This window comes from Brachionichthys hirsutus, chromosome 16, assembly GCF_040956055.1.
Source record: "Brachionichthys hirsutus isolate HB-005 chromosome 16, CSIRO-AGI_Bhir_v1, whole genome shotgun sequence".
NCBI classification, from domain to species: Eukaryota; Metazoa; Chordata; class Actinopteri; order Lophiiformes; family Brachionichthyidae; genus Brachionichthys; species Brachionichthys hirsutus.
Window position 1 is genome coordinate 9,388,405 of NC_090912.1, and position 130,943 is coordinate 9,519,347.

The 130,943-nt window shown below is 45.6% G+C and overlaps 11 protein-coding genes across 11 annotated transcripts; 4 read left to right on the plus strand and 7 right to left on the minus strand.

The window, feature by feature from the left end:
• Positions 1-10,830: 10,830 nt before the first annotated feature.
• On the minus strand, positions 10,831-23,586 carry ppap2d (phosphatidic acid phosphatase type 2D). The gene is made up of 6 exons (XM_068750178.1): positions 23,379-23,586; positions 13,931-14,088; positions 13,511-13,797; positions 13,321-13,378; positions 11,111-11,287; positions 10,831-10,935 (listed from the first exon to the last, which is right to left on the minus strand). The coding sequence occupies exons 1-6, from the start codon at positions 23,584-23,586 to the stop codon at positions 10,831-10,833; spliced, it is 993 nt and encodes a 330-aa protein (XP_068606279.1).
• A 10,876-nt stretch (positions 23,587-34,462) lies between these two features.
• On the minus strand, positions 34,463-36,436 carry tnfsf14 (TNF superfamily member 14). Its single transcript, XM_068750367.1, has 4 exons — positions 36,239-36,436; positions 35,175-35,220; positions 35,048-35,101; positions 34,463-34,848 (listed from the first exon to the last, which is right to left on the minus strand). Exons 1-4 carry the CDS (start codon positions 36,434-36,436, stop codon positions 34,463-34,465), a joined length of 684 nt encoding a protein of 227 aa, XP_068606468.1.
• Positions 36,437-37,818: 1,382 nt separating this feature from the next.
• On the plus strand, positions 37,819-41,136 carry tmed1a (transmembrane p24 trafficking protein 1a). Its single transcript, XM_068750285.1, has 4 exons — positions 37,819-37,989; positions 39,771-39,868; positions 40,659-40,839; positions 40,924-41,136. Exons 1-4 carry the CDS (start codon positions 37,819-37,821, stop codon positions 41,134-41,136), a joined length of 663 nt encoding a protein of 220 aa, XP_068606386.1.
• Positions 41,137-44,708: 3,572 nt separating this feature from the next.
• dnm2a (dynamin 2a) lies at positions 44,709-64,032 on the minus strand. The gene is made up of 22 exons (XM_068750103.1): positions 63,872-64,032; positions 58,567-58,640; positions 58,232-58,381; positions 57,306-57,509; positions 56,882-56,980; positions 56,644-56,804; positions 56,417-56,559; positions 55,743-55,878; positions 55,567-55,634; positions 54,790-54,928; positions 52,944-53,030; positions 52,732-52,802; positions 51,974-52,027; positions 51,727-51,778; positions 50,851-50,862; positions 48,527-48,637; positions 46,619-46,728; positions 46,407-46,518; positions 46,098-46,262; positions 45,388-45,608; positions 45,036-45,293; positions 44,709-44,781 (listed from the first exon to the last, which is right to left on the minus strand). The coding sequence occupies exons 1-22, from the start codon at positions 64,030-64,032 to the stop codon at positions 44,709-44,711; spliced, it is 2,661 nt and encodes an 886-aa protein (XP_068606204.1).
• Positions 64,033-64,552: 520 nt separating this feature from the next.
• Positions 64,553-69,350, plus strand: qtrt1 (queuine tRNA-ribosyltransferase 1). Its single transcript, XM_068750290.1, has 9 exons — positions 64,553-64,846; positions 64,976-65,044; positions 65,123-65,261; positions 65,357-65,551; positions 65,937-66,075; positions 66,149-66,224; positions 66,344-66,453; positions 67,267-67,351; positions 68,576-69,350. The coding sequence occupies exons 1-9, from the start codon at positions 64,556-64,558 to the stop codon at positions 68,726-68,728; spliced, it is 1,257 nt and encodes a 418-aa protein (XP_068606391.1). The 5' UTR covers positions 64,553-64,555; the 3' UTR covers positions 68,729-69,350.
• A 1,256-nt stretch (positions 69,351-70,606) lies between these two features.
• kcnt2b (potassium sodium-activated channel subfamily T member 2b) lies at positions 70,607-103,073 on the plus strand. The gene is made up of 30 exons (XM_068749545.1): positions 70,607-70,695; positions 79,433-79,512; positions 80,230-80,332; positions 80,549-80,611; positions 81,417-81,465; positions 81,859-81,917; positions 82,816-82,891; positions 82,996-83,079; positions 83,469-83,563; positions 84,348-84,528; positions 86,397-86,561; positions 87,571-87,707; positions 89,399-89,462; positions 90,795-90,903; positions 93,825-93,933; positions 94,027-94,083; positions 95,621-95,773; positions 95,869-96,122; positions 96,485-96,809; positions 96,894-96,999; positions 97,080-97,252; positions 97,696-97,767; positions 97,873-98,007; positions 98,118-98,229; positions 99,218-99,319; positions 99,419-99,502; positions 99,583-99,711; positions 100,731-101,076; positions 102,784-102,868; positions 102,956-103,073. Exons 1-30 carry the CDS (start codon positions 70,607-70,609, stop codon positions 103,071-103,073), a joined length of 3,714 nt encoding a protein of 1,237 aa, XP_068605646.1.
• Positions 103,074-106,469: 3,396 nt separating this feature from the next.
• On the minus strand, positions 106,470-111,932 carry LOC137906035 (E3 ubiquitin-protein ligase TRIM35-like). Its single transcript, XM_068750327.1, has 6 exons — positions 111,411-111,932; positions 111,159-111,254; positions 107,804-108,034; positions 107,688-107,710; positions 107,491-107,609; positions 106,470-107,338 (listed from the first exon to the last, which is right to left on the minus strand). Exons 1-6 carry the CDS (start codon positions 111,930-111,932, stop codon positions 106,776-106,778), a joined length of 1,554 nt encoding a protein of 517 aa, XP_068606428.1. The 3' UTR covers positions 106,470-106,775.
• A 2,001-nt stretch (positions 111,933-113,933) lies between these two features.
• gipc1 (GIPC PDZ domain containing family, member 1) lies at positions 113,934-115,831 on the minus strand. Its single transcript, XM_068750328.1, has 6 exons — positions 115,526-115,831; positions 115,245-115,430; positions 114,977-115,157; positions 114,588-114,700; positions 114,395-114,476; positions 113,934-114,106 (listed from the first exon to the last, which is right to left on the minus strand). The coding sequence occupies exons 1-6, from the start codon at positions 115,829-115,831 to the stop codon at positions 113,955-113,957; spliced, it is 1,020 nt and encodes a 339-aa protein (XP_068606429.1). The 3' UTR covers positions 113,934-113,954.
• Positions 115,832-118,125: 2,294 nt separating this feature from the next.
• dnajb1a (DnaJ heat shock protein family (Hsp40) member B1a) lies at positions 118,126-121,456 on the minus strand. The gene is made up of 3 exons (XM_068750329.1): positions 120,926-121,456; positions 119,746-120,308; positions 118,126-119,641 (listed from the first exon to the last, which is right to left on the minus strand). The coding sequence occupies exons 1-3, from the start codon at positions 121,134-121,136 to the stop codon at positions 119,411-119,413; spliced, it is 1,005 nt and encodes a 334-aa protein (XP_068606430.1). The 5' UTR covers positions 121,137-121,456; the 3' UTR covers positions 118,126-119,410.
• Positions 121,457-122,622: 1,166 nt separating this feature from the next.
• On the plus strand, positions 122,623-127,357 carry LOC137905430 (very-long-chain enoyl-CoA reductase-like). The gene is made up of 11 exons (XM_068749670.1): positions 122,623-122,995; positions 123,610-123,661; positions 123,751-123,795; positions 123,911-124,014; positions 124,951-125,066; positions 125,238-125,343; positions 125,457-125,529; positions 125,608-125,651; positions 125,742-125,799; positions 125,900-125,988; positions 126,623-127,357. Exons 1-11 carry the CDS (start codon positions 122,828-122,830, stop codon positions 126,794-126,796), a joined length of 1,029 nt encoding a protein of 342 aa, XP_068605771.1. The 5' UTR covers positions 122,623-122,827; the 3' UTR covers positions 126,797-127,357.
• A 34-nt stretch (positions 127,358-127,391) lies between these two features.
• On the minus strand, positions 127,392-130,021 carry LOC137905615 (sterile alpha motif domain-containing protein 11-like). Its single transcript, XM_068749857.1, has 5 exons — positions 130,016-130,021; positions 129,578-129,899; positions 128,929-129,010; positions 128,710-128,824; positions 127,392-128,499 (listed from the first exon to the last, which is right to left on the minus strand). Exons 1-5 carry the CDS (start codon positions 130,019-130,021, stop codon positions 128,353-128,355), a joined length of 672 nt encoding a protein of 223 aa, XP_068605958.1. The 3' UTR covers positions 127,392-128,352.
• Between the last annotated feature and the right edge of the window lie 922 nt (positions 130,022-130,943).

The window sequence follows — 130,943 nt, forward strand, 5'->3', positions numbered from 1 at the left end:
TGTAAGAGAAAATGTGTTGTTCTGAATTCAGTACATCTGTGTGAGCATCAAGTGATTCTGCATTTACATCCCCGCCGGGGAGGGCAAGTTTTCATCAGCGCTGGCTGTTTGCTTTTTGGTCTGTCTTTTCAATAAGACAACGTGAAAGCTGATTTGCAGGTTCTGTGAAACCCGGCAGCAGGGTTGGGCATGTGACGAGGACAATTAGATTTTGAAGGTGGGGGGATCCTGGAGAGGTGGAGAAGAGGTGTTTCCAGGACATTCTTATTTCTGTATTAATGCAGCCTTTTTTTGGTGATTTTCCATCTATTACAAGTTTCATCCAAAGCTTTCAGCTTTGGATGAAACTTGATAGAGGGGTTGGAAAGAACCCGCAACATTTTTGAAATGGGTCCAGAGAAAAGAGCCGTCACCAGACAGAGGGTTTTTTGCTCTTTTTAAAGACGCACATAAACGACTTGGTGTAATACCATAAAAACTGGGTGTGGAGTTTGTGCCATGCACCGGGAGAGATGGCGTCACATTTGGGAGTGGATTTAGAATGAACTCGATTCAAAATGCTCACAGTGTAGTTTGAGGTGAAACTATAAATATGAGAGATTTTTCCTCAATTGTTTAGAATAAATTGGTGAGTGCAATGATTTGGGGGGGGCACAGAATTCCACTAGGACACTGCCTCCCTCAATGTGGAGCAGGAGAAGCATGGCTTGTGTTTTCAATGATAAGAAGTTAGCACGTGGACCGACCGCTGACTGTGATTGCAGTGTTTTTGTCATCCACCTTCTTGTATGTATGGTGTTTGTAATCAGTATTTAACCCACAATCATGCTGGTGGACTAATTGCATACCCTGTTATTAGTGCAAAAAACCGTTTTTGCAGCTGTATTTGTAGTTTTACTCGCTGAACACAAGGGGAGGCCCTCGCCCTGCAGGCCAGAGAGACGCTGTCCCGACTGTTGACAAGAGGCACAATATCTCCAGTTTGGATCTTGCATTGTGGAAGGCTGAGTCAGGGTTCCTGACTCAGGTGAAGGCCTTTGTGTTTCACCTCATTCCACGTTCATATGTCCCTCCTGTTATTTTTGGGTCATGAACAGACACGGGCGATAGAGGGTGGACAGATGGCAGTCCTCCCAACATAGTCCAACCATGACAACGGGGCGACAGCAGAGGCCTGGGCACTCAAAGAGGCCTCTGTTTCCACCCCCCTCTCTCACATACACACACACACACACACACACACACACACAGTGCAGGGATAAAGCAGAAGCCTCCATAGAGCAGCACGCTTCATTTGCACTGCATCTTCTCTGGTCCACCGAGAAAACACAGACGGCATCTGTGTCACTCAATACGGGCCCCCTCTGTCGCTCCCACTCTGTGGGCCTCCCGTCCTCCATCCCTCCATCCCTATCTGCTTCCCTGTGTCTCTTGCCTAGTAACGGTCCACCAGCACGGCTGAAGATATGGCATCTTTCTTTATCATCACAAGCTTTAATGTAATTATAACAGCGGCATTGAGGGAATGGAACATGTGAAGAGAGGCTAAGCGTATTTGCTTATCAGCCAATTGGTTGTGACAAAAGCAGTTTAACTCTGCATCAGTCTTCATCGCCTCATCGCTGCTTGACGAGCCCCCTACTGAGATTACAATAAGACACCATAGGATCCCTCCAGATTAAAGCGAGAGGGTAAATGAATTTGGCTCAGCTCCCTTGTTAGGAAGCATGTGTGCGGGAGTGAGCTCGTCCAATCATAATCTATTGCCCAGTGAAATAAGATGACATGCACAGGGAGGCTCGGATATCCGACCATCCTTCTGCGTAAACACAGAGCAGCAATGACGCAGGACGAGCTGAAACGCACGGCGCTATATGGACATGTGTGTCCACCGGCTGCACGTAGAGAGGAGTAGTCGACTCCAAAAAAGGTCTAAACAGGACTTTCAAGGTAAATAATTACAATTCTGCGCCTCCTGAGTCTTCGCCACATCTGTCTAAACTCTCCAGTTCCTCCATTCACAAAAACAGCAGTGAGAGATAAACAGCTTTTGTCCTGACTCGGCCCCCTCAAATCCCTCAGCGGCCAACTGTGGGTCGACCTTTTGGGAGTGTGAAAGGTAGACCGGCGTGAGAACGCTCAGGAACAAACGCATTTGGCGTTCTCGTGTCGTTATTATGAACCATTCAGAGGTGCATGAGGCAAAGCAACGCCCTGAGAATCATTAGGAGCTCTGGAACAACTGAGCTGGGCTGTTTAGCACCCTGTTTGGCTTGAGGCTGCAGAGCTCCACACACTTTCAAAATAAAAGTACAGGCGTTGTGTTCACATGACCTTAAGTTCTTCAGGGTTCACGTATAGATTACATACAGTACGTTCTCCAAAGCAAAGAGCAGCACAGCTGTATAATCTTTGTGTCTCTTCCCTCCCCAAGCCTTGACTGAACAGTGGCCTGAAAAGGCATCAATCCCTCGGGGGGCTTCAGTTAAAATGGAAATAAGAGTAATCGCTCATTCTGACTGCAGGGACCGAAGGAGAGGTGAGTTTGGGAGACCGATGGATCGTGCTGGGACTGTAATGGGGCCACTGTGTTCTGTCCAGTTGGCTCAATGTGAAGCCTGGCATTCCCATTCACACAGGAAGCGTCTGTGGGCTGCCAGCACAGGAAAGCACACCAACACCCATGGACATAATCAATGAAGAGAAATGTCTCCGTTGTTCAATAGCCTGTCCTAGATAGTAGCGCGTGGATATCGAGTCAGGTCCGTGATAAGACTCTCCCACCTCGGAAAGTTAACAGCTACCAGAACTAGATTAGCAAGTCTGACAGCGTTTTATTCATCTGTGGTTGGAGTGGAGGTTTGATTAGAATATATGAGTATGTAAAGTCGCAAAGGCCCTGCAGTCCACCCTAACCCCCCCCCCCCCCCCCCAACAAACACACATAACTGCCAACTCTCTCCCTTATTTCCAAAACAACTGCAGAATTCGGTCAGCCTCGGCACAAGCAAACCGACCTTTGCTGCAAAACCCTTCCAAGCGGAAGCAAATAAAGCGACCCAGTCAAAAGCACCTCTCCATTGAGGGGATTCGTGCCAACAGGTCAAGCCTGGCCACGGGTCGATCAGATTTGAATATAAATGCACGGAGAGGTTCCATCATACACGAAGAGCCACTGCAAAACCCTGCTCTATTTGCACGTGGACCCAAGGCACATGTTGCGCAACATCAGAGAGCCACTTGGACGGCCCCTATTAATCTGTTTTCCAGCTCCATCTCTTGAGAGGGATCTCTGTCAGAAAACAAACCTCTCTGTTTGGGAGCGCAGCCTCCAGTTCAACTTGCTCAACTCCCCGGCCTTCGCTTTTCCTCACACTTCACATTTCTTTCCACGTCGTCTTCTTCCTGCCTCATTCCGCTCTCCTTCGTCATCGTTCTCTCCGTGCTTCTTTCCTTCGCTCTCTTTGAGGCATTTGAGGCCGTTGGGATTTGTTGCCGGCGTGAGTCTCAGTGTTTAGCAGGGCGAAGCCGACACGGCCGTGTCTTATTACAGAAAGTCCAGATAAAGACGTGCATTGTGAAGTATGCGCCTACAGAGACTTTCTGTAACTTCACACGTAAACATATAGCATGCACACACACACACAAAGAATGTATTTCAAATCATACACGTTTCACCATATGACATAGAAGCAAGCAGGTAAACAAGCACCGGCATGCATTAGACACTAAGTGGACTCATAAGAAGGTATGCAAGAAATTCACATCCAGTTACACACTTAGTTAATTCGATTTAACTAAATTTGCTCCTGCTTTCCATCCTTCCTCTCAGCTATGAGCGGCCTGGCTGGATTATCCGGGGACAGGGATTTGTGCATGGGGCGTTCCTGCAGTCCTCCACAAGTTCATTTCAGTTCGTCTATCAATGTCATGTGTTGTTAAAGCAGCCCTTTCCACGGCGTTCACACTTGGCTGAGCGCTATTGTTAAATGAACCAAAAACCCTTGTGTTTGGCTGTGTTGTGGATCAGTGAGGCAATCGCACACTCACCTGGAAAAACTGGAGCAAGGTGAACGAGAGAACGTCGATCCGCGGGAGGACGTGCATTTCCACAGAAAAGTACTTTCAACTCAGAGATTGTGGCACGTATGAACGGCGCAGATGAGGCTGATGACATTAGCGAAGGCTGTCGCATTCAGGGTCATTCTGGTTGCAGAGCACTGAAATGCCGCTTAAGGTCAAGGTGTTCGTCAGAGTGACTCGATTTCAATTCAACTGCTGGCTGTTGTTGAGGTGAGCTCCATTACAGATGTGTTTAGAAAAGAACAAATGCTGTGCAGTTATGATTTCTTCTTCTCTTGTCAATTTTCACAATTATAATAATTATTATAATTAATAATTTCAATACAAAAAATCTGCGTAAATTTCCACTCCCTGGTCTGTCACGAAGTAGAACTGACCCTGAAGCAGATTTTTAAGATAACTAAGATAATCCAATTTAATATTCCTTGATTCACACTGTAGATTCTCGACTGCTGCATTATTTTTAGCAGCTAACTGACTTGGACTTTTTCCTCGGGTAGAATGCAGATGTTCAGCGTCTAGACGGTTCGACACCTTTTTGGTTTCAGATTGCATCCCTGCCACTGTCATCGTTCCTGTACCTGCAACACCACCTTTTCCACTGCAGAAATCATCTCTCAACATGACTGGAGGGGAGGAGGAGCATAATTGCAGGAAGGAGACGACCACAGCTCAGCCCCAGAGATTGACAAAACTGATGCTCGGCAGCAGCTTGTGACAGGCTGACATTGTTCGACCATCACGGCCAAAACGCTGTAAAGCGTTCATTGTAAAAGCTGCAGCGAATGGGCTTTGGATGACTCAACGGTTCACCTCATTTGTGGTTACGAGATGACAGGAATATTGGCAGGTCAGCTGCGTGCATGCTAATTAAACCTGAGACACGGCGCTATCATTACACTTGCAGGCTCAAACGGAACGATGAACGGACTGTTTCCTCGGGTCTGACGTTTCATTGGCTTTCTGATGATCTGCAGTGTTGTGAGTGTGTGTGTTTTATTCCCGTCTTATTCCAGGCCGGTTCCTGAGGAGGACTGACTATATCCACTCTCCCGGCCGCACCAATCATCAGTGTGGGCTGCCACATGCACCACTTTCCTGCACAACACACACACACACACACAAGGAACTATACAGTCTGCACACGTTCTACACTACAGTCTCTTATTTGCATACTCTTAAACACGCTTTAGCTTCCTTTGTTATACATCACGACGGAGAATATAATGAGTCTGTGTGAATTGTAGCCGTAAGTGGGTAATAAAGCAAAATGGAACATTAAATCCCCGTTACCCGTCCTTGTGTTATTACATCTGCGATGAACAAATTATGCAACGTGTAGTATAACAGCAACAAATTCGCTTTCATGAAGTATACCATGATCTGCCATAAGGCACTGGTCAGTCCAGTTCACGTCAGATTAAAATGTTTGAACCTTTCAGAGAGCAGAAGAGGGGTTTGTATTATTTCAGTCCATCTTTTGACACCAAACTGCCTTACTCTTTATTTAAACACACAGTTTTGCACATTCATCCCTTCATTCATGCACACAGTCTCTCTCTCTCTCTCTCTCTCTCTCTCCTCTCACACAGAGCATTCCTCCCTCTCTCCTACTACGATGCTGTATTTCACAAGCGTGCACATATATATTTTTTTTAAATGCATTGCATTACTGTCCACACTTAGAAAGTCCAACTTCTTTGTCTATTGTATTGGCAATAGAATAATTACTAAGCATAATGACAATTATATAATTGATAATTGCAAGAGCAATCAAGTAACACTATCATTAATATCCTCTTTGACAAACGGTGTAAGCAATCGCTACACACAATAAGCCTCTTTTATAAACGACAAAAGTTTTTCTTATACAGACCAGTGGTCACACATTTATTAGAGGTGTGTGTGTGTGTGTGTGTAAGCTGTATATACCCAAACACACAGCCATACTTTTCCCTGTACAGACATGTTTTCTCAGGATGTCCTGCTGTAGAGTCTTTTTCAGTTTCATGTCTAACTTTCAGAAATTCACTCCAGTCTTCCTTTTTAGTGATAAATGGGTTGTATTCATGACCCCCCACCCCACCCCACCCCCATTTAATAACATGTGTGTTGTGTCACTATTACATCACCGCTAGACGTAAACGTGTGCGCTGCGGCGGCTTCGGTTTGTTGACCTTGGAACCTCGGATTGTTCTCCCACCTCTCTGCTGCAGTTGTCGCTGACATCTCGCAGGTCCTTGCTATTGCTTTTATTCCCATGATCTTGTTTTGGCATGCAGTCCGACTCCGCGGACTGCACGCTGTGAAGCCAAAATGCACACAGACACACGTGCAAACACACTAGACATCTCCCAATCACAGCGTATAAACGATTTGGCCTGGTAACTCTGTGGACGTGTCTTGTCTAAGTCCTTACAGATAAGCTTGTTTTCAATGAATGTCAAAGTCTAACCTACCGGTGCTTGTTTGGATTTGAAGTTTTGTCTGTGCCTAGAAAGAACGTTTACTTCACGCTTGCTGTACAGGTGACCAAGAGAGATGGCGAGAAACTGACAGAAAGCGCCTTGATGAAGGTCACCCAAAGGTCACCTGACACGAAAAGGAACGCCTTGCTGTGGCGCCAGGTCTTATCACGTAACCTTTCCTGCTGTACTGTACTTTCAAACACCTTCTCACCCTTGCAAAAGACAATATGGCTGCTTAGATGGCGAAATAGTTGGCTTTCTGCTCAGTCAGTGAAAAATGATCTGCAGCCACATACGCTGCTCCAAAAATATAATTCAAATCATTTGTCTCCTTTGGAACGTGTTCGATCCCGAGCAGTCATAAAACATTCAACTGTGCTTTTAAAAAAAAAAAGAAGAAGAAAAAGAAAAATAAACTTCTGACAAAGTTCATGTGTTTTTATTTCCAGACATTGATGCTACTGCAAGTCTTGTATCTTCTTCTTATCTTAACAAAAATCTTAAATAGTACACTTTTTTTTATTCCACAGTTACTTTAAGTGTCAATGAACCTGCGCTGCAGCTGGGACTAAATAACAGTGGCTAGATTTGTGAGGTGACGCCGTCCTCATCAGATATGAGCGATGAAACCGTCCTCATCAGATACGACGCACACGCTGCTCTGATAAATGAGGTATGCTTTGTACTGTTGTGTGTGTATATGAAAAGATGCACAAACAGCCCACGCTCGCACAAACACACCACAAGGTTTCCATATTTGGCAATGGCTGCGGCGCACTATCCGCATGGGGGGAAAAGAGTTGACAATAATACATTTTAAAAAATGAGGACTTTAAATTACAATGCAGTGAAATTAATCCTCAACAAGCAGTGGTGAACATTGTATTCCAGATATGTGTGGGGCAGGAAAACTGATCACTGAGGGTCTGGATGTTCCAGCAGCAGAACAGGAATGTGTTTTGATGCTAAACCGTTCAGCGACTTGTAAATCAGTTGACATAAATGCAAGGTGGTGAAAAGGAAGATTTATCTGATAGGAAATTGGCAAGTAATGCATTTCACAGACTCATATCAGGACACAATGAGGCCACATGCGCTCCTGATGACTACAGCTAGTGCATTCACTGACTTTCATTGCTATGGGAGATTTAGAAATATGCACAGCAGCAAGGGCCGGCGGAACGGGCCTCGGGTCGCGCATACTAAAGAGCACATTAATCCCTTTTTATTCTATTAAGAATTGGACTACAGCTCGATAAGAGGCAAACAGATTTCCAGAGTCCATGTCTGTAATCCCTTGGAAACCCACACCAAAAGGCTCTTAACAAAAAATCATTACTAAGAAAAATGTCTTTGCCTTCCTGAGTAGACGAATCAGCTCACAGCTTTTACTTGGCAGCGAGCAAAGAGTATTTTTTGCGACGACTTGGGGAGGGCATGTCTTACATCTCAGTGAAAAAGACCAGTTCCTGACTTTAAAAGGGGCGGGGCGGGGCAGGTGGGGGGGGGGCTCCCGAATGTATTTTTGGCAGAGATTCACCTTTCAATGATGTTATTCGGTAGCAGAAGAAAAACATGTATGATGCAAGTAGCCTCAAACACGCAAAGATATGCCATGTGAGCCTCGTGCCCTCAGCAGCGCTCATATCTGCGGGTTGTTTTCATCGAAGAATGCCCATTTTTTCCAATCCAAAGCACATCCTGTTTTATTGCTGCACCTGTCTTTTAATTTCATTTCACAAGAATGACAATCTTATCTCGGAATTCCTAAAGTATGAGGCAGAGAGAGAGAGAAAGTCGTCTCTCACCGGGAAGTGTGCAGATAGCATAGATAAGGGTCCCAACACCCCTATTATAAATGGCTGCGGTGCCGTGCTCCCCATATGTGCTCATAGTAAATAGTGGGGGGCCTTTTTGGACCTCACTAATCTGAACATACAGAATGTATAGACCCCCCCTGCCATTAGGACCGACGGGTGAGTGAGGAGGATGTCGGTCATGGCCTGGATGAGACGCCGTATTTGACAGGGTGTGTAAGCTCGACTCAGTCACACACACACACACACGCACACACACACACACACACCTCAACGTAAGACAACAACGAGTAATGAAGCTGACAGACAAGAACCTGTCGCACAAGCACAGGCTTAATGCTGCGGAATGAAATGTCTCCTTAGTTACAGTATTATGAAACAAAACAGGCCTGAAAACCACGGTTGCATTCCTTCCCACCCTGACACCCCACACCCATCGCCCTCACTCTCACATATCAACCACCCCATCTGCTCTGCCAACTGCTCCATTACTTCTTCCCTTCATTACTGGATCCCCCCCTTACATCAGCGCCCTGCACAAAACTGTTACTGGATTCTCTCAATTTTCTCTCTATCTCATCTGGGCTGATTTTTTTTTTTTTTTTTTTTAACTCTTCTCCCTGGGATTGGGCCAGAAACGTGGGGGAGGGGGGGGGGCAAGAAAATACTTCAGACATCCTAACCTGTATCCGGCTGAGCTTCTCCGTGGTAGCTTGACCCCCCCTGAAACAGCTCATCGTGCTCCACTGCACTCAAAAAGGACTAAGTCTGGGAGGAGCAACGTGAGGAAGATGAAGGAAAAGAGAGGAGGGAACTGTATTGAAAAAAAGACCATCGGAGCAGTAAAAAAAAAAGTTTCCAAATGCAGGAGGGGAAACTTTGTTTTGCGCCATCTTTTCTCACCTCTTCACCGCATGCTTTATCATTTATTAGAAACGCTTTTTGTTTGAGCGTCCCGAGACAAGGTGACGTAAATACTGCGTACCTGGACAACATGTACTGTTGAACAGAAGACAGAAGAAGTTACCGACATTCAACATTCATTTTATTGGTTTGGCTTGAATACAGTGGTTATTTCTGCCTTTTCTGGCATTCACAGATAAAACAAAGACATAATAACTGGGAACACACACACAAAACATAGCTTTCTGGTAATATCTGCGGCTCAGTCTAGTAGTTATAACAGATACACTAACTCTCCGTACCTGATGGACACAAATGGAAAAAGGAAACAATACACATGTAAAACTGTCCAAATACTGGAACTAATACTTTTGAAATTCTGCGTGGTTTGTAAAAGGAAATCGCTATTTACATTCAATTTGAATAATTATAATTTCCAGAAAAAAAACAGTATAATGTGAGTCTGCCATTAATAAAAAAAAAAAAACACTGATTATTCAGACATGTGATAAAATATATACTATTGATTATAATTAGAAGAATCCATTATGTATTTTCAAGTGCTATTATTAAGGAAGCACAGGAGGGCCGCTGGCGTCACAGCCATGCTGGCTCTCCCGTCAGAGTGGCATAAATCAAGGTGCAGCTCAGAGAGTCTGGGGGGGGCAAAGGTCAAAGGTTACAAAATTCAGTCAAGCCTCCTCCTCTGAGTCACAGTCAAAGTGGTTAGTACAGGAATACGGTAGTGATCGAGAAGGATGAGACCCCTCCCCATCGCCACCTCGGTTACACAGAAAGAGCGACAACGTCGTAAGTACAGAACGAATACTGTTATTCTCTGCTCGCACACAGGTTAAGCTGTTAGCGCAGTGGTACAGGAGGCCACTGAACGTGACGCTGGCTGTAGCGCTGGCGCCAGCGTTCCTTGTCATCACCGAAACGTCTGCTACTTGGTGCAGAGCTTTACATCTGAGGTCTGACAGTCGCGGTTCACAGCTGCTGCGTGAGGTTTTCCGAGCTTTGCTCAGGATCAAAACGGAAGCGGAGGCTGGCGTTCCGGCCTCCTCGCTCACCCGTGGCCCAAAAGAAGCTCTGTTTTGAAAGCCACCTTAAATGCACTGACCAAAAGCCTCCATCACAGAAGGAAACGAGTTCAAACTGGAAACTATTGACATTAGCAGCTTCTAAAAAAGAACACATCATTAAAAATATACATTTGAATATTATTTTTTTTACATATATATATATATATATTGTACTACTACAATGCAGTTCTTTTCACTGGACGGGTTTGACTCACAGTCAAATGTGCTTCTTTCTATGTCTCGTGTGAGTGTGTGAGCATGTTAGATTACCGTGTGAATGTGCGTTCGCATGTTTATCAGTATGTTATAGAGCAAGTGTGTGTGTTAGATTGTGCTCCTTCTCTTAGAACGATTCCCTTTCGCATAGTGTCTCTTCTCGCTCTGCTCTTCGCGCGTGCCGGCTGGTGTCCTCCGTGGATTTCTGCAGTCCCTCTTCTTATGTCTTCGGATTCCTGGGACGTTTGAGCGTGCTTGCTAACAGACGGTTTGCTGGCTGGACAGTGGACTCTCCAGGCTCATGCTAGCCGGGGACAGGTCTGGACGGCTGCACGGCTTAAACATGGAGGAGATGTAGAAGGCCTGCCGGCAGAGATGTGAGACGAGTCAGCAAACATACACGGACCGCAGACACTCACACACACACACAGCATCAATCATCCACTGTTGATAAACACCGTCAGACGTCCGGGTGTTTCAGGCAATGCAGGGAGAAACCAATCCAGAAGTCTACTGCGACCAGTGTGTTTCAACCTACCACCCAGTATGCGGTCAGCCCTCCTTGGATGAAGCCTGTGAGGACGTCAGACGGGTGGTGACGGTACTCGGAGATGCGGGTCAGGCCGGTGTAGATGGCAATCATGACTAAGAGGAACTGTATTAGTGGGCGGAACAGCCGTGCTCCCCGCCACGTGAGTCGTGCCTGTAGGTAAAACTGCGAAACAGAATAGAAATATTACTATTGCTTTAGTATACTCTACGCACAAATGACGTATGACATAATTCCTGCAAACACAGGCACAACCCTTTAATTAAATCACTCAGTTTGCTACCCGGAGGGGAAGGAGAAGCTTGGCACGGCTCCATTAACACGATCCAAAACCCGGTTTCCTCTCTTTGTTCATCCTCGTCTCCTGCACTCGTGCAGGATGGATGTTTGTGTCTGTGAAAACGGGGTCACGGTGCAAGAGCGACGACGCCTTTTGAGGAGGCTGGACGTTCAAAAATGGGGGGGGGGGGGGGGGGCATGTGACCTACATTCCAGGGATGAGGCCGACTCTCCCTGTGCTTCTACTGCTCTGCTTTTCCAGCTGAGAACAGGTGTCACTGTTCCTGCCTCACACTCTGGCAGCTGGCTGCAGTCCAAGCGGCGTGCAGGTACAGGTTTGACGGCGCCTCTGTTGTTTAGTCTGCCAAAACAATGGGAAGCTGCGAAAGTGCATGCAAGGTTGTGTGTTCATGGGAATACAGGAGGGAGAACAGGGGTAGCAGGGGCTGATTTTCCTCAGACCACTTCTTCCCTTCGGTGTCTTTTATTTCTCTCTCGTCTGAGACAAGTCGCTTTCTTTTGGCCTTCTTCTTCTTCTTCTTCTTCTTCTTCACCACATAGAGGAGGGCGGGATACTCCTTTACCGTCTTTTTGAACCTACTTCCCTAATTTCATTGACCCCCCACCCCCCTTCAGAATAGTTAATTCACCTGAATCTGTAGTTGTAAGCGTTCATGACTGAGACTCCACGAGGAGTACCGACAGGTTTTCTTTGGCGAAGAATGAGCTTTTTGTCTCAAGTCTAACTAACTGTCGTTTCTTTCCCACAATGCAACAGTGACTGGTGTGCAGAGCAGTGGGAGAGAAAGGCAGAGAAAGATGAAGAGATGGGGGGGAGGCTGTGGGGAGGGCTGGGGGGGAGGGCATGAGAGGGTGTATCTGGCTGAAAGAAGCCTGTCGATCTCTCAGCAGGCATATTCAGCCCTCGCCCGTCCTCCTCTAAATGAGACCCACAACAAGGCCTCCTCTGTATCTGCCGGCTCTTCATTCACATTCCCAGTGGAAAACATTCTCCCTTATTCTCTAACCCCCCACCCCCTCCTCCCCATCGCTCCATCCCATCAGTCCTTTCGAGAATTGCTGCTCTCAAAGATCCACTGCCTCACGATCAGGAAGTGTGAATGTATTTAACATGTCTCGGTGTGTGTTTGTTCGCATGTTTAATTAGTTTTCCTAGTTAATAGAAGTACAGAATGTTGTTAGCCTCTCTGGGTTGGTTTTAACTCCAATAAGTGGAACAAAAACAAGAGCAGTGATATTTCCTCCACACTGTAAACACAACACCAAATACTGCAATTACACACTTGGAAAAAATGAGTTGTTGGAGTGATTTGTTACAGCTAAATGTAATAGACTTTAAGAGTATTTATAATCAACACCTGGATGACGCTAATTCACCTGCCCATAAAAGGGCAAAACAACCATTTACACTCACACTCAATAAATTGTACCAGAAACCTGAGTCCAATCTCTTATAATAAAATAAAGCCAACAGCAATATATGACAATAAATGTAAATGTATTATAAATGTATCCGGTATTATATCGGTGTTTATTGTGATGGGTTGTGTTTTTTTTAAATATACGCTGCAATTTCAAGTACAAATTAACAATACATAAATGCTTAATGTGTCATTACAGGCTCATGTGACATGGGCGGATTTGATAAAAAGTAAAAGTATGATTGAATAAAATGGAACATTTTCATGTTGGTCTGTGGGGAGTGTCCTTTCATGGGTCAGTGGTTCAATTGGAATTTTTTTCTTTTCAGTTATATCAATGTCAAAATGTAGTTTAAACAAATGACATGGTCATTTCACTACTGCAAACTGAGGTCAATGTCAAATTCCAGATACGTGTGTGTGTGTGTGTGTGAGAGAGAGAGAGAGCGAGAGAAGCTAAGAGTAGATGTGACTTACTGCCAAGTAGAGCATGCTGTACATAGCAAAGGAAGCATGGCCAGAAAAAAAAGACTTTCTGAAAGAGAACATTAATTACACATTAGTTACACATTAACAGCGCTCGAGTTAAGTTATTGTACGCCCCACCCTTGGTAGGCAAACAAAATAATTTCTGAGCAAATAAAACATGCAAGCATGCAACATATACCTTCCTTCCTCCTCCATCTTTTCATTGGTCTGCTTGCAGACGCCCAGGGGAACGTAGTTGCCCGGAGTGCAGTTAATGGACGTGTAGGTGATGTTACAGATGTGCAGGAAGTTCGGGCGTAGGCGTCCCACGCTGAGTTTGGCCATATTGGTGAGAGACATGCCCACACAGCAACCGAACAGGAAGCTCCCCAGCTCCTTGTACAGGCGCGAAACATAGAGGTTTCGAACAAAAGCTCGTGAGTATACTCCTCGGAAACGAACCCGGTAACATTCACCCAGTGCAATCTGAGAGGGAAATAAGGAGGGAGAAACTAGTTAATATAAATCCGGCCGTTCCGCTGCACAGAGGCTGTAACCGAACTCCATGGATCCGTGGGAATGTGTGAAACTTTAACTGTGCAGCTGCCATTTGTCTTACTGTGATGCCAGTGATGGCGATTCCACCGGCAATGAGGAGACTGTCAGGGATGGCTTCGCGTTCCACGTAGGGATAGGTGATGCTGGCGTCTCCACAGAAGAAGCCTCGCCCGTATGGAGTCACTGCCTTCAACTCACACGCAAAAAATGGGATGGAAGCTGATGAGATGTGGGGGAGAGAGGGGGGGAGGGGACAACATATGGTGGGATGAATGTCTGCAGCATATTGTGCATGCAACAAAGATGACAGACTGAGATACTCCTTTGGAGGAGCGTGGAGGGAGCGGCTATGCGGCGCGTCAATCATCTGGTGGCATGATTCACGGATTCTCAGGGGATGAAACATTCCTCACATAGCTGCTTTCACCAGGGAGGAGGAGAGATGACAGATGGAGCGGGAAATGGGCATGACAGTAGAAAATTAAGATGAGGACGGAGGAATGAAGATACGTTATTACAGGAAAGTTGGGTCTGACAAAGAGACAATAAACCAGTTGCATCAAGAGCAAGGTAGGTAGGGAGAGAGGGAGGTAGGTAGGGAGGGAGAGAGGGAGGTAGGTAGGGAGGGAGAGAGGTAGGGTCCGTTGTTCTAGGGTGAAAACGCGATTTCATTGTGTGTCGGACAGATAATGATTAATAAGTATTTCATTTCATTTCATTTCATTTCAGGGAGGTCGGTAGTGAGGGAGTGAGGTAGGTCAATAATAATAAGTACTCAGAATCAGCTGAGAGCTGGCAAAAAAAAAAGAGCTAGATGGTCGCCACCAGCAACAAATGGAAATATGGGTCATGCAAAGCTGCTCACAAAAGCGCCCTACATCAGCGGTTTTCTTGCCAGGACGACAGTTGGTAGGGTAAAAGTTTAATGCTAAATAAAAGGGAGACTTGTTTGTCTGAGGAGGTAGAGCTTTTGTTCAGTGTTACGCTTTGTACTACTAGCCCGCAAAAGTCTGCGCGGCCTGTTCTATCCCTCGATCCCATGTCCCCTCGTCACCCCCGCGGAATGCAGCAAAGAACATGGGACTAATTATTAACCTCTGTGCCTCTTCCTGTCATCCCAGGCCTGCTGGTTGGCTGGAACGCACCCAGGCCAAAACAGTGCTCCTGCCAACAAATCTCTCAGACTACGTGACTGAGTAGCGCACAGGATGCACCCTCAAAATAAAGCCAACGGCAGCAACACACAACACACAATCAAGCCCACAAGCTAAAGTATGGAATACTAGCAGCAGGACTGACGCAATGACAATCACTGAGACACAGAATTCAAATAGTCTGTTAGTGACCTGCTGAATTCAGTCATGCTGCCCTAACACAGACAAAATACAGATAAAGGCCATCCCATCTTTAAAGAGAGGCCTTGGCAAGAGATCCTTAACACACAATAAAGACTGGCCGCACAAAACCAGAAGGAAGGCGTCAAAACTCCTGCTCTTTAAAACGAACTGCAGTTAAGTCTTGGTAATTTATTGTAATTTATGTAATTTATTGTCATTCATTGTAAGTTTGCATCTGTGGTGTAATTTTTTTTTATTTTATTTTTTTTTCGAATGTTGTTTTGCATAATTTGAGTAATTTAATATTGGTTTTATTTTTATTTGTATTGCGAAAATTGTACTGTTAAATGTCGATGATTTATGTACTAAGGACTTTCAACGGAAACAAGACCGCAAGGTCTTTTTTGAAATGCTCCTCTTAGACAGGATGTTTGACTGTATTTGTACTGTAATACATGCTACTGTGTGACTGTACTTGTACTCTAACATTCTATCTAATAAATATATTCATCATCCTCATCATCATCATCATCATCATGATTATTACTTTAGTTCAGGTTCTTTACATTAACACTGCTAGCTTGGCTAAGACTGCTGAAGTACCATCAAGTTAATAATTGGAAGAAGAATAAAAAAGGATTACTCTGTGGCAGTTTTCCTACTTCCCTTCTGCCATCCATATGAAACGCACAGAAATCTCTTAATCTCCTCGTTATAATCCCGTTATCTGTGTGTGGCGTCCCTCGGTGCAGGTGAGACACCCGCAGCATCCCTGCAGAGATACCATCCGGTTCCTCCGTGCTTCAAATTTGACTGGGAGTACATATTATACTAATTTATTATAATGCATTTCATTCCATTTCAAAGACATTTTAACTGAATAAATATTTGGTTCACAGGTAAAGTCACAAGCCTCCTTTGTGTGCGCTGATGCATTTGGACTTGCGTAACAGAATGTTTGAGGCAACATAATCAACCTACTGTCACATTTATTCCGCCGTCTATAGAGTGCTTTGGGCGTAATCGGCGCAGATTTATGGCAAATTGAGACTTCATGTTGCTTTCTAATCCATTAAGAGTTTTTTCTCTGCGTCCTCGTCGGTGCCTTCTCTATAATCAATATTCTGCTGCACTGAATGTGAGAAAATAGATTATCCATTAAGGACACTTTGTGGTTACAGTAGGAACATTGACTTCTTAAGGGATCAATTTCAACTCTTATAGGGGGGGGGTGTTGAGTGATGGGTTGTTTTCTCATTTGGATGGATTTGGCACAGATGTTTGCAAAGCTTCTCAATAAAATCATTCCATTCAATCTGTTACGCATTATCTGTGCTGTACAATAAACAAAGCAATAGTTCCAGAGACCTATCCAGTTATTCCAGCTACTCCGGTTCACAAACTGCAGTTTGACCGCCATGCTTTACAACTATGTTATAACTGTTATCACAACAAGACGCAAAAACCCTTCCAGAGGCCCTCCCATCATCCGTCAGGCAGCTGTGAGTAAACCTCTGCACCTGGCCCGGGTCTCGCTCGCAAGAGGCCGGGCAATGCCAGAGAGGAGGCAGAGCAGTGGCCAAAATGAAATGCGCCACTCTCTGGATCCGGCACACAAAGCAGGAATGCTTTCAAATGGTCAAAAGCGTGAGAAAGAAAGACGGGGGGGGGGGGGGCAAGAGAAAAGGGAGAGTGGAAGAAAGAGAGCAGAGGGGATGTGTGCCTCACTCTGAAACTCTTCTGGTTCTAATTTACACATCTATGACTACAGCAGAGAATGAGCGAGAACAACAACAACAAGCAACAACCGAGGAATCAAGAAAGTAAAAGGAAAGCCTACGATTTAAAGAGTATGAAGTGGCTTTAGTGTCATACTGCCAAGCATTTGCTGATCAATACAGTGTGGAACTAAAAACGAGGCTAAAAAACCATAGCCATGAGGCAAGACAATTGACAAATGGGGGGGGCAGCAACACTGGGGTGAGAGAAAACTGGAGCGATGGAGCCGAGAGAGATGTGGCAAGGTTCCTCTGTGGAGAACAGCAGACGGAGGCGATTAGTGGTGGTTCTGGAATGTGAGGGTCAGAGATCTGGGCTCTGCTGGGACCCGCTCTGTAAACAGGACCCCACCTCAACCAGCAGAATACCCCAAAACACACATACACACTCAATAGACATAAAAACCACACTGGGATGCAAGCAAACCAAAACTCACGACCAGATAAACTAACACACAGCTAAACAAAGTGCCAAGAAAAACAACAACCAACAACTAAATAACCCAGCTGCAGCCAGACGGCCCTAAAGACGAGCGTGGAGGCAAACGTCCTTCTCATTATCACACACGTGAATCCGGTCCGCTGGATGCTGGCTAGATTTAGACATTGATTAGCACCATTTTCTGCCTAAAGCCATATCCAAGCTATATTCATTGCAACCTCCAATACTTGCCTATGCCCAAGCTAGATCGCTCAACATTTGCCCGTAGATAAGGATGGAGGACGCACAATTAGAGATGTGTCGACATAACTGGTCTACAGTTTAGGACTAGGCTGAGCCTGGGATGTTGCTCAGCTCGCCCCTCATGGGTGGTCCGTTCTTGTTCGGCCCCGCTCCAGTTTGCATGTGCCAATGTTTCCCAGAAGAATTTTAATCTATTTTGTTGACCTCCGGGTCCACCACACACAAAAAAAAACAACAATAATAACAATTAGCCGAAGTGAACGGTGAAATTCCATCATTTTAATCTTTGCCATTTTAGTCTTTGCGTCGTGACAGCCCACGTAGCATTCCCATGAACATTCATCTGCATTGCTGGGTGGGCTTACTGCATTTATTTATGCATAAAAGATCTCTCCATAAGGTAGCATCAGCCTGTTCTTCCATCGAATCATTACTGTCCCCAACACGACGACGCAAGGACGGGGGGGAATGAGTTCCATCTGTCCGTCACGGTTTGTTTCCAGAGCATTACCAGTATTTTTTTCACGAAACTTTCTAAACGCAACTGATCTGGTGCCTTCAGCTCTTTAGGGACTTTAGTCATTTTTAGTTTTTCCATTTCCATGGTTAAATGGGATTTGTCTCAGATTCCATGGAGCTGGTATTTCCAATGTTCTATCGAGGGGCCGTTACATATTTTGGGGATTTTCAAACATGAGTATTCATTGACTCTTTTTTTCTTCTTCTCAGATATCCAATTAGTCAGAACTTCAATGATCAGGGACAGGTTACGTAACCTTCCACTCTGTAAATACATTTCTGTTATCAATGAAACGCACCCGTGGTAGGAGAGCAGTTTGAGCCGGGGCAAAACCGTTGGTCCGCGCACACAAAGGAGGCAGAGGCACGGACTGTTGCACCGTTGGGCAGGTAACGCTTGCACAGGAGGGGGAACCCATTTGTAACAAGGCTGTGACTATAATTGCCACACATCTGCCCCAAAACCCAATTGAATCACTGAGTGTGTATTCAAGTGTGCGAGTTTCCCAGAAAGTGGCGCTTCCCTTTTCCTCATTGGATAAGAGTCGGCGGCAGCCCCTTGCATTGACAGGAACACTTTTCCTTTTCCATAACAGTCTGGATTACTCCCGAGAGGCTGCTCTGTTTTGTCTGCGGCACAAAGAGTCGAATCACTGAAGAACAGAGAGGAGCAACTGCCGTCTCGGATCTTTATTATCTGTTAACATCAACATCTGCTAGCGTTGGACTCCTTTACGGCCTCTTTTGGGAGAAACCCAAGACTTGTCTTGTTTTTAAAACATATACGGCGCATTCATCCATCTCATCTGTGATCACAGGGAGACAGGAAATACAAGCGCCACCGTGAAAAAAAAAAAGGTATCTATACCTAAGACGACTTAAAATGTGGAAAGCTACCATTTCTGAGACTTGACCTTCCACGGCCGCACCACGAGAGCGCTTCTCGCCCCCCCCCACTGTTACTGTTACAGCTGGCCAGTGAAGGCATGCTTCCCGCAGCTGCCCGCGTTCTCTCCACACTTCACTGACCTGCTTCCTGGAGCCTTGCTCTGGCGTTCAGGGCATGTGTGGTGAGGTCTGAAGAGGGTTGTCTTGTCTGCCTGTCTGATTCTGCAGGAACACAAAGGATCTGCCACCCTGGAAACTTTATAAGGAGCTTCTCGGGCTGCGAATATAAGGGTGTGCACGGTGACGCAGGAGCTGACGGTCTGCAATATGAGAACGACACAGGGTTTGAGGCTATAGAGGAGGTATTTGATGAAGGGCAGACCGAATGTGACAGTATTGCATATACAGGAAGGGATGAGGGCTGCAGGGCTGTGTCTTTTGTTTTGGCGGGAACAATACAGTTGGAACAACTTCAGAATGGAATTTAGGAGGGTGAAGGGAGGGAAGACCAGCAGGTGAGATGTGAGACAGTGATTAAACGTCCCAATGGTGGGTAATCATACCTCGGTGTCAGTTCTAACAGACACCAAGATGGAGCTTCTTTTACATTCAGGTCGGCAGTTTGATGGCTATTCTCTCCGAACCCACTGCAGCTAATCAGCACTGAGGATTAGAATACTCCACACACACACATATTCACTCATTATAGCTAATTCCTCTGGACCACCCTGGGCACTTAGAGAAGAACCTTCGAGGAGACGATGGCAGCTGTCTCATTAAAACTACATTTGAAGCTATTTGCTGCCTGAACATTTCCTATCCTTCTAGTACTTCCTCTCTAAGCAGACAGCTTGTGGGTAAGATGCCTCAGGTGTCCATGGATCTGACCCCTGACCCCTACTGTAGATTCTCCACATCTCGCTCTGCTCTCCTGCCCCCCCCCCCCCCCCCCCCCCCGCCCGGGCTCTTCATTCATTCAGGCTCTCACTTACTTGCCCCTCAGTTTGAGACAAATGTCGCGTTTCTAAAGCCAGAGCCGACATTCGGTTATTGAGTGAAAGAGCGCGCATTGACAGCGAGACGCATGTGCCCACACAAACCTTTGGAGGAAGAGTGCCGCTAATGGGTTTTTGAATCTCTGTGGTGCCTGTCAAACAGGAAGGAGATGCATTAATACGCCAACGAGGCAGAGTTTAAAAAAAAAAAGAAACGGAAAGCTTTCTTCTCCAAGCTAACGATTTGACTGAACCGTTTTCCACGGCTCGCCGTCTGTCAGCTGGAGAGCGATGCCAATGTGTTCCATAACTTCACAGAGCGCATTTGATCGGCACAGCAGAACACAACCAGCGAATGTGTCAACAAACGCCACACACATGGCAGCAGCAGCCGCAATGACTCATACGCACAAACGCACATGCATAGGAGACAATTTGATATTTCTGGCTCTGCAACGCAGCGGCATGCTGTGACGTGCTGGCCTCTCGCTGTCTCGCTCACTTGGCAGCTTTCTCTGCCAGAAGAACAGAATCCCGCGATAAGCGCGCCACCCGCCCCAAAACACTCTTAGCTAACATAAAACGCGCACGCACCTCGCCATTTGAGTCTCAAAACAGCTTGTCTGAAGAAAAGAGGAGGGGAGAGGGAGAGATAAGCCGGAAAGAGGGAGCCCGTTTAGAATTCAGATCCCTCAGGTAGATACCGGTCAACTCGTCCCGGCATGCTGCTTCACGTCTCGAACAAAAACACACGCAGAACAGCGATCGACTGATTACAACTTTGTCTTTCCTTTGTGACAGAGAGCGTGTTGCGCTTCAAACCTGCTCAAAGAAAGAATGTTAAACCAAAGAACGAGCAGATCCATGCAGTTTATCGACGCAGTGAAACATTTAAACATCTAAACCCAGGCTTACCAAGAATGAAACACAATTAACCTCGACAGGAAGGTTAAGCCTGCAGAGTCGGTTATAATGTTCCTCTGAGCGGCGGGTTCTCAAGGGTCGTTTCCCAATTACTCTTAAGACAGTCAATAACTGGCTTTATTAGGGTGATGACAGAGTCGGGGGGGGGGGGCACCTGCAGGGGTTAGGGGTCAGCGATGAAGGTGGGAGGCCTGTCCCTGCATGCTCAGGACATATGGCAAACCCTCTGACCTCTGAGTTGATGGGCTCTTCAAAACAGCCACAGGGCACAGCTTCCTTCAGCTCCCTCTTGGTCTAACCCCTACAGCCCCCCCCCCCCACCCTCCAAGAATGCATGAAAGCACACAAGCATGCTGCAAACGCTGCGGAACCGAGCTGAACAGGAGCGCGAGACACTCCTCATAAGTATGTCAGGAGAGCCCAATAAACATTTAAAACGCATTTAAGTTCAGTTAACGATAGCACATTAGGTTTATGTTTACGTGAGAAGGCATTGGAAACACCTTTTTATTGTGGAATTTGCTCGTCGGCTGCATTTAGGATGGGATGCTTCAGGGTTGCATTCCACAGTTACGTAGAGAATGAGTCTTTTTACAGCATGTCTAATAGCAGTGGGGTCAATGCCTGGGGGGTCTGATCATGATGACGCTTTCACAGGAAACTTGGGACAGTCATGGATATGAGAAGAGGGGGGGGGGTGATTTATTTTCATGAAGCGATGACTTTCAAACTTCCTCAGATGAGTCAAAGTCATGCTTCTGCTGATATTTACTTCACTTACTCGTTGTTTAGCAGATGGTACACTGCTAAAGAAACACCCAATGGGTTAAAAAAAAATAATAATAATATTGTTCTTAACAATCACAACGCTGGAGATAATAAGCTGGAAACGTTGCAAGCAGGCAGCAAACAGGGGTTTTGTACTTGGGGCCCCCCATAATGATTCTGGTCAGCCCCTTTTCATCAAAGAATCTTTCAGTCACAAGATTAACGAACATTAGGAATCCTGCCCGCCGTGCTTCGCCGGAGGCTCAGTGACCCGGCCTCCGCGACCCGGCCTCCGTGTCGTAATCGAGGAGCATAAGAAGGGTCAACGCACGCCGTTATGGCCATTATATGCACAAAGCAACACTGCTAAGAAATGTGCGGCGTGATCAGCTAATAGCATTGAACCTGCAGGGTTTAGGAATAACGGGGCAGCGAGTGCAACCGCCTCGTACGGTTGTTTTTGTTGCACGGCTTGTTTCCTGCGCTTCAACTGCCAACGAGGCCGAGACCCGTCAGTCTGCCTCGACGGGTTCCTCCTCTCCCGTGTTTGCTGCTGCATGGTCCGAATAGTCTCTCATCCCCGCTCGCATCCACGCCACAGTCGTGTGAGACGACGGCCAGACATTACACAACGGCACCTCGGTAGTAATCGCCGTCTCGTACAGCAGGTGGGAAGGGGGGGGGGAAGCGATCTTTCGGAGGATTTCAGGTCATTCCGATAACAAGTCTGAAGCGAGGTGGAGAGCGATCACGCACTTTTACCCAGAATATCTCTAACGGGTGACTTTCACAGGAGACATATCTGGGCCACAAGCTTCCACAGAGATTCCTTTTCTACGTTTACCTCACAGCTTGCCAGTCGATTCCTGGCCGATTATTGATGCGCTTGAAAACAGAATAATCCCCAATCTGGGTGTTTATGGAGATGTTTCTACCAGTAATGCATCATTTGTAGATATATTTATGTGAATGAAGGATTTGGAGGGTTATTTATGTCACTAACAATCTCACAGGTCATTGTGATCCTATAAATTCATTAATTTAACACTCACACATTACTTCTTGAGTAGACTTATCAGCTGTGCGTAATTACGCACCAGCGCGCCTTAGAGTGATCGTTGCTCGTGACTCTGTTTCTAACTCTCCCAGCGAGACCTGCTGGTCAATGTTATTGAGTTTTCGGCCTGCTCTCCGGTTAATTATCGGTGCCTGACATCCAGTGACCTCTCAGTCAACGGTGGTACAAAAACACAAGCGAGGGCCATGTTTTCATCCAAATTCCCACGTTCTTCTCCCGGGAACTTTGGGGGTTGCCATGGGAACAGGTTAATTCCCGGGACATCCGCTGTCCCTGCCAGCTGAGCCCCACGTGCATCTGACTTCTGGAGAAATGCTTATTGTGAACGTTAGATCCCAACCCCGCGTGTTTTTCCAAGAGAAAGCCCCCCCCCCCCCAAAAAAAGAAGACACAAAAAAAAAAACATTATACCATAAACAGCTGATGTTTATGACGAGCCACGGGCGTGCGTGGCTGCTTGCGTTATTGTATATTCGTTGCGTTCAGGTGTAGTTGTAAAAGAAAACAATGTAATTATGGGTGTTGATATATTCTTACCGACGAAAAGACATATGACATCCAACCCGACAAGCATCTTCCTCCTGGTGCAGAACGAGCTCTCCTCCTCGGGCTTCGCGAGGAACCGCTTCCCGGCGCCGTTCTCCTTCCCGTCTCCGGCTCCTCCGCAGTCTGCGAGCCGCAGCTGGAGCTCCCCGTCCCGGGGCAGCGTGTTGCTCTGGGTACCGCTGGAATTAAACTGTTGCATGCCTCGAGCTAATGAGACTTAAACAAAAAAAAAAAACAATAAAGTAAAAATGGAAAGTAGCTGCTGGCGCGTCTGTTTGTGTCGGAGAGAGGGAGGAAGTGATGGAGATTCCCAAACGCGTCAGTCCGTTCGTCGTCGGTGACACGAATCCATGTCAACGAACGTTTGACAGCAGACCGGAGCCTGGCCGCGCACCGACCGACCAACCCGCGGACGCGCTTGTCATCCAAAAAGAAAGATGGAGCCTAATTGGAGACAGGCGAGGACCCGAACCCCCCCCCCCCCTCGGGTAAAGTTCACCTCGGTTAAATCCGTAACTTCTCGCTGCGCTCTCGAACGTCCCGAAAGAACCTGCAGTCCCGTTTGTGTTAATAAATAAAAAAAACTTTCAAAATAAAATGCTCCTCCGAGTCGGGGAGTTGTAACGCAGTAAAAGGTCCTGCGAGGTCCTTCTGCTGGTACTCGGTTTGGCTTCACGCAGCTGCGGTTCTGAAAACCTCCGCGGTAATAAAAAAAATAATAATCAATGATTAACGTCGAGGCGGGCGATCGCGGAACGTCCGACCCACCTGACCTGACGGCTCACTGGTCCCACACCGGGATATCTCCCGCCCTGTCCCGTGGAAGTGTTCCACCCATGCGAGGACACATCCCACGAACTCACAGCCTGCAGAATAATAACGCCGCTTTGGAGCGACTGTGTTCTCTTTTCAGAGCCCGTAGGAACACAACATCCGGATTATTATTTTTATTTTCAAGAAGATTTCATTATTTTAATTACTTCGCAATTGTGACCTTCATACAACATAATTGATTATGGTTTATTATATCATAGAGGCTCAATCATATTTATTAGACCATCCGTGTCATTAAAAATAAAAGACTTTCGTTTAACTTTATCCACAGCGGCTTGAAAAACTACTGTCTAGAAAACAAACAAACAAAACACAACCTACAGGCCTACACCATGTTGTGTTTCCCCCCCCCCAAAAAAAGTTTGTGAAAGCTAAAAATAAATGTTCTGCATGTTTCAGCGATTGCCATTGTAACTCAGTGATGAATCCGGGGTTGTTCCTGACGCCTTGCGCACTGATAGTAGTGAGAGTTGTCCTGCCATCTAGTGTCAATCCAAGGCATGGCTAGTTTTTACTGTAGTCAGGAAGGACATATTATAAGCTATTCTGGGACATGCTCTAAGAACATAAAAAAAAACTCACAGCTAAACAGAAGTACTTTCTAGAGCTGTCTGAAATACCTGAAGCGATGGGGGGAATGGCCGATGGGAAAGAGGGTAGAGAAGAGTACGGGAAGTCACAAGAGAGGAGGGTCAGAGCAACTGGTGAAACACAAGTGCATAATCTGACAAGGACCAGATCTGTAGGCGGAGGTTGGTGGGATGATGACCTGAGACAGGTGTGCCTTGTTCCGATCAGTCCATCCTCCCGCTGCTCTGCAAAATGAGCAAACGCATAGCAACCCTCATAGAGTCCAATGCAGATGTTTCACGTCAACCTGCTGAAGGAACGGGAAATCTGGGAAATTCCACCCCGTGATCAGATGTTTGTCCACACTATGGAGGAGGAAGATGACGTGATGGATTCCTTGATCTCTCCCATCTCTCCGTAACACAGCAGCAAAATTTGTCGAAGGAAGAAATTGCTGTCTCTGAGCCTTCTACAAGTGAATGACTTTGATGTTTATACACTCCCCACACTGGGTGGCCACATTGAGTGGGTTAGCCAGCGAGTTCATTGCTACTATTGGCCTGTGGAATGGCTACGGCAGGTCCTCCCGTCTAACTCTTCCAAGCTTCTCACAGCTTTTAGGACACTTCAGGGACTTTTTCATTTAACCAAGATGCCCTTTGGTCTGCATGGGGCTCCTGCAACCTCCCAGAGGCTGCTGATCCACGATGCCATCAAGCTGAAGAAGGAGTCTTATCTTGTTGACTCGTGGGACTCCGGATGCAGCTGACAGGTACCGGCAGGGCAAGCGTACCATGGGTCGAGTGGTTAAGGAGTCAAAAACTTTGGCCTGCTAGAAGCTCTGACAACAATATCAGAGCTCTGGTCTGCTGTGGCTCATTGTACCACCATGTTCCACCTCTCAGTGCCACTTGGTTTTCCTGTTTGTGAGGTTAACAACACCCAAAACCTTACAAGGCCCACAGTGGACCGCCAACCTATGTTAATATCACAGCCTCACAAAGACACATGAACAATGTGTTCCTGTTGTTTGTGGAAATAGTCATTTCAAAGTTTTCAGCTATTAAATTAAGTTTATAATTCAATTCAGTTTTATTTATATAGCGCCAGATCACAACATAACGTTATCTCAAGGCACTTTACAGGATTAGCAGGGAAAGACAGAACCCAACTTGACACACAAGAGCAAGCACTCTGGCAACGGAGGCAAGGAAAAACTTCCCTTTAACAGGCAGAAACCTTGGACAGAACCTAGGCTCATGGTGGACGGCCATCTGTCTGACCGGCTGGGTTGAGAGAGAGAGAGAGAGAGAGAATGGCAGGTCGGAGGCGAGTCAAAAACAAGGAGATGGATATGGAAGCGATAGCAAGACAGAGCAGGAGCAGACAAAAACGAGATGTATATAGATGTATATACTATATGATTGTGGAATCAAACGAGAATTCAGTCAGAGCTGCAGCTGGTTTGGGTTTTGTTTTTTGAATGATGGGACGCCTCAAAAATGCAAAACCTGCAAATATTTCTCAAACACTTTTTCAGCTTCATCACAGAAACATGTGATTTCTCAGTATATTATAAACCTACGCATGACTGGATGACTCATAACAATGCGATTAAACTTCTGCTTTTTCCACCCTGTTCATATAATAGCTTCTTTCTGCCATCATTTCATTGAAATACAATTCAACTGATCTGCAACAGTTCAGGTCCTCAGCCACTGTGGCTTAAAGTGAACGACATGTCCGGGCATGTTATTTATTTGTTGGGTTATTTGACTAAAGGTAACCTTTGAGCCTTCGTGGTGTGTGATGACACATACCCCAATTAAAGCTCATCCTGTTTTGCTGCCAATGAAACTTTCCCCGAAGTCAAAAACAGAGAAAATGAAAGCATGTCTATACTGACCGCAACCACAATTTAAATGTTGATGGGAATTTTCAAGAGGTTTGAGATCAGGATATTATTCAATTGTATTTATTTGGTGCAATTCCTCCCCGGATTTGGTATGTCACATTAGAGACAAGATAATATTTAATATAATAAATAGTTAATTATTTATTCTTGCATTGTTAAAGATATTCAGATTTGGGAAAAATGCAAAGATTGACTTTTACACAGTAGAGGTGTGCGCTTGAAATATAATTATCATATGTGAATGTCATTAAACCTCGCCCATTATTATTATTATTAGACATTATCTTCATCTTCTTGACCGTTTTTGTCCGTTACCGGGTCGTGCTGGAGCCTGTCCCAGCAGTCAACGGGCGAGAGGCGTGGCGCACCCTGGACAAGCCGCCAGTTCATTGCAGGGCCACACACACAATCATTCACACACACATTACCACCACCTAAGCTGCATGTTTTTAGTGGTGGGAGGAAGCCGGAGAACCCGGAGAGAACCCACGCAGACATGGGGAGAACATGCAAACTCGTCACAGAAAGGCCCCAAGTTGGATTCGAACCTGTGACCTTCAGATTGACCTTTACGGTGGCTCAGTGCCTTACCACTGAGCCTACAGAAGTGTCACGAATATAAAATATTAATTTGGCCTGCATTTAATCTTTTCATTGAATAATTATAAAGGTATTATATAATTACATTCTGCGTGATTAATATAGCCATTTAATCCCCCCCAAAAAAGGAAAGAGGAAATAGGTTTAAAACTGGCAAGGCAAGGACTTTCACAAACAAAATGTAAAAAGCACTCCAAAACACTATTCAGAAGGTCAAAGTTCTTCACTCCTTCCTTCTTTGTCTGACAGCAAGACTTGTTCCTTCTTTTAGGGTGAGTGGAAGAGTGTGCGTGTGGGAGGAAAGGGCCAGTCCCGAAATGTAGGCCTATTATGTTGTTTGTCTTTAATATCATACAGGGGGGAATCACCATCTGGATTCCTCTTTGCTCTCCAGGGCATGGCCTAACACAGTCAGATATAAAAAAAAAACAACACAAAAAAAAAGGTCCTCATCACACGCACACGCTGAGCTCAGGAAGCAAGCACGCTCAAAGTGCTTTAGGTGCATTGGAGACGTAACTCAGCGCTTCATCTCGCTGGTTGAACTCCCCACACGCAGATGCTCTGAGCGTTTCACTGTGCTGACGATGCCACAGCCCGCCCAGAGCTCCCTGATCCATCTCCTGCTGCTGTGGGTCGCCATCCTTTCCATCACGCAGACTGTCTTCATCATCTTCTTCTTCACTGCCGGACGTCATTTCGTGGTGAGGCCTCTTCAAATACCCGGCTTGTATTTACAGATTGCTGTCTAAAAATGATACGGTAGCGACTCCACGGTGTAAGCAACACGGTTTCGCTGCGTTGCACTCGAGTGACGGGGCTGATCCGGTCGTCAGCCCTGGTAGGGTATGAGAGCACCTGTGCAAGTGCAGCTGTTCTTTCTTGTGGCTTCTGATTGAAACGACACCTGTTTGTGGTGTGCAGCCGGTTACGGAGACCCCCCCCCCCCACCACCCCCCATCATGACTTCTAAACACTGAGAGGTTTTGAATCATGTTCAAATAGAAAGGTTTCAATTCACGCGGCAGAGATTTTGCAGAGGAAACATCACAACTCACCATAATGTTTAGGAAATATAAGTTTGGTATTATTGTTGCATACAAAATAGCATAATATCACTATGTGTGTGTGTGTGTGTGTGTGTGTGTGATGGGGGGGTGTGGGGGGGACTTTTGATGGAAACGGCACTGCCATTAGAATTTTTGCTAAATACAGTAGACTCTACTGTATTCTCTATTGCTCTACTGAGTAGAGCAATAGAGAACTTGAATGGAATTCCTTCAATCCGATCTCCATTCCAGGGAACGTTCGCTGTCCAGAAACCCTCGTGAAATGAATTCCGAGCTTATTTTTTCTCTTTCTTCCTTTTAGTCTCAAGACAGCAGCACCGCAGCGCCGCAGCGCACAGTCCTATCCCAGACAAACGCCACACCTTCGGTAAGAGAAAAACACAGCTTCAGGTTGAGTGCTCTTCCTCTGACCCTCACTTTGTTTATCTCACAAATAAAACAAACCTATTATCCTTAACTCACTATCTATGTGGCTTTATTTCAACCTGATTATCTTCTGAGTTGCTCATGTCAGACGGTTTAACCACGCTCCTCACTTGCCGGAGGAAGCACAATGACGTCAACCCCACATTCGGGGAAATGCCATTAGGCCGAACTGCGTCTCTTTCTTTTCCTTCTGAAAACACTGAATGATCGTCTGTGTGTAGCTGCTGTCACTTTTTAGTAAAGAGGTGCAATCTTATAGCCACGTTTGCAAACAAATCTAACACCTCTTCTTCAGCTTGTCCTTAAGTTAAATCAGAATCACAGTTAGCATTACATTTAAATTCAGATTTGACAGAATATCGAGATTAATAGATCTCTTTCGCCTTTCAGCCTCCACCCACGAATGATGAGCTTCTCTTGGGCAAAGGCCGGATGGTGACCTACAGGGCCACGGAGGGTAAATGCTTCCTTTTGTCAGAATGATTCACAAGAAATAGCCTCGCTACCCAGTCAGGCAACACGATGATACATGCAAGTTGTCTATAATATACATATATACATATATAGTATATATACAATATATAATATACAGAATGTAGTTTTAAGGAAATAAACTATCCACTAATAGCAGCCTTTCTATCACCAACAGTCAACAGAAGAATTGAATGGCAAGCAAAGAATCCAAGCAAAGAGCTAATTTCAGAAGAGGGGAAAGATCTGACAATTATTCTGGATGGATATTACCTCCTGAATCTCCAGGTGACATTGAAGAGATCCGAATGCCCGTGTCGTGGAACAGCGGGATCGGAATGCGCGGTCAGCCTGTCGTACGAAAACGATGTTCTACTTCAGGGCCGAATTGACAACAACACATGCAGCACAGGCCTCCTCGGAAAGGTGGAAGTCCTGAGAGCTTTTAGCACCCTGGTTTTCAACAGCAACCTGCCAAAAAACGGACTTGACGAGACCGAATCCCTCACTCACCTGGACATCGTCTACATATTCAAGCCATATATGCCACTCTGATGCATTTACACGTGTATGTTTTTGCCATCCTTTCCTTGTTTCAGGAACTTGTCCAGCTCTGGGAAAGCATCCGCAGTAAACCTGCTCAAATGCAAATGTCCTCAACAAGATCCCCAGATACACAAGTCATGTAATATTCTCGCTGGAAGTAAACGCAAGGACTGTGTGTGTGTGTGTTATCCACAGGCTTGGATGATAACGTCACACAATAAATTCTGGACCGATAAAAACAGAAGTTTGGGACCAATTTAAATTCCTATTGATTTCTTGTTTTGGGCCTGTAGAATAAATGCGTCATGCAGCAGCTCAGGATTGACACGATCGAACGCTACATGTCTGCCCCTCTGCTGCAGCACGGAATGCACAAACGGCTCCGCTCACGTTCAGCATCGGCTTAACAGAATGAATGTATTCATCTTTAAGCGTGTTTTATTTCTTTTTTGAACGGCAACTATTTGTTACCTGAGGATTTATTTCTTATGTATTTATGTTTTATTTATTTGTAGTTTGGACATGCAATTTACATGACAACATAAAGTATTTAAGAAAACTCCATGTCAGTGAGCAGCCGATGAATGTATGTCACTGTGTGATAAATGGATGTCATTTGCGTGTACATATAAATATTGTTGATGACCTTCTGGAAATGTATTTACATTTCTCTTTGTCAGCGACTCGTAACAACCACGACTGTTGTGCATTTAAGAATAAATTTATGTAAACTCCTGTCCTGTGTTGGAACCTTTTCCAGCCGACATTGGACGGAGGCAGTGTTGCGCCGTGGACAATCCTTCAGCTCATCAAAGTTCAAGATAGAAAGACACCGTTCACAGTCTCGCAGTCACATCCCGTTCAAATACGAGGAGAATGTGCAAACTGTGCACAGGTGGAATTAACAGAGCGACTATACGTCATCTGCAAACAGAAATCCAGACAGGCCGTAAAACCTTTACACTGTAAATGTTCAGAAATCACGTTAACCTGTAAACATTTGTAGACTTTCTTACTGTTATTTTATTAATAGTATAAATATGATCTTCATTAGAGCGACTTCAATCTTGTAACTGTACAACATCACAATAGACATAGCTGTATACATGACTGTATATTTCCAGAATGTTAACTGTATTTCAATTTGCATTAAATTAAGAATAATAACATTATGGTAATACTATTGTACTACCTACTAAAATTATAAACATATCTGTCCTTCAATATCACTTTTCTTGGTTGACTGACCCCCTCAAAGAACTTTATCTAAGCCAGAATCGGCTCATTCACACAGAGGCTGCCAGGCAAGACCAGCCTGACTGCTCTATGTCCTATAAAGTCACACAAAATACTAAGATAATACTAATCATTTAATAGTTAGAAAAAACCTATATACTATATAACTAGTTTGAGCTGCTTCTTTGGAGACCCTTGATGTAAAGTGAAAGTGGGTTGTCATGTATTAACAGTGGGGGGGGGGCACAGAGATTATACTCAGCAATACCTTAAGAGGATACAAAGGGGCCTCCCTGGTCTATACTGTTAAAGAATATTTCCTCTAGACACAGACAGCAAAATAATAAAATACAAATTCCAACGTTTACATCTTCTCATCTACTTCATAACAAATGGCATGCATTACAATGAAAGGTCATCTGATAAAATGAGCCGGCCGGGACTCTCTGCTCTCCATATTACTGAGGTCTCATATGAATCTTGCCGACCTCAGCCGTTTCTGGTACCTAATCTATCAGCCGTTTCCAACACAGTTTTCGATTACAGTCATATGTTGGTTTGTTTATTTTCCACCCTCTGGTGTGGAAAGTGTGAAGGAATCAACGCGCCCAAGGTGTGTGAAATTCAGAAAATGCTCCATCAAGTCTTTCCATCCAAATGCCACAGCATTGTCTGACATGTTTTCAGCGTTCAGTTATTGACTAAAACGCTGTTATTTATATGCAAATAATTATAATGAAGGATAGCTCATAATTCAAATTGAATGAGATCACATCCATTATCCATACCTCTCGCACCACTTGTGAGTCTACCTCATCTGGGGAACACAAGGGGACAGCATTTAGCTGTGGACTGTGACCGTCTTTCACTCGAGCTATTCGTTTGTCTGTTGCTGCAATTACGACACCTTGATCTTTTTTTTGAATGCCTTCGGTAGGACAGACTGATAGTGCTCTACTCCCAAAGTAGTAGTGAGAAAAGATTGCCATCACCATCGTTGACTCATGATTGGATGGTTTCATGATTGGATCATTTTAGATTAGCTAACCGAGACCCCCTCCATTGTTACTGCAGCCTGTTCCACCTATTGGGTTTTGCAGCACTGGAAAACGATGAGTCACACATGCATTTAGAAATGTGTGAAAGGACATGTGTGACTGAGCAGAAGTTGCTTCTGATTCCACCTGCACACCCGCACACCGTCTGACTGCTGGAGCACGCTTTCAGCAGCCATGGCTCTCAGGCTGCTGACACCGCTTCCCTCCCTCACAGCAATACCCCCGCCACCCCCCCAACTCCACCACATCCTCTTCAGTTTACAACTATACGGCCCTGTGGGTGTTTTCAAGAGCAGCGTCTTTGAACAGACACCGCTGAGGGGAAAGTGTAACAGGAATTGTTACACTCGCCTCGCCTCGTGGGGGGTATCAGCCCGTGGGTGTTTGTCCCCCATTATGATACATTCAAAACTGCAATATATTGCACTACAATATTTGGTTGCAGTAGTATACTGATCCGAATGTGGTTCCTCCTACCCACCTGCAGAACTGTGTTTCATGCAAAACCAGCATCGCAGCACGACCAGTCTGGGGAAAGGTGGGTGGCGCATTAACAATGAAATATTCAGGTGTCATTAAAATCGGACGGCTCTGCAGAATACTGGGCTGTGCAGCCGGACCGAGTGTGAGAAACCATCGCTGCTACTGAGATTAATCAGCAAAGGCATGAGACAGAGTGTGTGTGTGTGTGTGTGTGTGTTTGTGAACAGTAGATGAAGAACAGCCTAATGAAAGGCTGGAGAAATCCAACGAGCATAAAGTTTGAATAATTTCCTTTATTTAATTGTTTTATTTACATTATTGCACATGAATACAGTAAGTTTATTGCAAGTAGGCCATACATTGCGGAGAAACAAATAAATAATCTGTATCAGGTTATGAGTCGCACTAATAACGTGAAAAGAAATGTGAGACACGGGCATAACCAATAACTTTATACTAAGGTCAAATATTCAGTCATGTCAAAGTCATGATTTTTATCCTTAACTAATGCGTAACATTCAGTAAGTAAGAAAGTAATAATGTACAAAGTGGGAAACTAAAGTTGTAACATTTACAGTGAGGAAAGTAAGTATTTGAACAACCCTGCGATCTTGCAAGTTCTCCTGCGTAGAAATTATGGAGGGGTCTGATATTTTCATCGTAGGTGCATTTCCACCGTGAGAGACAGAATAACAAATAAATCTGGAAAATCATATTGTATGATAGTTTAATATTTTACTTGCATGTTATTGCTGCAAATAAGTATTTGAACACCTGCCAATCAGCAAGAATAGTTGGTCCGACTTTAAAAAGTCCACCTGCACTCCGCTTATTGATGAAATTGGCAGCGCCTGTTTGAGGTCGACAGCTGCATAAAGACACCTGCCCACCCCACAATCAGTCAGACCCCAACTATTGCCTTAAAGACAAGGCAGGGCGAACGACACCAGAGGCAAAGTTGTAGACCTCCACAAGGCTGGAAAGGGCTGCGGGGCCATTGCCAAGCAGCCTGGTGGGGAAAAAAGATCAACTGGAGCAGGCTAATGATGACTCTCAATCTCCCTCGGACTGGGGCTCCATGCAAGGTCTCGCCTCGTGGGGGGTATCAGCCCAGAGCTACACGGGAGGAGCGGGTCAATGACCGTTTCCAAGGTTACTATCAGTAGTAAGAGTCTCCCGTCTGAAGTTCGGCAATGACCATCTGGATGATCCAGAGGAGTCGTGGGAGAAAGTCGTGTGGTCAGATGAGACCAAAATGGAACGTTTTGGTCGCCGTGTTTGGAGGAAGAAGAAGGATGGAGTGCCATCCCAAGGACACCATCGCTACTGTGAAGCATGGGGGGGGGTTGAAGCATCAGGCTTTGGGGGTGTTTCTCTGCACAGGCGACAGGACGACTGCACTGTAAGGAGAGGGTGAACGGGGCCACGTATTTCAAGATGTTGGACAAACTCCTTCCCTCAGTCCTCAGTCATAGGGAAGATGGGTCCGGGTACTCCAACAAGACAATGAGCCGAAGCACACAACCAGGGTAAGCAAGGAGTGGCTCCGTAAGAAGCGTATCAAGGTTCTCCAGACCGAAATCCAATCGAAAATCTTTGGAGGGAACTGAAACTCAGCGTTGGTCAGCGACAGCCACCGATACCTGACCATACAAATCAAATGTTTAAAAATCATACAATATGATTTCCCTGTTTGTTTGATCTTATTCTGTCTCTCACAGTGGCAATGCACCTACGATGAAAACGTCAGACCCCTCCATACTTACTAAGTGGGAGAACGCAGGGTTGTTCAAACACTTACGGGTCAAAAAAGTTTCCATCTACATTTCCGACAGAAAGACTCACGGTGACGCGTCGTTGCGTTATTTACACCATAAATGCGCCGAATACATTCTCAAATGATTTGCTGTGCACAATTTGCGAGGTGTTGCTCACCTTCACAAAAATGGCATCGTCTTTTTGGAGGCGAAACACTCCGCCCAGGTAGCTGTTGGAATATAGCTTGTGGGCCTTTGTCGAGCGTTTCGTGGACATCAGAAGGGTTATGCTTTCCCCTAAGTAGCGTTTAGTGTTTAACTCTACGGAATGGTAAAATACGTTGTTGAACAAGACGTAAATCTTAGAATAGACATAATAAAAGCCTTCCTTCTGGATTAAAAGGAACCCATCTTTATAGTTCATGTCATGGCAGAGAGGGTCTGCGATCGTGCTCCATGACATGATTTTACTTCCATGAACTACATCTTGGCCATCTAAAAAAAAAAAAAAACAGCAATCATGTCAATTCAGACTCATTTATCAGTTTTGAACACAGTAATACATTTTAAAGAACATTTCTTTTCCCAACCTGCTTGTCCAGAACAGTCTTTATTTTGCTAGCTCTACCTGGCAACATGTCTAATGTATTTATTTTTAGCCTAGTGTTAAAAGGAGCATCAACGCTGATCTCACCTGTCAGGTGTGCGACTGGTTTGGAAGGCATGTTCGGACTGGACCTTTTAACGGCTTCAGCTGTTTTGGAGGAGGAGACGTCTTTAAATTAAGGAGCCTGAAGAGATTGATCAGTTCAACAAGGAACGCTGAGACAAACCTGCTACAATCTTAGATGTCGATGCTGATGTGCCCTGCAAAGAGAGAAGAAATAAATCCGTTACTTTTCATTTCCGTGTTTCTGAGCGTGCAAACACGTGACTGTCGCATCACCATGTGAACAAGTTGTGAGTCATTTTCTACACGTTTCTCCGACTCACTAAATCTGAATTGTAATTGTGACGAAGAACCCGTGCTTTTTCTACTTCTTATTTCTGTCATGTCTTCTCTTGATAGAACAACGGCCGACTTTCTAAAAGTGGAGCACGCACAGAAAATAGAGCACTTCCTGTTCACCAACGTTCTCCAGCTCTTGTCCCTTCTCTTCCCCATTAGAGTGAAATAATTGCACTGTCAGCAGCTTTTGGTAGAAACGGCCATTCATATGATTTTATTTGGGGGGGGATAGTGATCTTTTGTCTTCCTTTTGTATATTTTTTCAGCCTTACAAATGTAACACAACATGCCGTCCCTCACGTATAACATGAAACGCAAAGTAAAATGTCACATCAGCAGTAATCGTCATCACAACCGACGCAACTTGTATATATATTGTATATATTAATACATTTAAAGTAACTTTCTCAACAGCAGTATTCGCAGTTTTAATGGCATTTATCAATGTCAATTTATTTTCGGGGATCCTACATTTTTGTATTTCTCTCTGAGATTTTACCTTAAAAATACTACAACTTGCCCTCAGTTTAATTCAAGCAGTACACATCATTTATCAAATAAAGTAAAGCCCAAATAAAGTATTTGTATGCAGGGCCCAGGTGCTCTCGGAAAAGCAAGGTACTGCAACAGAAATTAAACCCTGATGATTAAAAAAAAGACAATTAAATCTGATCTAGGAAATACACACGGCAAGAGCTTTGGGTCAAAGGTGACAGAAACAAAAGATGCTACAATGAAAGTATAGCTGAAGCTGAAGCTGAGAGGATCTAAAGGGAGCCTCTAATGAAGCTCTCGGTTGATACGGCATCACAGGATGACAGAGCGGCTCTCGTCCGTAGGCAGGTGCAGACACAGACGTGGGGGGTTGATACTCACAGGTTCGGGTTGGTAGAGGCGGTAGATGAAGTAAGCTTCTACGGCCATGCCTGCCAGAGCCACGCTTACCAGCAGGAAGAGCAGGTTCTGCGGCGTCGCCCTGGCACGCCATCGCCCTTGGCTCGGCGTGAGCGGCACCGGAGGCCAGCTGACATTGCTGTCCACCATAAAGGCGGAAGGATTCACGCTCTCTATCATACCTACAGCGGCAATGCAGCCTCCGAGTGGGTGAAGATCAAATCAAGGCAGAAATAACGTCCCACGGGCTGTCAGAGGTTATGGCTTCTTCAGTGGGGCCCATCGAGACGAAAGAAGGCTTCACAGGCAGGGATGTGGAACAAGCTGTGAAAATGGGGTGGGCTCACTCGTGGTTGGTTCGAGAGGAGACGGCTCATGAGCCGTCAGAGTCAGACGCAGAAACCGTGAGACGTTTGACCCAAATCACCTTTGAAGGCTCTCAGAGACGGGAACCGTCAAAGAAGAAGCTTCATGTGATTCATAGGAACAGAATCAAAGCCTGAAAGTGAAGCAGTGACATCACGAAGTACATCATCATCACCCCCCCCACACACACACAGTAATAACAGAAATATATCAAGTCACACTTCCTCTTTGCATACACACACACTGTAGGGGTTTTTCCCCGACACACTGTGTAAGAAATAATTAAACGCACACAAAATGAATCAGGCAGACAAACTTCGATACTTTACCGGTAAGGAGGGACCTTGCTCGCCCAGCGGCTGCGACCAAAAGACCTCTCCCCCGAGACCTCGCGGCCTTTTTATTTACACGGTGAAAGTAGGTGGTCCCAGGTATTTACATAGATCCCTACCCCCTAGAGACAAAGGGATCTCTACCTAGAGAAACACTCGTGGTCACCTCCATCTTAAAAAACTCTACAATGAAACAATGAAAATACAACAATAACTCTAACACACACACACACTGAGACTTCATTTGCAGCATGTCAGCAGCATTTGACCAAAAAGGAATTTGATTCAAATCTCAGCCACTTTGTTGTTTGTTGAATATTCAACTTTGAACTTTGCTACATGGGATAGAGCAAAGCTCCTGTCTCATATGCAAATAAAATAAAATAAAATATTGTAGCCAAACTCAAGTAGGAGTCCAGCATAGTGGTACAAATACATGCAAACAGGCGAAAGCTTCCCTGCAGAATAGAGGACGACGTAAAAAAAAAAAAAAAAAAAAACTTTGCTCCAGAAAAAAAGTGTGAGAAAGAGAAATCTAAATCTGTATTTACTAACTGCAGTGAGGCTCCGTGTCGTCATTGGACACGTTCAGGGGACAACACTACACAGGGAGGGCAGGTTGCACCTTGTCCCCTGTCCCAGTCGTCATCTGGCTGCGGTCCAGGCTGATGGACGTTGTCTCCACTTCCTCGGCTTTAATCGAGGAACCTTTGAGGTTATTCGTCCTTCATCAGACTGTAGCTCACTATTTGGAGTGATACTACTTTTTTTTTTTGTGCATGTAAGATATTGATGACGGCAGGTCAAAGTCAGCAAAAGTGGAATAAATGGACTATGCACTGCCAGCGAGGGCCGATGATGACGATGACGATGATGACGATGTCTACACTGGCTTGTTTGGTTCTGACTGTGGGAACGACGTTGGCTTTTGGGCCAATCCAACGCGTGGAATTTACGTTTCTGTTGCCTGCCGGCAGGACAGAGTGCTTCTACCAACCCGCCGTTAGCAGCGACAGCATGGAAGTTGAATATCAGGTAGAGGATGCATTTCTCGCTATCGCTCTCTTGCCTTTCTAATGGGAGCCGTGCCAGTGAGTTATTCTGAGCAGCTTTGTTAACGCCTTTTAGTAATAGCTGACTAAGAACAAGCGAACAGTAAAACAGTAATTGAACTTTGGTCTTGTAGATAAGTACACTATCACTGCTGCTGAAGGGGGGGGGGGGAATACCTCTCACATAAAAACACTACGATGATATTTCCGTAGAAACATAAGCGTGTCTGAAGTCCAGTTCTACATACATATGCAGTACTTGTGTATATATTTATCATGTAGCACATTTCTTATAAAGTCTCTTGTTTTGTGTCTTTGACCTTTGTGACCTTTGCATTGCATCACCTCTTATAATCACACACACACACACACACACCACAGTTCGTTGCACCGCTGCGTCTTCTAGCAGCTGCACATTAGCGTAGCTGCACCTTTAGCACAAAGCCCGCCGGGCTGAGAAGGTGTGATCGCACTGGTGTCATTCACTTATCTGCTGAATCTTCTCAACGCTTCACTCAAATGATGGTAGTCACGGCAACACCTACAACTTCCTGCAAGGTTAAGGACAGCTTTGCAATTTCATGATCATGTGGAGGAAATAAAGGCCTATATTATGTATACATTAGCAAAATAGGAAAGCACTCGGAGAGCGCAGACCTTCGCCAAGCTCAGAGTTGATGTGATTTAGCTGATTTAGAATCAATAAATGGAGTTTTCAATGTTAAAATGTCATATTTTTTTCCCTGACCTTTTTTTGACCCCCTTGAGTGTGATATTTGGTGAGTGAATTGAATGCATCTTTTACGTGATATGAATGTTTTGGAAAAAGCCTCCATTATAAGTAAATGGGAAAATCCAGACTTTTTGTATCCAGGCAGGGATCCTGATTAGACCAAGACCCATCTCAGGTGTCTTTTTATCAGGATCCATCCACAGCTTTTCCATAATCTTGCTAACAGGCCAAAAAACAAACAGACAGACAAATAAACATCGTCAAAAACACATAACCTCCTCGGCGGATGCAACAAATCCGTTGACCTGCTCCGATGTGGAATCGACTCAGCTATAAGTCGACGCTTGTTACAAATCTTTATCTCTAATATTAAATGCACAGTAGGATGAAACACAAGTGTACCCCCCATTTTTTTGAAAAATATTGATAACATCCACAATCTGGATCCGATCCGGATAGAATTCGGTGGTACGATAGCGGTTCCATAAATATCTGCCAATAAACAACCGAGATAATGGGGAACAAATTCTGAAGCTCCAATTACTGCAATGTTTACGAAGATTCCAAAGTGATCCAGAATCCAAGATCTCTTCTGGATCATCACCCAAATTTGACAGACAGACAGACAGACAGACAGACAGACAGACAGACAGACAGATAGATAGATAGATAGATAGATAGATAGATAGATGATGGACGGACGGACGGAGAGACAGATGCCTGCAAAAACATAAGATCCTCGGCCGAGTTATTTTATGAGCCCCAGAGGTAGCTCGACGTGATTTCATCAACGCATCCCTGTCAGCACTTCTGTGGTGTGTTGAGCTCTGTCCTCACATGAGGGGGCAGCAGCGTTTCGTACACAGTGGAAGTGGATTTTCCCGGCGTCACACAAACTCACCAGTTTTTATATGTTGGATGTCATGTGAGCTAAATTGTTCCTGCTTTACCAGAGTGTCAGTAAACCTTTAGTGTGGAGGGTGGGGCTGTGGAGAGGGTGGAGATGTGATATGGGTCCTGTTCTCTTTCAGGTGATCGCCGGGTCGGGTCTGGATGTTGGCTTTGTTCTCATCGCACCCAGCGGAACCCAGCTGGTCTCTGATTCCAGGAGATCCGATGGCATTCACTTGTGGGTCAGCCCAAATGCTTTCTACCACTATCTGCCTTTGTTGCTTTCCATGTTGGCGTTCACAGTCTGTTGTAAATGTCACACTGCAAGTTCATCAAATTACAAGATGAAATGTCGTCATTTATTTTCACGGTTTATTTATTAATTTGTCAATGTAGTATTTATTTCAAACATTATACAACATATCGTATATGTCTGAACTCTTCCTTCCTTTACATGAAGACATTCTGCATGATAAATAATAATAATAATAAGATTTTGTTTGCCACCATTTCTCCATATTCATCAGTCGCTTCCTTCATTCTATCATCATGATTAGCACCGTTAGCACCATTAGCACCATTTGCTGATGTAGGGTGTGTCTCTGCGGTTCAGCGCTTTTCTGTTGACACACTTTACTTGTGAGGTTGCGTGAAAACAACACCGACACATTTTTATTTTCACAGCCATTGTCCCACTTTACAAAACCACTTTGGTTTCAAACATTTTTTTTTTTATGTTCACAATTTCCGTACCACGTGCTTATTTTGATACATGACACCATAATGTTTTTGTACCATTTATATATACAGCCATTAAAACACTATAACCACCTATAAAAGTGTGGAATTCTATTACCTCCTGCTTTCAGCAAACGACATGTAATAAGCAGTAACTTTTACTTACATTTTTCAGGGCAGGCACCAATACAACTGAACTCACTCTGCAGTGTTATTATAGTGAGGCAGGGAAAGGAGATGCTCCATTTGGACAACTTTATGAGATAATAAAGTGTGTTTTCTTTTTGCAGGGTGGAACCCACAGAGGGCGGAGACTACCGGTTGTGTTTCGACAACAGTTTCAGTAAACTGTCAGAGAAGATGGTGTTCTTTGAAGTGATCATCAATAGTCAGAGTAGGACGGGTGGAGACGAGTGGGAAGACATGGCCCTGGCAGAGAGCTTGGTGGAGTACAGACTGGATGACCTCAGGGTGAGAGCGGAGAAATGCACTCCAGGCAGCTGATATTATACACCTGCACACACTTCCACCTCCTCCTTTGTGCCCTTCATCCAGGTGAGACTGGACTCTGTGTACCGACGCCTGGAGAGGAGCCTCCAGACCCAGACGGTGCTGCGGGCCTTTGAGGCAAGGGACCGCTACCTCCTGGAGGACAACCTGTGGCGGGTGTCCTTCTGGTCCTGTCTCAATTTGCTCGTCTTGCTCGCTGTTGCTGCCACTCAGATCTGCACCCTGAGAAGACTCTTTGATAACACCAAGCGGATCTAGTGAGGACTACGACCAGTGGCGTAGGACTCTGAGGAGGGGGGGGGGGGGCACAGGGAAAGGTGTGGATTTCTTCTCTTTTTCAGGAAGCTTCAGCTTTAAAGTTTGAGCTGAACGTTATGTAATCTACTCCAGCATGTATTGTAGAGACCTGCATAAAAGCTAGAAAACCACAGCCGCTCTCACTGGAATAATGTTTTATTGAATTTTCAATTCTGCATTTTTACATCGACACCAACCCATCCCATGTTTGATTGAACCCGCAGCCCACACAAACTGAAAACGTCCCCAAACTTCGATTGCTGCTCACGCCCTCTAAATAAACTGATGGATTTCTCCCTCTGGAGGTTAAAGAGGCAGAAAACACCCAAATCTTTACCCTGAAACAGAATTCCCCCCCGTCATCATTTGGATGAATTTGTTAAAGGCGTTATGCAGAAACCTCTAGAGGCGGCTCAGATTCCTGAGCGGTCTGCATTTTCTGCTTCACTGCTTACAAATGTCTTTATCATCACAGACACCCTCCAATATGAAAGAAAAATATTTACTTGGTCCTTTGTAGATGGGTGAAATAAACAAGCAACATATTATTTTGACTTCTAACTTGGCCCTGCTCAAATATTTCTCAGGTTTCTCGTATAATAGAATCTACTTTACGGCCTCAATAACTAATTATTACTGTCAGTCTTTCTTGGTTTTGTTTGGGGGGTGCAAACTAAATATCCTTCTGCAGTCCTGCTGTCGCAGATGGAAGTCATTTCCACTTCAAGCCGGTCGAGGTCACCACTGGTTTCGTCGGGGGGGCAGGCGCCTGTTCAGGAAGAATCAGCCAGCATTAATTCCATCGCTTAACCTCCTGACATGCGTTACGCAGCAGCTCTAGCAGGAGGTCGGAGGTCATCCTTCACGCTCAGCAGAGGACGTGATCAGCCAGAACATTTATTCATGAAACTTGGCGATTAGAAATCTGAGAAATATCTTCTTATGCATTCAGGATGTGTGCCGTTATAATTAGAATAACCCCACCCACCAAGATTATAATACATTTAAATAGATCCGTTTTCACCTTTAGACTGAAGGATCGTCACGTGTTGAGCAGTATTGGAAAGTCACTTTTGATTAACTTAAATTCATCGTTGCGAGACACAAAATGTGTTGGGACGAGTGGAAGGTTAAATTCTAAGATGCTCCAACTAATAAAAAGCAGGCACATCAAAAGGCTCCTATTTATTCCATTTTTAAAATATTGGGTTTCTTTGTTTAGCCTTTCACACCTGGTGAAAACATCCATTCTCAGAATAAACCCTGCAGCGGCTCGCTGGTGACAGAATTTGCAGGCTCATTTCATCTTGCGCGGGTTCAGTCGGGGGGGGCAAAGGAAAAGAGAAACAAGAAGGGTGGCCGAGTTAGCGGATCACAGGACACAAGGAGACACCAACCACCACAGACAGGCCCTTTTATTGTACACAACGCCTCTTTATTTATTCTCCATTCTAAATCAGTTCATGTTTTTTATTCAGATCATTTAATTGCTACAGAGGCACTTAACAAGGTTTTACGAGCAAAAAAAAAAAGAAAAAGAAAAGAAAAGAGATCTTTGCAGGTTGGTTTCCAACCCCCTCCCAGCGGATCTGGCAGAAAGGGGATGGAAAGAGGAAGGAGGCGGGTTACATCCATTAGGCAGAAAGGCGGTAGCGCCGAAACCTAACGACACTTAAAGTCTGGGCTTCTCGAGGGCAGGCTTGGGTGACGGGCACGGGATCGTTTCAACCAATATATTAAAAGAACCTCTGATTGTGGATTCAGAGTTGTTCTAGATTTATTTTACTTCTGGTGCCGTCACTGAAAGCCAGACCTGCAGAAATCCACATGAGAAATATCACACTCCGCCTTGAGAGCCTATCATTTGGGATTATTTTAAATTCTTAGTTTTCCCCTCTTAGATCACTTTAGTAAAGCTCCATTTTGAGATTAGAGCCGATTCTAAACAGCGTCTCCAGACAGAGCATGCTTTGATAAACTACATTTCCCACCACCGCTACTGATCAAACCAAAGACAGGAAACCAACAGTGGCCCAACATCACTTCCTGCTTGACCGGTGCTGCCCAAAAAGCCTGATCAGATGTTTCAGAATCAAAATATCTTCAAAAATGAAATCTAAACATATCAAATAATCCCAAATCCGACTTCCTCCTGACACACGTGCACGTTTAACAGCTAATCCCTGTAGCTGAGAGTCTGGGGAGCTCGGCTGTACAGAGCTGTTATGATTGCACACAAAAACATCAAATGAAATAAGGAATGCCCCAGTTATAAATAATGTATCAGGAGATTATCAATCTCATGTTCTCGCCATCCATCTTTAATCTGTAGATATCGATTCTAGTCCTTCCTTTATTACATGTTGGGATTTGATTATATTTAATAACATGTTTTTGTCAGAAACCCTACAATAAAATGATATACAAGTGCTAGCCCCCCCATGTATGCCAGTTTTAATATATATATATATATATATATATATACACACACACAAGGATACTTGTAATGCATGGAAGCTAATCTGTTAGGAATAATAAAAGGCAATCCTCGTAAAACACGCCAACCGCTAAACGTTTAATACCGTCTTTCAACTCGGACACAGCCAACACCAAATCACCACGTTATCCTTTCTGAGAGGGAACACCCCCCCCCCCCCCTCCTCAATGTGAATCAGCCAATCAATGACCAGTCAGTCTCGTCCTCCAGGGTTTTCCTGCATAGTGTTTAGATAACGGACGAAGTGCTTCGATTCGACTCAACCTGCAGACATCGTTTAACCCTCAACAGAGCAGTCACAGAAAGGGGGCTGAAGCTACTCTACCAGTCACATGCAATCCTACCCCCCCACCGATTATTTTCATGCTTTGCTTCTTGAAGCGGTAATGATTTTATTTTTAAAGCTAAATTTATGATGGTCATTAAGAAGAACATCACCCAAGTAAAATAACACAAGGAAAAAAAAAATGCAAATCAACATCAGTGAAACAACATCAGTAATAATCAGTATGAAATCAGTTAGAAAATGAAAACCCAGGAAGACATTAACACCAGGTTAAGGGTTCTACAGTCGGATTGAGTCTGGTGGGGTGGGTGGCCCAATCTAAAACGGGTGGAGGGAGGGGAGAGGGAAGCAAGACACTGAAGTTATCTCATGAGCTTCTGCCGGGAACCTTGTTGGAGAAAATAAACCAGTTATTGCAAAAAAAAAAAAAAAAAGAAAGAAAAGTATAAAAGCTCTTGAACTGAATGGGATGCGTCCGACCCGTCGGATGGGAGATGGATGCATCCTGTAGATTGGCTGCAGTTTTTTTCTATTACACGAGTTGCCGCAGCTGTAATATTGAAGTGGTTATGGGCTTTTCTCTCATCCATGTGCACTGATAATGATGGAATTAGCAGCTTATTACAATGCATGAAGAGACACTAATAAGGCTGGATGACACACAGTCAGCCCCTTCCCTCAAGCCCCCGTCACCGCCCCCCCCCCCCCCCCCCCACCTGCAAACACATTTAGGTGGGCTTGGCCACAAGTCTAGTCTAGAAGGGAGGGCTCAGCAGGGCGGATAATGGTGGGCCGGTGAGAAGGAGCACCAGGGGGTCTTCGGCTGCAAAGAGGAGAGGAGATACAGAACAAGGAGTCAGATGTGACGCAGCGGAGAAACCGAAAGAACCCGACGGAGAGGGAGCGAAGGGAACAACAGAGGCAGAGGAGAAACGGGAAGGAATAATGAACAGCGTGGAAAACGGGCGAAAGGGCGAAACGGCGAGCAACGCCTGCGACACTTGACAGACAGGATGCTGACGCGAGCGACCAAATATCACCAACGTAGAACAGACACATCATGAGCGGTAGTTGTACCTAGGGACACCGGGCGGGACGCGGGCTGGCCGGGAGGGGATCTGTGGGGGTGCGCTGAAGGGATCCAGGCTGCTGTTGACTGGTGGGCCGGGGCGAGACGGGATTGGAGGAGCGCCGAACGCAGGAGAGGGGTTGAGCGGAGTGCCAAAGGGAGGGGAAGGGTTCATGGGTGGTGGTCCCGGTGTTGGGCCCCGAGCAGCCGGCGGACGGTTGGGGGGCGCGACAGCTACAGGCGGCGGTCTGCGCTGAGGGGTTGGGCTGCAAGAAGGATGGGATGAATGTAAATAAAATAAGCTCACGGGTCCCGTTGAAATGCTGACTGTGCATCTAAACACTGGTCATCATTCATCACCTGTCTGGGATCCAGGTGTTGTTCACAGGCGGCGGCACGGGGGTGGAGGTGGTGTTAGCGCTGATGTCGCCAATAATCTGCAGAGACTCTTTCAGGGCGTGATACATGCGGAGCATTTCGTCTCTGCGCTGGGCCTGGTCGGCCGACTCCTCCATCAGACTGTTCTGGTCCCCGGAGGAGTAGAGGTAGGCCAGCAGCTCCGAGTGGATGAAATCCTTCGCCTGGATGGGCGTGAAGACGATTGAAAAACACTGAAGACCTACCGCAGGGGCCACGTGTCAAGTGCATAAATTGTTGGGATAAAGAGATAACAGGACTAGGAAAAGTGGGATTATTTAACGACCAGAATAAAAGCGCTCGGTGGACCACAGTGAATGCGTGCCGGTCGCGTTTGTGTGTGTAGCTGCTTGGTTTCAGGAAGCAATCAAGTGAGCTCACTAGAATAATGAAACCTCATAAAGGGCAGTAGACATGGTGCCGTTAGTGGGCATCATAAATTGTGTTAATAGCAGTCCTCACGTTTACGACCTCGCCTCCAGAGATCAGACCTTTACATGTAATTAAATAGCAGTTTATCTGAGCTCACGCAACATGCCAGGTTGATCGGGTGCTTTGATAAGGCTGATAAAAAATGTTAAATGTGACCCATCAAATAGAAATGTTGTGGCCCCTCGATTCCTCTCAGACAATCAGATTGCGATTCTGCTCACGTTGTTGATCATCAGATGCATGATGGTCTTGGGCATGAGGTCTCTGATGGATTTGTTGATGATGCCGATGTAAGAGTCCACCAGGTTGCGGATGGTCTCCACCTGCCGCTCCAACTGGGGGTCCATGGAGAATGTGTCTGGGGGGGCAGCCTCTTCATTCTCTGCCTAAAACACACACACGTGAAGTTTTTTCACACTTCATTATTACAGAACATGTGATGATGACGTGATGTCATTCCGAGGTGCACGATGCGCATGAATATCGATTCATTTCTAGCTTTTGTGGACGCCACAATCCCGTCCGCGTACCTGGTCCTTTTCAGGGTAAACTCCCGCCCTGAGGAAGGACGCTTTCCAGCTGTCCACATCGTCTTGAGAATCACAGGCCAATTCGATTTGGCGAAGATCCTTATAGACGTTCCTGTACACAGAAATAAAAAGAGCAAAGAAAGAATATTTGTGCATGTTCGAACGCGAGGGTACAGCTACATCTGCCCGTCTCTGAACAGCAGAAACCTGACCTCTGCTCAGTATTGAAGATTCCAAAGACGTGCTTCGTGGACATGAAGCCTTTCTCCACGTCTCGGATCTTCAGGTTATCCAGAGGCAGCATGTACTTCTTCTCTTTCTCCTGAAAAGAGGGGAAAATGTGCTTTTACAGTCAACATTATGTGTACCGGTATATGACGTGTGAACGCAGAGCAAGATGTAGCCACATTCCTAATATGGAAGACGCTCAGCGGAACTATCCGGCTATTATTCAAGCCACGGGCACAGGCGGAGCCTGATCGATATCCTCCTCCAGCAACGTTGAATTTAATTTCAACATTGTGTCGTTTACTTCCTCCTATCGATCGCTCTTAATTTTATATTAACCCGTTGTTTTATTCGCTCACTGACGTGCCGCTTCATCTCAGCTGGGATAAGAGAAAATTATCTCCTGCAGAGGGAGGAACACAAGCCCCCCCCCCCCCGGTTTATTTTATACTAATATTTAAAATGATGTTTTCCTTCTCCTCTTTCTAAGCCTGCTACTTCGAGCAAACACGATGGAATGCATTTCCTCGGCGTGGACCGCCACCACGCTCGCAAGACGGAGACGTGCACGATGAGTGGGAGGAGGAGGAAGAGAAGAGGAAGAAAATGTGGCGCGTGAGGGAGCGCTGGGGGGATGGGGTGCCAGCTTTCACTGTTGAGCAGAGACATCTGGAAGCATTTACACGTGCGTTAACAGAGCGCGGCGCAGCCCCAATAGTTTCATCATTCAGTCTCGCACAATGCCCCCCCCCCCCCCCCCCAACACACACTAACATGATTCTGATATAACCGAACAGAGATATCGTGCAATTTAAGAGCGTTTGACTCCATGCATGTGCACAACTATGACAAACAGCCACACAAGAGAGGACTCTAGTGCTTGTTGCATCTACACACAAACACACCCCCACCACTCCGGCCCCCGTAACCCAGTACGATTTCCTGCAAATTCCAAAGTCAGATCCCGGCTGGAACATTTCAGCCCGCCTGCCACGTCATTTTGCCTCCACCGTCCTCCCTCTCACGCCGTTTCTTTCCATTTCGCTTTGACTCGTTGCAAAAAAAAAAAAAAAAAAAGCCAACAGAAGTGGAAACTTCACCGTTTCCAGTTGGTGTTTGGGAACGCTGAGGGGAACGGACTGGAGTTTAACTTCAGCAATGAAGGAAGCCGCATCATTCAGGACTCATTTTACTTAACCAAAGGAAAGGATCAGACCGAGGCCTTGTGAGGAAGATCGAGCGGTGAGTGAGGCAATTAATTCTATTAATGTATTTAACACGCTTAGGATTTAAATGTAGCTAAACTAGCCTCGTCTGAAGTCAAAGTGAAACAGGAGCATTTAATTTTGTATCACATAAACCAGCCGTCGGCTGTTTGACTTCCTCATATATACTACGGCGTTCTTTACCCTTGACGGCATGAACTCAAACCATGTCGAGTTATTTGTGTGACGCAACACAATAAAAGGAACTTTTATTGCTATCAAAGCTAATAAATCTTTAATGCGTTATTGTAGCTTCTCAACATTTTGGCTCCTCGTGTCCTCGTCCTTTCCACGTATGCGAGTCGATTTCGTCACGGTAATGTTTACTCTACGTGTCCTCTGTCCTAATGTCCTAGGTGAGCGACCTGTCGATGCAACGACCTCGGGTTCCTCCCCTCACCCCCCCGTCTGCCCAGTGTTCAGACTACCTGTTCATGAGGCTACAGCTGAACAGTAGTCTGCACATTGGTTAGGCTGGGCCGGGACGCACACACTCGCATCCCCATGAGAGACAACAAAGACTCTCCAGTTGATCAACGGGGCCAAAATCAGGATCTGCGGCTTAACGGTATTCCTGTGGCTCCGGCCCCAACCGCTACGTGTCCAAGGAACAGAAATTCCACCCACCTCCTCATCTTTGTACCAGGACAGGGACTCGGCAGTCAGGACAAACCAGTACTCCTTGGAGCCTCCTTTCATGATGCTAATGTTGAGGGTTAGCCAGCCTTTCCTGATCACCTGAACGGAGAGTAAAAGACGTGGAGAAGAGAGGAGGGTGGCGGGAAAGGTGTAGAAAAACTCTGTCAATCAGATTTCTCTGCCAAGGGGGGAAAAACCTCGGGACTCTCATCCTCATAATTTCAAAATAGAATTAGGATAGATGATGTTTTTAACAGGAGGACTCAAACATGAAGAACTAATCACTGGTTTGTTATCTCACCGTGTTTCCTTTGTTCTGCAGTTCATTTATGCATTTAAATATTAATACTGTATTGTACACTTTAATACTTCCCCCTACTTTAATTATTATCATAATTACTACAATATATATTCTTTCTAACACTTCCCGAGCATAAATGTTGAAAATCACCCTCAAGGTCGCAATAATAAAATCTTACCTGCTGGTTCACTGAAAATGTTTTTATCATTCTATCTTGAAATTTAACTGTGTCTGAGTCTTATCTGTTTCTTAAGGATGGGTCACACCAAAGATGGACTAACGGCAGAACGGCGATGCAAACTGTGTGTGGATAGAGCTAAAAGTGCACAAAAGCATTTCAGCTGAAAACACCGATAGGGCATGTAAACCCGTTATCATTTTCACTTGACAGAACACAGACCGTTAAATCACAAAACAGGATGAGGGGGGTGTCCGAAGCCTGCCAGCCCCCCCCCCCCCCCCAACACAGTCAAAGATTAAAGGTCGGCGGCGGTATGTTAGTGTCAGAGGGTTAGTCAAAGCTAGCCTACATGCTTGTAAATGGAAAGCAACAATCAGCATATAAATACCTTGTTACTTCAAAGATGGAGCAAAATTAGTTGAAAACGGTATAAAAGAAAGTGAAAAAGCAACGACAAAAGGAGAGCTGATATAGTCCAGTTCACGGAGGGTCGACATGTAAACAGTGGCGTGGAGCGGAGAGTGGGAATAAATCAGTCTGTAGGCAGAGTTGAATCGTTGAGGACGATCAGTCTGGAACTCTTAAGCTGTGGCCATATTTAATTTTATTTATTTATAAGTGTCCAAACGCTTCATTTCAAGTACAAGAGAAACTATCTGTGAAGAGTGTGCTCTCATGCAAGGTGGAAAAATACAATACGAATTCTGCTACTGACGCCCCTCTCTAGTGCACTCCCTCTCCATCCACAGAAAGACCAATATAAAAAGGGGAGGGGAAACTATAAAAAGGAGCCGAACTGGCCTTGGCACGGAAAACATGAAAAGAAAAGGAGGGAGGCAAATACCATAAGCACACTGAAAGAAAGAGCAAACAATGAGAGACGGGTTGCTTTTGTTCGTGCAGTTTGGTTTTGTTTTGCTGAGAGAGGTTTAAATGTTTCTATGGACTAGAATGAAACATGCTAAATCATATTTAGAAAATTAAGTTATGGGAAAAAAAAAGGAGGCTGAAAAGTTATACACTGGAATCAATGGAATACATCCTAAAGTCACAGTCACCACAGTGTCTGCTCTGAATACAGAAGAATTCCAGACCTGAAAACAGGTGTGCGTGACTTACGTATATCATAAAGTGAAATTGGACATAAAATGTACTTTCAGAGGAAGAGTACATGCACTGATTGAAAATCAAGAGAAGTTAAAGCAAATAAATCGTTAAACAAGCAGAAATCTGATGGTGGCTGATTTTATCGCTCATTTCTTCGTCCCCATTGACATTTAGGATGATTCTCACAAGCCAAACCTTTGAGCCCCCGAGCACGAGGCAGCAGCAGAGGTATAAACCTGAGAACATTAGAACTGGCACCGTCCACGGTCAGCGGCGGAAAGGCATCGATTAAAACGCAGTGTTGTACTTCTGTAGAGGTAAAAAAAAATAGCTCCTCTGAAATAAGATAAAATGTTAGTAACGACCCAGATGTGCACAATTAAAGACAATTACTGTCTTAAAGTGAAGTCAAGAATTACAAGTAGACTTATAACACTGTTAATTTATCCAATTACTGGATAAATGCGTGCCAATATCGTAACTGACATCAGTTTGACGAGTCCTCATGGACCTCTTCAAGTCTAACAAGCTGCAGAGAGGCAGAACAACCGGTTACAGCAAACGTTCAAGCGCGTTCTCGGGAACTGCTTCCCTTCCCTCATAGCGCTTTGCCTTTTCCACCTTATCCATATTGGCTGACCTGTGTTACGGGCTCAGTTCTTCTGCACGGCCTACCCCTGCTGCCCCCTGGCAGGGTGTGGTTTAAATCTGTGGGGTACTTACCAGAATCTCACCCTGCAGTAATATGAAGTGGGAGGGAAATTAATGCAAACAGGGAGAAAGAAAGCAAGCAAGCAAAGATGAACATATGAGAAGATGGGGGGGGGGGGGGGGGGAGGGGGGGGTGGAGAACGGAGGGACAGAGGTGGAGTCAAAAATCAAGAAAAAGGTTGGAGAAAACAGGTTGCAATGGTGGAAATGACAGGATTGAAGGAAGAAAAAAGAGGCAGGCAGGAGGGAGGGATAGAAAGGGAGAGACAGAGCAAGAGAGTTACATGCAATTAGAATTACTTCACAATTTGGTTACGTCGTACTTGTTGCTCAGTTGAGAGGTGCAAAGTCCATGCACGTTCTGAATTATGACACAAAAGATGCTGGCAAGTTATTATGAAGGCAGCAAAACACACAAAATAATCTGAAATTATTTGTTGCTTTGCTGTAGAACAACATGCACAAGTTACATGCAAACAACAATTAACAGTAGCCATGGAAACAAATGCTTGTTCAGAAGAACAGGAAGAGGGGGGGGTCAATGCCCCTCACTGAAGCTACAACCTCTGAATATCATACATGGCTTTCAGGATAACATTACCGGTAACAAGATGAAATTCAGAATCGTCTAGATATTAGTCCCGATTGTGCAGACATTGTGTACACAGTTTAATACAGGATTAAAAGAAAGCCTGCGACCGGGTACAGTCAGTACACACGAAGTGTGTGGGGGGGGGGGCGTATTGTTACATTAGATGCATCAAAATAGATTCAAGGCTACAAGATAGCTCATCTCTGTTGATTCACACGGCTGATTAATCAACCGGTAATGGGAGGAACCAGTCAAGGTAGACTAAACCCGGGCCGGGGCTGAGCAGCGAGACGTACCTGGTTGGGTATGGCCCTCTTCTTGTTAGCAGCGGTGCTTCTCTGCTGGGCACTGTCATAAAGATGGACAGAGAAGGAAGTCAATACCAACGGCACCAAATCAAGCACAAACAGGCCGGACTTCAACTGAACAGTCAAGCTTTCATCGACACCATGTTGAAAGGGGGGGGGTCGGAAATCATTTGGGTGGAAGTTATCACACACACATACTCGTACACACAACCCTACAGCCTCTCTGTTCGCCCACCTGTTGCTGCCGTACCCCGGGGGGCTACCGTCATCCAGCCTTCTGTAGTCAAGACTGAAAATGACGTCATGAGAACCGTTAAGCAGCCCTAAGCTGACCTCTGGACACACTACAGCAATCCACTCGGCATGCAGAGGCTAAACCGCCGCACACTGGGGCTCGCTTTGTTACTCGGCCAGCAGTAGCACCCAAACCCAGGGCAGGAACTCCAACTCATCTGCATGCTGCCATAAATGCTACGCTAGGGAAACCATAAACTCAACCAGCATAGAAAACAGCAAAAACAAAAACACTGAGGGCTTTGAAACGGCCGAGTGAGTTTACAGTGCATAACAGTAACTGTAAGTCAATGCATTGAGCAATGATGCTATTATTTTAGTACTGCCCATGCAGGAGGGAGTGACCTTGGTCGTTCTTGGATCCACCTCCGATGCGGTCGGGTCACTAATTGGCATGCTAACATTTCACTGATGCACTGCAGCTTACAACACGAGGCTTATTATGAGCAACCCTTTGATTCAGTGGGAGCGAAGTGACAGCAAGTCCATCTTCTGAAACAGCAGCCGAACTCCAGGTGTATCGATTGTTGGGTGTTAAACCCCCTTTTTTTTTCTTCGTACGCCCACAGAATCAAAAGTGCATCTCAGACAGCAGGCAGCACACAATTCATGAGGACCACGGAATCTGTGCCGAGACCGGGCTCATCGCCAAAAGGCCGTAAATTGAGCGAGGAACAAGAAAGGGAGGCGTATACATACTTGGCGAAGCCAATGAAGTCCTCGTGGTTGGTGTTGATGTAAGACAGTTCAATGTCAATCAGAAGCAGGACCTGCATTAAAAGCAGAAAACCACAATTTGAACGCTCATAATAACGGAACGGGGCCACTCATGTCTGTCTTTTATAATAACACTCTCCACGTCGGTAAAGAAGAAAGAAAACATTGACCTCAGATCACTCCGAGCAGCGTACCTCATCCTTCGTCTTCCCTTCTCTCTCTCTGACGTGGGTGGTGACGATCCTCTCGGTCTCCTCCCTCAACCTGGGATATGAATTGAGCTGAAAAACAAAAGCACATTACTGCAGCACTGCACGGAGGTGAACACACGTGCGTGTTTACTTGAGCTTAGTAAGACCTACCAATAAGTATCAATGAAGAGCAGGAGAGAGAAGTAAGAATAAATACGGAACAAAGAAAAGGGAGATAGTCAAGTGACATTTCAATGCCACACATGTTCAAACAAACACAAACACAGGGAGACTTTAAATATACAGTGATTACATTCTGCAAAGGGAACAAGGCATTAGCTAGAGACGACTTCATCAATGACAGGATCAGCAATGGTGATTCTGTAGGTTGGCCTTTAACTTAAACAACTTTATAGAATTGTAACAAATATTTTGCATTTTAAATAAAACAATGTGATGCAGACAAAACGGTCACCTCTAGCTAATGGTAGAGTTTAGAGGTATTAATATTAGTCAAGACTATATGAGAAGGGACAGTGGAAGAATGGGACGAGACAGAAGGGCTGGCTCAGTGGGGAACCGAACGTATGCAGTGCCTCCTTCTGTCCACTAGAGCGCAGTAAAGCGCTTTTACACCTTTACAAGTCTAGCTTCCACCGCATCTTCAGATCATCTCCCACTAAATGCCGTTTCTCCTCCTTCTGTTTCAGCGACAGAGGAATCGTGTCCGTCTGTCCTGGGGGGCAGGAAGGCTCTGCTTTGCCTACATGAACAGATCAGGTCGGGTCTGTGGAGCCAAGGTGGAGGTGGAGAAAATGCTTTAAGAATGAATTGATGTTGATGCCAAACCACACGTGGAAGCGAGCACACAAGCTAGCTAGCAGGATGTTGATCTTAAAATCTCTATGTAATCTGGAAGCCAATGCTCAACATGAAAGGTATAAAGTCTTTTAGAAATGGAAAGGGAGTTGGGATGGGGCAAATACCATCGATGGCGTGGAGGGGCAAGGGTCAGAGGTGGAGCTGCTTTGAAATGAAACAGGGAATCCCTTCTCTTTTAATGCCAGCATCCCGGCAGGTTTGTCCCCGGTTACCTGAACGGCACACTTCATGACGAGCGCGGTGAGCTCGGACAGCACAAGGTCCACGCATTTGAGGCTCGGCTCTTTGAGTTTGAGGATCTGCTTTTTCACAATCGCCTCAAAAGCCAGGTCAGGGGTGAAGAGCCCCGTTCTGAAAGGTGGCGGTTTTAGAATGCATTTTGTTGCAGTGGCGGAGAGGGGGGATGAGAGAGAGAGAGAGAGAAATAGAGAGAGATGGACAAGGAGAAGCGAAGAAAAGAGTAACAAGAGGACAGCCAGGAAGGAGAAAAAAATAAATCGAGATTAAGGCTTTGTTTGGTTAGTCATTTATAGTCGGTGACCCAAATATCAACCAGCAGAAGGACAAGCTGCAGTTTTTCCACATCCTCTTCCCTGACTAGCTAATTCCATAAAATTAGATCAATATGGCTGAGATGGAAGTACATGCCACCTCGAACCGAAGGCCAAATTATAGCGCAGGACCACGTCGTGTTTCGCTGCTTGTATCTACTGAGCTGTGAGACCTGCAGCTTGTCCAGGACAGGCCAGAGATATCTCTACAACACCCCACAACAAGGCAGCACTGCCTGCACACAGGGCTAACCGGGCCGGGTCGGGCCGAGGGCAAACTGCACAGAATGCTCCTTTTTTGTTTTTGTTTTTTTTAATGCAGGGATTTAACTGGTCTGTGGAGACTTTTCTAGATGATGCTCCGTGCCAGCGTACCCTCTGCCTCACCCGTGGTTGCCCACGGACACCTGCAGTACCTTATTGGTGCACTGCCTGACTGTGCTGATGAGCTCCTGAATGACCAGATCGATACATTTCAGACAGGGCGTTTTCAACTTAACGATCTGCTTTTTCACGATGACCTCAAACGCCATGTCCGGAGTGAACAGCCCCGTTCTGAAGACGCACAGAGAAACAGAGGGACGGCAGACAGATGGGACAATTAACAGACACGTAGGCCAATAAAAAGACCGCTGGACAGATGATTAGGTGAACACAAAGACAAGAGGCGATTGAACGGACCTGAGGTTATGGACAGACAAAGAATCCAAAGAATCAGAACATTAAGCTCTCATTTGCTTCCATTTAACTTCCTTTTTTTTGTTTTATATATATATTGATTGATTTTGTTTAGTTAATTTGAAATTGAGGGGAGGATATTTATACAAGCCCTTTCGGCTTCTTTTCCTCTCCTGCACTATTATTTGCCTTTGTAATGTTTTGTTTGTTTATTATTGTGCATATGAATAAAATGAAAAAATGAAATGAAAATAAAGTCCACGAGGAAAGGTAATTAAACACACAACCACGTGAGAGGCAAACACACACACTGCAAAACTAGCACAGTGGACACAGACACGAGTAACACAACCCCTCATGATCACTGAATGAGGAGTGGGAGAACAATGAGCACATTTTTCTGAATACGTGACTACCGGTACTATTATCTTACAGTAGTAGGAACCACAAAAGCAGAAGAAATGTGACTGTTGAGCTCTGGTGTTCACTTCTAATGTAGGGCTAGCTCCACTTGCCTGACACCGTGGACGTTTTTGATCGCGTGGCTGATTTCCCGCCTGAGTTCCTTCTCATCGAACACAATCTGAGGGAGGAGAGAAATGCAACTGAACACTTTAAATGGTGGCTGTATCGCAGGCCACGGCCAGCCATCAGTGAAAGCCAAACAAACCCGTCTTCGTGGCAAACTAACCTTGACCAGTTCAAAAGGGAAACGTTCATGGAAGATGCGGTTGATCTTGGCGCCGCCTGACAACTCATTGGTGTCGACCTGGTCCCCGGAGCCCTCAATGCATTTTTCAAAGTCCACAGCGAACTGCTGAACCATCCTGAAGAGAAAACCCAAAAACATACATTAGAACAAAGCCAACTTAAAGACAAAGTGCATTTTTGTTTTGCAGGTGAAAGTCTTTTTCCGACAGTTGGTTCCCTCATGAAGGAGGATCCCAACGTCAACATCTGTGAATGTCTGCAAATATCATTTAATCTATTGATGTTTTTGAGAGTTTATAGCTTTAAAAGAAAGGAATCTGCTCTAACTTCCTGATCAACAATTAGTCAAACAAATAAGGCGGTTTCCGGGTTACATACTGTTGTGCAAGATGTCGAGAAAACAACAGACATTGAGCAGCTTCTTCCGTGTTTCGCCACCGACAAATAAACGCAAACAGCTGAAAAGGTTATGTGCACTCCTGAATATAGGTCAAAAACAGCACACATTTAATCAGGAATAATATAAAAAATGCTCTCAGATGCATTTGTTCTGTGTTGTGGGCCTCTGATATGGAGTCACCGCCCTCAGCTATCTCATATAAATACCCCAGATATGCTGCACGGTTATAAACCACAAGACTGAGGTGCACTCACTGCAGCAAGGCCTTGGTCTTGCGTGTTGGGTCATCTGGACGGAAGTTCTTGTATTCTTCCACTTCCTTCTCCAGGGAGAGGAGCTGACTCTGCAGTTTATTGCGCAGACCAGGCAGGGTGTCCCTGATGTGGTTGGTCAGTTGCTACGAACAGACACGGGTAGCGGGGATTCACCGACATAGCAGAGAGGAATACATTTAAATTTAAACACACGACGGCCGACGGACCTGGTTGAGGGTCTTCTGTAGGTGCGGTGTGCCCATTCGCTCTGCTATATGTCTGTAGCCAGGATGGGAGAGGAAGAACTTCCTCTCGGCAGCCAGAGCAGCACGAATGTCCTTCTTCCCGTCGATATCTTTCTGGCTGCGGTTCACGACGCCAATATAGCCTCCACACAAATAAAAAAAAAAAACTGTCAGTCTGGAGCCAAACATCGAGCGGCGTGTTTGAGCGTGCGATCCTCACCTCTGCGCAGCGGCAGCAGTTTGTTTTCCAGGATGTCCTTTGCATCGGTACCTTCATCCATGAGGTCCAGCTTCGTTATAACACCGATGGTACGCATACCTGCACAAAAGCAGGAAGAGCAAGTCAGATTCCTTCATTACATACAAACCACCTTATTTCCTTATCTTGCAGAATAACAGGATAGGGGTGACGCTCAGTACCGTTATGCAAGTGTCCCTAAACTGTCCTCTGTTAAACCACCAAACCGATTTGGCTGACCGAAACACTGCGCTAACAGCAGCAGCAGATTGAATGAGGGTTAATGAATAACATCAGAATCTGTGGCTCATTAGACTTTTATGGCTAGCGTAATAACAAACGGTGTTTAATCGCGTTCGTAGGCCTGCTATTGGACTTCTGAACTGCTGTAAGGCTACGCCCTCACCCTGCGGGTCAACCTCCTTGGCGATTTTCAGAGCATCCGAATTGGCCAGGTCGGTATTGGCAGGCGTGACAGCCAGGATGAGACAGCTCTCCTTAGTGATGAACTGCAACAGCATGTCCCTGATTTGGTGCTCGATGTCCTGAGGTTGGTCTCCGACGGCCACTTTAGTCATTCCCGGAAGGTCGATCAAGGTCAGGTTCAGCACTGAGTCATGGGAAAAGAGGTCGGGATTTGAGGACCGAGCATAGTTGCATTGAAGAAAGAGCCAAATCAACTGTTGAAGTAATGCTCTCATATGATCCCATTTCATTCTAACAAAGGCTACGGTGGCTCATTTAATTTGACTCATTAACTTCAAACATCTTTTGAATGGCAAACCTGCTGTTGATTGATGTGAGAGACAAATGTTCGATACTTAACTAAATTAGGACCATTTTAAACGAAAGGGTAAAGACTGTGTCGAGAAAAGACATTCAAGTCTGTTCATGGCATAATAATAATGCACGCTTTTTCAGAAGCCAAACACAGTTTTGTTATTTTTACTTCCATCCTTTTAATTGAAACATCTAAATCATCATGCAAATAAAGTCTGTGGTGGTAAGGGATGCTTTCGTCTCATTTGCTACCGAAGATCCAAGTCAAATTCACTTTAACATCCTAAGAACAGAGATACTGACTTTTATTGCATAGATGTTAATTTGCTAAAGTTACTGAATGAAATAAATGGTGAGAAGCCAAAAAAACAACAATAAATCTCATTTTAAAAAAAAAGAGGGATTTAGCCAGTAGCTTGTATGACTTAATTACACCACCTATCTATCTATGAACACACACACACACACACACACACACACACACATCTCCATAAACATAGACATTTCTTTCACAAAAGTCAGTGTGTGTTTCACTGTATCGATGTCCGTTACCATGTGGGGAGTAAACCCTTAGATTAATTGGGATCGTAGAGATTCCTTTGTTGGAGCCGGTTATCCTGTCAGTCTCCGACTCAATTTCTGCACGGACTTCTTCAAAATCCACAAACTTCTTCCCTTTGCAGTGGAGAAATTCGGCATATTCTGCACAGGGAGAATGGACATACACAAGAGGAGGGTCAAGGGGAACGGATTCACATGGAAAGAGAGCAGGGAGATAGAAAGGAGAATATACATTTCAGCAGAGAGATGAATGTGACAGGGAGGAGAATGGACAGCTGCAATGGGGGGGGGGGGGGGGGCGCTGAGCACAGGAATGATGTTCTCACCTGCTTTATTGTTGACCAGCTGCAAAATGAGAGGTCTCCGGGTGACGATGCCTGATCCACGTGGAAGGAAGTCCCTGAGAAGTTAGAAATAAATATCACATTTGTTGGCCGTAAAAAGAATTCAAATCAAGGCAGTCAGAAGGATGAAGGCTTAGATGGAGACAGACGGAGACGAATGACACTCAATGTCAATTTCCATGCAGCTTAGTCTCTGGTAAATCGATGAGCATGGACATTTCATGCCTTCACCTCGACTCAAAACAAATCAAAGCCATTTTCTGTCATCACCAGCTCATTTCATGCTTATCCACTGCTGCTTTTATATGGGGAAGCTACTCTTGTTTGTTATGTGGGGGGGGATGTATTCAATAGAATCGATAATATTCCTTTAGTTCTTTTAATTCACGGATCTGAACAAGCTCTTTATGAGGAACTAAACAGAACGCTATGAAACCGTCGTCTGCACATTTTCCTGTGCTGCTCCGAAGCGGATGACAGAATGACTTCAAAGAGACATGGAGATTTTACCGTGGTACAACTGGATGGCCTACACTCAAATGACACATGTCAATGTAATATCTCTATCTTTAGTCAAAATTCAGGGGAAAGTAGCGAGTAACAATTTCAGCCCTGCATTTGGACTAACTCAAAATACATTGCGTTTTAGTGTATTTGTTAAAGTGAGCATTGAATCAATAGTCTGGAGGCCATCTGCCAACATGTCAGTGAAATAAAAGACACAAAACGGAAGTGCAACATGCTGACAGCGAATGAAAAACTGTTGTCTGTATCCAGTTTAAGACCAGGACATCTTTATTTCATCATGTTTTTTTCTGTAATCGAGCATTTAGAGGCTCAATTTAGCACATATTAAAAGGGCAAATAAGACAAGTTTGGCTGATGACTGCTTCAGGGTGATCCGCAGCTGCCTTCTATTGACATTGTGCTCCGTGCACACGCACTAGAATTTCAACTTGCACAATGAAATGAGCAAACCATCATATGTCAGCGGTGCAATGTTCTATGCATTATGGAGATAACAGCTAATCAGACACAATGAGTTCAGTCTCAGTCGCCTTGTTTGCTGGTCTTTACGCGACAGGAAACTTGAGGAATTTCTAACCATATGGCCAAAGTCGCTACGTCAACCCTTGGAAGAGAATCACCAACCTACTCCAGATAAATTCTGAGGACCTCTTCTGTTGGACTGTAAACACACTACATCTGATGGCAATCCACATTCCCAGTCAGGGAACAATCATTGCCGAGCTGAGCGCGTCCCTAACCCACATCCTCTCCCTCCTCTGTCAGAAATACAAGCCCGAGGGGATGATGGTGGCGCTCAGCATGCCAGCTGACTTAACTTGTAGAAACGTGTCATCCACCACACGGCAGAAAAGAGCGCAGCTGCCACGCTGGATACGGTCGCCTCTTCAGACACTGTAGCCTTGTGGGGAGAACAGTGGAGAACGCTCTGGAAGTTTCTTACATCAGCAAAAATGTCACGCACTGTCATGCACATAATGTGGAGCAGGCATTTGTTCACATCCGTGGCAGGATAGAATAGAGGGGGAGGGAGTTGGAGTCAAAAGTGTGACTATAGGCCGGGGGGAACGATAAACCCAACGGGCTGGTTGCAGGAAATGGCACCAAGATGCTACTTAAAGTTAAAGCAAGAATGTCCCCTTAAAGAAACAGCTGATGTATTGATATCTCATTAAGAAGTAATCACCTAATTTGCTCCAACAAGTGGCCACGATTGAAAAAGATAAATTTGAGATCCAATAATGCTTAAAACACACACACGAGAATAATTTGCTTAAAATGCTGATTTGAGAAGACATAAAACAAACTGACCCAGGCAATGTTTTTAATCGTTAAAAACAAAAAGCGGGAGACCAACATTGCATTATTCACGCAACGTAAATGATAGACGAAGTTGAACAGACTGTGGATAGTGTCATCCATTATGGATGGCCAAGCATCAGCTTGCGAGCCGCCTTCCCTCCATCACAAGAGAAAGGAAAAGAGAGTGGGGCAGGAGCAGAACGGGTGAGCCAGCTCCCATCGGCCTCTCTATTTCTCAAATAGGCCAAGCGCCGAGGATCGATCGGCTGTATCTGAAAACTAATTAGGAATAAAGGTGAAAGATCCCTTTCACATAAAAACCAGCGTGCGACACTCTTGAGGTCAGTGAACATGTTCACAAGAGGCCATTCTAAGCAAAATGTGTTTACGGTTGGAAGAGACTTGTTCCGTAAGTCTCTGGTGTGGCTTTGAACATATAATTATGGCTATGTCAGTTCCCACACAGCAGTCTGTCGCTGTGGGGAGCAAGAAGCACCAGAATCCAGCAGCTTAGTGGGGAAAACCCAATCGCTGTGTCAACGGGACGCCAGTGGAGAAGCACGTCTGCTGCAAACAGAGATGGCAGCAACGCCGACACTAATCAGGAAGGGTTAAATGTTGAAAATATCACATTTTAAGGGACCAGCACAGCCAATTCCTTATCAAGGAGATACGATACAAGTTTCATTACAGCCCAGTAAAGCTTATGAACGGCTGACCCACCCAGCCATCCATCTTCTTGTAGACAGCAATTGCAATCATCTCGTCTACCGCCGCTTATTTGCTTCGCGGATCACGGGTGTTGCTGGAGCCGATCCCAGTTACAGGCGAGATGTGTCACCGGCGCATCGCGGGGCCACACAGACAACCACTAACTCACACACACCAACAGAAAATATGGAGCGACCAATTCGCCTAGGTGCAGAGAACCCACACAGAAACGAGGAGAACTCTACACGCCACAGATCCGATAGCAACCTCCACCCTGGCCAGCTTGCAGTACTAGATATGAAGTCTTTACTCCTCGCTGAGACAAAGATAAACAAATGAGGACATGGGTCTGGATCCTTAATTAGAATAATTACGATCCAGTTTAAAAGTATGCATTACACCATCAACAACACAGTAAAATATTCAAAATATAAGATAAAAATAATTTGGCAACATTTTCACCATTTTGTAAGATTCTGTGAAGACTGATTTTCCTTCTAGTCCTAGGAAGGAAATGGAAAATAAATAAATTAAATTAAAATAATATTTTCCAAGGAAAATAAGTCAACTGGTCTGGACCGTCCCAACATGCATGCGTCTTATTGCTCAATTAGTGGCATAAGCTTTGTGACTTTATCATATGTGCAAATCAGTCAAAGATTTAACAAGTGAAGCAGCCATGTTCAGTGTCTGGTTCTTACAGTTTAAGATCTGAATCTGTCTCTTTGCTGCACGAAGGGACTCCATTTCTGTTGTCCTTGACAAATATGGATTCTTTTCATGCCTAGGGCAGGGGATGAACCAATGGCCTTCCGAACGCAAACCAAACCAAACCTAAACTCACTAAGGCCACCGACTATTACTGACAGCAAAACTACCCTTTTGTTCAGGGTTTCAGTGCATTTTCATCACATATCAATTATCCTACAACGCGAAACACAAATGGTTTTCCACATATTGATTACACATTGCTACTTCTGAGTGGGCTTTGGCATCAAACCCCAGTTCCAAATGGGGAACATGACTGTATGGCAGAACTGAAACCGGAAGAACTCGTTGATTTTCTTCATTCACCTTGCAGGTCACGGCTGTTACTGAAGCCTATCCCAGCTAACTGCGGGCGAGAGGCGGGGGGAGTACACCCCTGAAGCGTCGCCAGCTTCCAGGATAGACGCATTGCCTTTTGTGTGTGTGGAACCGGAAACAATTGTTAAAACCGAGGCAATGCCCAACCCTACTCCTGATCTTTTCACAATTTGCCCTTAGATCAACAATGAGTCATCCTAGCATCAGCATGCCTGTTCATATGGTAATATATAGCAGCAGCACCTCCCAGACTGAAGGATGGTCTCCTTCCTATGAGTTTGTCTTATCCTACTCTATATGGGCCTTTAAGACACTTGCATACAATTCACTTACACAGCAACAACTAATTTTTAGACTAGCCTTGTCAAACCATAAAGGGACTCGCCTCCAACGTGCATGCTATACCAAACATGCAAAGTGCTGGGGCAAATTCGCAGCGTGCTTGTGTATCCTGGTAACAGGCAGAAAGTGGACAGCCCTCAAACCCAGTGGAACCGGAGGCCACCATAAAATGTCTTGTGTTAATTACAGTTGTGTCAAGTGCACTCATAGCGCAAAGTCCTTCACCAATGAATAAATATGGCAGAGTTGTAGCTGGCGTTCTTGCCTGTGAAAGATTACGACACGCTCTCCCTCGTCAGTGTGTTTACAACCAAAGGCTGGTATACATGCAAGCTCAATAGTCAATTTGCTTCCTCTTCTCTTGCGTGCGTCTGCGTGTGATGGTGAAATTTCTGTGTGGGTGTGGCCAGACACACACTGTTTTTTTTTTTTCTCCATGGGGTGGAAACCTGCTAAACATGCTTCTTTAGAGTGAGCTCGTTTATCTGCAGGGTGATCTCACTGACTGCTGATGTCAGAACAGGACTGGCTGGTTAACAAGCGCCCTGGTATGATCTTCAAATTAAAGAGAAAGGTCAGAGATTACGTTTATTCATTCGTGTCTCTCTCACATGCTGCCAGGAAGAGTTATAAAAGAGCAAGGCAGTAAGGGAAGTTGTGTCCGCTACAAATGTTTTTTTAGGCAAATTGCAAGGCTGCTTTGAGGTAAAAAGTGATAAAAGTAAAGAGCACTGCAAAAATCGATATATCCAAGATGATTGGCTCCAACAGAGTACTCACACTCCCATAATTACCAACAGCTGTAGGCGACAGAACACAATTGCTGATCAATACAAACACTGCAGGGCATTCTGGGAGCGTCGTGGAAATACAAACAGTATTAAGCGATCAAAACTGAAACTTTTTTCCTACACAATACAAGTACACAATAAAAAAACAGATAAAATCAACAAGCAAAGGACGTGTGTGCTAACCCGATTACAATGGCGTCTATTAGATGCGTAAAAACATGCGAATCTCATCCTGAGCCGGAGCAGCCAGCCACCGGTCACTCCCTGACTCAGTGGAAAATAGCACAGAATTAACGTTTACGTGTTTATGTTATTTTCAATTTAGGATGGATTCTATTTTTTTGTGCGCGACGTAGATTTTCCGTATCAGCTGTGCGTAATTACGCACGAGCGCGCCTTAGAGGGAGCGTTGACGGCAGCTACTCTGCTCTGCTATTAAAAAGACATTTGGTGAACATTAACCACACAATTAAGGAAAATATACAAACTGTGAGCAGTAGTCTATTCAATTAGCCGAAGTCGCTCACCTGCCGACAAAATTTTCCAGGACGGAGCTTTTCCCGGCGCTCTGTCCACCGACCACGGCGATCTGAGGAAGGTCGAGATTGCAGCTCTGTCCAATGGAGCTGAAAGCGTCCTGGAGCTTATTGATCAGGGGAATGAGGTCTTCCATTCCCCGGTTCCCCATGGCTTCGTTTATTCGGAGAGCTCTTTACGCAGACCACAGGCTAACGCTAGTCGCGCTAACTACACTCTGTAGGGAACGTTAGCTTAGCAGCAAGGTGCTCTCGGGTCGCGTTGAGTTCCGCCGTTTGACGCAGCCGAGAATCTCCTTCCTTCATTCATTGAACGCTGAAATGGCCGCCGCCGATGCGCTTCACGCCAATACCATTTCGAGTTCCTTTAAGCGCGTCGAGCGAATAGTTTGTCAGTCGAAACGGACGTAAAAGTCGCGAAACGAAACTTCCTTTACTCGGACGCCATCCGGTTACGCGAGGCTACATCCGATCCAGACCGGCGCGTAAAGCCCGCCCCCTTCTCGTGAAAGCATGTGTTTTATTGGTTCCCGTTGCTGCCTGTTTACAAAGTTAGTATTCGTTGGTGTCTCGCATTTAGGGCGTGTTCGCTTAATTTTGAAACAAAGTGTTTCTTTGTGATTGGTCAACTTGCGTGTCAACTTCAGCCGCTCCGCGTCACGTGTTCGGTGCAACATGGCTGCTGCTACAGCCGAACGCGGAGGTAATGTAAATCCCTCAGAAGACAACATGTCCCTTAAGAGAACGCTATCGGCCACTTCTCCGCTTACTCTGCGAATCGTCGCTCAATGTCCGGTTACGAAAGCGAGAGCCTGTGACCTTATTTTGCCGCACAGCGCCGTTAGCACCCCGGTTTTCATGCCGGTCGGTACCCAGGGGACTCTTAAGGGCATCACCGTGGATCAGCTGGAAGATCTCGGATGTCAGATCTGTCTGGGAAACACGTATCACCTGGGCATGAGGCCGGTAGGTGATGCTTTAGTAGATTTGAGTCTGTTTTTAAATCATAGTTAATCTAACTCTGATTGTGCTTATCTAAAATAATTGCAACTTTTATTTATGTGTTTGTTTTGTTTTTACTTTTACTGCCCACAGGGGCCTGGTTTGATCGAGAAAGCCAATGGTTTGCATGGCTTCATGAACTGGAAGAGAAATCTCCTAACTGTGAGTCCACCTTTCCCTCAGGGAGGTGTTTTATATTGGGTCAAACCTGTTTGTTGATATCTTGTTTTCAACTTTTAGGACAGCGGGGGGTTTCAAATGGTGTCTCTCGTTGAACTGTCTGAGGTCACTGAGGAAGGAGTAAGGTTCAAGTCCCCCTACGATGGCAAAGAGATCTTACTAAGTCCGGAGAAATCCATCAGCATACAGAACAGTCTGGGTCTGCATAGAGTAAAATGACATTAATCGATATTAAGCAAATAATAACTGAGATTCTCCAGTCTCTATAAAACATACTCCTGGTCCTCTGTCCAGGGTCCGACATCATGATGCAGCTGGACGATGTTGTCAGTAGTACAGTGACGGGGCCGCGCGTGGAGGAAGCAATGCACCGATCAATTCGTTGGCTGGATCGTTGCATAGCAGCGAATAAAAACCCACATCGACAGAACCTTTTCGCCATCATCCAGGGAGGGTTGAACGCGGAGCTACGGAAGGCTTGTCTAAACGGTAAAAGACGCTGCTCCGTGTCACCGATGATTAATGATCTTCAACCCCAAGTACCGTAGTTGATATTACAAACTATTCTGGAGCACTCATCGTGTTTGGATGGTACACAAGAGCTGACGCTACATGATTACCATTTTAAACATTTGGTTTTTCCACTCTATTGAATCATGAATGCAGAAATGCTTTTACATTCTGAACCAATAAGGATGCAAATGTGAGCCAAACAGGAGTCAGACAATTTGGAGAGTAGCAGTCTTGTGTAGTAAAGTTATACACACACAATGATGTACTGTGTGTATTGACTAAATAAAAATAAACATTGTGGTAGTGAATTGGCACCAATTTGCATTTTTGCACGTTAAGATCTCTCATTCCTTCCCTCTAGAAATGACTCGGCGTGATGTTCCTGGTTTTGCCATCGGCGGGCTGAGTGGAGGCGAGGAGAAAGATGACTTCTGGAGGATGGTGACGCTGAGCACCGACCACTTGCCACCAGAAAAGCCTCGCTATCTCATGGGTGTGGGGTACGTTTGCACGATGTAGAAAAATGTCCTGGAAATTCTGATGCAAAGACGTAAGAGCACGTTTGATCCTCAGGTACGCCGTGGATTTGGTGGTGTGTGTCGCTCTGGGATGCGATATGTTCGACTGTGTATTCCCCACCCGCACCGCAGTAAGCTCGCTCCATCTCAGCCACTGATCAGCACCTTGATTTGGTCATTTAGCAGCTAGGATTCCATGTGGAGAACTGATTTCAGCTGGATCCCGACGGTCCTGATTGTTTTTCCTCAGAGGTTTGGCTCTGCTTTGGTGCCGTGGGGATCTCTGCAGGTAAAACAGAAGATGTATGCCAAGGACTTCCAGCCCATCGACCCAGACTGCCACTGCCCCACCTGCAAGAGGTGAGTCATTTAGAGTAGCTGGCTGTTGAACAGAGGCAGTTTTCACCAAAATCACCAGTTCTCCGCAAAGAAAGTGAGAAAATGAGCTTTTGATGCGGAGAAACATTCCAAGCAGATCCCTGGCTTTGACTCTGGGTTTTTTTTTTTTTTGCTTTAGTGACGCGTCAAATATCTTAACAGTTGTTTACTTTCTGAAATCAATAAAAACAACGCTTATGATGTTATAATAACATTTATTTACAAACAATATATCAAATTGTACAACATCTACATTTGAACAAAAAGCTAATTGTGTGTGTGTGTGTGTGTGTGAGTGTGCATGTGCATGTGTGTGTGTGTGTCCAACCACACCAAAAAAAAATATTATATATAAAACTATTCCTAACAAATGATCTGGGGGAAAAAGTACGCAAAACTCTGCAAACAATGCGCTTCCTTAAAGAGTTTTACATTTATACCAGGAACGATGCAAAATTATCCTTTGTGTTTCCATGGCAATAATTTGGTGTCTAACTTGGCCTCAAAAGAGGGTTGGGTCAGTTTCCAGAGTATATCACAGACGTTTTCTTCTCCTGATAATTTGTACATGCATTTTATTTATTTTTGGTCACTTTCTGATATTTCTTTCTGACTGCTGAACCAAAAAACGTTTTATACATGTGAATACTCTGTATTTTGCGAGGATGGGAAATATGCCATCTTCTTCTGTAGGCTCTTGTCAGTCCTGCAGTTCAGTGTCAACCTTATACGTTCAATCAGTTTGCACTTTATAAGTAAAATATAGGTAAATAAAATGCATGTTTTTGATTTCAGACATAGTCGGGCCTATCTGCATGCTCTGTTCAAGAGTGACACTGCCGCCATGCATCACATCACCATCCATAACGTTGCCTACCAGGTCAGTCGTGAAACTGTCACTTAACACTCACCATGGTATCATGACTTAAGTTAATAAAAAAATGAAACTTTCTTAATAATTGCTTTGGCAATTCAGTTGATTAAGAGAAGTTCAATAAAAGCTATCAAAAATGTTGCTAAATTTTCCGTTTGTGTAAAATTCAATGAAAATTGTGTGAGAATCAAATTGAGCTTTACAACAAAAAAAAGAAAAAAACATGTAGATTTAATATAAACTACATGTTTTTATTAAAGAGAATCAGTCAGTTTGAAAAATCTAAATAGAATTTTAGAAATAGTCTAAAAATCACTATAATGAATATTTTGTCAGTGGTGGTTACTTTATGCGATAACAGTAGTGTTACTGATTTGGGATTTTCCTTATTTGCTTCAAAGGATCTGACATAAAGACATTTACTGCGTATATTAAATGTGTTTTATCAGTTCATTAGTTTCCTATTTCATCAGTCCTGCTCCTGAGAGACATCAACCCAAACCATGCCTTTGTGTAATGAGTTTCAAAGACTAATTTGCTCTGGCAAAAATCTGATTAAAGATATTAAAGTTTGTAATAATAAGACTCGCACTGTTGTCGCTTCACAATCATGTAATGCATTGGCACTCGCCGTAACTCAAAGTGACGCAGACTTGTTTAGCTGCTCTGACCTTATCAGAATGACGAAGAGTCTCCTTGGGTGACGGATTTGTCCAAAACCATAAAGTAAATGTTAAGAGACAACTAGAAGAGACTCGAGCACCTCAGTCTGACTATTTTAGGATTTACACCAAAAATAAATATCCTACATTTATTTTATCTATATGTTTAGATTCCTTAACCATGAAAAATACTCTTAGCAGTCGGATTCACGTTTATATCATTGTTATTTTAGAAGTTCTTCACATAAAGCACACTTTGGCGGATTCTTCTGGATCTTGATCCGTAGCTTTTGAAGATGCAATCTAATCAGGATCCATCTGAAACCGTTTGAGTTGCGTTGCTAGGAGTCAGTCAGACCGATAAACGCAGGCAAAATCATGACCTCCTTGGTGGCGGTAATAACAGATCATGTTGATTATGCAACATGTTCAAGCAAACATTCTTAATGTGCATTCTGAGGATGCTGAACTGTTGATGACCCACACGCTCTGAGAGGCAAAGATAATTCCCCTCGAGGAATAAATAGCCGCATTGTTTATCTGCAGTTCATCAAATCTTTCTTTGCAGCTCACCCTGATGCATTCTGTGAGGCGGAGCATTGTGGAAGGACGATTCCCCGAGTTCATCCAGGCGTTTATGAAGAGACTGTTTTCCTCGCGTGACCGGTACCCCGGATGGGCCGTGGACGCCCTCGCCTCAGTCAACGTTACACTGGAATAGAACCCGGAAGGACTCTAGTGTATTCTAAATGGGGGGTTAAATGAGTGACTGAGACATTTTTATATATTTTAAATGACTTTTTTTAACAGATGACTGTTTTTACACTTGTTGTTTTTATTTGTATGTGCACCAACTGTTTAGTTTGCTATGAGAATTTCTTTTGGGGGGGGGTCTGGAGGGATAAAGATTGTCTTTTGCGACAGACTGCAAATGATCCTCTTAGTGCACATTAGGATGATGTGAAACCGAATGGCATTTAAATGAGGTCTAAAGCACGTAAATAGTTTGTCTGTGGTGCGCAGACACTTTTTGTTACCATGGATACACATCTAGGCCTGCCCACTTGAAATCTTTTTGCTTTCCTGTCCAGCTATTTTTGGACTTTTTCTTGTGCCTGTGTCCATTACAGTGTTTTTTTTTTTTTTTTTTTTTTTACTTGTTTATTTGTTTATTTAGCAAAGACTCAGCAGTAATAATGGTGCTTTATGGGCATTCTGGTGTTTCGGACCACATCGAACCGAGCCGATAATGAACTCAGCCTGACTTTTTCATGATCACCACGAGAGGGCGAAGTAGGAAACGTGAAAATCTCACAATGACAGAAAGACTGGGCTCACAAGCAGGAGGCAAAAAAAATAAATCACAAATTTAAATATTGGTACTTGTTCTTCTTTCCCCCCCCTCATCAATTCATTGATTCTTCTTGACCCTCTTTTGTTTGGAGCTCATAAAGGATCTGATTTATCGACAGTCAAAGTGTGTCATTAATATGAATCACTGAAGTTCATTTGAATAACACCTGTTGCCTCTCGATGATTCAATTTAATTCAATTAGAGCTTCCGTTTTCACTGCAAGCTCCGCCAGATTTGACATTTATGCGAGTGGCAGTCAAATATCTGCCAAAGGGTACCACTGCAGTACGAGGCGTGGGTTTGATGTGTAATAATAGGGTGTGAGTGTCTACTTATTAGCTGCAGAACGCACTAAAATATTCATCCCACGTGGTTTATACTAATGGTGAGTTCAGGGACACATTGTGTATTTCGACTCAGATGATCTAGTTTGGAATATGAAGTGGATCAATTTATAGAAAGTACTCGTTGAGAACGGATCTAATGGATTTTTTTGGGGGGGGGGGGACAGAGCAACGACGCTCAGAGCTCGTTGCGTTTATGTGATGTTCTCGTGTATGTTTCAGCGGAGATAGTTTACAACGTACTATTTGTGCCTCCTAAAAAAAGATTTATAACCCATTAAAAATGTAACAGAAGATTATAACTCCAGCGATAGCGCTCCATGCAAAATAGTAATTTAAGCGTAAACGGCGTTAGACCCGCAACCGAGACGCGCTCGGTGGATGTGGATCACGTGCGTAACAGTTCCATCGCCATTCAGGACGAGAGAATGGATCACAAGCCGCAGCACATACACCACAGCCTGCATGTATGGACACAGCTTTACGCACCATAGTGTGGCTTTTTTTGTGCGTATTGTTTTCTTTTTTTGGTCATTTCTGAATTCTGACGGTCGGTTCCATATTTGCAGCTCAGAGAGGGAGGATGCTGCTGCTGCTGAGGGAGACAACCAGTTGCTCCTTCAGCTGCCTCCCCTGCGCATCGACGGATGAACATCCACGACCTGTTGCCTCACCCGGAGGAAAAGTAGAGCTGCAACGCGCGACGGGTGCCAAAAACGAAAAGAAGTAGATTTATTTAATTTTTTTCCCCTTAAGGAGCAAGGTCGAACTATGAGGAGCATCAATGTGTTCGTTATCGATTTCCGTTGTGAATAGCAAAAAAGAAGGGGAACGGAGGTGATTTTTTTGGGGGGGAGCGATTTGCGGTTATCTCAGTATCTGGACTCTAGGAAGGAGGACCATGGTCGAACTGGAGAAGGAGGTGCTCCCACTGCCCCCTCGGTACCGGTTCCGAGACCTGTTGCTCGGGGACTGGCAGACCGACGATAGGTAAGGATGCAGCTGCTTGCGTCGTTTACGCACAGCGCACTGAATCCGTTGCGTAATTGTGCGCCACGAGAGCACACATTCACCTTGTCTTAAAATAACTCGTTATTCGTTTTTCCCTTGTGAAGTCATTTATTCAGGTGTGTGGATGTGCCGAGTGTTTTCCTTCCAGATGTGCTCATCTGCTCTGATGGGCGCTGCAACAGGTTTGCTCCTTATTGCCCAGAGTGCGCAGTGGCGACTGTTGCGGTTCTAATCTTATCCCAGGAAAAACAATGAATGAATTCAACCCTGCAAGACAAAAAAAAGGGGGTGGGTGGGGAGGGGGGGGGGGGGTCAGTTAGACTCGAGGCTAAATGTTCATTCAGTAATACTTTACTTTCCTGTCTGGTAGCGCACACCTTCCATTTATAAAACTCCTTTCATGGCCACCTGCAGCACAGTTGCCCTATTTGTGTTCCTACTTATGCCATAATTGAGATTTACAGAGATCCTTCTGCCACCGGGACAGGCAATTTCAAGGGGACGCCTCAATAACCGCCAATTAACCTTTTGCTTACGCTCCATTTTGCAAAGCAGTAAATCTAATGTGCGCTGCTTCATTTTTTTATTTTTATTTTTATCCCATTTCATTACACTTGTCTGATGGAAACCCTTAACCTCTATTTCATGCACGGTGTCACTCTTTGCTGGGGTGAAAATTAAAAAGGGAAACACTTGTGGATTTGGGTGCAGCTATAGAAATAAGACTATTTAGAAGCCTTGTGATTGAAAGCATCAATCCCAGTCCAGCCGTTCCGGAGACACTGCTTCATCCTGCCAGGCAGTCAATGATGCTCGTCATATTGAAGCTATCAATTCATCGACCTTTTTGTGACAGATCATGTGGTGTAAGCTGATCAGAACACCCATTTTGTGCAGCTAACTCCTCCCAAAAAGGCCTACCTTGTGCCAGTGCTGCTCCCCTGACCTGTTCTCATTTATCGGCCATTGCCCGAGGACGAATTCCCAGACCAGTTTGACGTCAGTCACCTGATTTCAGGGATTCAGCGGCTGGGGGGTGGCAGCCTTTTCTTGGAAAAGTCCTGGCACCGTGTCGGTGAGCAGAGTCTGTGTGTGTGTGTGTGTGTGTCAGTGCCACAGATGTCCTTTCGTTCGCTCAGCGTTGATCACTCCAAGGCGTAAACGGGAGGGGTTAGAATTACGCTTCACAGAGGTGGGTCTTAATTATGAGCATTTGAATCTAGCCGAGTTTGAAGTCCACGGCGTTTGTGTATCTGCTGAGTATGATTGAGAGTGCAGCCCAGTTTCTGTGTGCACATTTACGAGCGTCTGCACGAGCGCATGCTTCGTCTATAAATGTCCAGACACCTGTGTGAGAGAGAGAGCGGGAACCAGCGGAGGACAAGACGGCGCGCCGAGATGTTGACCTCACTGCCCGGGGAGCGTTGGTCAGTGTAACCCAAACTGGTTAGATGAAAAGCAGGAGCTGTAATTGATGGTGACACAAAGGTTTAATCAAGGCCGAACCACACTGCGTTTTGCTTTGCCGGGGCCTATTAGCCTATAAATGTTCAAGTTGCAACCTTAAAGAAGCGATTGGTCCCATAAGTCATAAAGTTTGACAACACGTCAGCACAAAAAAAAAAGACTCTCAATCCAAAAGTCAACATGCGCAAAACTCATCCTCTTGACACGTACGGTTGCACTTAGTCCTGAGCCCCATAATCCATTTAAACCTCTATGGGCGTCCTCCTCTACGAGCTCAGATCACTCCTTTGTGTGTGTGTTTCTGTCCATGCATCACTCTGCCTTCACATCCTTGCCTCTCGGTCTCAGACTTGATTGAAGTGCCTTAATACCTGACTTTCCCCTTTTTCAAGCGCTCCAACCCAGTGGAATCCATTCTGATCTAGCTATTGAAGAGTCCTCAGTTCAACATAAACGCAAAGATGGCGATTGATCATTCATTTCCTCACACATGGATCTGCAGTTCACTTGTTATAGTTGTATCTGCAGTGCCTCCATTTTCTACATTTTCCAGAGTTTGTTTTTTATGTTCTGGTGGACCATGTGTCTTCATCCACTGTCCTGTCTCTGTGTGTGTGTGTGTGTGTGTGTGAGCCGGGGTGATTGCCTCGGCCCTCAAGATTAGATTCATCCCTTAAATATTTTATTCTTTCATTTGACAATTGAAATTCCTTTTTGTCTTTGAACAAGATTTTGGTGCACAGATGAACTGCAAATATATTAGACTCTTTCATTGTCGCTCCAAGCTGCAGTATCTTTTAGTCAAATTAGTCTGGACAATTATCTGTATGCATTCATACAGGGATTACGTCCATAATCCCTAGTCCCCAGTGTTATTCTTGCAGATAAGCGCTTTTAGCAAACGCAGCAAAAGCAATATCACAGGCAAGCAAGGCTCTAAACTGGAAAGAGTCCCACTCAGTTTTTAAATTCAGACATACTTGATTCCTTTCCTCATCGCCTCGTCATGCATCGTTCATATCAGGACGCGAGACCTCCAGAAATAGGATGCAGTCACATCGACGTCGGGGTCAGAGATGGAAGGATGGGGAAGACGAGGAGGCAAAAAGGAAGAAATGAGATGAGACGAAACCAAATGAGAAGGAACCACAACAAATAAATTCTCTTGGGTGGGGGGGGGGCACACCCACATAAGTGATCAGATAAATAGCGCTGCTGAAACGTATCCCGGACACATGAATAGGAACATTATTCCTGCTGCAATTACACCGACACCACTTATATTTTGTGGCGGCGAGGCAGAGGCTTCTGTTTTGAGGAAATGCCAGACGGATGAATAATTAAAGCTGTTTTGTCGACTGATGACGATCATTTTATTAGAATGAAGCAGCAAAACGAACGTGTTATGTGTGCATCTTATATAAATAAACCCTGGCTTCCTACATCTCCATCTTCCATCCAATGCTCCCGTCTTCCCATCCCCGGCGCCCTTCGTTGTCAAAATGAACTTTTTGCACTGTGCGAATTCTCCAAACAATGAATTGTGGCTAATGTACAGCAATTACTGTGTTGCAGCGTCGCAGAGTTAATATTATCGCTTTCTTCTCGCCGCTGGTAGCTTGTTCGTGACGGCCTATAAACACACACATCCCTCCCAGCCCGGCTCGGCTCGCTTGTTTAATTTGTCTGGAGTGAAATGAAATACAGTCTCCATTTCTCCACAATAGAAAACCTCAGATGGAGTTTTCCACCGAGTCCTGGATTACCATACAAATGACAGCCTTTTGTCTTTAGAACAATCTGTTATTAGCTGCCACATCTCCCACATTTCTTGGTTTTAGTCTACTACCTGCCACCCTTCTCCTCCTCCCTTTGCCCCCCTCCCCAATCTTATTTCTTTAAATCCCCTTAATCTGGCAAGGCCAGTGTGTGGAGCATGATCCATCAATAGTGACAGAATTCATACCACTTTTCTGCTATAAAGTGGAAATCAGAGTCCTTCACTGACGGCTTAAAAAGCAGACGGCTGGCTCTGTGGAGCGTTCCAGAGTCATTGATGTAAGATGCATCACGACTGCAGTGCGTAGCTGGCATAGAGAGGAGGCTATTAGTGACGGGAAAATGGCTGGTTTGAGAAGAGTCACTGTGCGAAAAGGTGATTTGATAAGATCGGAGCCTGGGTGTGTGAGCCGGGAATCACGCGGCACTCAGGACGACTTTCACGACTCACACGGCCTTGTGATCCTGGGAGAGCAGATTGACTTTGCCTTAAATCACCCAGTTGCTGACCGGAATTCATTGTGAAGCTTTGCATGGGCAATGAGAAACATGAGTCCAAGAGAGCAGGGTCAATAAATAAACACAAACCAGGCAAATGTTAATTTGAAAAAGCATTTAAGAAAGAAATTAAGGGCAAAGTCTGAGAGCAAATGAGGGAGCACGGGTGGGGGGTCCAAGGATGATCCCGAAACAAAGCGTGCTGTGAACATGACACCTTGTGAACATGAGCAGCTGGCGTGTTTTGTAAGTTTAATTAGTGCACCTGAGACCTGAAACCCGGAGACACTTTAGGGTTCATTTCAGTCTTTTATTCTCTGTGTTCCAGGGACTGGTGTAACTTGTGTTTAGGGTGACGCTGCGTACTTCATATAGAGAATGTGTGCATGTCAGGGCTCTAACTGAGGCCCTGTGGACTCGGGGGGGGGGGGGGGGGGGGGGGGGAGAGGGAGCTGGTAAGACATGCTTCGTCTCCTGATCTCGACTCCCCGATTCCCACCGTGCATCAGTTTAGTACACCGCAGGACTTTCAAATGGTAACAGCCCATAGACACCAGGGATGTGGCAATAAAGATGATTCCTCTCCCCCCCCCCCACCCCCCTGCTCCTCATATGTGTCTCCCTCTCGGCAGTGACTTTGAAAGTGATGGACGTCTAACACTGATTTCATCACGTTAAATGTCTGCACATCTGAGGCTAATGTAGCCCGCGGGGAGTGGAAGATAGAATGTCATTGGGGGGGGCTTTTAATAGAATCATGCCTCAATGTAAGCCACATTTCTTCCCACGAGAAAGGGATGGAAATGCCTGTTTTAAGTGAGCGAGGCGTGGATCCAGAAGTGTTGAATTTGTCGTCTTCTGCTCGTTTTTTCTGCGAGCGTTTTGACGTATCCTGCTCTAAGCCACAAATAGTGAATGGTCGTTTAAGGAAAGGATGAGGCAATACTCCATTACATCAGGGAACGGGGAGGAGGAGAGGAGGAGCGGCTGGAGCCGGCGCACTGATGATGCATGGGAAGTTAGAATCCATCAGAACGCCGAGGCAGTTCAGGAAATGGGCCCCGAGTTGAAGCCGCAGTTCACTATTACTTACCGTCAATGCACCGTGGGATAGATGACACTTTTCTTGCAAATCATTGCTCTCATTTCCTTGCTGTGCAATTTCTGTGTGTGTGTGTGGGGGGGGGGGGGCACATCCACGGCAGAACAAGGGAAATGTATTGCTCAGGTATCAGGCTGGATCTTAGCCATACGTGGTTAAACAGATGAGATGTCAGCAGCACAGATGAATAATAATCGGATTCTTTTATTCTCACTTTTCAGTGAGTGAGAAATCGGCCTCTCACAGCGTGTATTCACGCTTGCACATCTGGGTCAGGGGGGACGAGCTGCCCAGCCCTGAAGGAAGCGGAGCCCACCTTGATTCTGTGAAGCTTTTATGGCAGCCCGATGGCGATGTGTCATTTATTTCCCTCTCGTCACCCTATTGAGTTTCTCCTGCCCTCGTTTGTTGTTATTATTCTGTGTTTTTGGTCTTTGCTCTTTCAGCTGTGCCCTCTCCTCAGAGGAGCTCCTAATCGCACATTCACCCATAAATGCCAGGTAATTCTTTATTCTCGTATCATAATGGTCCGTGTCGCTTGCCGTAGCCGTAGCGCATGGAAGGCAACCTCTTGTTGAATATTTATCATTTTGCGCAAGTCGATATTCAGTGCATCCTTTCCCAATCCCTATGCATGCTTTAATATGCAAAGGCGTTCTCTGGATATTACATGCAGTCATTGCATATCTTATTAAATTGAACACTGATGATTGATTCCAGGCGTGGAATCGCTCCCTTGCTTACCTTAGGTCTTGTTTTTATCTCCACGGGTTCGAAGGCTATTTCTGAGTTTTGTGTGGAGGTTGTGACGTGTGAACGCTGAGCTGTTGTGCACGCATATATTTGGGTTTCTTTATTCTCTTTACTGTGTCATTATATTGGCTAGTGCTGTGTCATTATGGAGCAGAGGCATGGGTGGAAGCAGCAGGAGAACAAGCTTCGGCATTCTCTCTATCTCTCTCTCTCTCTCATACATCCTCCTCCACATGCCCCCCTCTGTCTTTCTGTCCATCTGTCTGTCTATTTATTTGTCTGTATTTTTGTCTCCGCTCTCTCTCTCTCTCTCTCTCTCTCTCTCGCTCTCCCTCTCTCTTTCACACTTCAACTCTCAGAGTATTCGTCCTGATATGGAAATGTAAATTCTCTCCCAGGCTCAGGCCAGAAATGCTATGCGTCGCCCGTTTCTTCATGTTCTCTAGTTTCCAGCTGTTAGAGCTGATATATATATATATATATATTTTACATCATCAGTCAGTAATCTAAAGAATTACTTTGATAAATTTATATTTTTAAGGAGGAGCATGCAGAAATAGCCGCTCTCCTTCTGTCTCTGGGGTTTTATTTTCCCCACGGTTGTTTCTTAATGCAGTGCAATGTGTTTTTATTCTACACAAAGCCATTTTTAATCAATAAATATGTTATTGTTTATTTTCCCTGTGCTTTTTGGAGGGGTTTTGAGGCGCTGATATATGACTGTTGCCTAGAGGTGCCATCATGATGGACTCATGTGTCTTTTGTCTTGAGATAAGCCTTTTTATGAGTTTGTAATGTGTTCTTATCTCCCCGTTCTCCTCTTAGATTAAAGATCCCAACTCCCAATCTAGCCCACAGCTCAGCTCTATATTGGGCTATGTTTCCACTTTATTTTTCATCCTCTGTTTCACGCTCAAGTGGAAACGCTCTCCCTCAGAGAGGCATGCGAAGAGAAAAGTGACCCCCTAAATTAGCCCCCTCTTCCAATTAGTTACCATAGCATCTTCTCACAGAGACCGGAGAGGCTTTTAGACTGTGTTGAATGCTATGCATGAACGCCCATGGTTTAAAATGTGTCTTAAGGCAAATAACAAAACCAGGGAATAAGGAAGTCTAGAAATTAGGCTAGAAACACACTCTTATTGGTCAGACGTAAAGTTGCAGTGCCAAATGTGTTTGGCTGTAAAATGGGACATTAGCGTTTGGGAGTTCAAACATTAAAGCTTTCACCATTTTAATTTGTTATGTGGATAATTATCTCAAAAACTTGCCAGAGCGGAGCGCTATGGAAGCCACGCGCAGTGATCTCATCAGACTCAGTCACCTGTCGCTGTAGGAAATAACTAAATACGCATTTAATGATTGAACATTTAGTCCTCCGCTCTGCTGCCTGCATATTGCCAGATCTTTGTGGACAAAAATGATACGCTGCGCCAAGATACGAAGTTCAAAATCTATTTATTCACTGGAATTTTGATTTAAACTAGGAAGAAAATCTCTTCAGTGTGCTAGATTAGATGAATTTATTATGTATAATTCCCAGGCATCTTTTATATGGATGCGTAACAATATTATTTACTTTAGAAACAAGTGAAGATTATTCCCTTCACCACGATATTGATGGTTTGATTGGTCTGTGCAGCTCATGCTGTCATATGGTCAATTAGCTCAGTATGACCCCCCCCCCCCCCCCCCCCCCACACACACACACACATACACATCCAGACTGAGATGCACACATGTTCTCTTGCGTTCTCTATTGCAAATGCTGCAGGACATTCCGCCTTTGCAGCTTTTCTTACAAGGTCATGTTAAAATGTAAAGGTGGAATTACGCACCTTTTCTTTTACGGGGGGGGGGGGGGGGGGTTGCTATGTGTGTCATCATGCTCTTCTGTTTTCCTTCACGTGTGCAGCAGACGCCTTATTGTTAGCAGGCTGCTCAGAGCAAAGAGAGCCATCAGCCAGCGGCTGAACACACTCACAAGTATGTGTTTGTTCACATCTGCTCATGTGAGAAGTAAGGCAAAGACAACGAATCCCATGTTGCCATAGCAACAAAAGGGCAAGCCTGCCCCACCCCCCTCCCAATATTGCAAATACAGCACGTCATTGGGTTTGGTTCGCGTATGTCTGAACATGTGGGGTGATGTTATTGGTCTTATTATACCAATTTATATTGAGTCACTGGGGAACCCTGGGAAGACACCCCCACCCCCCCACCTCTCCGACACACTCTGACACCCATTGACACCACACACACACACACACGCACACACACCGCTATCTCTTCCTCCATGCAGACAGGACGATATATTGCAGTTGTTCTCCTTCTCTTTCATCCGTCCCCATGTTGTGTGGCGACCACCAGGAAGCCAAGGCTGGCGCCCTTCATCCTCAACCTGAGTCATCCTCTCTTCCCACCCTCGGATGAAAGGAGGGCGACTGAGAATTATCCCCTGCCGTGGTCAGACAGGAAATTACACTCACCTTCAGTCCTGCTGGTTGCGTGACTGGACATGTAAGAGCTGTGTTAGGAACATGTCGGTCGTGCTTATCAGAGCTCTGTGCGACGGGCCTGTGAATAATCCCAATGTTCCACTTGCAGGTGTGCATGTTGGGCTTTTGCGCATACAGTAGGTGTGTGTGTGTGTGTGCAAGTAATTGTGGTGTGCTAGAATGGAAGGGGGGGGGCAGTAATTACGGCCTCCCGTGTTCAGCAGAAACATCAAAAGGAAGTAATTTGTTGCTCTGTATTTAATCAGTGGAGATAACGGGACTGACTGTGGCTGTCTGGGCCTATGGGCAGCAGGACAGGCAGGAATACCACTTCCTCCAAACCCATTAGTCTGTAATGCAGCCAGACACAAAGTCTTATTTACATATTTTTCACTGCGCAAATAATCATTGTCACCATTTCATTCTCTAATTTGCTCAACTCTTCGCATTTCTTTTTTTGTTATTCTCCTCCTCCTCTCTTTCCAGCCACTTGACTACAAACAGACTATTTCACCTCCTTTAATCGCCTTCATTTCCCCTTTCTTTTCTCGTCTGCACCCTCCTTATCTGCATCTTTCTCTTTCTCTTTCTCTATCTCTCTCTCTCTCTCTCACTCTAGAGTGCAGGTGGAGTTCTACGTGAATGAAAACACCTTCAAAGAGCGCCTCAAGCTCTTCTTCATCAAAAACCAAAGATCCAGTGAGTTGCCTTTGTTTTCCGATCACGTTTTCCTCTCTGTGTAATCAGCGAGTTTAATTCCCTTTGGTGCTGTCATTCCTGCTCTGCATCTCATCGCCTATTTTGGGGGGGTTTTCGTAATGTTTGATGAGTCTTTTTTAGTGGTTGGGTTGATTTTCTCATACACAAACTGATTAAATATGTATGCTCACAAAACTCTAACTTGAAGTAGATTGGGTTGTATTTTGTACTTAATTAGTTATTACATTGTAGTAAAACATGAATTTACTATTTTATTAATTGTTATTATAATATAAACTGAGCATTAAGTTTATAAAAAAATGTACTTAAATAGATAAAATACTGTGTATGTTTGCTGATATATTAAACCGACCAAAATAAGCGACCCTTGAGCATTCCGACATGTGCTTTATTTAAAAGCTGTGTTTTCGAGAGCCTTTTCTGGGACTGGTGAGCGTATGGCCGTTAGCTTTTGTATTGTTTGTTTTCTAAAGCCTTTCTTATTGTCTTGTTCTTATTATCTTAAACACACACCAGTTCAAAGCAGCCCACGGAGCTCTCGAGAGCTCTGTGGGCTGTACCAGGATTTTTCAAGGCTTTATGGAAAAAGAAGAATAGATACATTTTGAACCATATTAAAAATTAAATAAAGCATATCTGAGAAAAATCAGCTCTGACTCCTACTTGTGCTTAAATATTGTCATTTTTGTGTTGCAGGTCTGAGAGTGCGAATGTTCAACTTTGCTCTGAAGGTGCTGAGCTGCCTCCTCTACATCGTTAGAGTCCTTCTGGACAACCCGCAAGAGGGGACACAGGACTGGTGAGCGATGTGGTGAAAACGGGGGCTTAATGGGGTGAAACAAAGGCCTGATAGGAGGAACAGGTGCATCAGGCCAATAGTGTGTAGAGGAAAACCCCATTAATGGGTTGGATGTGAGGGGGGGGGGGGGGTCGAGATCCAATCAGTGAAGTAAAATGATATTTGGATTGAGGTCCACACAAAGGTAGACATTTGTGTGTGTTCTTTCTCCAGCAGCGTGACTGGACTAAACTGCACGAAACAAAATGCATCTTCTCGTCTCTGGAGCGAATTTGATTGGTAAGTCTCTAATTAGAATTGATGGTTTCAGCCTGCGGAGAAAGGACAGCAAAACACCCCCAGGGAGACTGGCAACCCCAACGCGGGCCCGCCGGTCGGAAGCCTTGCGCAACGTAATCAATGCAATTTCACGAAACTGATGTAATTCGCAATGCTGATATTGAGCATTGCAGAGCATGTTCATTTGACACAATCCAGTTGTATGGATTATCTGTCTGGATTATGCGCATGTCGTGCCTGTGCAGCCTAATCAACAGCGATTGTAGTGGAGATAAAGCATGCAATCTGCAACAGCGGAGACGGAGGGAGACCAGGAAGTGGACCTGCAGGCTATGCCATGTCTCCTTCTCAGGAGCCTATTGATCTAATTGGTGGCTGGTGACACTGACTAAGCTCAGGCTCCACATGAATAAGGAGCCTGACAGAGCCATCTCGGGGGGGGGAAGGGGGGTGGGCCGCCTCCTGGGCAGGAGAGTCGTTGGAGCGAATCAGATCGCAGGCAGGCAAGCAGCCATGATAGCGCCCCAGGGTGTTTTCGGCAAAAGACTCGCATTCAGGCTGTAAATTTCCATCTGACTTTGCGATTATTACTTTCCTCTTTCAATACGAGCACATCTGCACTCGCTCGCTCCACTTCTGCCCGGTTGTAAACAGCATTTATGAAGCAACATGAGCAGAGGTCCCTGGCCATTGTGTTTGGAAAATAACTTTTATGTTTTGTCCACTTCAGTGCCCCCCCCCCCCCCCCCCCCGGTTATTCTTTCTTTTTTAATGGCACATTTGTCTCTTCTCTTTCATTCTGCAGGAAACTGATCATCTGGGTGGAGAGGCCGCTGCCGCTGTGGACGCTGCAGGTCAGACGAGTCAGCACGCGGCCCATGTGGGCGTGGCCTCGCTCTGTTAACACACGTTGGCCAATCAGAACTTTGCTTTGATTGGTTCATTAGCATTTTGCATTAGCAGCGGGGTTTCAATGGGTTTGCAATTCGCGAAATCGTGTGGTTTTTCAATGCTTCCGCACACAGTATACGAGCGTGTTCGTGGCGTGCACAGTCAGACAGCAGGCCATCGCTTGCTTCACTTAAACCTGTTTCCTCAATCACCAGCACGCCTACTGATTCCTCCCACGCTTTTCTCTTCCATCTCTGCAAACTCCAAATTTCTCTCCCCACTGGTCTCTCTCTGAATATCTTTACTCCTCTCTGTCTGCTCTCCCTCTCTCTCTCTCTCTCTCTCTCTCTTTGCAGGTGCTCGTGGCTTTCATCAGCTTTTCAGAAACTATGCTGCTCGTGTATCTCAGCTACAAGGTGAGTGACCCCTCATGGCCGCGGCGCATTTTATGATGTCTGCGGCTGTGATGTTTACATGTGTGTGGGCATACAATCAAACAATACTGCGAGACTTCTATAAGCCTGGTTTCATGACCTGCTCCCCCTGACCCAGTTCCTGTGTTGCTGCTGCTGCTGCTGCTGCCCATCAGAGATGTCTGCTTGGTTATTCCCAGCATTAAAGGAACCTTTTCTTTCACGCTCAAAAGCTCCTGTGGCAGCGGTGTAAACACTCTGAGCTGACCAGTCATGGCAAAGTCACTGATATTGCTGATCTAAGTAGATAACAGAAGCTACAGTAGGCAGGAACGCGTGCATAAAAAAGGTTGTAAGCGTCTCACTGATGCTCTCATCCCAGCGGTGGGTAGCGAGGTCAGTCTGGTTGCTCACCTTTTTTTTTTACTACCTTGATACGGCTCCTTTTATTTTGACATTACATCAAGGATTCTTCAGCATGCAGCATCCTATTATTGACACATCAGAAAGATTTTTGTCCAAGGCCCCCGTGTTGCTAAAGTGTGTGGGGGGGGGGGGGAATCAATGGACGGGTTGCCCCTCCCTTTGATGTATTTGACGGCATAAGCCTATAAAGGGACTCCCTCTGCAGATTATTCTGGCAGCTAGAGTTAGCATTTAGAGCTGACGGATGCCTGTGGATATACCCCGTGTCTGTTCACCCACGCTAGTTAAATACAGGTCAGTCATACGTAGGTGGCAGACATAAAAAAAAAAGCAATGGCTGACATCTTAATTGAGTTGCAAATAATCCTACATTTCCTCCCAAAGGGGAGTGACGCAGAAGTGTCGATTTGATGCCCTCTGCAAGTAGGCCTGTGTTTTTACGTTGGTTCCCGACCCCAGCACTTGGATTGTGTTGGGCAACGTCTGGGAGCAAGTGTTGCGTGTCCCCTTCATTTTGGAGATGATCAGCGCCATCCCATTCATGATCACTGTGAGTAGAAGGGTTTGCATTGTCAAACGCAGCAGGAGCATTGCCCCCCCCCCCAAGTCACGTGATGGACATTCAAGCCGACTGAAGCCTTCTCTCCTCGACAGGTGATTTTGCCCTCCTTCAGAAATCTCTTCATCCCCGTCTTTCTCAATTGCTGGCTGGCCAAACATGCTTTGGAGAACATGATAGTGAGTAAAGGACTATCTTCCCTCACTTTCATTTTGTTATCTTTATTTTTTTCTGCCCTCTGTCTCTTTTCTTGAGGTGAAGGTAAACCATTCATAAAACATTGAATCTTATTATCGGAGCCGCTCACATTCCCGCTCTCATCTCTACGGCAACCTCTGCCCAGCGCGACTTGCTTCATGTTTTTCAATAAACTGTCTTCCCGCTGCTGCATATATTCACACGTTGCCGTTTTCATCATCTTTTTATGTGTTGTTTTTGTTGCTTAAATTGTTTATATTGTCTTTGTCCTATTACCCCTGAACTGAATTTCATTCTCATTTTACGCCCGCAGGCATTGTTTTTGTTTCCAGACACATGCGTCTCTCTCTCTCTCTCTCTCTCTTTGCAGAACGATCTCCACCGGGCGATCCAGCGAACGCATTCAGCCATGTTTAACCAGGTGGTGATTCTCATCAGCACGCTGGTCTGTCTCATGTTTACATGGTTGGTACCTTTGCTGCCAATGCTGAACTGAGAAGGGGCCGGGGGGCAGGGGGGGGGCAACAAGGAAAGAAAAAGGGGGGAAAGACGTGTCAAATGGCTGTTGGACTGAGAGGGAATGGTGCTATGTTCGTGGCCGGGGTTGGTGAAAGGAGCCGAAAGGGTGTGAGATGTAGAGCCATGCAGGGGGGGGGGGGGGGGGGGGGGAATGAGAGATAGAACACATTGCTCCTGAATTTAAAAGAGAGAAAAGATGGAGAGCCGAGATATAATATGTGCCGAGACGAGAGTGAGGCGCTGGGGTGAGATGATAACCGGTGGAGAATGTGTTAGATGGTGACATATTTAGTGTGGAAATGTCAGCTAATCCAGAACATCCTACACGCAACATGGATTAATCTGGTTCAAACCCCCCCGACAAATGTTTACCTGCACGGCTTGGCAACCAGCATTGCCCTACAGATCCTGAGGATGCAGTGGCCACGGATGCAAACGTTGTGAATGCAAACAGCTACAGTTGTTAGGACCATTCAGCGGTACACAACCATTGGCTGCAACTATTTGCAGAGCCTCAAATGGGGGCTATTGAAGAGTTGTGGTGACATCATTTCTGGCATGTAATCCCTTGTGACAAACAGTGCATCAATCATAAAATTAGCATTTATCCGCTAATATTTTTCCTGTTGACTAATCCTAAAAGCACAAAAATGCATGCTCGCAACTGTAAGCAGTGATGCTCGTTATTTCTTTTATTCTCCGTCTCTTCTGACCTGCCAACCCACACCAGCATCTGTGGCATCCAACACCTGGAGCGAGCGGGAAACAACCTGACCCTGTTTGACTCGCTCTACTTCTGCGTGGTCACCTTCTCCACGGTGGGGTTTGGAGATGTCACCCCCAAAATCTGGCCCTCGCAGCTCCTGGTAGTCATCATGATCTTTGTGGCACTCATTGTGCTTCCCATTCAGGTGAGAAACCATGGTAATAACCTTTGGTGCAATCGCAGAAAATGAGACTTTTGAAAAGCTATCCCCAAAAAAATAATAGATTTAATGAATCATCATTTAATGAAGGCAAAAAAAAACCATCTCTCAGTCTCGTGTTTAATTTTTATTTTAGCTCTTCTAGACTTTCAGATAAAAAGGAGGCAGGAAAACCTCAGATAAACTGAATACAGTAATTGTTTTTAAGTGGTAAGAAAAAGTATGTCTAAGATGAAAAGTTTAATTATTATTGTTTGTGTATATCTTTGGTTACATTTTCTCTGCTAACATGAAAGATTCTTATATTCCCCGCCCTGCAAAATAATGTAATGACTCACTGCATCCTACGTACATTTACTGCACTATTTTTATTCACAGAAGTGCGAGAGTCTTCCTTATTCGCTAAATTCCCCAAATCCCACTCCTGTCATTTAACCGCTCAAGTGAGGGAGCACATGCACACAAACACGCATTAGTTGTTCCCGGACTAATAAAAGCGCCCTGAAGAAAACACAATTTGTATGGTATCCTTGTGGCTATACTGCTAATATTCTCCTGAACCCTTCATCCCTGAGGAGGTTCAAGTGCCTACGAGGCTCCCAGATGACGTTCAAGTGCTAATAGGAGGAAATTCCTTTGTGTGCATTCAGTGTCTGCAGTTGGAGAACAGCCTCTATGGGGAGGGGATCCCGCTCACACCGCGCTGCTGAACACTTTGCATGTCCTTTGCTGTACTGACATTCTTGTTTTGTTGCAAATTGGATTTTCTAATGGCGTGGCTCATCTTTGACGGCTTTCCTCCCCCCCACCCCCCATGCGCACGTCTCATAAGCAGTAGGTGTCGGGCTGCATCCCACGCACCACTGATTGCTTGGCTCTTAAATATGCTCTCAGTGTTTTTGTTTTCCCCCCCCGTCAGCCGTGGCCATGTGATCGCAAGAAAATACTCTCGTTTAACTCACATGAGCCATCCCATAAAGAAATGCCAATTTGCGCATCACCTGCATATATTTCATGTCACCCTCCCGTCTCCTTCTCTTCCTTGATATTTAGAAACTATCCCCTTGAACCACAAACCCCCACCTTGTGTGTGTGTGTGTGTGTGTGTGAGTGTGTGCGTGTGTGTGTGTGTGTGTGTGTGTGTGTGTGTGTCCTCTACCTGAGTGCTGCTTTGAACAGGCGGCATCAGGATTCAGCTGCCATCATTTGCTTTTTTTTTTTGCTGCTTCTGCCTATTTTCCTGTCATTGTGTTTACACACACACACACACACTATAATAAACACTCCTTTAAGAGTCATTCGCTAAGCCTCAAAAGCATATTGATGTAATAATAAGCTTTAATTTCAAGTGTTTTTTGGTGGAAAAGTTGACAGACAAATATCAATATCTGAAAGTTGAAACACATGACCCTTTTTTTAAATGCAAGAAATGTTGCTTTAAAGTAGAATTGTTCTTCCTCTCAGTCACAACTGCATTCAGAATTTATATGTTTGTTTATATATTTGTGCTTTGACAAATTGATCTTTCCTTTTTTGCTAGGCTTACAAAAATAAAGAGCCCTGTATTTAAGCATGTGAATGTGATTTAAACTAAAATACTTCATTTATCCCCAGCACATTGACGACGATGATGCAGTTTTCCTCAGGGCTGCCATTATTTTAAATGACCTCTATCACCCTATGAATCATTCTTCATTCACACCACCGCCCTGAACCATTTAATTACCTCAAATACTCTCCCTGGCCAAACATTGCTGTGTTTTATAAACCACCGGACTCCCTTTTTTTGTACTCTTGCTTAATCCACTTTCCATCTGCTCAATGTGATCTACTGTACGTCATCCTCGATGCAGTTCGAGCAGCTGGCCTTCCTGTGGATGGAGCGGCAGAAGTCCGGGGGCAACTACAGCCGCTACAGGGCGCAAACGGAGAAGCACGTCGTGCTGTGCGTCAGCTGTCTCAAGATCGACCTCCTCATGGACTTCCTCAACGAGTTCTTCGCCCACCCCCGACTGCAGGTCTCTCCGAGTGGTTTTTAAGTAGGACAAGATGGTGTTGGGGGGTCTTTGTGTGTTTGTTGTCTGTAAATCCCTCTCTGAGCAACTGAGGTTAAGGAAGGGGATTAATTCACCGGTGGCATGGATTTAAGGATTTAACTGCTACCTTATTCGTATTGGAACAGACGTCTCTGTTTGCTTTTGTGTGTGTGTGTGTGTGTGTGTGTGTGTGAAAAACACCTTCAATATGGATCATGTGCGATCGGTTGATTCTTTCAACATGGCCCCTGCAATGACACAATGGAAGGACGCTCCACAAACCAATACAGGAAAAGCATTTGCAAGAAAACATATACGTTTTGGTGTTTTGTTTTTTAATTAATTTTTTTAAATACCAGTTAACTGTAAGAGACGAGTGTACATGGTGGATGTGAACAGTGTTTGTTGGAGGACTATGGCTCACATATCCTTTTTCTTGTAAAGGGGTCAAACTGTGGCAAATTGCAAAAAAATAATAATAACAAAATAGAAAGTAGGAGATTTCTTTCTTTTTTCCAAAGTTCAAGAATTATATTTCACACTCATTTAAATAAATTGAAGATTGATCATCTTTTGTATTTCCAAGAGCAACAGGCGACTGAGTTCCCTTCTGAGCTCCGCCCTTCGTCTGCATTAGCTTCACTCCTCTTTCTTTGCTCCGTACTCGAGTGCATGGTCGGGGCCTGTCCTCTCCTCGGGCTCTGCTTTTATTTCATTCGGGTTAACAAATTCAGGCAGAAAAAAAACATTTCAGCGATGAAAAGCCATTCATTGTCCACGGCTGTCTCAGAACAAGAAGGTGCTCCTCACTAGCTCTTTCAATACGCCACTCTGAAGTGTCAACATCTCTTATCCCCCCCCCCCCCCATGCATATGCATATGCCTTTCTTCCTAAATGCACCTGATCCAGGTTGCTGATATTTTGCTTGTGATTGAAGCTTCATCACTCACACTACAAATTGTGTGCGTTTGTGTCTGTGTGGTTGTGTAGGACTACTACGTGGTGATCCTTTGCCCAGCAGAGATGGATGTCCAGGTTAGGAGGGTCCTTCATGTGCCTCTGTGGGCCCAGAGAGTCATCTACCTGCAGGGATCTGCTCTGAAAGACCAAGACCTGATGAGAGCCAAGTGAGTTAAAAAAAAAAAAAAACATTTAAGTGATCAAGAGTTTATTATTATAACAATGCATAGGATATCATTAGTATTTGCATACATGCAGTATTGCCTCAAATATCATCAGCCTAGGATAGCTCTATGGAAAAGCTGGGATGCGCGGTAAAAGATAGAGCTCATAATTAATACCTAAAGCACCTACAACACATGTGTCAAACTCAAGGCCCAGGGGTCAAATGTGGCCCGTTTTTGTGACCCCTGAAAGCTGTGTGCAGACATTTGTTTTTGTAAAATGCTGCATCTGTCACACGTGTTCTTAACAGCCCACATTTGTTGGTTGTTCTGCAGTTCTGCCCCTCTCAACTGTGACAAAAGAGTTTTGAACAAAGTTAATGCCATAACTTGTGTTATGCTTTATTTATTATTTAATATTATTTACTTGAATAAGTTTGATTATTGTTCGATGGAGTAGTGTGGTTTTCTTAACCTGATCAATTGAAAGGATTTATGTTATAATAACAGCATTAATCTATCCATATATTTTTACAACTATACAATTGAATATGCAATGTTTGTAACTTAAGTAGTGAACTGATCAAATGGAAAAAATCAGCAACATGTCAATAACAATAGCAACACGCTGCAGTCAGGAAATTAATAATCTGCAGGCGGTGACTATTGAAAGTTATTTGAACTTTTTAGTTTTTTCCAGCATGTGCTGATATGTTGATCCCGGCTACATATGGAGCTCAGGATCAGCACTGGACAGCTCCATAGGTAGCCGGCTATATATGGAGCTGTCCGGTGCTGATCCTGAAAGTGACGTCTTTTCCGCGGCATTGACTCGGGGAATGTTCTTTATCTTGCCCACTGGTTGGTTTTTTTGGTTTCTGCATGTCCATGACAAGACAAGGTGGTGGTTTTGGTTTTGCTTTGATTTTGTATCGATTATCTTTGTTCCTGCGTGATGATTGCATTTGAATGGAACCTTTCCACATTATTTGATGTGTTAATTTATTCCCATCACAAACTTTGGTTCATACTTATGATTTTTCTCATTTACAGTATGGCTTTATCTCTAACAATTTTTAAGTTACAACATGTTCAATAAGTGATATCAAAACTGAATATTTTATTATAATTACTGTGGTGGCTAAAGAGTTAAATAAATAAATACATAGTTATTTAGCAGCATGTTAAGGAGTAGTTACATTTATTTTACATTAGATTACATCACATTTAGTTACATTTTTTACAGTGTTACGGTTTACATTTGGCCTTTGGAGGGCAAACATAATGCTAATGTGGCCCTTGGAGAAAATGAGTTTGACACCCCTTCCCTACAGCCTTGAGGTAACGGCCATAATTACAGTTTGAGTCTTATTGCTCATGTTTACCCCCCACCCCCACCCCCACCTACTACAGCCACAGCACGTTGGGCTGCGTTTGTCACAGGGAGAGAAAAAGTCTATATGTTTAATCTCCTTGCCTCCTGCTATCTCCTCCAGAAATGGTGTGGGCTTGAAAGACACATTGGTTTGTTTGTTGTTCTTTTATCCTGCTTTCCCCCCCTTTTGTCCTCTCCCTCAATAACATAACAATACACTCCTTCCTTCCTCTGTCTTTGCTCGTCACCGCTTCCTGATTCTGTCTATTTATCTATCTCTCCCTCTCCTATGGCCACGCGCTCTACTAACTGCCTGCAGGATGGACGATGCTGAGGCCTGCTTTATCCTCAGTAACCGGTTTGAAGTGGACCGCATTGCTGCTGTACGTTCCTCACTGCTCCCCTGTATCGACATGACATCATCAGAGAACGTCGATGATGAGAACATTGCTTCATAAAAGGGGGGATTTAGCTCATGCCGCTGGTTGAATTTTAGTGCTTGATGTTTTATGTTTGGGAATTATTTTTAGTATACACTGCAACATTAATCACACACTAAACCAAGTTAATGGCTGAAGCCGCCAACTAGTCCATTGCGCTGATCCAGAGCAGGTTAGAACAATAATTTGTTTTGCATTTGTCACATTCAGGAAGAACTAAAAGATGATGTAATATCAGTTGATGTCTAGTACAAGTATTCATGCCGTTAGTTCAATATTGGGAATACACATCTGCACCTAGGCTGACTGTCCACATGTCCTTGGAAGACACTGCACCCCAAATTGCTCCCAGTGGGCCTGGCAGCACATTTGCATGGCAGCAGGCGCCCACTGGAGTGTGAATGTGTGTGTGAATGGGTGAATGTGACTCTTAAAAATCACATCTTATACTCTTTTTCCACAAGGTATTGCAGTTCCCAGACACTTATATGAAATATTTGTAAAGGTTTTTGTCAAAATAGAAAAGAGATGCTGCAGGACAGTGTCCCTCTTTTCTGTAAGAAAAGCCTCTGAAAACCAACTGAAACTAATTTCATTGCGTGCATGCGCGCAGCTGCATGTAGTGTACGCAATGAATGTGCATGCATGTGCATGCACATCTTGTGCACGTTCGCCACAGGGGGGGCGAGATTTCTGCCAGACGCATTTCAGTAGGTGATTACAGAACTATGCAAAGTATGCAGGATTCACTTGGTGATTTATTTTATTGTTTTGGGTTGATAAGGACCCAAAATCACCATAAGAGTGTAGAAACATGGAAAAAGTGAGTTTTTCATAATATGTCTCCTTTAATGTAAAGTGCTTTGGGCACCGCAATGGTGGAAGAGCGTTATGTAAGGGCAGTCCATTTACCATTCCATTTACCTGGCAAATTTCGCATGCTAATGAGCTAAATTAACAAGGTGGCTATGGAAAGCATGCCAGAGATCAGCTTCACATATCGGCCGGCATGGCTTTAGTCTTTCTTCTCCTTTGACTGGCTTTTCATCAGATTTTTCAGGGCCAGTTTTATTCTCTCCTCTCTTCATGCTACACATTTTCTTTACAACCTTTTTCTCTGTAGAAGGATGTCAGAATTGCATTACAGGTCCTATAGCTCTGTGCAGCCATTGATTTAAGAGGATTATCAGAGAGGAGCTACAATGTGATGCTGATGATGGGTTTCTACCTCTCTCTCTCTCTCTCTCTCTCTCACTCCCTCTTCAATTCGATCAGGATCACCAGACCATTCTCCGAGCCTGGGCGGTGAAAGACTTTGCTCCAAATTGCCCCCTCTATGTCCAGATTCTCAAGCCAGAGAACAAGTTCCACGTCAAGTTTGCAGGTGGGTAAGGATTTTGTTGCATTATATGCAACAGCTCTGTGATTTAAAGTGTTGCCTGAATGCAACTGTAGTTATTAAATCACATCACGATGTAGGAAATAAGTGCATGTCACCTCCTGACCCTGTGCCCACCCGGTCCTATTTGATAAAGGATTTTGTTGCCACCAAAGATTAAGTTTAAGATGGGTTATCAGGTATTTTGCTACGGCGTCGGATTGGAACCTGCACTTTATTTCCCATATGAGTTACTCCCTGCGGGTGCCTGCTTGCTATTTAGGCCTGAAAATGTGCAGCAGTGCCCCCCCCCTTCTCCCGCTCCACAGAAGACGCCAATCAATCATCTGCGACTGAAAAGAGAGGACCCAAATTCACCCTCTCCTCTCTCTCACACATTTCACTGCCACCCTCATACCTGCTGTCTCGATCAATGATTAATACTTTGCGACTTTCAGGAAAAAAGATCTGTTGCACTAACTAAGCAGACAAACGCACCACAGCACAGTTTCACCATATTCCATAACAAACATTTGACCCCCAGGCAAGATGTCCTGTAGCATTTGTGAATATATTTGATGAGTTATCTCACACTGATGATTGAATATATTCCCAGTTGGAAAATGATCTTCATGCATGCAAATATCCATGTTCTGGGATAGGACATTCTTCTTTGGGACTATGGTTGAAAAATGAAGTGCTGTCCTTTAAACACACACAAAACAAACGAGTTTGAACTAATCCTGAATCGCTCATAACACCGCTTTTAAAACTCTAAGCACGGGAGGCATTGATGAGAAAGATGTAAAGGACTTAATTTAGTAGGAATGATCTGTCTGCGCGACGCTGCAGCCGGGCAGGAGGGACCTGAGTGCAGAGTTTCAATTGATTATCTCACCAGTTGCGTTTTGAATAGCCGATCACCCGCTGAGCACGACTCATTGCATCTGAGCGGCGTTGATAGAAACGGACTCATTAAACAATAGAGCTGTTCAATTAGCTCAACCTGTGGGCGTGTGGTCAGGTTGTGATCGCACACTTGCTGAAGGTGCGAATAACCACAGCAGCACATGCATCCACACACACACACACATGCACACACACACACAGATTTACACCTTTAATAACAGTGTGAAAGAGAACAACCGGCAGTGTGAAGATACGTGTACAAAAACATAGATCTTCTCTGCAAAGTCAAGAGAAACTATATAACAGATGTGTGTGTGTGTGTGTGTGTGTGTGTGTAGGTGTGTGTCTGTGGTCAGTAATTGGTTTCTGACCTGGTCTGAGTTCAGGCTCTAGAGACATAGCAGGATGGAGGGCAGTGTTGACCATTAGGCAGAGCAGGCGATGGGAAAGGGAAGGGGTCACGGTAATGAAGAGAGAGTTTCAGACGAAGAACATTGGAGATTGAATATATTTGAAAAGAAAGCGAGCGAGGGGAAACATTAATGAGTGCGGCTGCTCCACAAATGCCCCATTGGTGTTGTTGCCTCGTCTGCTGCAGGCTGCAGGTGTCCACCGTTCAGCACAGGCTTCTGTTTGAAAAAGAATTCACAGGCTAAATATGAAGAGGCCTGTTTTTTTGCACGATGTGCATAATGTTGCACGGCTCCGTGCCGGAGGAACCGCGATGCTTCACCAGAATATCCACAATCCTCAGTTTTAATTGCCGTGTCAGTCGCCTCCTCGGGTTTCAGGCACAAACAAATGCGATTGGCGTGCTTATTCAGAACTGCGTTTTACACCCCGGCTGACAGTCCACTTCAGCTTCTGACATTTGTCACCAATTATTTCCTCGTGCACATCACATTCCGTGCTTTTAGAATGCTGCTCAGCGTTGTTGGATAACAAGGAAGCCTGTACATCGTGGAAGATGATGCCTTCAGGAACTACACAGAAGGAGAATTTGATGCTCTCTCCACCTCATTGAATGTGTTACCACTGACATTAAGCTCTTTATTGTTTTTTTCCTTTTGTGAAATAGGCTGTGCAGTAATAAATTCCGAGAGATTTTGTCGTCTGTTTCTTGTGTGTTTGGCTCAGAGGCGGGGCCAAGTGCCGTTCTGTGTGAGCGCAATGTGGCCTAATAAGACTATCAATGAATCACTCGCTCGTTTCTGGGTCTTCCTCAAAAACTGGCCGCGGCTTGTGACAGAGAGCTGTGAGTCAGCTGGGAAGGCGCTGACAGGGTCGCGAGCGGGTGGCAGATGCCTGATCGCCATCAGTTGACACATTTTTGTAAGGCAAAGACAGTAAAAAGACATTTACCTGCGGAACGTAAGGACATGGTATTTGATGGTGCGTACTCTTGGTGGTAAACTGCTGCCAGCAGCCATACAAGGCCCGTAATGCTATGTTCATATATATTATTGTGTCAGTATGATCGAGTGCACGCTGTTAACATCTTGGACGTTAACAGAAGAAATGTTGTTGCTTAGTTTGCCAAATCGTATTTTTCCGTTATTTAAACGCTTAACCAATAATGTTAATTATTGGCAAGGATTTCAAACATTTTCTGCTCGTCGCTTCTTGTTTTTTTATGTGACTATATATGCAATTATTTGGGGGTTTAAAGCCATGTCTGAGCTAAAGAAGATTGAATTTCCATAAAAATATAAAGGAAATATTGCATTTTTCATTATAGAAATCAGATTATTCACACACACACACAAAGATTAACTTCCCACACCTCATTTTATACAACTTAATCTGCTTTGCTGGATTTAAGTGAGATAAGGTATGAGAAAGGTTTTGAAATTCTTTACCTTACATCATCATAAAGTTCAGAAGGCATCATCACACACATCTATATCACTGCATATAGATGTTTTATGGAGATCGAAGCGAGCGTGTGTGTTTTTACCAAATCATATGTGGCCTCTGTCACTTCGCCCCTTTGTTTTTTTATTTTATTATGGCTACAGATCATGTTGTGTGTGAAGAAGAGTTTAAATATGCCATGCTGGCTTTAAACTGCGTGTGCCCTGGAACCTCAACGCTCATCACCCTGTTGATCCACTCCTCCAGAGGACAGTAAGTCCAACATGGTCTCTCACAGCGAGAGAAAAATAATAATCAGCCGCTCCTCGTTTCCTCTGTGTCAATCAACTTTGGATGGTTTTCCAGGACGACGCCCCAAGAGGCCTTCAAGCAGCGCCTGGGAGCCTTTCAAGCCCTGAACAGGTAGGATGCACTCGGGAAGTCTGTGGCACATTTTGCCTCAAAGTCTCTGTTGTCGGTTTCCATAGTTTGGATGCTGGCAGGATATTTCCTAAAGTAAATATATCTTGTTATTTTCAAAATGGTGTCGTATTTTAGTTTTTATTTGAAATATCTGAATCTCAATACGGAGGTATCAGTGGATCTGTAATGCCAAACTGCAGACGGCGTGCCACGACCAGGACGCTTCATGCAGCTCCGTATTAAATGCAATTACATTTATGCATTTTCCTCTTAGCTCTCAGCTTGAAATGTAATGCAGGGTTCCATCATTTTTCATCGTAGTGCTGGAAAGTGTTTTCAAAGCACAAAACTTGCTTCAGTATCTAGACGTGTATTTATATGTTGATGAGATTTGCACTGTGCTGGGTAATATGACTATCTGTTCCTTAGCAATGGTTTCATTTCTGTGCATATCTTTTTTGCACACTGTGAGACTGACTTTGAGCATTGTGAATCTACCCGATGCATTTCCTTTGGCTTGCCTTATTGTGCATGTATCATGTTTATGTTGTAGATATTTGCACTGTTACATTTTAATATATATATATATAATTTATTGCAACTTTTGAAAAAAAAGAGCGAGTATACCCGCATCTGCCCTTCCATGTTAAAATAAAGGTAGAACTGTATCCAGCACCAGAATTAGGCACTTTATAATTGTAGTTACTTTGCTTGCTCGATTCACTACATTGCAGTTACCGGTACTTATTATTACTCCTTGATCTTTAAGATCAATGTAATCGATCAAGAGTGGACTGGATTACATGCCGATTACATGTCGATATTTATACAATATATTAAAGCCACACAAGCAATAAAAGCGTCATAAAAATTCATCCGGAATCAAATCAAATCCAATCAAAGTTCTGGTATTGAGGCTTTGCTTCAGTGTTTGTCTTTTATTAAGGAAGTACAATAGGCTTATTTATTCATTACAGATTGGCCCGAAACACAGAAGAGTCTTTGATGCGTGTTGGAAGCCATGAGTTGCAGGCAGATAGAAACTTCAAGGACTTTTTAACTTTGCCTTCTGATATTTTCGACATTCGTACTTCATAAATCTTCTCCTGACGGCATTTGCTTCATTGGCTGTGGCGACGTCACATGACTCCCGTGCTCCTCCTTCCCCTTCCTTTAGCGAGCTTCTGTTGAATCTTTTTTGCAACTCTTGTTTACATAAAGCAGTCTTTGTCTCCGGCCACCCACGTTCATGCTGCTTGTTGCCACCTCTTTAGATCAGCGGGTAAAGCTGCTGCATCCTCCTGGGAAAAACGTTCGTCCATGTCAATGCGTGGGGCGGGGCGGGGCGGGGCGGGGCGGGGCGGGGCGGGGGGGGGGCATGAGACCTATTGATCGGCCTGGCATCCTTGTCGTTTGTCCCTGTGTTGACTGAAGTATTGATCAGCAGCTGTAACAGAGATATAAGATCTAACTGACGCAACCTTCAGTGAAAACTCCTTCGATGTGTGAAGATCCTATCTTCTTCTTTTTTTTTCAGGGAGGGCGGAGCATGTTCTGCAGACCAATGGCATAGAACCTACCGGCGCTGCTCAGCCAATGAGGTGCATCACATTCGCCTGGAGGAAAGTAAATTCTTTGGGGAATATCAGGGCAAGAGTTTCACCTTTGCCTCCTTTCATGCTCACAAGAAGTAAGTCACTATGTTAACCCCCCCCCCCCCCCCCCCCCACCACCACCACCACCACCCCCGCAGGTTTCAGAGCCGACCCCATCTCTGTGCCGCAGGTATGGGGTTTGTCTCATCGGAGTACGCAGATTGGACACCACCAACATCCTGCTGAACCCTGGTCCCTGCCACATCATGGGGGCCTCTGACACATGCTTTTACATTAACATCTCCAAGGAGGAGAACTCGGCATTTGTCAGGGGCCAGAGGGAGCCCTCGTGGGGCGGCGCGGGAGGAAATGCCAGAGGTGTGCCCCAAAGCATCTACCACGGACTCACCCGCCTGCCGGTTCACAGCATCATCGCCAGCATGGGTCAGTGAGACAGGCGGCGCACGCAGACGGCGCAACATTTACCCGCTGACCTTCAGCATGCGGCTCCTGAGCCTGTTATTAACAGCACAGCTCCCACGATCATGCAGTCCTCACATATGAAATGATTACAAATATTTATAGCCTTTTTCAAGAAATTATTGTGTATCTGATTATAAGTCGGGCTCGATAAGAGCAGCCTGTCAAGCGAGCGGAAATGTCAGAAGCTGTGGTTTCACAAACACACCACCTGGTGGACGGCAATAAGATTCGCTACAGTCTGAGCAAACACACCGCATAGTGTTTGGACTTTTAGCGTGATCCGTGCGGTCCGATCACTTTGTCGTGGTACATGCGTGTTTCAGGCACAGTCGCCATTGACCTGCAGGACTCCAGTGACAGCAGTCCGGAGGGCCAGGACCCGGGAAGCGCCGGCCTCGGCAGCGCGAGAGGGAGCAGGAGCAGCTCCAGGACGGAGATGGGAGGCGCCAACACTTTGGCCCTACCTGCCTTGGGAGACTCGGTGGAGGAGAGGAGGCACAGTATTGCTCCCGTGCTGGAGCTGGTGGATGGCGTCAATAACCCCACCTTTGACCTGCTGGGGGACCAATCGGAGGATGAGGGCGGGGACGAGGGCAAAGAGGAGAGTGACAAAGACGAGAGCGCCCACTGGTGGGGTCGACACTGCGAGTAAGTGATGATGCTCTTTGACTTTTCCTCAGTGTGTATGTCTTGTAAAAGGTGTTCCGGGATTACGGCGGTCTGCTGCTGCAGGTGGGTCAAAGGATACCCGCTGAACTCGCCGTACATCGGAAGCTCGCCCACGTTGTGCCATCTGCTTCAGGAAAAGATGCCGTTCTGCTGCCTGCGCATGGACAAGGTTTTTTTGCCATTTTAAACCTCTAGCTGTCTTTATTTGGCCGATTCCGATTGCATGCTCCGCTTCGGCTTCTCTCCCAGGCTTGCCACCACACGCTTTTTGAAGACGCCCGCTCCTACGGCTTCAAAAACAAGTTGATCATCGTGTCGGCAGAGAGCGCCGGGAATGGCCTGTACAACTTCATTGTGCCTCTGCGGGCCTATTACCGACCCAGGAAGGAGCTCAACCCCATCGTCCTGCTGCTGGAGAGCGTGTGAGTGCAACATCTGTGTTACTCTGGTTCGTGTCGTCCAATAAAATGTGCTGCTGTGATCACGACGGCGTCGCGGAAAATCTAAGGCTGTAAAGGAGGGCGAAACAGGTTCCTCTATAAATAGCCGGCCGGGGAGAACAAGCGGCGCTATTTGAGGTCATTGTAAACATGATTTGTGAAACACTGAATGCTTTCAGGAGGACGCACTCCACAGTCCTGCGTGTCGTGTTCTGTAGCCGGTCAGCCAAATGAGAGTGCCAATAAAAAGGCAATAAAATGCTGAGTCACTTCAGTGTAGTGCTGTTATTTTCAGCTTTCCCCGCAAGCTGTGTTGTGTATTTCTCAGTCTGACTGAGTGGGTTCTGTCTCTTCTGGCTCTTCATCACGGCGTGAATAAATCCACCGGTTGGGAATCTCAAGTTTGCGTTGTCATTTGGTTCCAGACCCGAAGCAGATTTCCTGGAGGCAATCTGTTGGTTCCCCATGGTGTTCTACACAGTGGGCTCCATCGACAAGTAAGGCCGGCCAAAGCGTGTTTCGTTCCCATTTTTCCCATTTGCTGCTATCTGTCGGTCTGTCCTACATCAAAGGACGACGTCCATGCTATCTTATTCTCACAGTCTGGATAGTTTGCTGCGATGTGGAGTAACGTTCGCCGACACCATGGTAGTGGTTGACAAGGAGAGCTCCATGATTGCTGAGGAGGACTACATGGCCGACGCCAAGACCATCGTGAATGTCCAGACGCTCTTCAGGTCTATTTTGCACAAGCTCTTTGCAACGTGCAATCTCGCCCTCTGCCTTGAAGCGAGTGTTCTCTCCATCGGCTGTTGTCTCACCCGTCTTTGCGCTTCCCTCTCCACAGACTGTTCCCAGCTCTCAGTATCATCACAGAGCTCACCCACCCAGCCAACATGCGCTTCATGCAGTTTAAAGTCAAAGACCATTACTCTCTGGCTCTGTCCAAACTGGAAAAGGTAAACGTTTAATTCCTTTGACGCCATTGTTTGATCTCAAGAGGCAATTTTTGCTGATTATTTTAATTGCTCGGATCAATTGGATATATTTGATATTTTTGAATTTTATTCAATTTAATTTTGCATTATCTTTGTGGGAACATGATTTTTTAATGTGATTTGAAACTTTGGTCATCTTCTCCAAAGCATAAAAATGAACACAACTCCCATTGAAAAAAAACAGAATGGCAGGTGTGTCGTATCCTGATGTATTTTCTGTACAATATTTTTGGGAGATTTCCTGAACATAGACTTCAAACGTCTCGGTAACTAAAGGAGAAAAAACACGGCAGACTGCTGAGCATTGAAGAGCAGCAGGCTCTGTCACTTCCACAGTGACGTTTCTAATTATATCCTGCTGGCTTTTTTAATGTGGCAGCTAATGGATTTTCCTTTTGGGCATCAATATCTTTTATCAACAAACCTCTTTGGGGTTTATTATTATTATAACTTTGTGGATTATTTCTACACCCAGCAGCGTTGTCTCACAGCACAAGTGAAAATTGGTGGAATCCCAGCCTTTGCATGCTTGTTTCCGATCCCTTAGGTGCACTGGTTTAATCCTGTGTTACGAACACATGGCGAGTCAGATGCAGCAGGACCTTTAAACTTGCAGTGAGAATAAACGCCTACTGGAGCATTACTTTCTTTAGCCTGTCTTCGGCCCATTGGCCTCTGTTAATAAATAAGCTGCCAAAAAGAAACTGCAAGGGCACTCAGCGAGTGCACGCCTCCTATCAGGCTGTGTTTTATCCAGCAAAATCAATTTGGCCTGAACATTCCCAGCTCAGAATGTTGAATCACCTCAGGACCAGCTATTTCTAAGAACTGTGTCTCTGTAATTTCACTGAAACCTGAAAAGAACCTAAGATATCCTGACAAACAGACAATGTATTACCTAAATTGTGTGTGTTTGTGTGTGTGTGTGTGTGTGTGTGTGTTTGCACAGAAGGAAAGGGAGAAGGGCTCCAACCTGGTGTTCATGTTCCGCCTGCCCTTTGCAGCAGGGAAGGTGTTCAGCGTCAGCATGCTGGACACCCTCCTCTACCAGGTATGGAACCGCAAAATCAAAACTTCTGGTTCTCAATGTGGCAAAACACCAAATCCAATTGATTCCTGCTTTGTTTCGCTCGCTGCGCTCTGCTGCCAGTCATTTGTGAAGGACTACATGATCTCCATCACCAGGCTGCTGCTCGGTTTAGACTCCATGCCTGGCTCGGGCTTCCTGTGTGCCGTAAGCAAGCCAGCGAGAGACAGCTCTGACATCTGATTTGACTGAGGCGTGCATCTGAGATTGTATCGTTTGTCTTCTAGATGAGAATCACCGAGGACGACCTGTGGATCCGAACCTACGGCAGGCTTTACCAGAAGCTCTGCTCCTCCAATGGAGATATTCCCATCGGCATCTACCGGACCGAGGCTCATAAGCTTCCTGTCTCTGAGGTCAGCTGCTAACCCTAACGCCTGCTGTTTGGACTGAACGGCTACATTTAAATCAAGACGATTTCTGCTGGGAAGCTGGAATGCCCTGCTCAGAGGCCAGAGGCCGTTTATTATATCCCACCCAGAATACACGAGGAGTGGCACAGTTCTCCTTCCGGTGGAACTCATGCTTCTCCTCTTGTGATCTGTTAATCGCTCCCTCTATCTATGTCATCAAATGAGGGGCTTCCGGTCGCTTAAATGCGACTTGAGGAGACGATGGAGAGGCTGATCACACATAACACAGCTGTTCAGCATGTCATTAGTAATTGCTTTGCATAAATCGAACGCTCTGGATCCTCACTTTCCTCATTTTACAGTTTTAGAATAATGAAGCGCATGCATGGGATTAAAAAAATAAAATCCTATACCTGCAGATGAGCTACACACATGAAGGAGGGCAATGTAATTAATGCGATGTGAGATTAACTTTAATCCAGTTCATTTCAAGAGTCTTTCACTCGGTGCCTGCACTCAAGAGACAAACCTCCTCAATGAAAAAAAAGACTTGAGGAGCGGGAACAAAATGCCCACGACCCTTTAATACTGACACGGCTGCAGTTGGGTCAGCCAATTTGCTCGCCCTGTGCAGCGAGAGGAACAAACTGTTCCTCGTACATGAGGAACAACCCTGAATCAGGTTGGAATTATTCTCTTGCCTCATTTCAAATGCAGCTTCTGACCTGCCCCTTCTGGAGCAGCAGCGATAATTGCCCAGGCTCTGCCGGCCGGTGGCCACAGAGATGTGAGGTCTTCTAGTCTTGATATGTGCAAAATCCCTTTCATGAAATGAAAACGGGTTCCGTGTCCGCTATTCGTTTGGAGAACGATAAGAAAGTAATAATTCCTCTTCATTCCCAGAAATCAGACGCTGGCGAAGAACTGATTTAATCATAGATTGATTACACACCGCACGAGGAAATGAAATGCTTTGCCCGTGCAGAGTGTGAGGACATGTGCTACTGTTTGTGCAATGGCAGTCTCAAGTGTCCATCACCGTGGAGGACTACGAGGACACCCGAGAGCCCAGGGAGCCCCTGCTGTCCCGGAGCGGTGTGCATCGGAACTCCACCTCTTCTGAGCCCATCTCCACTTCTTCCCACTCCTCTGACCACCCGCTGCTGAGGAGGAAGAGCATGCAGTGGGCACGGCGGCTGAGCAGGAAGGGGGGGCGCGGCTCCAGTGCTGCGAAGGGCGGTCCAGGAAGCGCAGCAGAAAGGATCAGCCAGCAGAGGCTGAACCTGTTCCGGCGCTCGGAGAGGCAGGAGCTCAATGCCCTGGTGCGAACGAGGATGAAGCACTTGGGCCTTTCGCCTACTGGATTCAGTAAGCCTACGAAAGCTTTCTGCCTGTTTCCATCACTGTGTCCAGATACTGCAAAGATCATTGTGCTGGGCTTCCTGTTGGAAAAAAAAAGAGAATGAACCCAATACCTTTAAACCGACACTAAAACCAGTCGAGAAGCTGATTTTATATCTCCACATGCCGAACTGCCATCACCATCACATACATATACTCTGTTGTACACCACTGGCTGTGTGAGATGTTACCTGCTGCAGGGTTCGACCAATCACACGCCTCATGAAATCAATCAAAGGATGCTTCCAGGGATTGGTTGTGAGCAAAACCATTCAAATAGACATTTTGTCTGCACCTGTACAAAAACAATTACCGGTAAACGCAGTTATCTCTTCAGGGAATACTTTTTGATGCCACTTAGTATCGGCTCGTAGGCCAGGCCCTGCTTGTGCTTGATTGTTATTTTGTTTGGCAGGATTATTTTTTGATCTTATTCCACCGAGGGCCCCTCACACATTGTCACATTTCATTTCACAGTGAGATAGAATTAGTCTATGTTTGACTAAACAAAACGAGTTTGGGCTTTAAAGAATAACGGGGTAGATTCTTATATTATATGCTATTGACACCTATATTTATATTATAAAGGGTAAAATGTAAATAAATGTAATGTCATTTAATGTAAAATAAATGTAACTACTCCTTAACATGCTGCTAAATATTTAACTCTTTAGTAATTAGAATAAAATATTCAGTTTTGATATCACTTTTTTAAAAGGTTGTAACTTAATAATTGTTAGAGATAAAGCCATACTGTAAATGAGAAAAATCATAAGTATAAACCAAAGTTTGTGATGGGAATAAATTAACACATTTAATAATGTAGAACAGTTCCATTCAAATGCACTCATCACGCAGGAACAAAGATAATCAATACAAAATCAAAGCAAAACCAAAAAGCCACCACCTTGTCTTGTCATGGACATGCGCAAACCAAAAAAAACAAACAAAGTGGGAAAGATAAAGAACATTCAGGCACGGGATATGCTGCAGACTGTTCAACATCCTTTACCGCGAGTCAATGCTGCGGAAAAGACGTCACTTTCAGGATCAGCACTGGACAGCTCCATATGTAGCCGGCTACCTATGGAGCTGTCCAGTGCTGATCCTGATCGCCATATGTAGCCGGCTACGTATGGCGCAGTTCAGAGGGGCAGAACTGCAGTACAACCAACAAATGTGGGCTGTTAAGAACACGTGTGACAGATGCAGCATTTTACAAAAACACATGTCTGCACACAGCTCTTGCGGGCCACAAAAAGGACTCGGAGGGCCACATTTGGCCCCCGGGCCTTGAGTTTGACACATGTGCTTTATAATGACGTCACCCCTCAGATGGTAGAAGGGCCGGCCCCTTTGTGTGAACCACTGCCTCACTTACCTGGATATGAATTTGATTCTCTTTAAACAGCTACAGCAATCAAATATATATATATATATATTTAATGTGTGTGTGTGTGTGTGTGTTTTGTTTGTTTGTATACTTTGTGGTTTGCTATTGACACCTAAAGTAATTCCACCCCTTCCTTCGACGTATTCCTGTTGTGTCCATATTTAACTGCGGTTGTCTTCCTGTCTTGTAACGTCTGTGAGCACGGATGTTGAACAGTCTGCAGCATATCCCGTGCCTATTTTATTTCCTGTCTCACTCGCCTCTTTTTCTTCCTGTGTCAGATGGGATGACAGACCAAGGCAACAGATTGTCTTACATCCTCATCAACCCTTCTCCCGACACCAGATTGGAGCTGCACGATGTTGTGTGAGTGCATGCTGCCAAAATACGATCGATGGCACGATAAAATGAGCGTACCACGAAAAGTTGTATTTGTCTGGGCCCCACCTGCAGGTACCTGATCAGACCAGACCCTCTCTCTCAGGTGCCCAGTCAGGGCAGCAACAGGAAGTGCTGTCCTGGGCTCTCAGAGAGCAACAGATTCAATATGCAGGACAGCACCCATCTGTGAGAGACAGAAAGAAAGGGCAGATATAAGGTCAAAACACTGCCAGGGAAAGGACGACGCACTACAACGCACTCACAAAGAGAGGTCGAAATCCAGAAATAGTGAGGGATGCATCCGAAGGTCCTTTCTGTTTGCTGTTTGCTCCATATTTGAACTCGACGAACTCGGAGGAGCCAGACTTGCATGGACATTTTCTACAATGATGGGAATGTTTTATTTATGCACTTGCTATTAGCGAAGCAGAGAGAGCTGCGGACACAGAAGTGCATTTACTGAAGAATTGTATCTATTTCTATATCTCTGTATGTGCATGTTATGTTTCGCATCATGTTAGTGCAGTGTGTGTGTGAATGAATGAATGAATGCTTCTGAGAATCTTCAGCAAGGCACTGCCAAATTTATCCGGACAGCCAAAGGACATCTGCTGCCAAATGAAAGTTAGAAAAGTGTGTGTGTGTGCGTGTGTGTGTGTCCTAATCTGTATTGTAGGTGTGTTTTGTCACACTACATGTTATATGTATTTAAAACATTCACACGGTCTTTAAGGTTTCCTTCCATGTGTATTTTTTTTTTTTGGTCTTCATAAAGTCTTTCTAAAACTTTATTCCTGTGGCTGTCATCATGAAACACGCATGCATTTTGCACTCACCAGCGGCAGAGGAATCCAAAGAGCACCAGTCTCCACTCATCAGTGCAGGGCCTTCAGTGACGTAACGGTTCCAAACATTTTGTCTTCATCAGTTCAGTTATAACAAACTTCTTTTTTTCTTTCTGCCTTTTTTTTTTTTTTTGCTCGAGACAGTATTTTTGTCTCTGCAGGGCGAGCCATCCTGCCACCAAGATTGCTTTTACTGACAGTATAACAGGAACGCACCACGCCCTGATATAACTCCATCCCTGCAATCAATGCAACCTTCTGTAGTTTGTAAAGCATTTTTTTTTTAAGAAAATGTCACAGAATTGCAGATCCAGCTCTCACTTTTGAACCCGATTCATGAGCTTTACAATAAATTATTGCACGCAGCAATAAATGGCAAACGTTCCGAGTCGTTACGCTACATGCGCTAATTAAAGATAAAAATTTGTCTTATATTTATATATATTTTTTTCAGCCAGAAAAGTGTTTTCTCAGCCAGGTCTCCTTCATTTCATGTTTTTCAAGTTGTTTAAATACTTTTTTTTTGTCTGTTATACTACAGTAAAACATGTGACATTTGTTTATCAAGGATTCGCAAGCCTCTGTAAAACAAATCTGAATTTCTGAATGTGCTGCTTCACACAGAAACGCTGCAGCCACGTGGTTGAATATTTAGCGTCATCCTGGCCTTCTAAACACCTCCCCTGTAGCGTTCACAGAATGTCTCCACATTAAAGTCAGTTACAGCTTGTCCATTGCTTGATCATGTTTTGTTGCCCATTTTGTGCAGATGGCGCCAGACGTTCTCATAAATTCATTTCTACCCTCTGAATTATGTCGGAAACATGTGGTTGACGGACCCGAGGAGAGAGAGCAGCAAGATTAAAGTGATCAACAAGTGCTTGAGCTTCTTTGGCTTCCTCTGGATAGCAACCGTGTCTTCTGTGTATTTACAGGCCTTCTGTTTCCATCCGACGCCATCTGCCAGGGCATTCGCTCTCTCTGTTTTAATTCTGTTAAACTCTCCATCTTTCTCTGAATCACCCCGACTTCAACTCAATGAACGCCACTCCGTTGTGTTTAGGGCATGCAGAATGCTTTCACCACCAAAATACGGAAGAGGACATTTGTCTCGTCTGAAACACAGAAAGTAAATACTCCTCCAATTGTTCCAGTTTTACAGAAAGGAGATTAGAGGTTCAGCTATGTATTTTTAGTTTTTTCCCTTTTCATTGACTTTAGCGCTGCTGGCAATTGCCAGGAGTTCCTGCCTGGATGCACCAGAAGCAAAGCAGCTGTCGTCTGCATCTCTTCACGTCAGGGTTCAATTGAATTTGTTAAGAAGTCCTGTTATTAAATTCTGCATCCCTGCCATCCCGCATTAGCAAGATAAGTACCGGCCTCTCCTCCGCTGCCCTGCTCTTTTGTTTGCTGTCGCCTCTCGTTCCTCCCTGCAGAGGAGGTGGAGAAGGGTGAGATCCTGTCGTCTTTGCTGCACCCTTTGCTGGGTGTGCACCGGCATGGGTGGAGTGAGCAGTGACCTCACCGGCCTGGTCATACAAAAGGAAATACCATAATCGGGGAACAGGATCATCTTTAAATTATAATCATATTAACCAGAACCACGACATCAGCATCACGTTGATTTATTTTTGGAAGGGTGTATTTATGTACTTCCATGACATTTAAGGCTTTGTTCACGTTAGATGATTCTGGAACTGGGTTGACTCAGAGTGTACAGAACAATACACACACATATATTTACTGTAAATATACCGTTCAAAAGCTTGGGGTAACCCAGGTCAGTTTCATAGCTTCGCTAACCAGCTACACTGTTTTCAGCCGTGCTAACATGATTGCAGGGTTTCCTACTCATCCATGAGCCTTCTGAGTCAATGAGCAAACACACTGTACCATCAGAACACTGGAGTGATGGCTGCTGGAAACGGGCCTCTATACACCGATGTAGATGTTGCACCAACAACCAGACATTTGCAGCTAGAATAGTCCTTTACCACATTAGAAATGAAAAGTGTCAAAGTGTTCCTTCTTTGAAGTATCAGCTGAAGCTACTGAAGCATTCAAGTTCTTGAAAGTTACAATTTGAAATTCATTCACTCGCATTTCTCGACGACCCCCTCCCCGAACAGCCACCTGTTGTTAGCTCAGTTTTGACACGTCATTTCAAAAATATGCAATTTAACATTTAAACATGCATGTCGTGTCGTTTAGTAACTATTTAAATTAATCTATAAATCAATTTGATGTCTTTGCTTAAAGGTGCTCAGAGAGTAATATTACAACAAAATGTTCTGTGTCACATTAATGGAGCAGAAAACGGAAACTCACCCACAAATGTCGGTTTAAATGTGAATGTTTGCTTCACTGTGGGAGAATTCACTGTTTCTTTGTTCCCAGATGAAGTTTGGTGGTAAGTTAGAGCCCCCCCTACATGACTGTCAAATGCCATAAACATCGGTCAATAATTAACAGAGCTATTGAGGAAGCTCCATTGACTGCAATGTTAACGAAAAATGTCAAAGTGATCCAGAATCCAGGATCTCTTCTGGATCATTGCCAAAATATAATCATCTTTTCCTGGTAACATTCCCAACACTTCCTGAAAATGTCAAGCCCCATCCAGACCAATCATGAAAATATTTCCATTGCACATTCAATTTTATTCACAAATCAAACTGTTCAATCATCTTGTACTTAAAATACGCAGAAAACAATTCACACACACACACAAGGATGATGTGTGTGTGTGTACACCATTCATAATGATTCATTGTTTATTAATCATTTTCTGTTATTTGTAAGCAGGCTGTAAAATTGCAAATAAAAGATTTTTACAGGCCGAAGCCTTTTAGTGCACAATTTGACATCCGCTGCAGTCCAACACTTAGCAATGTCGCTGGAGAAGCACGCATCCAGGTCACTTGTGGTCATTCCATTCTCAAAACAACTACATTGTCTCCATCACTGCATGCTAAAATTATTTCATTGCATCACTGTGTGCGTTCTTATATTTGGCACATTTCTGTCCTCTGTAATCTGTTCCCAGATCACCATGTCGCGCTGTTCCACACAGCCACCTTGACGGGGCAGATCTTAAGTGGTTTGGGATTGTTACCATTGATGTTAGCCCCAGGGCAGAAGAAGGGATACATCTTCTCAGTGAAGAAGAAGTCGGTAAAGGCGTGGATGGGCGTCATGCTGATGGGGTTGGAGAAGCTCACCTCTCCGGCATCGTAGTCCAGCTGCACCCTTACCCGGGTCAGCGCTCCCTCCAGGCGGAGCGGCATGCTGGGCCTCGTCATGGCCGAGTACTTGCCCTCGTAGTGGGAGATCATCCAGAAGCCCCCCTCGGGACAGCCCGAGACGCGCCCCTTTCTGTCAATGGATCCTTTGACCACCCCGAGCATCCAGTCCGGCTTGTCTCCCACCTCAACCTCCCAGGCGTGGCGACCCGAAGCGAATCCCTCCGAGCCCAGCACGAACACGAAGTTGCCGAAGCGTTCCGGATTGTTCGGGAGCTGCTGAAGGGATCCTCCGTTGGCGACGCTCGTCAGGTCTCCGGAAAGGGACAACCAGGAGTAGGCGGTGTTTGGGTCCAGAGCGACGGGCGCTGAAAGGAAAAGGGAAAGTCCAGGTAATGGAGTCCAACGAAGCACGGAGTGAATCCTAAAAGACTTCAGATGCACCGCTTCCTTTTCATCCTAATCAATCTGGTGATCGATATATATTGGTTGTATTGAATAGCTTACGGTAAGTGCTTACTGTAGTGAACCAGCTCTGCCATCTTCTGCCACACGTGATACTTTAGAGAGGCGACGTGCTCGGCAACATTTATGAGCGCGCCGGGAACGTTTCCTGGATCTTTCTGGGGGATCTGAGCTCTATGGGAGAAAGATCAATCCTGCAGGAATTGATCACTACGGAATAACTAAAGCTGGATCTGACTTTTTGACTCTTACCTTTTCCGTGTGTTGACATAATTCTGAAATGAAAAGACGGTCTTACACAACTGATCGCGAGGTTGAGAGGAATTCACAGGGGGTGGGTGGGGGGGGGGCGCGTTTCAACCTCTCACCTTGAGGAACAGAGCGTCGCTCGACGCAATCTCACTCTCAACGGCAATGACGGCATGAGAGAGGGCGAGGATCCCACTGGTGATGCCGTCGGACTTCTTCTTCACCAGCGCCTTCTTCTCTTCGTCCTCCTGCTGCAGGGCCGCCAGTCGAGCCGTCTCTTCCCGCTGCAGAAACTGGAGCAGCTCCTCAAAATAGTCTTTGATCTGCTTTTCGGTGGCCCGAGTCTGGTTCTAGCAGCACAAAGAACAAGGTCCTCATTGGTTGTTGACTTTCATACATGCCTGTGACACCTTTCCCATTTTCGTCTTTCTTTTTTTTAGATGTAACAAGGCCATTGTATGCCCTTGTGTTGCGTCACCTTTTCTCTTAATAATGTTCGGTACAACATTTGGGAAGAGACGGCTGTAATTTTTGCAGTTCCAAAAGTGGAGTTCTGCCCCCTTTCTTGCACGATTGCAACAGTCCAAGGTCCACCCCCCCCCCCCCCCCCTGTTGTCCTATTTGGTGTTTGCTGCTACCTTGGCCAGGTCTCAAAAAAGAGATTTATAATCTCAATGGCACTTCCTGGTTAAGTGAAGGATAAATTAATAAAAATAACGTGCCACACATTTTCAAGAGGGACGCGTCTGAACTGCAAGCAGGCCGGTCTCCTTCCAAGACTCTTTTACTGTGAAGTCAAAGCTTCTGAGAGGCAGCAGAATTTGGCAGGGCAGTGTCTAAGCAGACACCGAACGTAACGAACAAAAGATCAAAGTCTCTTCTTTCATCAGGTAAAAGAAAGTGCGCTCCTACCATTTTCCGTTCCGGAGTTATTGGCCGTTGAAGAGAGGCAGATTGCAATGTCAGGGCTGGCAGTGAATGTTTGGGTTATATAAAACGTATTTAGACGTTATTGGCACTGAAAGAGTTAACTTAGATTATCAGATGCAGCAAAAACACAACAGTCCAGACCCCGTGTAATAATGTGTCAGAGAATCATGTTGCCTTTGTAATCATTAGTCACGCTCAGGGATTTATGAATCTTTTGATGATGATTATAGACGATAGATAATAAGAGCGCAACTAGAAAAACGATTCCATCAAAAACCCTACATAAACTGCAATACATCCAAAACGCCGCTGCTCGCCTCCTCACCCACACCCGTGAACACATCACCCCGGTCCTTAAAAGCCTGCACTGGCTACAGTTTAAAGTCCTCCTCATCACTTTCAAAGCCCTCCAATCTGCCCCCCCCCCCCCCCCATACCTAACGGGTCTGCTCCACCATCATACCCCATCTCGTTCCCCCCGCTCCTCCGACGCCAACCACCTGTCCCTCCCCTGTAGGACCAAGCTCCGAACACGGGGAGACAGAGCCTTCTCCATCGCTGCCCCCACACTCTGGAACTCACTACCCCAACCACCAAGAGCCTGTTCTGATCAAAACACCTTTAACCCTTATGTTATGTTAAGGGTCAATTTGACCCGTTTCAGTTTTCGTGTTGACCAAAGTACTGGTTATCCTTGATTTTTCGTCATACAATTTTGTGACTTTTCCTCATCTTGGGTCATGAACTTGTGTGTAAAATCTGGACACCTTGATGTGTAGTATAATGTCTGTGCAGAGTTTGTATACGAATATGATGTTGGGGTCATTTTGACCCGGACACTTTAATGAGGGTAAGAAACTGTTCAGATCCAAAATAAACATTGATGTCTTTTATGTCCTTTATTTAGATTGCCCAATTATTTGTATTTTGACTCTCTCTGAATAGCTATTTTGACACAGAGACCCAGGTGTGAGTAGAGGAGGAACTTTTTCTCCCTTGTCCTTGTCACTGTTCTCATGTCATCTCTTTGACAAACACACCAAAAATGAGCTCCAGAAGGTTTACAGTTGATGCTACTTTGGCTTTAGTGATGCAGAGGAAGAGATTTCAGAGACCGGGGACAAAGTTATTGATGATCCAGATTGTCAATTTTCCTCCAATGAGGAGGATTCAGAGGACGAGTCTGCCATTGTCTCTCCATCAGATGAAAACCAAGGAATGCAGCAATAATCATCCACAGAGGGGACATGGGCATCTATAGATGGTAATATAAAATGGTCAACAGCACCACACCAAAGCCGAGGTGGACTGTCATCTTCCAATGTCATCAAAATGACTCCCGGTCCTACAAGATTTGCTGTCACACGAGTCGATGATATTCAATCAGCATTTCAGCTCTTCATATCCCCACCAACAGAGAAGATTATACTGGACATGACCAATTTGGAGGGAAGGCGTGTATTTCAAGAGAAATGGAAGCCACTGGATCAGACTGACTAGCATGCTTACATCGGAATTCTGGTATTAGCTGGAGTCTACAGGTCAAAGGGAGAAGCAACTGCAAGTTTGTGGAATCAAGAGAATGGAAGGCCAATCCTTCGAGCAACAATGTCTCTGGAGACATTTCACATGATATCTTGTGTGATCCGATTTGACAACCGCGACACCAGAGCTGTTGAACATTGAAAATCTGAGGAAATGGAGCAAGTCGAATGAAAAAAAAAAAGTGTTCATGAAGAGGAAAAAACTTCAAATAGTTCTTAAATATAGTGTTGGAATTAAAAATGTATTGTATACCTCTTTTCTAAATGTTCATATAATCTAAAATGAAGATGTTATTGGTTTAACGCGTTTTTTTTTACTGTTTTGAGTGGATTTACACAGTGCGGGTCAAAATGACCCTAACATAAACAACGTAATTATTTTTCAACATAATACAAGGGTTAAGAAAGAACTTTAAAAAAAACTGTTCAACATTGCTTTTAATTTATAATTTTAGATTTTTATATTTTATCTCATTTATTTTCAAGTTCCTCTTTTATTTTCTGTATTGATTTGCTGTTTTTATCTTATGTACACATGTAAAGCAACTTTGAGTTTTTAGAAAAGCGCTAAATAAATAAAATGTATTATTATTCCCCCCCCCCCCCCCCCCCCTACACACAAATTTTCACAAAGTGGTGAAACTATCCATCTTTGCTTTAGATTCTGCTGGTATGTAATTTAAATTTAGATGTAATACCAGCAGATTCTTCCTTTCCTGTATTTGGAATATTTAAAAGCGTCAGTCCTCGACACGTGTCGACTCAACTTCCTTCTCCAGTTCTGCCACAGAATTCATCCAGTATCGCTCTGAAACACACTGCACCAGTTCCACATTCCCTAGAATCCTAATTGGAACTTTTCCGACCGCTCTCTGGGAGAATCGGGGCTCATTACGCCGCGGCCGACGTGTCTGCAACGCCGTGGAGCGTGCCTGAACTTCGGTCCGGTCTGCAGCCATGCTGGCGCCAGCGCTTCTGGGACGTCCTTGTTTGTTGATACCTTTATGTGGACCGTTGTGTCATCACACTCCTGCTTGGCTTCGTACAGGCACCGCAGGTTTTTCTTGATAGGAATCAGTTCCTTCTTCAGCTCGGCCTGAAAGGGCGAAGGGCGGTGTCAGACAAGGCAACGTCAACCCGACAGCGGTTGTGTGTCGGGTGCAAGCGATCCCCCCCAAGCCCATTTTTCTCCAGTGATTCTGAATTTACATAGCTAGTAAGAAGCTATAATGCTTAAACTACTTCCTGTCACCTTGAGGTCCTGCGCTCCCTCGTCCAGCGGACAAACCCTGTGTCCCTGGTGCTTCTTGGACGTGTGGCACACACAGCAAAGGACTTCCAAGTCATCCAGACAGAAGAGCTTGAGAACTTCCCCGTGTGTGGCACACTTCTCTTCCGAAATCCACGCCGTCTCCCCCGTGCCGCCGGCGTCCGCGCCCTCCTGCTCCCTCAGAAAGGTGTCGGCCACGTTCTTCAGAGCCAGGCTGACCGTGGGCTCCGTCAGGGAGCACTTCCTCCTGCAGAAGGGGCACTCTCGCCTGCCGTTTTTCTTGCTCCAGAACTGCTGGAGGCAGGCTCGGCAGAAGCTGTGGCTGCACTTGAGCACCACGGGGTCCTTGAAGATCTCGCAGCAGACCGGGCACGAGAGCTCGTCCTCCAGCATGGCGCTGGACCGCGTGGAAACAGCCCGCGGCCGAAGCGCCGAAGCAACCTTGGAGCTGTGTGAGAAAGAAAGCCTTCCAGGCTGGGAGGCAGCGCGAGGACGCAGCGCCATGGTGGGGGATTATTCAGAAGCTGTGCTCCTCTCTGAGTCTCCAGACGAATCTGGGCAGACTCTATGAGCAGCTGGGGTCGTCGCTCGACGGGGACCTGGAGAACAGGTTTGCATCGCCTGCCCTCATCTGCCGGCCAGACCGCGGGTCTGTGGAGCAGAACGAGTCCAGCCCAGCCAAACAGCAGGGTCGATGCACTGTGGACGCTCCTCTAGTGGAAAAAGAGCACGCCTATTGTGACAATAAATACCTCTGAGAAATAGCAGTGATGGAGGTCACCTGCAGGTGACCTCCCCCCCCTCGAGCCAACGCTATCACGTTAACTGAGGTGTATCTTATTACATCACCACTGATGAGACTTGAAGTGATTTCACTGTCTGCTTAAAAGTCATTTATAATTCAGGATGCTACAGGAGTGAGCAGCTCAAAGCCCCCCCCGGTGTGATATCTTTAAACCGATGGAGGCCCAGAAACATAAAACAGCAGGTAAATATAAATTTCAAGTGCTTTCATAAATGCTGCAGACAAATCTTGATGAAATGTTCAGAAAATCTGCCCCAAAAACTTTTCATGGTTGGTGTATAAAGATACCGAGAACATTTTAGAACCTTTTGATGATGATCCAGATCACCATGGGGACGCTGTAAATCCAATCAGGAGGGGAATGAGCTGCTCGGCGGAGGTCTGCGCTCTCCGAGTGCTCTTCTAGCTATTTACGCTTTTACAGACTGATTTTTCTTTTTGGAGTCGCACGATTCCGTTTTGTGTTCGGGAAAGATCAAAGAGAAGAGACGCGGTCACGTTGATATTAGCGCATTATAATTGGACATTGACAGTGTAATACAAAGCCATTAAAACAATGTGTTCTAGCAACAATTACATAATCTGTTTAGAGGCGCATCGACTCGGAAGATACAAACAAAACTACAAAATAGCTTCTTTCGTTTGTGCATAATGAAAAGGTTAACACCAAAACACCTGCCGACGCCGGCTGGAGTCTACGAGTCACCACACACGATGGAAGAAGGTCGGTATCCTTTTGTTGCAGTGACAAGATGCTGGACGTTTCATCACCGTGCGCCGGAATACACAACCGTAACAAAAACGTTAAAAAATAATAAGAATGCATGAAAGAAACTGGCATTCTCTTCTGTCTTTTTACATCTGCCCGTCCACACCTCTTTAATGCTGCCTCGGATAATGCCTCTAATTGATGCGGATGCATTCTTCATCTGTTTGCACAAATTTCATTTTAAGACATCACTTCATAAAAACACAAACAAAACAAAAAAAAAAAAAAAAAGAAAAGTCAGCATTCTCCACAAAATCTGGAAAAACATAAACTTTTCATTGCCTTCAATAAAAGCTCAAAGGACACTGAAAAAGACGAGGAATGAGCTGCACTTCACTTCGCCGCAGGGAGGAGACGTTTTACTCATCATTTAGTCGGCGAGCTTCACTTCACTTTAACAGCTTTGCAGCTGCAGCTTTTCTTTAACCAAAACAGAAGGAGGAGCGCTCCTACCGAACCGTAACAGCGACACTGAGTGGAGGCCTTGTAGCGACGGCCCTGTAGCGACGGCCTTGTAGCGACGGCCGTGGCGCACTGGGTGGCGCCCTGGGTGAGGATCGGTGCAATCTGCGCTTGACGGTTTACAGCGAAGTGCAACACAGTGTAACGTGAGGAAAAACAAAATCACATCTTTGTTTGCCAAGTGAACTTCAAGTCCGTTAACACTCCCAGAGCAGAGACTTCTGCTCCGCCGCCAGCAACCAGAGTGAATGGCATGCAGGGCGTGTCGCCGTCCATGGGGGGGGGGGGGGTGGGGGGGCTCTCCATCAGGTTTGCGGATAGAGTCTGAAGACGAGGGAAGGCCGTCGGGAAGTCATCGCAGTCTTTCCCCATTAACCGGCATTAATCCCTTTGTCCAGGCAGACGCCCAAAGGGGTATACACTGGGGGGGGGGGGGGGGGGGTCCGGACGTCGCACACAAAATGTTGCTCTGCTCCATTAGCTTCTGCCCTTACACCCGTCCGACCTTCGCGTCGCCGATGGCGCCCCACACGTCGAACACGAACTCGTCCGGGAAGGCAAAGTCGCCCAGAGTCTCGTCTAAAGCCTCGGCAAACTCATCGGGGTTCTTTTTGTCCTTCCCGAGCTCCACCATGGTGGCCGCTGAGGACACAGAGAGGGACACGGGACACGGGACACGGGACACGGGACGCGTCAAAGCTTCTCACTTTTCCATTGGAGAAGAGTCCCTGATTCTAGCATCCGCCGATTTGAGGCTCCAAAACAAAAGCTGAGACGGTGCTAAAAAGGCGGCGTGGAAATATTTGACACCAGTGATTGGTCACGGAGCAGATGACATCGCTATGACAACCACCCATACACCGAGGCAATGCTTTCCCCTAATGGAAGGCGCACTAAATAACTGTGGCGCCCGTAGCGCCGCCCACGTACCCAGCTCGCCGTCTCGGATGCCCATGTAGCTCTCAAGCAGGTCATCGACCTTCTCGATGGCCTTCTCCTCGAACGCAGAGGGCTGGCGGGAACAGAACGCCACACACACACACACACACACACACACACACACACAGACTCAGACGACGTCACGCAGATTGCCTTCAGATTTGCGAGGCGGAATCGGACTCACCAGTTCCTCCACAGTCGCGGGGCCTTTGGAGCGTAGCCGCAGCGTTCCTCTGCCGGTCCCCAGCTGGACCCCCGACGCCGACCTGGAGCCCCCGGAACGCTGGCCGATCATATCTACACACAGATCCCAGAAACAGTCGGCTTTATCCTCGTCATTCCCACTTCTTACCCTTTAAACAAACAGCCTCATCTTCCTCGCCTTCCTCATTTACGAGTGTTCGCAGGGAGCGGTTTCCGATCTGGCGTGAAGAACAGAAAAGCGGCCACGCCTACATGTGGGCGTGGCTTTTGTTCGCTAGCTGCGACTGCTGGACGAGGACAAAGACAAGGCGCGAGTCGCGCTGCCTCGCACGTCCCGGGTGGCCCCGCCCTTCGTCCCCTCCCACTTACCGAAGGCCTTGAGCGGCTCCACCAGCTTGATGGTGAAGTCCCGCCCTTTGGGCAGCTCCTTCAGCATCTTCGCCACCTCGTAGTGTCGGCAGCCGATCAGACGATGGCCGTTGATCGACTCGATCACGTCGCCCACGCCGATGACTTGGATCTGGTGGATGATGCTCCCTTCCCGGATTCTCTGACGATGGTAAAAAATAAAAAATAAATTAGGATCCTGTAAAAGGCCCTCGACGCTCGACATCGATCCGCTTCCTGCGTTTCTCACCTTGATGAAAGCATAGCCGGCACCGTTGTCGGTGATGGTCAACCCGAGGGCGTCCTCTCCTTTGAACACCTCGATTTCCTTTTTCTGTCCTTTGATGTGGGCAAAAATAAAATCCTCGAGCCCAATCTGGCCTCCCAACAATTTATCCATGTCCACCTTGTGAGTGTTTAGGGTGCAGAACATAACCTGTGGAGGGGGAGGGGGGGGGGGCACAAACACGGGAGATTAACACACCGCCAGAGCTTCACAAGCGTCCCGTCGACGCCGGCGGGACGGCTCACCTCTGCCGGAGGTATCCCGAAGGCCTCGCCGATCTTGGCGTAGAGCTCCCGCACGTTCCCGAAGCCTTCGATGCGGCCCGTGGGGCTGCCGTGGGCGAGCTGCGTGTGGAAGACGAGGCGGGGTCGCAAACTGCCGGGTGGGGGAGGCAGCCCTTCAGAGGCGGCGCCGCCTCCCAGCCCGACGCCGCCGCCGCCGCCGCCGCCGCCGTCCAGACCATCCACGTTGACGCCTGAACGGATGGGCTCAGCCTCCTCGTTCTCCACCAACAGGGACGCCTTCTTCCTCCTTCCCAAGCCCAGAGGCATCGTGCTCCTGCAGGTAGGAGCGCAGGCTGGCTCCGGGAGTGAAGGTGCGATCCAAGCCAGCGGACACCTGTTCAGCCCAATCCGCTGCTCCTCCAGATTAAAAGCCAGGTGCTGCACCGGGTCACAGATCCACACATCAGCGCAGCTTCACACAACAGCCCTGCGGTGGGAGAGCCTCAGCTGGAGCACAGAAACACAAACAGAAGCGCTTTCATTCCCTTTAATACGATTGTTACGTCACACTTCCGGATATCAGCGCGGGATATTGTTTGATAGCTTTCCCTTAGCATTAGGTTTGCTTGGCTAGACGGGAGAGAGAGGCTAGTGTTAGCTGCTAACTGGGCTGTGGAGCGCATCTTCCACACCGACAGCTCCTTTTGGGCGAGGTTAGCATGTAGCTACTGAAAACGAAGCCAGTGATAAATCATTGATTACTGCGACACGCTTCAAAGCGGGTTAACCCTCTGAGGTTAGCTCGATCAGGTTAATTGACTATGACGTCTAAACGTGAAACAGCGCGAGAACCAGAGCAGGCCAGCCATTCTTACCGGAGCGGGAGTTTCGTTAGCCTTTCTGGCTAGCTTAGCCTGCTAGCCGCTACTGCGGGTGAGTAATAAGAACCGAGACGTCACGTTTGAGGACAAAGTCTGTTTTTATTTACGTCCCCGCCGCCGACGGGCGCAGAATCAGCCTCGACTAATAGCGAGGTAGTCTGGTATCCGTGTGCCGACGCAGAATTAGCCTCCTTCCTGTGTAGCAGGGGTGGAACTATCTATGACGCCTTCAGGTCTCCTCGTAAATCTTAGCTTCACAGTGGAGCAGAGTGTGTGATCTTCATCAAACAAATGGGGGTCGGGAAACATGCGTCGGGTTAGCAGCCTCGGGTTCCTTTTTTAATTAGCTGTAAGAGAACTCGTGTTTTATATGGCAAAACCTGCTCATGTATTGTAGTAAATACAACTACCTTGAGTTATCACGTGTCAATTAGTTCTCAGATAGCAGCGAGAGTAGCGCTATCTAGTGATCTCGTTGCGTAACTACATATCTGTGGGTTAATCCAGCCTACAGGTCGATATAGAATATTTAGATTAGCTACTGGAAAAATGCATATTCTTGCTTCCTTTGAAGTTTTATTACTATTGAAATAGTTTCGATTAGTTTAGACATTGACGGGATTTAATTAATATATTTCACCAATCATGATGCGTGATCGATCCTGCAATCGTCAAACATCATTTCTGCCCACATTTATTCTGATGTAACATTTTTAAGTGTCATTTTGTCCTTATATCGTCTGATACTGATTGTATTTTGTACCCCCTGAGAAAGAGTAAACTTCCACAACTCAGTCTCTCAGATTTATTTTATATTTGGATGATCAAGAAATCATTAAAATCGATTAATATACAGTACACGATTATCATATAAAGGCGTTTCCTTTTATTTACCTCCGCCTGGTGTAATTAAACATTATCTCCGCAAGGTGGCGGTGTTTGCACACTCACAGTATATGGCACCATAATGGTGAATTTGCTTGAAATAAAGGCCCATGCCCTATTATAATGGGATGCGTTTTTCCAGGACGTTTCCAGAGAATAGCTATTAAACAAAATGTTAAAAAGTTTTTTTTTTTTTTTAAATGTTGTTGCTTCCCACTGTCAGTCGACCGTCGCCCATGAAGACAACTCCAAGATTCCACGTCAGCCGGAAGCCTGTCCTGCCTGGATGGGATAACGAACGCAAAAGGTCAAGCCCAAAGCCAATATTTTAATCATCTATCATGAGAAAGTGTTGTCATTAATTAATGTACGGGGCCTTCAGGCAGTGTCTGAAATTCATCGGCTCCCTTGTCTAATTTTTCCCACTTTTTCCAAATTTCATCAAAGTATGAGAATTAATTTTATGATAAAAAAAAAATGCTGAAAGGCACTCTTTAATTGTTGAAGGAAACGAAGTAATTTCATTCATATCAACTCCTTTGTCCAGATTCACAACAGAATCTGATTATAATTCCTAGAAGCAAAAATCGCTAATTTTAATTCAGGCTTTTCAGCAGAGGGAGGGGCCCCCTGTCAAATTATCCAGATTTATTTAATATATAGTTCAGTTCTATTTCTGTTGTTGAGCCTATACTGCAGTAAGAATAACCTTGATGCATATAAAATAGACTTAACCTTTGTAAAAAAAAATCTAGCCAAATAAATGATGATATTCACATTTTAAACATTAGAAAGAGGGGTGGGGGGGGGGCGCTTTACTTGCTAAAATGTCCTCAATAACAAACAGGCCGTAAATAATTAGATATTTGTCTTTTTAATGAGGACATGTAAATCATCACTGCATAGGAAAGATCTATCAAAACATTTGCTCAAATAATCAATTCAGAAAAGATTTGTTGTTGAAAATCTAAATATATTTTATCCCAACCTGAGGAATGTCAGAAAAAAAAGAGCAGGAAGAAGTAAAGTCAACGCCAGATACACCCAAATATCCCGATGAACCAAACTCCTCGTCTTCATCGCCGCGAGCCCAGAAGGGCTCAGCTTTCGATGCGACGCGGTTCAGTAGTCGTTTGATCTGTGAAACATTTCCTGATACTGTTCGTCTTCAAGTAATGCCGTCAGGTAAACAAAAACTAGAATCCACAGGCCGGTCGGCGTCTGCGGAAAGCAGCGCCAAAATAAAAACAAGAAGCGTTTAAAAGTAATTACAGACGAGGTGAAGCTGCAATATCAGCGGAACGCGGTGCAAACGCAAAGTAAACAGGCACGACTCGCCGGTCACATGACGGGGGGGGGGGGGGCAGCTTTACAGATTTATAACGCAACTAATGACTTCCTGTCTCGCCGTGCAACACGTCTTGCCGTCTATCAGCGTTCGTTCCTTCCCACATTGTGTTGGGTTTATGGGTTTATCGTTTTTTTGTGATCGGCAAAACGTTTTTAATAAACACGCCGCCACCGACGCGCGCTCGCTCCGGACACACTCGTAGACGCACACACATTTTTATAAATCGACGGGGACGCCTCCCAAAAGTAGGTTAAAACAGGAAACAAACTGGATGGTAGAATAAATGTACCTTACTGACGTCCTGGTAACTGAACTAAAATCACAGAGTGCCGAGTAGTACTCAGTATTAAATACCCTATGTATATATTAATATTAAATACCATATATAGGTTTTTGCATATTTTAATGACATTTGTTCCACATAGTTTGGATGCTAAATCTGCCGCTGCGGGCTTTTACTGCCGACTGGCCACTTTGGGCCGATCCGGATACGAGAGCATCCCCAACCGAAACGCAGGCGCTCAGCTCAGCGACACGCTCGTTTTAACGCAGCCGGTGGCTGCGGCTACCGCACGTCCGAGGACGCGTCGCCGCACCTGAGGAATAGTTAGGAAGCCGTCTTGCAGCAAGTCCAGCGCCGACGCGAAAATAAATCCTCACATCCTACATTTAATGTTCCGTCATCTCAAGACACCTTTGAGGATTAACCTGCCGGGCTTTTTCCATTAACCCTTAACCCTTCAGCTGAACGCACAGACGCCCCCCCCCCCCCTCCATCCTCTACTCGCGTTAGAGTGGGAGGACCTGCTTCAGCGCATCTCGGGTGCTTTGGCCCAGCTTATCGGGGAATCGGACCGTGAAGTCCAGAATCATGTCCCCCCTCTTCTCGGGGCACTTGGACAGCGGGAGGCCTTCGCCGGCGATGCGCTTCTTGGTTCCAGGTTTGACGACATCTCTGGAGGTCACGGTGACGGTCCGGCCGTCCAGCGTCGGCGCGTTGACCGTGGATCCACACAACGCCTGGAGACAGACAGAAAGATTTAGTGAACGACACCAACGCCTGGTGGACTTTCAGTCCCCTGCAGCTTTTTGACAAAGCCCCGTGGCCGTTCGCGTCCACTTACATCTCTGAGGGATATTTTAGCAGGATATATAATATCCGAGCCCTCCCTCCTGAACACCGGGTGGGGCTTGTCCTTTACCACAAACACCACGTCTGCAGGGATGTTTGACGGCGTTTCGTCCCCCTCCTTGGGAAAGGTGATCTTCGTCCCCTCCTTCCACCCGCGCTTGATATCAACTGTCAAAATCTTGTCTTCTTTGCGCACGGTGCAGCCGTCCGGGTTCAGTCTCTTGCGGGAAATCTTCATCTTTTTGGTGCAGCCGAAGAAGACCTCCTCGAGGCTCACCTTCAGTTCGTGCACCACGGGCGGGTCCTTCTTTTTCTCGTGAGGTTTGCGGCGAACGCCCGGGTGGGGTTTAAACGGCCTCTGGAACCCGCCCATGCCGAACGCTCCGAACGGGTCCTTGTCCACGTCATTGTCCCCGTTTTGTGAGAAGAACTGGTCGAAAGGGTTGCGGCCGCCGAAGAAGTCGGCGAACATTGCGTGAGGGTCTCCATGGAAGGTGTAGTTGTAGCTCGGGCCGCCGTGTCCTCCGCCTCCACCACCGGCCGCTCCCTTTAATCCTAGAGAAGAGCAGGCAGAAGAAGAGTTTAAGCCACAAATAAGCAACTTCTGGTTATCTTGTTATCAGCCTGACACCGGCTGACAAGCAACGAGAAACGACGCGTCAGAAACACAAGGCGTTCTTAACCGCCGGAAAAATAGAGACGCCGTTTCTTCAGGGTTTGGAATATTTATCATTGTTAGATTTAAAACTAAAACTAAAAACACCGTTCTGTGTTTCGAAGGAAATAACCAAAGTATTAAAAAAAAAGAAAAAAAGAAAGACAACGAGCAGATTAACTTTGTTTTTAGACAAACCAATAAATATGTCACACTTAAAGCTGGAGCTAGTTTCCTGTGAGAACCTGCTAAATGTCACCAAACAGGATTAAATGAGGCAGATCAATAAACAGACAGACAAACTGGCAGGCTGCTTCCAGTCGCTTCTCCTGCTGCTGCAGACGCGCAAACGTTCCAATATAGAACCAGTGACGCCAGATTTAAATATATATGAAACAAAACAAAAAGGTTATTGCGTCACCTTGATGAGCTAACAGCTGAGCAACACAGAATAACCTTCCACGCTAAGCTAATGCTACATGAAACGCGCGTCACAACACATTAGAGTTCATCTTACCTTCTTCTCCGAATCGATCGTAAACATCCTTTTTCTTCTGGTCGCTCAGGACGTCGTAGGCCTCCGCGATCTCCTTGAATTTATCCTCGGCTCCGGGAGACTTGTTTTTGTCGGGGTGGAAGCGCAGGGCCTGTTTTCTGTACGCCTTCTTTATCGCCTCTTCGGAGGCACCTTTCGCTATTCCGAGGACGTGATAGTAATCTTTACCCATTACAGTGAGCGGTCAGATATCCCTACGCTTCATAAAAACATTGCCCCGCGTCCTCGGTTCGGTATTAGGCGCCAACACATCCAGACAGGCCGCGGCAGAGCCTCCGCTGCCGCGAATGACAGCACTGCGGACGGTATCACCGCTAGCTAACGCACAGCTAGCTAACGCGCAGCTAGCTAACGCACCGCTAGCTAACGCACAGCTAGCTCCCCTTAGCAGTCTGTAGACGGTCGTCTTCTTTATTTAAGCCACACGACAACGCGTGTACGTGTGCGGGAGTGACCGCGTTCACCCGCTGAGCCGCGCGCACTGACCGAAGAAACTTCTGGAACAAGCTAGCACTGCTGATGTCTGTCATCATAACCGACCGCGACGAGAGGAATCACTCCCAACAACTTCCGGGTTCGTAAGAAACCGGAAGTGACAGACACATACGCTGCACGAATACGAAGTTCCTTTGATCGAGCGACCGTCTCGCCTGCAGCCGGTTCATCCGCCTTGCGGGGTGTTACTGGAGTCTATCCGGGTTGACTACGAGCGGGAGGCGGGGCACACCCCGGATGAGACGCCAGCTCGTCACATGCCACACAAAAGCCAAACAAAACAAACGCACACACTCACACCTACAAGTTGTGTATTTTTGTAGGTGGGAGGAGGCTGGAAAAGAACCCACGCAGACACGGGGGAGACCACACTTCACTCGGCACAGAAAGGACTCGAACCCGGAACCTTCTCGCTGTGAATTTCCTCATCTATGGCTCATTCTTCTCTTGCATCTTGCAACAATCCATCATGTAATTGTTTCATAATCCTGCTGACTACAAATACACGCAGTGATGCAGTGAGTTACTTGGAATGCCTCCCACTGGTTAAATATAGATCACAGAATATAGATATGCACGTGACAAGCTCACCCTGTGCAGCAAAAGGAATATTTGATCTCTCGATCAGTCCGGCTACTCTTGAAAACCTCCTCAAATAAAGTATTTTAGAAACAAAGTACTTCTCTCAGCTCGTGAATCTTGAGCGACACAGGCCTTGAAATAAACAACATTTTCTTTGATCTGCATGTGACAAAGCGTAAAGAATACAGTCACACAGGTGGTGTTTCTGGTAGAGGGGTGATATCCTATCTTTTAACGCAATCGCTTCCTAACCATCCCAGGAGCGGAGCGCGGCGGCGATGTGACTTATGGGACTACTGACAGCAGAATGGAATTTGTCACAGTGGTAGCACTGTGCAAGGCTTCCCAAGGTTACCAAGCTGTTGCAGAGCAAATCAGGAGACTTATATTTAGCCTAGCAAGTGGTGCACTGCATGGATTATGTCTTGGTCCTCTCTGGTTTCGTCTTCACTGCATTTAGCTATGAAGGGGGATTGTGGGTCGAGAAGGGGGCTGCAATTCAGGTGAAAAACCCATGAACACTTCCCCCCCCCCCCCCACACACACACACACACACACAAAAGCCCGTCATCCGGGGGGGGAAAGGAAGTGTTCATGGGTTTCTCTGTCACTCTTCTGCTGGAGGTAGGGGGTCGTCCAGAGACGACACCCTTGAGTCGGTGTGACACTTGTGTCGAGGGTGAGTAGGGGGTTGTTTCCGACACAAGCAGAGGACACAGCCAAGATCGCTGCACGTATCCCAGATTCGTTTCCCAGGTGACCGAGGTTTTGAGATCAACCAGAATAATGGATGTACTCGCCTTAGAGGCAAAGAATGTAGGAGGCTCTGAACCCGAGAAGAAGACTGCAGCAAGACCAAAACCCAAACCTGCCAAAAAGGCCAAAAGGGTTGTTTACTTTGAGGTGGAGATCGTGGACTTAAAAACGAAAGAGAAGCTGCTGCTGCTGGACAAGGTGCGTGTGTGTGTGTGTGTGTGTGTTTCTGATTATTCACCATTTACATTGGTTAAAAATGGTTTTATAGATTAATAACGTTTAACCGGTGCATGATAGACTCTGACCACCAACACCTAAGTCCTATTATAAAGATATAGAAATACTCAGTCGTGTATCACACACTGGACTGTGATATGTTGATAGTTTTATGTAGTAGTACTATGAATAGAGACTGTTGTTGCTCTGCAGTCAAGTCAGAGGACACGTGCTTGTTTTAGCTCAGAAATGACAGATGAGTGATTTTACAAATAGTCATCAAAGTCTCGGGGGGGCAGATCAATTGCAGGCTCTGCCATTTCTATTTCATGTTTCTGTTGAGTGTGGGTTACCCCCCCCCCCCCCTTCACCTATGGGACTTTGCTGTTGCAGCGACAGCACGTCGCCCTGTACTGCATGCATGTTGAATACAAATGCTGTTGATAATAAAGTGGCGAAATCCAAGTCTCCAAAAAAACTCCAAAGGCAAAGAAAACTCTGAGATTAATATAAAAGTCCTGTGTATGATTTCTGTGTCAGTCTACACACACACACACACACACAAACACACACTTATTTTTACATTTTGATTGCAGGTGGAGCCGACCGCCACTGTTTTGGATATTAAAGCTTTATTTCACAAATCATGTAAGTTTTCAATAATCGCAACATAATCTCTGTTAATCCTCAATAAATGATCCATTAAAAAAAAAAAAAGATAATTTCCGTTTCCACAGATCCTAAGTGGCATCCAGCCAGGCAGTCCCTGCGTTTGGATCCGAGTGCGTCGGCTTTCTACAATATATTTTAAGCACTATCCAGCTGAGTTTTGCATGAACTATTGAGCTGTTTCTGCTGTTTTCTGGGTTAATGATTGTGGACTATCGTGTTTCTCAGAGGGGAAAAGTCTCAGGGATGAAGAAGTCCTGCAAACCCTCCCTGTGGGAACCACAGCCGGCTTTTACTTCAGTGACTTGGGACCCCAGCTCACATGGGGAACTGTGAGTCCACATGTGTTCAGACACACGATATGGAGGTGCATTGCACGTCTTTAGTTATACTCTATCACTGTAAGCTATTTTCCAGAATATGCAACACACATTTTTTGGTAGATTTCTGTGACAATCATCAATCGACTTGACAGGATTTTACATTTTCTACTTCCTGTTGTTGATTTGTTGGCGCATGAAGTCCAAGTTGGCTTTTCTTGCCTTGCGGTTACGATTCAGCACGGGGAACCTCTGTTCCCTTAACTCATTTTCAGGGAAAGCGAAATCAGGGACAAAAAAAAAAAAAGGCTTGCAAAGTGTTTGCACAATTTGTAGTTTACAGATGACAGCATGCGAAACCCGTGGTATGGTCTCGTCAGATTGTTGTACTTTAAATACTCTCACCTACTCAATAACTCTTGAGTATAAATATCATGCCAGGGTGACAGACAGAGGAGATTTGCTGGGCTTCATTTTCTCTCACCTCCTGCACCGCCGGTCCTCTGTCCAAGGAAATATAATCTCACGACTCCATGTCTCCCAAAGCTGTTTAACCCCCCCGACCTCTTTCCCTGCACCTACTTTCTTACCCTCACCTACCAACTTTCTGCATCCATTGTCCTCTGAGACAAAAAAAAGGCTCAGCTCGAGGCGCTGATTCAGAGGTTGGTTTCATTGCTAGCTGTGCTGCTTGGATTGATCGTGTCATTTTGTTTTTGGGGGGGGGGGGGGGGGGAACTGGGATTACAAGATGTCTTGGTGTCTCATTTGCTCCTCGGGAATATGTCGAGCGCACTCATGTCACACTGAATGCTCTGTCAGCGCAGAGGAGCATCCTGACTGCTTTTGCTTGTAGAAAAACCAGAGTCCCCCCCCCCACACACACACATGCTTGCTCTTAAGGAGAAGCCGAATTGAAGGCATTTCTCCTTCCTTCGCTCTCTTCAGGTGTTCCTGGCAGAGTGCGTCGGCCCGCTGCTCATCTACTTAATGTTCTACTTCCGCCTCCCCTTCGTCTACTCTCTGAAATACGACTTCTCCAGCAGCAAGCACTGGGTTGTGCAGTGAGTGCCGGGTTGCATCGCACCACCTGGGGCTTTGCACAGATTACTCCTCAACATGACAAACACTTGCTATGTCAACAACCGAGTAATGGCGGATTGTGATGGCCCCCGGTGGGGTCGGTGCATTAATCCCTGCTAAATGTGCCTGCCTGTGTGCGTGTCCTATTGCAGCTTGGCCTGCATGTGTCACTCCTTCCACTATATAAAGAGGATTCTGGAGACAATGTTTGTCCATCGCATCTCCCACGGGACCATGCCCCTCAGAAACATATTTAAGGTCAGTTAGCGATTTTTGACCTTTGAACCTGATACAGAATATTACTATTATATTCTGTATCAGACATCTGAAACAAATCTTTGACTTATTATGGTCTGCCCCACCTATTCCAGAACTGTGGCTATTACTGGTGTTGTGCAGCTTGGATGGCGTACTACATCAACCACCCCCTCTACACCCCGCCGTGTAAGTGTGGGCCATCCTCATTTTGTCTCATCAATGTCTACTTCCTCTTTAATCCGTCATTTTGTGGTGCAATAACAGATTACGGGCAGCAGCAGGTGAAAACAGGGCTTTACGTTTTCTTGGTGAGTTTGGGGTCTGTTTAATTTGCATGAATTTCGGCTCAGTAAAAGCATCTTGCAGCTGCGTACACGACGAACTGCCTTCTTTAACAGTTCTGCCAAGTGGGGAACTTTTCCATCCATGTCGCTCTTCGTAACCTCAAACTATCAGGTAACTCGTTTTCTCCCCAATTATCAGACGTGCTTTTACACCAATGTTATAACGAAGTGAAGTATTACAAAGTCGTATCTGTGTTTATTCGTCACTTTAGGTTCGAAAATGAAGAAGATTCCTTATCCAAATAAAAATCCATTCACTTGGATTTTTTGGCTCGTCTCCTGTCCAAATTACACCTACGAGGTGAGCAGACCCGATCCCACTCTTATGTGAGTAAAAAAAAAAAAAAAGATAGAAGATTGTCCAACTTCTTGTGTGAAGGTGATTATTAATAATTTGGTTTCACCAAAACAAAAAAGGTCTGTTTTGAAACTTTTTTTTTTTGGCTTATCCAAACTCTGACAGTTTTTATTTTATTTTTACCATTATAATTTTTCTTGTTTCGGCTAGCCATTAAACAGAATTCTATTTAAAGCCCTCCATCTGTAAATAATGTAAAATCCACCGCCCTCCTCCTGTGCGAAAATGGATTCCAAACTTTATATAAAGTTGATAGCCAGAGTTAATGAAAACGAAAATGTATTCCTCTTTGTTGACTAGTCTTATCATTCTCCATAAAGCCTCTTTACACACAAAGCCCAACAGTGTTTGGATGGAATTGCCATGAAAACCTTAATATGCTTTAATGGGCATATTAATAACTATCTTATAACAAACTTAGAAACATTTTGTCTCTTCAGTTTGTTTTTGTTGTCCCAGTATTTTTCTTTTAACACTGTAATGCTGTCATCTAGTGGTTGCATCCTGCACATGTAGCGTAAATACCAAGGCCTGTGTGTGTGTGTGTGTGTGTGTGTGTGTCACTCCTCGTACACAGCTGGGCTCCTGGATTGGCTTCACAGTGATGACCCAGTGCGTGCCCGTGGCTTTCTTCACCCTCGTGGCCTTCATCCAGATGACGTTGTGGGCCAAAGGCAAACACCGCAGCTACCTGAAGGAGTTCAGGGATTACCCAACCCTCCGCTCCTCCATACTGCCCTTCATCCTGTAGAGCGTCACAGAGCAGACAGCAGAGCAGACCCCCCCCCCCCCCCCTTCACCCATCGGGTCGTTTCCAAGGGCCGCTCCATCCTCTGGATGTTTGTGTCGCGGCTCACAGCACGAAGACTCCGTCTAACATTTACATACTCGTCACACCGCAGGGAGTCGAAGCTGCTCTGAGCCAACGTTGGACTTAAACGCAGTAAAGTCTTAATTCACATTTATATATGTTCACATCTATAGCTGAATTAGTTTCAGTCTTTGTTGGTGTATGTTCCAGTTATAAAGTCTGTGTGTGGAGAAGTTTTCCATTCTGTCATTTTTCTACTAATCTGAAGCAAAAGCAAAATCATCTTTTCCAAGATTAGCCGATGTAAATTAGGGATCCTCCACATTAAGGATTTTTTTTTTTGATACCCTGCTCTGATTTCTCTAATTCTAAGTAGGGTTTTATTATTTTTTTAATCTCAATTAGGAAGTGTCTTTGCACTACTTGACTGAAGAAGGGGCCGGCGTGCAAAAATAAAAAATCACTTTTAGTGAAATCCTGAACGGGAAAGAGGAATAAACTGCCGTGAAATCAGTAACTGACCAGAGACACGCGTTTATTTGTGACTCTGGGAGAACAAACAAATTATGTTACAGATAAAAAAAAAAGAAATGGAGAAGATACAGCGGAGCCGTCGGCTACATCATGGAATGTTACAGTCAAAACAACGATGGACAGACTACAAAACGAGAACATGAAAATGTGCATTTGTTCATCAAACCTGCTCTTTCAAGCAGATGTATTAAATTTAAAACATTCAAACAAAATAGCAAAATTTCATCACATAACATTTCCCCAAGGTTTACTCCTCTTATTTTGGTCATGTGTGAACGCAAAGCCAATCAGGGCTGCTCCTTTCCTGCTCCTGCCCGGCTGAACTTGATCCCCAAAACCGAACTGCATTAAACTGGACCGCAGTCGGATCCGAATCAGACGGAAGAGAAAAGAAAACAGTTTTCTCCTCGCCAGCAGGTAAAATGCACGTCACAATGGTAACAAAGGAAACGCTTTGATGACATTTAGTCCAATTGAGAAAAGGCTTGTGTGCTTTCTTTCTCTGTGTGACTTGGTTTCCGGTGACTGTAGCAGATAAAGTTGGGGGGGGGGGGGGGAGAAAGGTCAGAGGTCAGAGGCCATATTTCAGCACTGCCGCTCCTTGACTCTGTGGGTAGCCCACAATGGTCCTCTTGCTTGCCATTCTCACGACTATTGCAGAATATCGGCGCGTCGCGGCTCGCTCGCGCGCCACAAGGCGACGGAACGGCCGCTCGGGTGAAATGAAAACCCCCTTTTGAAGACTAAAGACCGTGATGAGAGGTAGGATGACTTGTCTTGTCAGTTTCTGGTCATTCTCACAGTGAAAGCTACGCCCACCGCAGCCTTTCAACCTCGACATGTGCTGCATATGAAGGCATGTGGCGGGGCGGGGGGGGGGGGGGGTCCAGATGGGAGGAGGCCGCCGGCGTTGCACCTGGAGGCCGATGCTTTATTCGCCGTCTGTCGTGTGCACCTCAGCTTCAGAGGTCCTCAGACTCCAGGAAGTGGGTCCTCTGCAGCACCTTCACGTGCCTCTCGTAGATTTTGAGCGCGGGGCCGAGTCGGATCGACAGGCCGGTCAACACGTCGCTGCGCTGCATCAGGAGGAGGGACTTCCCATCAATTTCCTTGAATGGGAGAAAGAGAGAGAGGAAGGCATGCTGGTAAGCGTCGCCTGCGGGGATTGGGATGAAGGGTGGAAGCAGCTTTTATTGTGACGGAAAATGTAAAAACAAAAATTCTGCACGATAGAAAGCTAGTTAAGCCCTAAAACTGACGCACACACGCACGCACACACACACACTATCATGCACGACGTTTGGCGACGGTGCACTGACTTGTGTTCGAAACGCCGCGGCCTGCTCCGGAAAGCCCGCAGCCGAGAAGTAGCCGGCCACGTCTGCCACGGTCCACTGCAGCAGGTTGTGACTCATCTTCTCCTGCTTCAGAGACCTGGAGGAAGGTTGCACGGTCGGCATCTTTTCAAGCCGAAGTTCTGCCGGGCGGCTTCATAAATATGTTCAAAAGATGATTAAGAAAGAGAAACGGCTCCTCACAGCTCCTCGCATTTGGCGCCGTTCAGAAGACCGTCTTCGGCTGCGGCGAAGGAGGAGACGTCCGTCTTATTCTTAAATGCACCTTTGAACAGAAGGAGAGCCGACTGAGCACACGCCTGCGTGTTTGGAGCGTCACCACAATAAGATGCTGGCTTATCGGCCCACGTCACACTCTGGGAGGAACCTCGACCCACAACTTCTCTGGTGCTGGTTCGACAACACGGAGGAACAAAAACACAGTCTGGTGTTCCTGCCTCATCGCTGAAAGTCACAACATCAGAGTCATCTTTGCGTTTTAATTCCACATCGGCGCGGTCAGGCAGCAGGATGCTCTCCTCCACCTTGCCGCCTTGCAGCCGCCGCCGTCTTCTTTCTTCACGTTGACCTTTGACCCGCTGGGGGCTCGTGGGTTCCGGCTGGGCCGCTGGCTTTGTGGCGCCGGGTTTGCAGCACACGCTCGCGCTAATGAACGCGACTGAAAGTCGTCCCGCGCTTTTCTGCCGCTGCTCATTAAAATGGAATAACTGGCGTAAACTGGCATTTCTGACGGGGGGGGGATACTTCTAAGGCATGCGTTGTTAACTTTCCCCATTTTACCCCGTCTGCTTTACATGAATTAAAGCTCGCATATGAAATCAGATGTGAATACCTTTGTCTTTTTGCATTCCCGGGTTCTGGCGCTCTGCTGGGCAGACGGCCGAATGATAGGCCCAGTCATTGTGCACGAGGGCCCGGGGGCTGGAGGGGGGCAAGGAGCTGGGCCTCTCACCAGCCTTCTGGAGAGGGACGGCGTCCAGGCCCACGCCGGGGCCGGGCCGAGCGCCGGCGGGAGAGCAGGGCGCGGAGACGGCTTGCACGGAGACACAATGGACGGCGGCGTCGTCGTATGCGGGGCCGGGAGAGCGTCCGTCCTGCCCGTCCCGGCTCTCGTCAGCGTTGCTGTCCGTGTCCATCGTGATGGACGTGTCGGCCTACAGCGGAGCACACGTGCACATCCACACCCAATGGGATTCAACAATAACACACGTGATCACGTTTCTCAGGAGGAACGAGTCAGCAATCAGCCGCCATGTCCCGACTCAGGGACCGCCATCCTTCAAAGAGGCGGAGTCTGCAAACTGGACGCGCCCACGTGTGGCACAACCGGGCCTGTGAGAACCATTTTCTTTACTAATCTATTCACAGTAAATCAACTCCAACCGGTAATGTTGCTAGGCGACACCTTGTGCCCCCCCCCCCCCCCCAAAAAAAACCCCATCCTGCCTTTTTATGGATTCTAGTTGGACGAGGGCATCCGGACGATTTCTCTCAAATTGTCCAATCAAGACTCACAACTACTCACTAAAATAAGCAAAGTGTGACCCCCCCCCCCTCAAAAAAAGGGTATTTAAAAATAAAGTTGTGTCATGTTTAAATTAATTATTGTTGTGTCTTTTAGTGAAACACAACAATAATTAAGTGACATCAAATCTAATTGGAATGTGAGCTACAGATTAAAGTCAGATTAAATGTTTGCTTGCACCGGTCCGGACTACGATCCTGCGTCCAAGCGGCAGAAACGCAACGAAGTTCCTCGCTGGGGAACTTCGCCGCTGCTATGACGTCAGAGACGGAACCGCAGGCTGAGCGCGTCACATGAAAACAGCCGCATGTCGCAATTTGACCGCTACGGTGCGAGAATATGGCCTTTTTAAATGCCCCCGTCCCTTCCCGTGGCGCAGGGGGGGGGGGCAGCATTCGAGCACAAGCGCGCACATAAACCCGCCCCGCTCCTGCGGGGGGCGCATCGCGCTGCGTCTTTCACAACTTTGACCGCGACAAAATAAAAACGCCATGCCCCCCCCCCCGCGTATCTGCGTACAGCTCGGTTTATTTTTTATTTTTATTTCTCCTTTATCTTGGATGACGTAAAACGACCGATGCGCTCGGTGCGCCCCGATCCTGAAAGGCCGTCTTGATTGAAAAGGGCCGACGGGACGCGTAATTTGGGCTTTTCTCACATTTCCTCCAAAGTG

Excerpts from the sequence above, each read along its gene's own strand:
- tnfsf14 (XM_068750367.1), bottom strand. The coding sequence starts at position 36,436 with ATGATAGAGAGCGTGAATCCTTCCGCCTTTATGGTGGACAGCAATGTC. Across the intron at positions 35,221-36,238 it reads GCCTCTACCAACCCGAACCT|GGCACATCAGCATCGACATC; the intron begins GTGAGTATCAAC and ends CTCTCTTTGCAG. Across the intron at positions 34,849-35,047 it reads ACCAGTCGCACACCTGACAG|ATGGCCAAGATGTAGTTCAT; the intron begins GTGAGATCAGCG and ends TTTTTTTTTTAG.
- kcnt2b (XM_068749545.1), top strand. The coding sequence starts at position 70,607 with ATGGTCGAACTGGAGAAGGAGGTGCTCCCACTGCCCCCTCGGTACCGG. Across the intron at positions 97,000-97,079 it reads GCTGCCTGCGCATGGACAAG|GCTTGCCACCACACGCTTTT; the intron begins GTTTTTTTGCCA and ends CTTCTCTCCCAG. Across the intron at positions 97,768-97,872 it reads ACAGTGGGCTCCATCGACAA|TCTGGATAGTTTGCTGCGAT; the intron begins GTAAGGCCGGCC and ends TTATTCTCACAG.
- LOC137906035 (XM_068750327.1), bottom strand. The coding sequence starts at position 111,932 with ATGGCGCTGCGTCCTCGCGCTGCCTCCCAGCCTGGAAGGCTTTCTTTC. Across the intron at positions 108,035-111,158 it reads ACACAACGGTCCACATAAAG|AACCAGACTCGGGCCACCGA; the intron begins GTATCAACAAAC and ends TTGTGCTGCTAG. Across the intron at positions 107,610-107,687 it reads TATGTCAACACACGGAAAAG|AGCTCAGATCCCCCAGAAAG; the intron begins GTAAGAGTCAAA and ends TTTCTCCCATAG.
- dnajb1a (XM_068750329.1), bottom strand. The coding sequence starts at position 121,136 with ATGGGTAAAGATTACTATCACGTCCTCGGAATAGCGAAAGGTGCCTCC. Across the intron at positions 120,309-120,925 it reads CGATCGATTCGGAGAAGAAG|GATTAAAGGGAGCGGCCGGT; the intron begins GTAAGATGAACT and ends GCTCTTCTCTAG. Across the intron at positions 119,642-119,745 it reads CTAAAATATCCCTCAGAGAT|GCGTTGTGTGGATCCACGGT; the intron begins GTAAGTGGACGC and ends GTCTGTCTCCAG.
- tmed1a (XM_068750285.1), top strand. The coding sequence starts at position 37,819 with ATGACGATGATGACGATGTCTACACTGGCTTGTTTGGTTCTGACTGTG. Across the intron at positions 37,990-39,770 it reads GCATGGAAGTTGAATATCAG|GTGATCGCCGGGTCGGGTCT; the intron begins GTAGAGGATGCA and ends GTTCTCTTTCAG. Across the intron at positions 40,840-40,923 it reads ACAGACTGGATGACCTCAGG|GTGAGACTGGACTCTGTGTA; the intron begins GTGAGAGCGGAG and ends CCCTTCATCCAG.
- qtrt1 (XM_068750290.1), top strand. The coding sequence starts at position 64,556 with ATGGCTGCTGCTACAGCCGAACGCGGAGGTAATGTAAATCCCTCAGAA. Across the intron at positions 65,262-65,356 it reads CAGCATACAGAACAGTCTGG|GGTCCGACATCATGATGCAG; the intron begins GTCTGCATAGAG and ends TCCTCTGTCCAG. Across the intron at positions 67,352-68,575 it reads TCCATAACGTTGCCTACCAG|CTCACCCTGATGCATTCTGT; the intron begins GTCAGTCGTGAA and ends CTTTCTTTGCAG.
- LOC137905430 (XM_068749670.1), top strand. The coding sequence starts at position 122,828 with ATGGATGTACTCGCCTTAGAGGCAAAGAATGTAGGAGGCTCTGAACCC. Across the intron at positions 125,344-125,456 it reads CCCTCAGAAACATATTTAAG|AACTGTGGCTATTACTGGTG; the intron begins GTCAGTTAGCGA and ends CACCTATTCCAG. Across the intron at positions 125,800-125,899 it reads TCGTAACCTCAAACTATCAG|GTTCGAAAATGAAGAAGATT; the intron begins GTAACTCGTTTT and ends TCGTCACTTTAG.
- ppap2d (XM_068750178.1), bottom strand. The coding sequence starts at position 23,586 with ATGCAACAGTTTAATTCCAGCGGTACCCAGAGCAACACGCTGCCCCGG. Across the intron at positions 13,379-13,510 it reads AAGATGGAGGAGGAAGGAAG|AAAGTCTTTTTTTTCTGGCC; the intron begins GTATATGTTGCA and ends GTTCTCTTTCAG. Across the intron at positions 11,288-13,320 it reads ACAGCATGCTCTACTTGGCA|TTTTACCTACAGGCACGACT; the intron begins GTAAGTCACATC and ends TCTGTTTCGCAG.
- LOC137905615 (XM_068749857.1), bottom strand. Across the intron at positions 129,011-129,577 it reads GGGAATGCAAAAAGACAAAG|GTGCATTTAAGAATAAGACG; the intron begins GTATTCACATCT and ends TTCTGTTCAAAG. Across the intron at positions 128,825-128,928 it reads GGCGCCAAATGCGAGGAGCT|GTCTCTGAAGCAGGAGAAGA; the intron begins GTGAGGAGCCGT and ends ACCTTCCTCCAG.
- gipc1 (XM_068750328.1), bottom strand. The coding sequence starts at position 115,831 with ATGCCTCTGGGCTTGGGAAGGAGGAAGAAGGCGTCCCTGTTGGTGGAG. Across the intron at positions 115,431-115,525 it reads TCGGGATACCTCCGGCAGAG|GTTATGTTCTGCACCCTAAA; the intron begins GTGAGCCGTCCC and ends CCCCCTCCACAG. Across the intron at positions 114,701-114,976 it reads GGAGCCGCTCAAGGCCTTCG|ATATGATCGGCCAGCGTTCC; the intron begins GTAAGTGGGAGG and ends ATCTGTGTGTAG.
- dnm2a (XM_068750103.1), bottom strand. The coding sequence starts at position 64,032 with ATGGGGAACCGGGGAATGGAAGACCTCATTCCCCTGATCAATAAGCTC. Across the intron at positions 58,641-63,871 it reads CTGGAAAATTTTGTCGGCAG|GGACTTCCTTCCACGTGGAT; the intron begins GTGAGCGACTTC and ends CTAACTTCTCAG. Across the intron at positions 46,519-46,618 it reads ATCTTCAATACTGAGCAGAG|GAACGTCTATAAGGATCTTC; the intron begins GTCAGGTTTCTG and ends TTCTGTGTACAG.